Here is a 144179-nt window from a genome sequence, read left to right as displayed (position 1 = left end):
ATCTTAAAAAAGAAAAATAGGAAAGATAGGAATTTCTTGTCTTCTTTAGTATGTGACCGACCAAGAAGCTTCTTTCAAATTTGCAAATATACTTTGTTTAACCATTTAAAATTAAAGTAATACTGAAATGAATATAGTTACAAGGAAAACTATTACAGTCAGTCAGTTCAGTCGCTCAGTCATGTCTGACTCTTTGTGACCCCATGGACTGCAGAACGTAAGATTTCCCTGTCCTTCACCAACATCTGGAGTTTGCGGTGACTCATGTCCATTGAGTCGGTGATGCCATCCAACCATCTCATTCTCTGTCATCCCCTTCTCCCGCCGCCTTCAATCTTTTCCAGCATCAAGGTCTTTTCCAATCAGTCAGTTCTTCACATTAGGTGGCCAAAGTTTTGGAGTTTCAATTAAGCATCAGTTCTTCCAATGAATATTCAGGACTGGTTTCCTTTAGGATGGGCTGGTTTGATCTCCTTGCAACGCAAGGGACTGTCAAGGGTCTTCTCCAATACCACAGTTCAAAAGCACCAATCCTTCAGCTCTCAGCTTTCTTTATACTCCAACTCTCACATCCGTAGATGACTACTGGAAAAACCATAGATTTGACTAGACAGATCTTTATTGGCAAAGTAATGTCTCTGCTTTTTTATATGCTGTCTAGGATGGTAAGTTTTCCACAGTTTCTTGTGATCCACACAGTCAAAAGCTTTAGCGTAGTTGGTAAAGCAGAAGTAGATGTTTTTCTGGAACTCTTGCTTTTTCGATGATCCAACGGATGTTGGCAATTTGATCTCTGGTTCCTCTGCCTTTTCTAAATCCAGTTTGAACATCTGGAAGTTCATGTTCATGTACTGTTGAAGCCTGGCTTGGAGAATTTTGAGCATTACTTTACTAACATGTGAGATGAATGCAATTGTGCAGTAGTTTGAGCATTTTTGGGGATTTCCTTTCTTTGGGATTGAAAGGAAAACTGACCTTTTCCAGTTCTGTGGCCACTGCTGAGTTTTCCAAATTTGCTGGCATATTGATTGCAGCACTTTCACAGCATCATCTTTTAGGATTTAAAATAGTTAAACTGGAATTCCATCACCTCCACTAGTTTTGTTTGTAGTGATGCTTCCTAAGGCCCACTTGACTTCACATTCTGGGATGTCTGGCTCTAGGTGAGTGATCAAACCATCATGATTATCTGGGTCATGAAAATCTTTTCTGTATAGTTCTGTGTATTCTTGCCACCTCTTCTTAATAGCTTCTGATTCTCTTAGGACCATACCATTTCTTTCCCTTACCGTGCCTATCTTTGCATGAAATGTTCCCTTGGTATCTCTAATTTTCTTGAATAGATCTTTAGTCTTTCTCATTCTATTGTTTTCCTCTATTTCTTTGCATTGATCGCTAAGAAAGGCTTTCTTATCTCTCCTTGCTAGTCTTTGGAACTCTGCATTCAAATGGGTATTTCTTTCCTTTTCTCCTTTGCATTTCACTTCTCTTCTTTTCACAGGTATTTGTAAGGCCTCCTTAGACAACCATTTTGCATTTTTGTATTTCTTTTTCTTGGGGATGGTCTTGATTCCCCTCTCCTGTACAATGTCATGAACCTCTGTCCATAGTTCTTCAGTCACTCTGTCTATCAGATTTAACCCCTTGAATCTATTTCTCACTTCCACTGTATAATCGTAAGGGATTTGATTTAGGTCATACCTGAATGGTGTAGTGGTTTTCCCTACTTTCTTCAATTTAATTCTGACTTGGCAATAAAAAGTTTGTGATATAAGCTACAGTCCACTTCCAGTCTTGTTTTTGCTGCCTGTATAGTGCTTCTCCATCTTTGGCTGCAAAGAATATAATCAATCTGATTTTGGTGTTGACCTTCTGGTGATGTCCATGTGTAGAGTCTTCTGTTGTGTTGTTGGAAGAGGTGTTTTCTATGACCAGTGTGTTCTCTTGGCAAAACTATATTAGCCTTTGCCCTGCTTCATTCTGTACTCCAAGGCCACATTTGCCTGTTATTCCAGGTGTTTCTTGACTTCTTACTTTTGCATTCCAGTCCCCTATAATGAAAAGGACATCTTTTTTGGGTGTTAGTTCTGGAAATCTTGTAGTCCTTCATAGAATCTTTCAACTTCAGCTTTATCATCATTACTGATCAGGACATAGACTTGGATTACTGTGATATTGAATAGTTTGCCTTGGAAATGAATGGAGATCATTCTGTTGTTTTTGAGATTGCATCCAAGTACTGCATTTCAGACTCTTTTGTTGACTATGATGGCTACTCCATTTCTTCTACAGGATTCTTGCCTGCAGTAGTAGATATAATGGTCATCTGAGTTAAATTCACCCATTCCAGTCCGTTTTAGTTTGTTGATTCCCAAAATATCAATGTTTACTCTTGCCATCTCTTGTTTGACCAGTTCCAATTTGCCTTGATTCATGGACCTAACATTCTAGCTTCCTGTGTAATATTGCTCTTTACAGCATCGGACCTTGCTTTTATCACAAATCACATCCACAACTGGGTGTTGTTTTTGCTTTGGCTCCACCTCTTTATTCTTTCTGGAGTCACAACAAACTTTGGAAAATTCTTCAAATTGGGACTACCAGACCACCTGACCTGCCTCCTGAGAAATCTGTATGCAGGTCAAGAAGCAACAGTTAGAACTGGATATGGAACAACATACTGGTTACAAATCAGGAAAGGAGTATGTCAAGGCTGTATATTGTCACCCCACTGATTTAACTTATATGCAGAGCATGTCACGAGATACGCTGGGTTGGATGAAGCACAAGCTGGAATCAAGATTGCCAGGAGAAATATCAATAACCTCAGATATGCAGATGACACCACCCTTGGCAGAAAGTGAAGAAGAACTGAAGAGCCTCTTGAGGAAAGTGAAAGAGGAGTGACAAAGTTGGCTTAAAACTCAACATTCAGAAAACTAAGATTGTGGCATCTGGTTCCATCACTTCATGGCAAATAGATGGGAAAACAATGGAAACAGTGAGAGACTATTTTGGGGGCTCCAAAATCACTACAGATGGTGATTGCAGCCATGGAATTAGAAGACGCTTGCTCCTTGGAAGAAAAGTTATGACCAACCTAGACAGCATATTAAAAAGCAGAGACATTACTTTGCCAACAAAGGTCCATCTCCTCAAAACTATAGTTTTTCCAGTAGTCATGCATGAATGTGAGAGTTGGACTATAAAGAAAGCTGAGCACTGAAGAATTGATGCTTTTGAAGTGTGGTGTTGGAGAAGACTCTTGAGAGTCCCTTGGACTGCAAGGTGATCAAACCAGTCCATCCTAAACAAATCAGTTGTGAATATTCATTAGAAGGACTTGATGCTGAAGCTGAAATTCCTATATTTTCACCACCTGATGTAAAGAACTGACTCATTTGAAAAGACCCTGATGGTGGGAAAGATTGAGGGCAGGAGGAGAAGGGGATGACAGAGGATGAGATGGTTGGATGGCATCATCGACTTAATGGACATGAGTTTGAGAAAACTCTGGGAGTTGGTGATGGACAGGGAGGCCTGGTGTGCTGTTGTCCCTGGGGGTCACAAAGACTCAGATATGACTAAGCAAGTGGACTGAACTGAAGTAAGGTTGATCAAAGATTTTATTCCAAGGAGCAAGCATCTTTTAATTTCATGGCTGCAGTCACCATCTGCAGGGATTTTGGAGCCCCAAAAGATAAAGTCTCTCACTGTACAATCTACTTTAGATATTTTTGCTTTCAAGTTATATTAAGATATTTGAATAAACTTGTACACTTAGCCCTAGAGCTCTGCACTTGTTCATTTACACTGAAAAACTGACCACTGGATTAAAGAATCCAGTCCTGTTTCGCTTTTATTGCTTAACTGGCAAAAGCCCTAACATAAGACTTGCTCTACCAAAGCATCATAAATTAGATAGTATGAGTCTGTGGTTTGTCATGTAAGAGGGGATTTTCCAATTCATGTAGCCCTTAGGTACTGAATAGGTATGCAGGTTATCATTTGCCTACCCTCTCCATCCCCCCTGATATTCATTGAAAAAGAAAAGAGATAAACAAAACAATGATGTATGAACTGATTGGAAATAACTAGGCTCTGACCGTACAGATAATAATTTAGCTCTCTTGTTGAGTATGTTGAATTGTTGTTTTCATCTGTCAAAATTCAAAATGATATTGACCTCTTTAAGTTTTTGTGTGTTTTCTCCACAACTTAGTGTGATGTAATATTTTGCCTATTTTCAGTATATTTTCCACTAAGAATGATTAGTTGAAATCACAGTACAACAACTATGAAAGTATTTTATTTTTTTCAATATATTTTTTCAAACAAATTTTTAAGCTCTGTTATTTTAGTACTTGATAGAAGTTTATATGTGTGCTAAGGTGGATATGAAAATGTATGTATAGTAATAACCTAAATTAAGTGTTTTTACTACTAGAGAGGGTAGCCATTCCCTTCTCCAGGGCATCTTTCCACCCAGAGATTGAACCCGGGTCTCTCATATTTCAGGGAGATTCTTTACCATCTGAGCACCCAGGAGAGTCCAAAGTATACCAGCTTGTGTTGCCATTCCCTTCTCCAGGGGATCTTCCCAACTTTCTCTGGTAGTACTTGTGGGAAAGAACCTGTCTGTCCATGCAGGAGATACAGGAAACTTGGGTTCAATCCCTGGGTTGGGATGACCCCTTGGAGTAGGAAGTGGCAAACCACTCCAGTATTCTTGCCTCCAAAATTCCATGGGCAGAGGAGCCTGGCAGGCTACAATCCATGGGGTCACAGCACCAGACACAACTGAGCAGCTAAACACACATACAAACATCTAGGGTTTAAGCCCAGCTGAGTTATACACATTAGGACAAATATTGCCATTCCTAAACTACATTATCAATGTCAGTAATATTTCATGGGGCTCGTTAGTTCTCTATGTCTTAAAAGCAAAAATAAAAAAGCTCCTGGTGAGTCCATCACTCTCCTTCTCTCTTCTGGGCTACTCCAGCTTTCTGCGCATACATCTAGCCTAGTGCTTACCCCCAGAGCTTCCATGCTATACAACGTTAGGGAACCATTTACACCATGGCCTTTTGAATAGTTAAGTGCATTCAAACCCAGTGGGCATCACTTGCAGAGGCTGCAATGCAAGTGCACCCATAGAGTTGTGGCCCTGTTAATATCCTTAAACCATAACTATTAACTTCGCTGTCTGTTTTCCCCTATCAGAGATAAAGATACCTGAGGATGAGAATGATGTCAGGCCCAACTTTTCATCCCTGTCTCCATCAAGCTTCCTAACATATTCGTAGTGTTGAAGAAGTTTTTGTTGTGCAAGTGAGTAATAAACTGATTCATGGAATAGGAAAGCTGTCACATTGTAAAGTAGTTCAGATGTTCCAATTATCTTCTGTTGTTAGCCCCAAACTTAGTAGCTTAAAATATGCCATTTTATTTTTGAGTTTTTAATTAGAAATGTTTTAAATAATTTCTATTTTTTAATTGAAGTATAGTTGATTTATAATATCATATCAGTTTCAGGTGTGTAGCACAGTGATTTAGTGTTTTTTATATATATATATATATATAATATATATATATATATTTCCATATTATTTTTCCTTATAGGGTATTATACAATATTGAGTATAGTTCCCTATGCTGTATGGTAGGTCCCTGTTGGTTATCTATTTTATATATAGTAGTGTTGTTAGTTGTTCAGTAACTAAGTCATGTCTGACTCTTTCTTTGAGACCCCATGATCTGCAGCATGCCAGGCTTTCCTGTCCATTACCAAATCCTGAGCTTGCTCAATCTCATGTCCATCAAGTTGGTGATGCCATCCAACCATCTCATCCACTGTCACTCCCTTCTCCTCCTGCCTTCAGTCTTTCCCAGCATCAAGATCTTCTCCAATGAGTCGGTTCTTCGCATCATTTGGCTAAAGTATTGGAGCTTCGGCTTCAGCATTGCATGCATTAATCCCAAACTTATAGTTTATTCCTCTGCCTACTTTTCTCCTTTGGCAACCATAGTTGGTTTTCTATGTCGGTGAGTCTATTTCTTTTTTATAAATAAGTTTATTTGTAACAGCTCATATAGCCCAATTAAAACACACACATGCAACTAAAGAATAGATGGAAGATCTAAATATGCAGTTTACTCAAAGAAGACATCAGATAGCCAAAAGGTTGAAAAGATGCTCAACATCACTAATTTTTCAGTTCAGTTCAGTTCAGTCGTTCAGTCATGTCCAACTTTTTGTGACACCATGGACCACAGCACACCAGGCTTCCCTGTCCATCACCAACTCCCGGAGTTTACCCAAACTCATGTCCATCAAGTCGTGGTGCCATCCAACCATCTCATCCTCTGTCGTCCCCTTCTCCTCCTGCCCTCAATCTTTCCCAGCTAGAGAAATGCAAATGAAAAGTATAATGAGTTATGACCGTATGCTAGTCAGAACTGCATCATCGAAGTCTGCAAATAATAAATGTTGGAGAGGATGTGAAGAAAAAGGAACCCTCCTACACTACTGGTAGAAATTTAAATAGGTACAGCCACCATGGAGAACAATACTGAGGTTCCTTTTAAAACTAAATGTAGAGCTACCATATGATCCTGCAATGCCATTCTTGGGCATATATCTGGAGAAAACCATAATCTGAAAAGATACATTGGTTATTTGCAGCACTATTTACAATAGCCAAGACATGGAGGCAACCTAGATGGCTATTGACAAAGGAATGGATAAAGAACATATGGTACATAATATACAGTGGTATATTACTCAGCTATAGAAAGAATAAAATAATACCATTTGCAGCAACATGGAGGTACTTAGAGATTATCATACTTAATAAGTATACTAGTATACTATCATACAAAGTAAGCCAGACAGGGAAATTTTTTATTATATCATGTGAGTTTTGTGAGCTAGAAATCCAAACAGGGTTCAGCTGAGTGGTTCCTTTATCCCACATAGCATCAACTGGAGCCAGAGAGACCTGATCTGGAGAGTACAAAAGAAGCTCATCCACACATGTGGCTCCTGGACCAAAGTGGCTGGAACACTGGAGATTGGTTAGCATGGCCTTCTCTCTCCATGTGGTTGGCTTGGACTTCCTCACAGCAGGTCAGTCTCAGGGTAGTTGAACCTATAGGCAGCTCAGAACTTTAAAAGCAAGTGTTACAAAATACTAAGGCAGAAGCTATAAGATTCACATCCATTGCATTTTTTCATCAGCTAAATAGCAAAGATTGGCTGAGAGTCAAAGGAAAGATCGTTAGATTCTACCTCTCAGTGGGAGGGAAAGCAAATAATTTTTGGCTGCCTTTAACATACCACAGATACTTGGATCTAACTTTTGTTTATCAAGAAAGAAGTTAAGTTGATAAATAAAATAATATCAGGAATGTTTATATATTTTGTGACTTCCACTAGGATTGGCACCTCTTCCATCCTATGTCCCAAACCATCTACATCTGCATCTATCGTTTTATGTCCATAGTTTACAATACAAATAAAGAAAGGAATCTCAGCAATCTTTGAGATCAATTTTACTATTATAAGTTTTATTTACAAGTTTCCTAAAAATTAACCTACAAGTTTAAAATGTGTTATGCATTCTGTTGAATAATGCTGGAGATAGGTAGCACATTTCATAAATATTTTCATTAAGATTCAGGATAAAATGCCAAAGATAATCCCCCACTGTCTATACATAGAGATTTTAAGTTGCACTTTTAGGAATATCTGATTTTTACATGTTTCTTGTTTAAAAACACCGTAGTAATACTTCATGGAGTCCAGTGTGCCCTCTTGTTGTTACTGTTAGAATGATTCAGATATGATTTTCTGAGGATAATCTTATCCTGCCCAGTTATCCCTTGGAGTCAAGTGAAGTGAAGTGGCTCAGTCGTGTTCAACTCTGCGACCCCATGGACTGTATCCTACCAGGCTCCTCTGTCCATGGGATTCTCCAGGCAAGAGTACTGGAGTGGGTTGCCATTTCCTTCTCCAGGGGATCTTCCTGACCCAGGGATTGAACCTGGGTCTCTTCACATTGTAGGCAGATACTCTACCCTCTGCACCACCAGGGAAGTTATCCCTTAACTCACCATAAAGTGGCTCAATGGCTGTCTTCTACTCAGGGATTTCTACTTGATTTTTTTCTCAGTTTGCCTCAACTAACAATGAAATACAGCTGTTTTTTATGCTACTTTCAAGGTGAATACCTTGGAAAGCTCAACTGAAATAAATAATATTTGTGGAGAACATCCTGGAAAACATCAATCCCATCATCAAGAAACTCACAGCTCTCTGCCTTGGCCAAGCCAGTCTTCGAATAACACATCTTAGAATGCATGGTATTGAATATAACAGAGACAAGCTTATAAAATTTGCTGCAGCAAAATAAGAATGTGGACTATATTAACACAAAGTTTTCACTCCACATACTGAACAAAAATTTCTCTTGAGTTTTAGCACCAGGATTGGTTGCATGCGTTAAGTGTCTAGGTTTTTTGTTGCTGCTGTTTGGTGGGTTTTTTGTGTTGTGGACATTTTGAATCACACAACTGATCAAATTTCTTTTTTCTGCTGGCTGATAGCAAGCTTATAGATGGTGGCCCAACTCTAGCAATCATAAAAAATGTCATAACCTCAGATAACATACACTGATGAAATTCCTTATCCCACTAAACTCTTTTATCCTATTTTTCTTTTGCCCATTTTTTCTTGATTTTAAATACATAGTTTATTCTGCTGTGTTGAAGTGAATCATGAGAAGCTTTAAGCCATTTGAAAATAATGGGCTACAAATTAATAGAAAATTCAAATGAACAGGTGCTATGCATTTATTGACCTATTTTTTTAAACCTATCATGGGATAGGTGGTTGTTTCTGGACTTGAATTGAAAACCTCTGGTAGAATAGCTTTATTCTTTTGTAAAAAAGAAAAAGAGAGCTAAGCCTACAGAGGACTCCTGGATACAGATAACTTCTATTATGCAATTATGCAGCCTCAGAGAGTTAGCAAGTTTGGGGAGTAGGCTTCCAATTCTCAAACCCCAATAGTTGCTCTGCTACTGCAGAGCTTTCAGAGGGAGTGTTGGGGATCTGCTGCCTGAGCCCCGGGCAAAGGATTCCTGGCGTCCCAGCCTGGCACGGGGACTTTAACTCCCACAGAAACAGTGTTCTAACTTGTAGTTACCTGTGGTTTAAAAAAAATGGTGAGCACACACATATTTTAGACACATATAAACTAAGCACAATTTTTGAGCTTATCTGAATATCTAATCATAATTTTGCAACATCATTTTGATCCAAGTTCCAAATTGCCTTAGTAGTAAATTTTCTGAGCAAAATTTGTGATCTGGGCACTTCCTTTGCTTAGATTTTTGCTTGTACAATACTAAAGGCATTTTTGTGGGAAAAGAAAATGAACACAGGCCCCATCTTCATTAAGTACAGTGGAGGATGTATAATTAGTATTACTAAGGATGTTCTTTTCAATCACTTACTCAGTAAAGGAATTTTCCTGCTTGGTATCTGGCATTCGTATTTGCTTACAAACGATAAAATCAAAGCCTTTATTTGTAACTTCCTTTGTACAGTATGCCAAATCAATATCAGTTCAATTCAGTTCCTCAGTTGTGTCCGACTCTTTGCAACCCCATGGACTGAAGCAAGCCAGGCTTCCCTGTCCATCACCAACTTCTGGAGCTCACTAAAACTCAGATCCATTGAGTCAGTGATGCCATCCAACCATTCCATCCTCCCTCCTGCCTTCAGTCTTTCCCAGCATCAGGGTCTTTTGTAGTGAGTCATTTCTTTGTATCAGATGGCCAAAATGCTAGAGTTTCAGCTTCAGCATCAGTCCTTCCAATGAATATTCAGGACTGATTTCCTTTAGGATAGACTAGTTGGATCTCCTCGCAGTCCAAGGGACCCTCAGGAGTCTCCTCCAACACCACAGTTCAAAAGCATCAATTCTTCAGTGCTCAGCTTTCTTTATAGTCCAATTCTCACATCCATACATGACTACTGGAAAAACCATAGCTTTGACTAGATGGACCTTTGTTGGCAAAGTAATTTCTCTGCTTTTTAATATGCTATTTGGGTTGATCATAGCTTTCCTTCCAAGGAGCAAGCATCTTTTAATTTCATGGCTGCAGTCACCATCCGCAGTGATTTTGGAGCCCCCCAAAATAAAGCCTGTCACTGTTTCCATTGTTTCCCCATCTATTTGCCATGAAGTGATGGCACTGGTTGCCATGATTTTAGTTTTCTGAATGTCTAGTTTCAAGCCAACTTTTTCACTCTCTTTTTTCACTTTCCTCAAGAGGCTCTTCAGTTCTTCTTCACTTTCTGCCATAAGGGTGATGTCATCTGCATATCTAAGGTTATTGATATTTCTCCTGGCAATCTTGATTCCAGCTTGTGCTTCCTCCAGCCCAGCATTTTGCATGAGGTACTCTGCACATAAGTTAAATAAGCAGGGTGACAATATGCAGCCTTGACGTACCCCTTTCCTGATTTGGAACCAGTCTGTTGTTCCGCGTCCACTTCTAACTATTGCTTCTTGACCTGCATACAGATTTCTCAGGAGGCAGGTCAGGTGGTCTGGTATTCCCATCTCTTGAAGAATTTTCCACAGTTTGTTGTGATCTACACAGTCAAAAGCTTTGGCATAATCAATAAAGCAGAAATAGATGTTTTTCTGAAATTCTCTTGCCTTTTCTATGATCCAATGGATGTTGGCAATTTGATATAGAATAATTGAATAAGAGGGGAATAGAAAAAATAAACTGTCATCTATTTAACAGATGTTCAACTACCAACTGCTTAGTAAAAAAATTGAAGCTGCATAAAATTGCATTAGGGATTTAAACAATGCATTTAAACAAGTAGAGATAAGAAAGCAAGAATGATTTTAAAAATAAAATTCATGAAGAGCATGGAAATTTCCAGAGAAATGGCTCTTAGCTATGTCTATTTTGAACAGAGAATGATATCAAATTAGCTTCATTTGATAAATCTATATGGTGACAACTTCTTTGTCAATTACTAGCTGAAGAGTAGGTCCATAATCACCCCCAAAGAGCAAGGCCCTGGAGAAACAAGGCAGCAGACAGAGGGGCATGGCAGGAAATTACTGGATATAGTTGGGGAAGGTGTGTGTGTGTGTGAGAAAGAAATAGAGAGAGAGAAAGAGAGATCGATGTCTGTCACCATGCTGTCCAGAGCATCACAAAAGGCACAGCTGACTGCTTTTGCCTGATGGGGCAACTGAGATGCATCTCAGAACAGTCCATGACAGGAGGAGAAGGGGTGTAGCACTTACCTGCTGGTTATTTCCAATACCATATGTCTCACTGGTCAGTCTGAGGAACATTATCACCTCTGAACTTTGACCTTGTGTTAATGGATGGTTCTAGGAAGCTCCTGGGGACAGTTGCATGTGAGGCGCTTCTCAGTGAGTGGCAGGAATTTTATGACTGAGGGGGATGGAATGACCTATCTTCAGAGTCATTCTCGCTGTTACCAAGTCCAAGCTTGTTCTGCTTGCCCCTCAAAAGGCCAGTGAATTCGAGAGATGAGGTGTTAAGGCAAGGAATACTTTATTTGGAAAACTGGCTAACTGAGAAGATGGCAGACTAACGTCTCAAAATAACCATCTCATAGGGATTTGGATGCCAGGTTCTTTTATGGATGAGCTTATGGATCAGCGACGGGGGGAGGTGAGGAGTAAAAAGTAAAAGACCATTAATCTTGCAAATATCTCCTAGAATGGCAAGCCTCAGGCAAAGGGATGTGTTATTTTCTTCCTCCCTGCCATCTAAAGATGGACAGGGTTCTGAACAAAGGTACTTTAGCTTAATAGTCAGGCAAAGGGGCAGGATAATCTGAGCAGGCCATTACATATGATTAAAATAATAAAAGTGGCCAAAGAAACACATCTATTAATATCATGGAAGAGTTAAAATTGATTCTTCCCTGTTCTATCACCAGCAGCTGGCAGGGATGAGTTGATCTGGGTTAGCACATATACTAAGGTCAATACACACATTGATAATCTCTACCCTTCAACTTTGCATAACCACCACCAACATATAACATTTATTTGCTGCTTACTGTATTTCAGGTTTTATTTTAAGAATTTATGTTATCTCCTCTAATGCTCAAATAAAGACCTCTAAGAAAGACACTGTTGTCATTTCTATATAAGTGAACTGAAGCAAAGACGGTGAAAGTAAAGTTGGCTGGGCTGTGCAACAAATCTTGATCACAAAATTTCTAGGCCTTAATATGCCAAAGTTTTGTAGAGCAAATGCATTCCACTGAATAAGGAATACATTTTAATTTTATTACTTTTCAAATAGTTGACCCAATTTCAGGTTCATAACAACAGTATGAATAACAATTAATTTATAAGGACAATTTTTAGTCAAATAGCTTTTTTAAAATTAAACTTTTTATTTTAAGATGACTGGAGATTCACTTGTAGTTCTAAAGCACAGTACAGAGCTACCTAGTTTCCCCTCATGGCAATATCTTGCAAAACTCGAGTGTAATTTCACAACCAGAGGACAGCATTGATACTATTGTGATACAGAACATTCTATCACCACCACATCCCTCCTACTGGCCTTTTATAGCCAGCCCCACTCCCTCCTCCCTGGAAATCACTGTTCAGTCCTCTGTTTTTATAACTGTGCCTGAATAGCTTTTTAGGAAATGTTGCAATTAGTTTCCTTGACCAGACCTTTTATATTTACTCTTCTCTTCAAATATCTTCCTTTTGAGGATTTTACTATAATTTCATATCTCCTGCAGAAGAAAAAAGTCAAAGAGAGAAGAAATTCAGTAAGCTTTCATGAACTATCAGATTCCCAAAATGGTTGTATGTGATTGTAGTTTAAATAAAATCCTTAGGGAATCTAAAACATTTATTTCATGATCATCTTCCATTGTCACAAATAATTAGTGTTGATGGTATAAAAGGGTCCTTGAGTAGGATGAACCTAGAAATACTCAATTAAAAATTACTGCACTCTGATAATTCATCAGTAACTTTTAAAAAATGAAGCATCATAGTTGATTTAACAGCCAACTTTAAAAATGCTATGAGTATAGCCATTTATTTTATCATCATCAGTTGATGAATAAAATGGATGTGGGCTTGGTGTTGTGATTAATAATAGGTCACTTGATTATGGGGTTTGCACATATCTAGACCTTGATAGAAAATAGTCTTATAATCTGGGTGGTAGTCTTAAAGTAATTATTACCATTTGGGCCCTTCCATTGACTACATCCCCACCCTCGTTTCTAATACTGTTAGCAGCAATATCCTTGAGTCTGTTATTGAGGATCCCTTGGAATAATAGTGGCCTCACAAGAATGATTAATGACTCATAATCAGAGAATGGGGGACAAGCCTCTGAGCACCAATTCAAACACTGAATATAATTAGCATATTTGCTTTTCAGAAGCCAGTCATTTTTTATTATAGTTTGTGCTGTAGTTCTTTGACTGAAATGTGTAAGTAATTATTTTACATCCCTTTATTTATTGCAGTAACCTCTAATGCTAAGTATGCTTTTAATTTGGGGAGATGACTGCCTGTTGTGTGACTTCTTAGGGTCTATGCTTTTGATGTTGGATAGTTTGTCCTTAGTAATAGTCTAATTATCCCTCTGGAGGAGATGTTTTGTTTTCAAAGGAGATTATTCATGGCTTAAATCGGATACCCCAAAGTTGCCAAGTAATAAAAGAGACGGTTAATATTCTAAATCATCTTGCCTAACAACTAACTAAAAGCCAGAAGTGTTGGTGCTATTTCTGTGACCATAGTACTGCATTCTTCTTGCAAAACTGCATAATTGAAGGGGTGGAGTCTAGTTTGCATTCCATCTCAAATGACTTTTGTAGCTCTTAGAGAGCTGGAAATCTGCTTCATGTCTAACATCTCTTTTCATAGCAGATTAGGTTTATCCTTTTTTCATTAAGTCATTGAAAAACTTCACCATTCAGTTTTGTTCAAGTCTCAAAGTAATGAAGACCCTCAATATCTTTTTATGTTGAAACATGTTCCAATGCAATCCTCTACTGTTAGTCTTTACTTTCATATTCAACCTTAACGTGCCAAGTAATTTAGTTCCAACTTTATTTCTTAATAAGCAGTGAATAACATTTCATTGGTGAGCAAATGCATAGCCAATATCTGCTTCAGTGAGCTGGAAGTTTCCCAGCTTGAGGGAAGCTTTTCTCTTCATTATTTTGCACTTAGCCTGGAAGAACATCCTCAGTGCTAGGATGCAGTTTCTGTCCCCCTCTCTCCCTTGCTCCACTGAAGGTTAACATAAGTTGGGAACAAAAGAAAAATCAAACAGTAAATTCAAAAGAAGGATTGGAAGTAAGTCTTGGATCCAAAGAAATCTGACTCAGGGAAAGCAAATGAATAGGTTCAGTGAAGGAATGAAGAATTAAAGAGAAATAACAAATATGACCAAGTACTCTGGACAGTCTGCCATGAAATCATGCCTCAAAGTGATGCCAGGGTCTCTAATACTGTTCCCTAAACCATTCCATATGCATGTCTAACTTGTTCTCCAAAGAGGCAGACTTTCATACCTGCCTTAACGAATCTTTTGCAGTAGAACATATCTTCCTGTTTGTATCCAATCTCAGAGTCCACTGCCACCACTGAAGTTTAGTTATTCTTTTCCTTCTCTAGGTGAAATGAAGAATTAACCATGGTTTATGATATAATAATTCTTTTTAGCCCAGAACAGTGACAAGGTTACCTCTCGAATGCTTTTTGATTGTGCTGTTTCCTTCTCCAGGGGTTCTTTCTGACCTGGGGATCAAACCTAAACCTTCTGCATCTCCTGAACTACAGGCAAATTCTTTACTGCTGAGGTATCAGGGAAGTTTGCTTTTCAATCAGAGTATGCTAATTTTCAAATATAATATTGCTAGGCTTTATGGACTGGGTCTCTGCACAGCCAACATAACTATCATTATACAGAAAATTATAATGTAAAATTAATATGACTTCCAATCTTAGTCAAACATGGATAAAAATCCTTCAATCCTTGTACCATGTTTCCCTTTAGCAATATCTTCCCCCCCCAACTTTATTTCTAAAATGTGGGAAAGTTCTTTCTAACTGTAATATTTGAAATGGCCCCAATATCTCTGTCCAAATAAATATTCAATAATTCTAGACTTATTTTTATTACAAGTTCCTCTCTTTTTAGTGCCCATTTGCCTTGATTTTACCTTGTTTTGGTTCATTTTTCATTGCCTTTCCCCCCCCCAAAACCATTTTCAAAAACAAACTTTCTGGTTTTAATTTTGTTAAGTCTTAATGGGATCTTAGCTGACTCTTATCTCTTTCATGCCTCTTTGCAGTCAACACTCATTGACTAAAAACAAAATCACTTTCCACTTTTAAATTAATATTTCATTCAAGTTTTGGAAATTTTTCTTAACAAGTAGATAGTCATCAATTCTTAGACAGAAAGGGAAAAAACAAGTAGAAAACGTTTATTTATTTATTTTTTTTTAGAAAAACTTTAATATATTGTAGTGTTTTTGGTTGTTGTTTTAGTCTTGTAAGCTGCAATATAATTAACCTTTCCCCACACAATCAGTTGCTTCATATTGGAAAAGTGTCACACATCAGCATCTGGGTGTTAGGAAGGGACCATCACCCAGTTGCTTGTGGCCAAGATTGAGTGTGCTTTAGGAATACTTGGCAGAACCTTGGAGGAATGAACAGGACAAATTCAATGCCTAGCTTCTAGGAATTAATTCAAGGTCCACATGGCTGATCAGCTACTAAATGCATGAAGGTACTTGTGAGTAATAAAAATATATAATTGCAAATTATCTTCCTTTCTTTTTCATAGAATTTTTAATAACAAAAGAATAATGATGAAATTTGCTATTATTACTGATAAGTTTGGTGTAATAGAAAAGATTTGGGAGTTAAACGAGTTTGAAACCCAGCTCCACCATTGTGTGACCTCGGACAAGTGACTTTGCCTCCTTAAATTTCAGTGTCCTTATCTGTAAAACAGGAAATAATACAACCTACTTATTGTGAGGATATAATTAGATACTTAACATATCTATTCTATGAAACTACCTAACACAATGTAAGCTCAAAAATATTAGTTTTCCTATTTTCAAAATTATAATCAAAACCTAATCTACTTCAAAAAGTGTTTTAAGACATAAACACAGTGATAGTGATTTAATAATACCAAATAAAAGTTTGAGAACTAGAGGAACTTAGAGAACCACTGATTCAAAGGTTTCCCCAGTTTCATGAGCAATGGGAATTACCATTTCTGTCTATAGAACCTTGAGATTAAAGGTAAGTGTCTGAGACATTTCTGTCAGCTCAGAAATTGTAAAGAAGACAGCTCTTGGGGAAGACTTTATGTGTTCTATAAGATTTATATATAGTTGAAAAATTCTACTCATCCAAACTAGAGACAAAGAATCTGGATCTCAGAGTTTGTAACTTGGCCAATTGGTGGTACCACTGAGAACTAAAAATTGGTGTGTTTCCCAGTTGAATGCACTTTCCCAGTTGAATGCAGTTATTTTGAGTCAAACAAAAAAATCTACAAGAACATCAAAACAATGTTTTTTTCTCCTTCTGACCTCAATAATAACTGGTTAAGGATTTAGAATGCTTTGGAGCAAATCCTCAAAGCAGCTGCAGGTCCTCAATGTTCCAGAATAGATATTTTAAGTTCTTTATGCAAAAATTCCTGAAAAAGACCTTCTTTTCATAGTAACTAAAAAGGATTCCAGCTCTCTTGTCACAAAGCACCTTTGGAGATATCAAATACTAGTTGCTGTCTTTTGAAATAATGGGAGAGGGTAGACAGAACTCCAGAAGAAACATATAAAAGCACCTTGATCTTAGTTCTAATTCAAGCTTATTTTTTATGTGGCATGGGGTAAGCTATAGATATATCTGAATTTGAAGTTATTTTTGACTCGATTTTCTCCCACACTCCATATCTAGTTCAACAGCAAAACTTAATGAGGTTATCTTTAAAATATTTCCAGAATCTGACTAGCATACCACTCAAGTTACTGCCACTTTCATCCAAGCCATCATGATTTCTTCTCTAGGCAGTTAAAGAAGTCTTCTTATGGGGCTGCCTGCCTCTACCCTTTTCTCCTCCATACATTACTGAGAATAATCTTGGAGTTTGTTAGCCAAGTTTCCATAATGGACCTGTATCTTCTTTAACAACCTTAATTTGTTTCTAAAAACCCTGCTGGTAAGTGAAAAGCTATTATATGAGAAAGCACTTTTCATTAATTTTATTGGAAAAACTATGATGAATTTCATCCCAACCCAGGATACCCCCAAAATGTTTGCAGATAGATAAATATTTTAATTGAACAATCAAAATATTCTTCAATTGTTATGCCGTTATGTAAATAATTAACATGAAATTTAAGATCATGAAATAGTTTGGCATAAAAAGTAATGACATAAAGATTTATTATACTCACAAGAGCAGGAAAAGATGAGATGGCAGGTATTGGTTGATGGAGTGTTGAAGGTAGTTGTTCTTTGTAAGGTACATTTTTCCCTCTGAACAATTTTTTTTATTAATGTTTTTTAACAATTTGGAGGATCATGGTTATCCTGCACTCATACTGCACTTAAAAATCTAAAGTTATAGCATAGGGACTTCCCTAGTGGTCCAGTGGTTAAGAATCTGCCTTCCAATACAGGAACCTAGGTTCAATCCCTAGTTGGGGAACTAAAGATCCCATAAGATGTATGGTAACTAAGCCCACACATCACAACTACTGAGTCCCTGAACCTGGAGACTGTGCTCCTCAACAGGAGAAGCCCCTGTGTGCCAAATACAGAGAAAACCTGCAGACTGCAAGGAAGTGCCCACCACTGCAACGGAGACCCAGCACAGTCAAACAAATAAACAAATAAAATAGGTAAGTTATTGCATAGAAAGATATCTTTAGTCAAAATAATAGCTGTAGATATGAGCACTTGGAAAGATAATAAAGTTTACTTAGTACATAGAGTGAAAAGTCACCAAAAATGTTACCTCTTCATCTTTTTGACCAGGCATACTTAGGCAAAATAAAATGCTTTTAGTTTATTCAAGCATGGTGCACAGTTCAAATTTGTTCCGATATTTGATGACCAATAAATGAGTCACATTAAAATGCATGTTTCTCAAAAAACTACAAAGTTGAAATATCATTTTTATGCTCATTTGCTTTATGTGCTTGAGGAAATAAAGGTCACTATATCAAAAGAAAGAATTGTATGGAAAGTGTCAATGACTTTTTTTTTTCCATTTATTTTTATTAGTTGGAGGCTAATTACTTTACAATATTGTAGTGGTTTTTGCCATACATTGACATGAATCAGCCATGGATTTACATGTGTTCCCCATCCTGATCCCCTTCCCGCCTCCCTCCCCATCCCATCCCTCTAGGTCTTCCCAGTGCACCAGCCCCGAGCACTTGTCTCATGCATCCAACCTGGGCTGGTGGTCTGTTTCACCCTTGATAGTATACTTGGTTCAATGCTATTCTCTCAGAACATCCCACCCTCGCCTTCTCCCACACAATCCAAAAGTCTGTTCTGTACATCTGTGTCTCTTTTTCTGTTTTGCATATAGGGTTATCATTACCATCTTTTTAAATTCCATATATATGCATTAGTATACGGTATTGGTCTTTATCTTTCTGGCTTACTTCACTCTGTATAATGGGGTCCAGTTTCATCCATCTCATTAGAACTGACTCAAATGAATTATTTTTAATGGCTGAGTAATATTCCATTGTGTATATGTACCATAGCTTCCTTATCCATTCATCTGCTGATGGGCATCTAGGTTGCTTCCATGTCCTGGCTATTATAAACAATGCTGCAATGAACATTGGGGTGCACGTGTCTCTTTCAGATCTGGTTTCCTCAGTGTGTATGCCCAGAAGTGGGATTACTGGGTCATATGGCAGTTCTATTTCCAGTTTTTTAAGGAATCTCCACACTTTTTTTCCATAGTGGCTGTGCTAGTTTGCATTCCCACCAACAGTATAAGAGGGTTCCCTTTTCTCCACACCCTCTCCAGCATTTATTTCTTGTAGACTTTTTGATAGCAGCCATTCTGACTGGTGTGTAATGGTACCTCACTGAGATTTTGATTTGCATTTCTCTGATAATGAGTGATGTTGAGCATATTTTCATGTGTTTGTTAGCCATCTGTATGTCTTCTTTGGATAAATGTCTGTTTAGATCTTTGGCCCATTTTTTGATTGGGTCATTTATTTTTCTGGAATTGAGCTTCAGGAGTTGCTTGTATATTTTTGAAATTAATCCTCTGTCTATTTCTTCATTTGCTATTATTTTCTCCCATTCTGAAGGCTGTCTTTTCACTTTGCTTATAGTTTCCTTTGTTGTGCAAAAGCTTTTAAGTTTCATTAGGTCCAATTTGTTTATTTTTGTTTTTATATCCAATATTCTGGGAGGTGGGTCATAGAGGATCTTGCTGTGATTTATGTCGGAGAGTGTTTTGCCTATGTTCTCCTCTAAGGAGTTTTATAGTTTCTGGTCTTACATTTAGATCTTTAATCCATTTTGAGTTTGTTTTTGTGTATGGTGTTAGAGAGTGTTCTAGTTTCATTCTTTTACAAGTGGTTGACCAGTTTTCCCAGCACCACTAGTTTAAGAGGTTGTCTTTTTTCCATTGTATATTCTTGCTTCCTTTGTTGAAGAAAAGGTGTCCATATGTACGTGGATTTATCTCTGGGCTTTCTATTTTGTTCCATTGATAACCCAGATTACTGTACCCAGCAAGAATCTCATTCAGATATGAAGGAAAATTCAAAAGCTTTACAGACAAGCGAAAGCTGAGAGAATTCAGCACCACCAAACCAGCTCTTCAACAAATGCTAAAGGATCTTCTCTAGACAGGAAACACAGAAAGGTTGTATAAATGCGAACCCAAAACAACAAAGTAAATGGCAATGGGACCATACCTATCAATAATTACCTTAAATGTAAATGGGTTGAATGCCCCAACCAAAAGACAAAGACTGGTTGAATGGATACAAAAACAAGACCCCCATATATGCTGTCTACAAGAGACCCACCTCAAAACAAGGGACACATACAGACTGAAAGTGAAGGGCTGGAAAAAAATATTTCATGCAAACGGAGACCTAAAGAAAGCAGGAGTCGCAATACTCATATCAGATAATATAGACTTCCAAATAAAGGCTGTGAAAAGAGACAAAGAATGACACTACATAATGATCACAGGATCAATCCAAGAAGAAGATATAATAATTATAAATATATACGCACCCAACATAGGAGCACTGCAATATGTAAGGCAAATGCTAATGAGTATGAAAGGGGAAACCAACAATAACACAATAATAGTGGGAGACTTTAATACCCCACTCACACCTATGGATAGATCAACTAAACAGAAAATGAACAAGGAAAGTGTCAGTGACTTTTCAAGAGCCACTACAGCTAAGAGTGGGTAAGTGAACAGGTATTGTGTGCAGTAAATCTCTGTTTACTGGTCTTTTTATTAAGGAGTGTAATTTGTTGTGTGGCCGTGTTGAACACTATTGGCCTGTGTATAACCACCCCAGGAATCAAAACCGTAGGGAAGCCATAGAACCTAACATATTTCATGATCAACCAATACAAGATGCATTTTTAAAGTGCTGGTTACATACCAGAAAATCTGAAAAAACAGCTAAGCCACAGAAGAAAAGCAGGGAGGGCTTGACTCAGCCTCACAAAGCTAGGTACTCACATGGAAGTTTGGAAAAGTTGTGGGTGCTTTAAATAGCTGGGAGTTGGAGTCACCTGGAGTTTCTTTCACTGACATGTACCATCAAGGCAGAGGGGGTTTTAATGCTGGGTTCAGCCAGAATACCCACAAAGTTGGCCTGCCATTTCCGCACCTACTCTGTTGGTTGAGCCATAGATGTGGATGGAACCTGGGGACAGGGAGGACCATTTTACCACCCATTTTATATAAGGGACTTGAACATCCATGGATTTGGGAACCAGGGGTCTCCTGGGACCCAATCACCTTGTAGATACTAAGAATGAGTGCGCATGAATTCTCTAGGTTGCCTGGACTTCTTTCTCCCAGTAGAAAAGCTGGTTACTAGAGGGAATCTCCTCAGAGCAATAGAGCCAAGAATGAGCATTCCAAAAAACCAGATAGGAGCTGCCTAGACTTCCCTGAATTAGCCTCAAATGTCATAGAAGGTCACTTTCTTCATATTCTCTTAAATCACATAGTTCTAATGGAAGGAAAAGGATCTTAAACCCCATCGCTTCATACAAGAGGGTCAAAGAATTTGCAGCCATTTATTTGAATCCCCATATTATAAAACACTTAACTATCACACTATAGTATTTTCTATATAGGTTATAATAGAAGATATTGCTTTCTGGTATAACTGTCAGGTAAAATCTTTCTGCGCGATTGGTATATTTTTACTTTATAGCTATTTGAATCAAATAAATGACTGTATTTCCCTTAAGTTGGGTAAACTTAGAACATTTTTTGTTATTTAAAAGATTTTTGAAAGAAAGCTCAGAGTAAACAACTAAAATCTGTTTCTAGGTGACTATAGCATTAGTTCCACATACATAAGCAGTAAGGGTAAGAGATGAGGATGTGAAGATAGCCAGGGACCAGATAAGAAAGGCCATATATGTTCTGCTAAAGACTGCACTACTTTACATTATCTAATTTAATCTGGTATATCTGTCCTGTTTATATCCATACAATTTAGGGTTTAAGTTTAAATTTAGTAAAGAAAATGATCAAGATAAATGACTTTTTTTAAAAATTTAAAGTTCAAGAGTTGTGTGATGGATTTATGACTACATATTTTAAATCTGTGTCTCAACATTGTAGTTTATACAAAATAATTTTACAAAATTTCCTTTTGAGGTAAAGAATAGCAGTGCTTCTGGAACTATCTGTGATAAAGGAGCCATTTTTTTTTTTAATTTTCAATCTGTCATTCACTGCCATTTTTCTGTAAAATATAATTACAAGTAATTATTTTTTAATTAAAAATTATTTTAATTTGAGGATAATTACTTTACAATATTGTGATGGTTTTTGCCTATACATCAATATAATTACAAGTAATTATAAGAAAAATGAAATGAGTAAAGACATACAAAATACAAGCCAAATTTTTGTTATTAGATTTAACAGGTATAAGATGACTTTGTCAAATTTCTGTAAAGTTTCTAAGTGCTAACTTTCAATTTCTGTACTTCAACTGGCAATAGTTATTAGAGCACTATCTATCATAGACCAACTTTGAATAGCATTGACCCAGAGGATTATATTTATGCAGAAAGGTTATTTTTCATGCCTGATCTCTCACCCAAAACACAGTTACTAGTCTACTTTGGGTGGCCCCCTCAGTCACCTCTCTCAGCTGGGTTTTTCTCAAGCATTTCAAACAGCTTTCTTTCAGTGGTTTATGCAGGAGGGTCCACTTACTCCAAATTGTCTGGGAAACTGTTAGTGTCTTTCTCATTGTTCAGCCTCAGCTGGTGTTCAATGATGAGAGCAAGTCCTCTGGTGATTAAGCAATGGTGTATGCATACTATGCTCATAATTTATAAGGCAGCTAAGTCCTTCCTCACACAGAGTTTCTGATGGTATTGAAAGGTAGAAAATGGGTCTATTTGAATGTTGTCTGTGTATTGAATGGAAAAAGATGGCTGTATATTGATGCTGTGTATGTTTAGCAAAAGAGTTAAATATCTAAAAATATCTTATTTCTTTAGAAAATATGTGTAGCCACCAATTAAAATAAATAAATTTATGTATATAAAAAAGAAAATATGTGTAGACTAAGAACTTTTCTTTGCATAGCTTAGCTGAATTTTTGCTAGTTCTGTGGTAAAATATATACTACATGAGTACTTTCTAAGATCCTTTTGCAAAAATGAGAAAAGAATGCAATTTTAATTTAATATCAGAAGAATTTGCCAGTCTTGGTACCTCATGAGGTTTGGTAACATCAGATTGGCATAACATTTTCCAAAGTGAATTTCACACAATTAGATCTTTCTTTCCTGATTCTTATCCTTTATTAGATGATTTTTCAAAATAAGACATTGTTGAGAAAACCATGTAGGCCAGCCCAGCTAAGACAAACAGATTATCTCCTCCGTTCATGGGTCAATGTCCTTAAATATAGTTGTTAGTCCTTATTTTACATTGAAAAAATTTGTAAAGCTTTTAAAATCTACTGTTGACTGGATCCCATCTCAAGTTCTGAATTTATTATTCTGGTGTAGTACTTGGTCATGGACATTTTTTAAAAGCTCATATAACTCTACTGTTCATCAAGGTTGAGAACCACTGCCCTAAACTAAAAGATGCAATAAATAGAAGAGTTAATATAATTGTGGTCAAATTCAGTTCTCTTTTTTACAGGACAAATTTTGCTTCAACAATTGATGAAAATAGTATATGTGCTTAATATCTTTATTGATTATAAAAAAATCAGTCAATTTGAGAAATAAAAAAATTACAAATAAATAGATAAAATAATTTACTGAGCACTATTACAGACTGCATCATCCCATTTTAGCCTCACAATGTTGTTAAAGTTAGTTTATTATTTTGGCTTTAGAATTACAGACACTAAAGTACAAATAACCTATGAAAATAATCTATGTTTATAACTAAGAAAAGTAGAGCAGAAGGTCACATTTGGGGTTTTTTTAGTTTGAAATCTACTATCCTTTTATTAATCAGATGCTTAGTATTTTTAAGTCAGTGTCTTTTCCTGACTGATACTTTTGGCCCAAAATATGACCCCACTCTCCTGTAGGCCAACATCTGTATTAAAATTTAAGATAGATCCTTGCCAGATTTTAAATTATCCATAATCTACTCTTGGTCCATTTTCTAACATTAAGCTCTCTCCACTGTTCCCATTTGAATCTGGCACTTTTCGGTTATCCATTAGTTTGGAAACCTAAAATCAGGGCTGAGGTGCCTGGTTCTTGAACTTGGTTTGTGTTTGGACTTGACTGTCTTCTTGCCTTGGGAGAACCAGCCTGTAACACACCTGCAACAAACTAGTCCCACCTATGTTTCTCAAATAAAAACAGGGATAAGGAAGCCAAAATATTAACATTTAGATTGCCTTATTGCATATTCTAAACCAGATTTCCATTTTATACAAGCACAAATGCAAATAAAATAGACCAAGGTAACTATCAATGATGAAGCAGAGAATATAAATGTCTGGGTTATGTTTCTATTACATTTCTGCTCTGCACTGGGTACCTGCAGATACTGAAAACATAGCAATTTTAACCTCAATCTTCAATAATACATAGGATATGGATATTTATGTGTTGATTCAGTTGGTAATATGGTATTTATAAGATCCACATAGCAGGTTAGAATTGCCTTAAGAGCTAGTTAGTATCTCAAGAAGCAAACACTCTTCCATAGATATAAAACAGTATAACAGCTCCTCACAAATAAACTAAGGAACGTGGTGCTTGCATTATGAGAAAAGCACTCTGTAACCAAGACACCATTTAATTGTCAGCACACTTTACTGAAAGACAAATATTTGATACGAGAAAATATCTCTTGCAAGTTAAACTTAAAAACCCTCTCATAATAATGATTATCACGCAAACCACAGTTAGTATATTATTTTTGAATGATATGTATTACTCTGAAGTCAAGTTTTTATGATGTGAAATGTGGATATTTGAAAATATTTTAAATTATTTGATAAATACATACAACTAACCTGGAGCAAAGAAATCAGTTTAGGTGTGAGAGCTTCAGCAATCTTCTACATGGTCTAAATTCACAGCATAATTGCATAGTTACATATTAAATGGTGCCAAAAGTTTGTGAATGGGCAAAGCCACTTCTCAAACCTGTTATATGATTTAGACAATCAAGCCAACTGCAATGGTTACAACCTCAATGGTTATGCAAGAAAGAGCTCTTATAATTTGCTCCAAGAGTCCCAGGGCCCTGGCCATCCCAACTGCTGTGCCCCAGGTCATCTGTTTGTCAGTTCCCACTCCTGCCCCTCTCGTCTTGGGTATCAGAGTTTTAACACCCACAAGGATGTAGAAATGACTCTTCTTACATATGGAGGCAGAAGCTGGAACTGAATTCCCTTCCAGAAAACCTAGAGCGTCTCTGTCTTAACAGGTGAGTAGAGGAAATGCTGCACAGCACTCTGGGTAAGAAGCAATATACTTTGTGAAGTGCTTCTTGTGAAAGAAGAAAAACTAAGGCTCCTGGGAGAAATTAAAATTCTAGTTAGGATGTAAGCCTAGGGGGCAGGGAGATAAATTGGGAGATTGGGATTGACATATACATACTGCTACTGCTGCTGCTTCTAAGTTGCTTCAGTCATGTCTGACTCTGTGAGACCCCATAGATGGCAGCCCACCAGGCTCCCCCATCCATGGGATTTTCCAGGCAAGAGTACTGGAGTGGGTTGCCATTGCCTTCTCCATATACATACTACTATATATAAAAAGGTAACTAAGAAAAACCTACTTATAACACAGGGAACTCTACTCATTACTCTGTCATAACCTATATGGGAATAGAATCTAAAGAAGAATGTATGTGTATATATATATTTATATATATATATTATATATATATATAATATATATATATATGATTCACTTTGCTGAACATATGCAACTAACATGACATTTTAAATTAACTACACTCCAACAAAACCCAATTTAAAAAGCTGATGTGAGCCTAGGGTTATGTTATTCCAAAGCTCTTGTTCTTTGCTTTGGTTTATGTTAGCTGTCCTTTTTTAAGATTATAATTTATGTAGAGCAATAAAGAACTTTTCTCTTGAATCCAGAACCTAAACTTAGGACTCTATGTACAAATAAATTCTACATTTTTATGCATGTCATCTTGCCAGCTTTGGTAAATTCTTTTTTTTTTTTTTTTTGGTAAGGATATGGTTTTTCTTATTTTTTCTGCAAAAGCGATTTTTCTCTAGTATAGGTCTCAAAAGTTTGTTAACTAGTGAACATTGTAGTAAAGCAGTGCAAACTTCATCCCTCAGTCTCAGATATTATGTCAGAAATTGAATTCCAGTCTGCCATAGTGTATGCTCCAGAGAACTTTTTTGATTTCCCCCTAAAAACTCACTTGAGTTAAAAAGCATCATCAATCACAAAGATTCCCAGCCTGAAGAAAACTGCATCTTGAGAAGTGATACAAGTGGATATGCATATTGGATTTGGGTATAGAAGTTACCTTAAGAAGAATCTTGATGTTATGTTTGCATTTTTAAAAATAGGTGGCTAGGAACCAACTTGTTGCCCATTAAGGAGTTTTGAAACACTTCAGCACTGCATCGTACAAGCATTCATCTGTAAAACTGTTAACTCAAACATTATATATGCACTAAATGTAAGGAAATCATTCATTCTTTGATCATACACACATTTTCATCAACTGCAAAGATGAGAGCATGATGAATGTCATACAGTCATCAAATATGTTGTAGGGGTAAAGTTCATTGGAGATGGACACTGAAATTGATTCTAGACCAGAATCTGTAAGTAGATGTAAGCACTGAAGAGATCCTCTAATTTCATCTCTAGGAATGTATACCCATTTTACCAAGGTTTATCATGAAGTTGATGATTGAAATATATATCCCCTAATGTGAAATAAATGTTAAATAAACCCATCTGATAGACTGATTGAGATATAATAACGTAGGTTATCAGAAATAACTCAAGTAAGTTACATGCTAGGGAAACTTAAAGCAGGGACCCTGATCAGAAAGAAATATGGAATAGAATGGTGTTATCTAAATTATAGTCATTGAGTCACATTTTTATAATTTTCTGTATTAACTTCTGAACAATTATTTACCCAATATTTTTCTTCAGATTGTCTCAATTTTTAATTTAATCAATTATACATTTTTCTTTTTCTTTTCTAAAAATTTTGATCTAAAACCAAAAAAGAAAATAACTAAAAACAAAAAATATTATTGGATGGTTCAAGTGGGCAGAAAGGAAAGAAGTCTGGAGCTGAGGCTCTGAGGCCCTCCAGAGAAAATTCTCCTTGAAGTGCCCTCTTACAGTGGGAGAGTTGAGCTGGGGACAATGCCCATCCTTAATACCCAGCTTCCACCTGGAGAAGAGGGCAGAGTCAATAGTGGTTTGAGGGCCAGAGGAGCTTCAAAAGGGGCAGAAGCCCCAAAACTCACAGAATGTATTCAGCCCCTGACTTCTTGAAGGGGATGCCCCATGATGCTCAGGGAGGGGCCCAAGATGCTAAAACTTTCCTGAAGATGCTCATTCAGCTCTAAGATGGCTGCCACATTTCCACAGCTCTAGCAGTAGCTGTGTGATGGCTGAACAGTGGGCACCACCTCACTGACATGCCACTTGTAACCTGTCACCAGCTGGAGGGCTCAGATCATGTCGATGTCCTGCTGCATGGAACTGGGCCATCCCATCACTGCCAAATAGGTAACCAGTCCCACAGGGGCTCATACCCAGGCCTGTTGTGTCTTGAGGGTTTGACTGAGCAGGTTACACACAGGCCGTCAAGAGGCACATCTTGCTTTGGATCAATCATCTTGGATGTGGTTCAGGGTCTGGGCAGAGGGAGAGAGGCCCGGTGTCATCCGTGATGGCTAACAGGCTGAGGTAGTCAAAGATCTCAGGGCAGAAGTGCTACATAGTCATGGGATCACATCATGTCAGTGCTCAGCAGAGAAGCTATAGACCTGGGCAATCTGGAGACCATCTGGTTGCCTGGGATTAGGGTAACGTGTCAGGATGGCCAAGCTTAAATTCCAAGAGCTGGGCTGTCTTGATGCCATAGAAACTGCGATCCACAAAGTCTTCTCTGAAGAAGTAGCTGGTCCAGGGATGTGGCCACTCTCTCTGAACAGAGGTCATAGAATCATCCTTGGCTGCAGCCCTATGCTGTGATTAGCCAGCCCAGGTTCTGCCTGTTGCTCTCCATCCTTACTGCGTCAGGCCTTGACTTCCCGCCTCTTACTGATCTCACAGAGTGGCAGCTGCTGGACCTGCAGGTTCAGGTCAGTTCTTTGACATGGTCCACCTCTCGCCACCCCTGCAGGTCAGTGAGGGCTGCGGTGCACCCAAGTCTGCACGCCTCCCACTCTGACTCCGGCTCTTGGCTCTCCGGCTCCCTGCCTTCCCCCTGCCCTGCCACCACTCCTTACCCTGCTACTCACACTTTCATCCTGGATCTTTTTGGTAGCTTTTCTCCCTTCTCAGCTGTAGTTTTTACCAATTTTCTTGATTGTCATACATTTTTTCTTCAGATTTAGTTTAGTGATTTCTTTATTTTCTATTTTTCTTTTTTTACTGTTCTTAGTCCACATTCACTGTCCTAGTTACACCTCTTGTTCAAGATATTCCACCCAAGAAAAACTTAAATCTCTAAAAACTATTTGCCTACATAGGAATATTATATTTAGTAAAGATGCAATGTTACATACAAATAATAAAAATATAACTAACTTTTACTGAGAACTATATGCTAAGTACTTTTCTATGTGCTTTACACAAATGCATTCATTTAATTCTCTTAAAATGTGCTTTGACCTAGATAGTATTTTATCTAGACTGTAAATAAGGAAATGGAAGCCCAGAAACATTAAATATAATGCCTCAAATTTATGTAGCTGAAAAGTGATGGAGCCAAGTTTCAAACGCTGACATTTTTACTTCAGAACTTATATTCTTAACATTATAATGCACCTCAAATATGTGAAAATTGCCCTCATTAAATTTTGGGAACACATGTAATGCCTTGTCTCAAAGTGAGTACTGCAGAGAACTGTACCCCATGATAACTGGTTTCATGTAAATAACAAGAAAAGAGATAATACATAAATGATCTAAATAGGTAATAAGGTAATAAAAAATATGAATGTAGTGGATGAAACTTCACTTTTTATTGTCTTTTGAATTTAAATGAAGGTTTTGTGTTCTTTTGAAAATAAACAATGGAATGGAAATTTTCCTTCATTTAAATTAATGAGTTTTGCCTTGTTTTTCAATGAATGTTAAAAATAGAAAGTATGACACATTGTATATACATGCTTCTTTTCCTAATCACTAGTTTGCAAGGAAGAGGATTTAATATGTAATTTAAAATTTCAGAGTTTTGAAGTTGATTCTGGAAAGTAATTTTATACAATTGTGATTAGCTTATTCAACAGGGTGTATGTGTGTATGTATGTGTGGCTATCATCTGTAAGCCCCTGGACCAGAGACGGACACCATTTGTCTGGGGTGGTCTACACTCAATGTCAATAAATGTTGGCAAAATTCATTGTAGTCAAATATTGACAAAACAATTCTATAAAATCTGAGTAATACATGTTTTATGTACTTTAACTTATAAATTAGACAGTTTCCTGAAAGAGTATTTTTTTAATGACAAAATCAGACTCTAGAAATGGTGTTAAAAAGCTGAGTTAAGAAAGGGAAAAGATGAGAACAATTACCTAGCTTTAGACCATAGCAAATAATCATGTAAATTAAGGTCTTTAGAGAGGGAGTAAATTAGCACTCAACTCTACATTATAGCTTAAAAGTGAACTATGCTCATGAAATCAGAAGTCAGAGAAGATGAACATAACCATCTTGGCCAGATCTGAATGTATAAGGGTGAATAATTATAGTTAGATCCTGTTTGATTTTCCATCTTCTTTCTCATACTGTCTTCATAGGAGAGTGTCAGTATGTGTGAATCTTTCTTTTTATTTTTTTTATTCACGTGTGTGCATGCTAAGTCATGCCCAACTCTTTGCGACCCTATGGACTGTTGACCGCCAGGCGTCTCTGTCCACGGGATTCTCCAGGCAGGAATACTGCAGTTGGTTGTCGCTTCCTTCTCCAGGGAATCTTCCCAACCCATTGATCAAACCCACATCTTATGTCTCCTGCACTGGCAGGCAGGTTCTTTACCACTATTGTCATCTGGAAAGCCCAGTTTATTAGGCCTGATTTTAATATGTTTCAGTCAATAGGAACATATTTATTTAGTTAGTTTTTTAATTTCATTGGAGTATAGCTGCTTTACACTGTTGTGTTAGTTTCTATTGTACAGCAAAGTGAACCAGTCAGGCATAAACCTATATGCTCTCCTTTCTGGGCTCCCTTCCTATTCAGATCACCACAGTGCATTAAGTAGAGTTCCTTGTGCAATACAGTCTCTTCTCATTACTTATCTATTTTACACATAGTACCATAGTGTATATGTGTCAATCCCAATCTCCTAATATTCTCCCCCTCCCCTTTCTGCCTTGGTTTCCATACGTTTGTTCTCTATATTTGTGTCTCTATTTCTGCTTTGCAAATTAGATCATCTAAACCATTTTTCTAGATTCTATATACATGCATTGACACATGATGTTCGTTTTTCTCTTTCTAACTTCACTCTGTATGACATCCTCTAGGTCCATCCATGTCTCTCCAAATGACCCAGTTTTGTTCCCTTTATGGCTGAGTAGTATTCCATTGTATATATGTACCACTTCTTTAACCATTCCTCTGTTAATGGACATTTAGGTTGCTTCCATGTCCTGGCTATTGTAAATAGTGCTGCTATGAATATTTGGGTGCATGTATCTTTTATCTTTCTTTACTATTGAGTTTTCATCTTAGTGCTCTGTCTTCAGAGACCTTAAGTCCTTGGTATGTTATCATATTCCAACAAAAGAACAACCCAACCAAGGTCTAATAATTTTGTAATATATGGGAGAGTATGTTTAAAGAATTCTTCCTAGACTTCCAGAAAATATTTTAACAAAAGAGAAGGTTGTTACTACCAGAATGAGTTTAGGTGATTTTCTCTTATTTTTCTAGAAACAATACAAATCTAAAGAACTTTCTGAAGCTGGAATTTCCTGAAGTATGTGAGACTCAGGCAAATAAATAAGATTTGTCTGGTTCAAATGTGAAAACAAGATTAGTTTCATGGTGACATTTTCAATATGCATGCCAAGGAATAGCAAGATGTACAAGTTAAGAAGCAAATGCCAAAGAGAGAACAATTGTGGTTTGCTAACCACTGCTTAAAGCATAGGGAGCTATGCTATTATTACATTTGTAAGTAGGGTTTGGAGTTCATATAAAATTATCAACTGTCCTAAACTGAATTAATAAGTGTTATGTGTAAGTGTAAGGAAGTCATTTTTAAAGTATCGTCTTGCAAAAAGTTAGCTTTTAATTATCAGTGACAAGGAAGAATAGTGACAAAATCTCATTCACCACAAGGTAAACTTTCATTTTAACAAAGTTGAAATAGTTACATTTGACATCTAAAGGCAGACTGGAGGGCAGACTAGAGGGCACGTACCTATACAGAAGGATTAGATTCAAAGCAAAGACATATATTTTCTACATACTAGAATGCTGTATTACCCAAATGTAAGCTAATTTTATGATACTGAACATATGTTACATGCCTAGCAGTAAACACTATAAGTAGTTTAATAAAATGTATTTCTGTTATAAAAAGTATTACTAGAGAGTTAAATTTCCCACTGAACTCTGGACAAACACTTTTCTTTAAAATTACTCCTGGCTTTCCTTAGAGGATTAAAGACATTGTAATGTAATCTGATTCTTTCAGAGTGCATGAGCCTGCTTTCACTTGTCTCAAATTTTTACTCTAATATGATGCTCATAATAAAAAATTCACAACTAAATTTCTACACAGCAAAATTTCTAACATTATTTGACTCTAGCTTCCTGCTCACTGTTCTAATTGATAACATTTTACTTTTTATAGTTTTTTTTAATGGCCATATAATCTGCCATCAGATAAATATATTACATATTACCTGTTTATTTGTATCTAGGTTTTCCTAAATTTTTACAGCTTTATGGAAGTATAATTGACATATAAGTTGTGTAAGTTTAGGGTTTCTATTGATTTGATATACTTATGTATCATAAAATGATTTCCACCTTAGCATTAGATCTGTTACCTCCATTATCACATAATTATCATTTCTTTTTTTGTGGTGAAAACATTTAAGATCTACTCTCATAAGCACAGATTACAGTATTGTTAATTATAATCACTTTCCTATACATTTGATCCCCAGAACTTATTCATCTTATATCTGGAAATGTAAACCCTTTGACCAACATCTCCCAATCCTCCCACACCCCCGCCATCCAAGCCCCAGCCCTTGGTAGCTACCTTTTGGTATTCTGTTTCTATGTGTTCACGGTTTAAATTCCACGTTTTAATGAGATCATACAGTATTTGTCTTTTCTGACTTATTTCACTAGCAAAATGCCCTCAAGACCCATTCATGTTGTCTTACATGGCAGAATTTCCTTCTTTCTCATGGCTGAAATATATATATATATCATACCTTCTTTGGGATTTCCAGGTGGCTCAGAGGTAAAGAATCTGTCTGCTAATGCAGGAGACATAGGAGATGTGGGCTAAAACCCTGGATTGGGAAGATCCCCTGGGGGAGGAAATTGCAACCCACTCTAATATTTTTTGCAGGGAAAATCCCATGGACAGAAAAGTCTGGCAAGCTACAGTCTATTTGGTTGCAAAGAGTTGGATATCACTGAGGGACTGAGCATGCGTAAGCACACTTTCTTTATCCATTCATTCCTGAACAGAAATGACAGAGAAAGGAGAGAATAGAGTACAAATTACAATTAGACCTTCATGTCTGAACATTTAAGAGTATGTTAGAAATGTAAGGGGTTATACATATTTCCATTGCCCTCATTAGGAAATTTCCATTTAGATTTAGGATTTATGAGCCCTTTTTTCTTGTTGTACATTTTATAGATTTTAAGTGGCTCACAGTTAACCTTTCTTCAGGAATTTGGAATTTTCCTTAGGTTTTCTTATATAATTAGTGGGCTGCCTATTAAATGAAATGCTAAGTTGAGAGACTTGTGGTAGCTCCAGAATTTTATTAAATACGGCTGTGAAAGCATGGGTTTGAGCACAAATGACATAATTAAATACATGGAGATTCTAGGGGTACTGCCATCTGAGTTGGAGGGTTTCTTTAAACTGTGTTTGAAACTGTACCTCTTATCTAATTTTACCACCAAATAATTAATTAATGTTGAGTTTTTCCCTTATTATTAGTGGGGAAGATGGATGGGAGAAGTATAGCAGGTGTAGAAGTTTAGGTAAGTAGATTTGAGCCTAAAAAGCTAAAACTGGCTAATACATATGACTTCATTCTCAACAATGCATTTTATATATATGAATAATTATTTTTCATAAGGAGACAAACTATAGCTAAACCCTTTTTTTCTATCCTTCTTTCCACCCCTTTTTATCTGCATTCCACTCTCTCTTTCCCCACCAGGGACAAAATTTTTTAATGTATATCCTTTTGTTTGGGAGCTCTTTTATAAAATGTATATTGCATTTTTGTATGCATTTAAGTTACATAAACAATGCTGCATATATACATATATATATATATATTTTACATTGTACATATATCCTTGTTTCTTTTTTACCCAAAACTATATGTTTGATACCACAACATATATATATATATATTTAAGCCACAATATGTATATAGAAAAATGTGAAAAATGTACAACTTGAAGAATGTTTGCAAACTCAACATGCATGAGTTATCAGTGTCCAGATCAAGACATATAGCATTGGACCTCCCTGATAGTACAGTGGATAAGAATCTGCCTGCCAGTCCAGGGCACATGGATTCATTTCCTGGTTCAATAAGATTCTACATGACAAGGAGCAACTAAACCCATGGGCCATAATACTGAGCCCACACTCTAGAGCCTGCAAGCTGCAACTACTGAAGCCCATGAGCCTAGAGCCTGTGCTCCACAAGAGAAGCCACTGCAATGAAGAGTAGCCCCTGCTTGCCTCGACTAAAGAAAGCATGCACACAGCAACAACGATCTGGTGCAACCACAAATTAAACAAAATTATAAAAAAAGAAATATAACATTAGCAGTACCCTAAGTGTCCCCTAAAGTCCCCTCTCAGTCACTTCCTCCCATAAAGGGAAGCCTCGTCATGACTTCTAACAATTGTTGTTCAGTCGCTAAGTCATGTCCAACTCTTTGTGACTCCATGCGTTGCAGCACACCAGGCTTTCCTGTCCTTCACTATCTCCCGGAGTTTGCTCAAACTCTTATCCATTGAGTCTCATGCCATTCACTCTGTCACCCCTTCTTCTCCTGCCCTCAATGTTTCCCAACATCATGGTCTTTTCCAATAAGTTGGCTCTTCGCATCAGATAGCCAAAGTATTAAAGCTTCAGTTTCAGCATCAATCCTTCTAATGAATATTTGGGGTTGATTTCCTTTAGAATTGACTGGTTTGATCTCCTTGCAGTCCAAAGGACTCTCAATAGTCTTCTCAAGCACCATGATTAGAAAGCACCAGTGCTTTGGCACTCAGCCTTCTTCATGGTCCAACTCTCACATCCATACATGACAACCAGAAAAACTATAGCTTTTTCTGGACCTTTGTTGGCAAAGTGATATCTTTGCTTTTTAATACACTGTCTAGTTTTATCATAGCTTTTCATCTAAGGAGCAAGCTTCTTTTAATTTTGCGGCTGCAGTCACCATCCACAGTGATTTTGGAGTCCAAGAAAATAAAATCTGCCACTGTTTTCACTTTTTCCCCTTTTATTTGCCATGAAGTGATGGGGCAGGAGGCCGTGATCTCAGTTTTTTGAATGTTGAGTTTTAAGCCAGCTTTTTCACTCTCTTATTTTTGCCTTCATCAGAGGGCTCTTTTTTCTCTTTGCTTTCTGCCATAAGGATCATCTGCATATCTGAGGTTGTTGACATTTCTCCTAGCAATCTTGATTCCAACTTGTGATATTTGAACTTTCTATAGTTGGGATCATGTGATACATACTCTTTGTGACTGCTAAACATTATGTTGCTGAGAATCATCCACGTGGTTATTTAGCAGTTTCTTCTTTTTTTATAGTTTTCTATATTATGAATATATCATGCTTCATTCTTTTTTTGTTGGATGTTGAGATTTTCCAGGGTGAGTTACTTGTACAAATAGTTTGGGAAACATGCAAATATTTCTGCTGGCTACATACTTAGGAGTATAACTGCTGGAGCATTGTGTACAAGTTCAGGTTTAGGAGACATCATCAAATAATTTCCCAAAATAGTTTATCACATAATACTCCCATAACTGTGTGTGAAAATTTCACTTTAGCTAATGCCTGGTACTTTCTGCTTTTTGATTTTATCTATTTTTGTGGCCATAGCAGTATGCCATAACGAAGTCGTGAACAGGTATGATTGACATAAAATAAACTGTGCATATTTAAAATGTATATTATGATACATTTTGATAAATGTATGTGCCTGTGAAACCATCATCACAATCAAGATAATGAACATATCCATCACCCTTGAAAGTTTCCTTATATCCCTTTGTACCTGTTCTATCCCGTCCCCAATTTTCTCCATTTCCCCCAGGATAACCACTGATATCTTTGTTCCCATGTACGTGTTTTCTGTTTTTTCTTCTCTAACTGCTTGTAAGATTTTTCTTTGTTGCTGTTTTAAAATCACTTGATGTGTCTTGGTGTCAATTTCTTTAAATTTATTTTGGTGGGCTTTGTTGTACTTCACAAACAGTGGGTTCATTATTTTATTTAATTTGAAAAAATCTGGCCATTGTTCTTTAAACATCTTCTTCTGGTTTCCCCCTCTTTCATCTCCCTCAGTGACTCTGATTACACATATATTAAGCTGTTTGAATTTGCCCCATAGCTCACTGATGTTCTCACTGATGATCAGCTCACCGATGTTTTTTGTTTGTTTGTTTCTCTTATTTTTTTCTGTGTTTAATTTTGCAGCTTATTGCTACATCTTCATATTTACTCTTTCTTCTACAGCATCTAATTTCCTGGTAATTTCATCTGATTAAGCTTTGTTCCCTGAAACTTTGTCTGTTTGTTTTTAACATTTATTTACTTGACTGCATTGGATCTTAGCTGTGCCACTCGCTCCAGAGAGTACTGGCTCAGTACTTGCAGCTTGTGGGTTTAGTTGCGCTGCAGCATGTGGGATCTTAGTTCCCTGGCCAGGAATTGAACCCATATGCCATGCATTAGAAGGCGAATTCTTAACCAAAAAGGGAAGCCCCTACAGTTTTGTTCTTTTCCGTCTAGATTTTTACAATATCCATTTTGCTCTTTTTTATTTTATTTTCCATATCTCTCATTAATATACCTATATGTTTTTCAACCTTCTTGAACATGAAATATCGTAACAAAAGTAGCTCTTAATGCTGTTTTGTTTTTGTTTTTTAACTGATTCTATCATCTGAGTAGTTTGGGGGTCTGTTTCTCATGACTGATTTTCTCAGCATTCTGAACGTTTTTCTGCTTCTTTTAACAGTTTGTAATTTTTTTTATGGAATGCTAGGTAGTGTGAATTTTAACTTGTTAAGTGCTGGATATTTTTGTTTTTCTGTAATTATTTCAGGGATTTGTTCTGGGACTCAGTTATTTACTCAGAAACAAATTTGATCCTTTTGAGGGTTTCCTACTAAGCTGTGACTGGCATGACCAGAATAGCCTGAATTGTAAATGTCTGCTCAAGTCATTCATCTATTTTCTGTTGGGTTATCTACAGAATAATCATTTTTAGGATATGTATTCATTTTATATATGAATGCAGTAGAAAATAAAAATAAGCAAAATGGAAATGTATGTATTCATTCTATATGGGGCTTCCCTGGTGACTCAGATGGTAAAGGATCTGCCTGCATTACAGGAGACCCTGGTTTGATCCCTGGGTTGGGAAGATCCCCTGGAGGTGGAAATGGCAACCACTCCAGTATTCTTGCCTGGAGAATTCCATGCACAGAGGAACCTGGCAGGCTATACTCCATGGGGTCGCAAACAGTTGGACACAACTGAGTGATTAACACACTACTATTCATTCTACATATGAGCCATTTATTGAATATATAGGAAATATCTTCTTCCACTCTGTGGCATGCTTTTTAAACTTTTCTCAATCAAAATGACATAATAAATATTTTCTATGAAAGACATAATAAATATGTCCCTTCAGGACAAGGCTATTTGCATGGTAACAGGGACAAAAATGGCTTGTCAAAGGATGAAAGTCTAATGGTAGAGTTTCCATCACCAATTCACTATGTTGGGAATTTCATTGTAGCCCTTCCCGGTATCTCTTTAGTCATAACACAGTCTTGACATCTCCTTTGCTTTTTGCTAGGATTGATTGGACCTGTTACAGAAAAGTAAAGACTAGTTTCTGTATGACATGTGTTTGCTTAGAGTGGCCCCGGTAGATAGCATTAATAAAAAAAAATTCTGTAGATCATTCACAAAGAAACATAACAAAATAAATATACAATCTCCCTTTTTATTAAAGATATTCTTTTAAAGATGAATGTATCTTCAGAGATGAAAATGCCTATAGGAATATTTTCCTAGAAATATGAATCATTCAGTGCTTTGGCTTTGCATGAAAAAAAAAGAAAAAGAAATGAATCTCTGCTTAAGTGCTTCAGAATGTGAATTTGATATATCAGCTATTTGTGTTTCAAAGGGAAAAGGGTTAATTAAATAGCTTCAATTAAAACACTTAAATTGAATAATTTCTATTTTTTGCCCAAATAATTTCCAAATGTTTATTATCCCCAAATCATAATAACTGGGAAATTGACCTCCTTAATTTTTCCTACCTTCTATCCAGATAATGCTAGTTCATTTATCTTTTCAGAAATAATTAACTACTATGATACTAGACTGGAGAGGGAAATGGCGATCCACTCCAGTGTTCTTGCTTGGAGAAGCCCATGGACAGAGGACCCTGGCAGGCTACAGTCCATGGGGTCAGAAGAGTTGGACACGACTGAGTGACTAAACCACCACAGTCACCACCATGATACTAGACACACTAAATTAAACACTAACTCTCCCCCAAAGGAGTTTATAGTCTAAAGAAAAGAGGTATGAATCAGTAAGTAACAGAGATCAGTACAGCCTTTCAATACCAGATGCTGTTATTGCAAGTTCCTAAGTTCCTGTGCCCAACACACAGTGAGGCCAAACAATTGACAAGTAGGGAGTTTGAGGCAGAGAAGGGTTTTTTGCAAGACCATGCTAGGAAACGCAGTGACTCATGCCCTGAAAACCTCAAGATCCCTGAAGGGCTTTGGCAAAGTATTTTTAAAGGGCAAGTGAGGGAGAGTTGTAGGGTTCATGATCAGCTTGTGCAGTTCTCAGATTAGCTGATGGTGAGGCAGCAGGGTGGTGTCACAGGGGTTAACACTATCAGTCCTTAGGCTCCAGAAGGCCTGGGGCTATCTGCACAGGGTCATTAAGAAGTTAGCATCTTCAATTTAGTGTATGCTGTGCATATGGGGGGGGGGATGGTGGTAGAGGGGTCCACTTCTCCAAAATTTGCATCAAATACTCAGGAAATTTGCATCAAATATCATTATCTAGTTACTTCAAAGAGGAGTTAAAGCAGAGGATACAGGGGAAGGCCCCATAGAGTCCTGCTCAGTTACTGTGCTGGTGGGTCTACCTCATTAAGGACTAAGGCCTGAAGGAAGAAAGATCAAAGCTGACATTTGTGTTAGAATCTTAAATGTTAAATCTTAGCATGTAATGAAGTTAGTAGAATCTCTCTAAGCCAGGACATGGTTATCTTTTCTAAGTAAATGAATATTGTAGATCTTTAAGTATGATTGTGCCTGATGTGTGTGTAAGGGAGAAGAATGGGGTAAAAGAGGAGGAGGAAAGAAGAAATCTATACAGAAATAACCAGGTTCTTTTGAAGAAAACTATACAAGACAGAGGAGTATATCCTCACCAGTCATCATCATCCTTATCATCATTAAAACTATTTATTAAGCCTCAACTCTGTCCTGGGTGACCTACATGCATTGAAATTTAGTTTTCATAATGACCTTATTTAAGGTCTTGCTAATAGTAAATAGCAGAGCAAGAACTGGATTCAAAAGATATGCCCTTTCCCTTAGATGGCAGACTAACATCTCAAAATAACCATCTTGTTATTTACCAACAAGAAACAAGATGGTAACAAGATAACCATCTTGTTATCTGGGTCTGGATGCCAGGTTATTTTATGGATGTGGGGGGGGGGGGGGCAGTGACGAAACAAAGTAAAAAGACTATTTAACCTTGCATGTATCTCCTAGAATGTAGGTAGGGATGTATGTTAATTTCTTCCTTCCTGCCATATACAGGTGGACAGGGTTCTGAAGAAAGGTGCATTGAAGCTTGTTAGTTTAACAGGCAGAGGGTTAGGATTCTCTGAGGCAGGCCATTAGATGTGACTATAATAACAATATTGGCTAAAGAAACAGATCTAGAATTGAAGAGTCAAAATTGACTCTTCCCTGCAGTGACTCAGTGGGTAAAGAATCTGCCTGTAACGCAGGAGACACAGGAGATGTGGGCTCGATCCCTGGGTCATGAAGATACCCTGGAGAAGAAATGGCAACCTACTCCAGTATTCTTGCCTGGAGAATCCCATGGACAGAGGAGCCTAAAGAGTCAGACACAACTGAGTGACTAAACATACACACATGTTATAGTAAAGGAACTGCTTAATTGCTTGAACTTGATGGTACCCTTAAGAGACCTGTATAAACCTCAGAGAAGTAAAATCTCTTCTATCTAGAAACTAAAAGAACTGCTGAAAATATTGGATAAATTAAAGGAGATTATTAAAGTGTAATATAGAAACTTTAAGTGGCAGAGCCTAGAAAGAACACCCAGAGACTAAGTGAGGGAGAGTGGCTGGTAATTGTGCCTGAAGAAGTTGCTCAGAGCTTCCATTAAATTAGCTATTTCATGGGAAAGTATAATTGTTACATATCTTCACTCTTGATAGTTTGAAGGCGATCAGGATATGCTACCCCCAACTATACCACCTTGGGATAAGGATTATTTTGAGCTGAAGGCAACTGAGAATCAACACATACAAGAGTTCTCTGCTCTGACTAAAATGAGGGCATAAATTTTTCTTTGAGGAAGGTGCTTAGGAAGAGGAGTCTGACATCACCAGAGGTATAGCCACACAGAGATAAATCTGTATGAAAAAAGTCTTAATAAAATAACCCCTGTCTTCCATTATGTTTATCCCCTGTGTATTTCCTAGTCATTTCCCCACAATTGACCACTGCTAGAAACTCAAAACCCATTTCCTCTTTCTAGTTACCTCTCCACAGTTTATTGCCCTTCGTTAAAATGGTATATAAGCCCCGAAGTCTATCCACTTCTTTGTTTTCATGTCTTTTCTGTGAAGCTCCATTACATGTAAAAATGATTAACATTCATAAAAATTGCACTTTTTCTCCTGTTAATCTATCTTTTGTCAGTTTAATTTGCAAGCCTCATCACTGAATACAAAAGGGTATAACCTTGTGGGACACTCTGTGGGACTTTCCCGGATGGACCTCTCCTCTTATGTCTTCTGCTCTTTTAGTACTTTCTGGGATACTCAGTAACAATGCAGATGTACATTTCCTGATTTGTTGTTTCACAGGTGCTAAAATCCTCAGAAAATGGAAGATGTTAAGTACTTGATGATCATGACACTAGCCCCCAGCCCTACTGAAGCCTTAGGACTGATAACATTAATCCCTGTGACCCTGCCCTGTTAGTCACCATCAACCAGAGAACTGTGCTCAAGCTGAGCACATACCGTGCAATTCCCCTTCCTCATCGGACCTTTAAAAATGCCTGAAACCCACTAGGTAGTTTAGGCCTTTTGAGCATTAGCTGACTCAGACTTCTTATCTGGAACCTTACAATAAATGCTATGTCTTCCTTCACCACAATCAGGGGTCAGTTAATTGGCTTTACTGTGTGAACATAAATTTGATTCAGTAACAAGCATAAAGGAAAATTATTTTCCTTCTGCCTCCATCTGTACCCTAGATTTTTTTCACTCAAGAGATAATATAATTTGTTGGGGAAAATACCTGCCTAGGAACTGAAGTACTTATCAGTCTTGGCCTGGACTTTAGTTACTTCTGGGATTATGTTAAAATGATTCTACTACGAATCTCTGTGCCTTAATTTCCTTATCAGAATAACAGAAGAGTTAGACTAGAAGAAGATGGCAAATAGGAGTCACTTCATGACTGGAGAGTTTGGTCAAAGATTGAGAAGCCACATACATCATGATTAACGGCTAACAACTATAATAGGCACTGGAGCTAACTCCATATATGTGCAGAATATTTGTCATTCTATGGAATAAAAGATGGATTAAAAAAAAGATGGATAAAATTTATTTTCATCTAGCATTCAATAAATCAGCTTGTGCCTTTTAATGGGTTGTTTATACAGGCAGGGGAAAATCAGCCTGCTTCAAATTCCACCAGAAGAAAAAATTAGGCAGGTGTCTGAAGCAATAATGCCATGTTTAGAGAAATGAAGTCCTTTTTGAGTCCTGGGTGGTCAGAGAAGGAGCAATCCAAGCTATATCAAGGATGCAGGTTTCCATCACACCCCTTTATATCCAAACTGTGTTTGGGTGCTACAGATGCCTGTAGCAGAATATAACTAATATAGAGTGATTGATAGCTCCACTGTCTTAATTCTAATGTTCGGGTTAACTGGAGATCCTAGAAGGAATATCGATGTATCCATGGGGAATAATTTTTTTGTTAGCTTTTTTTTGAGGATAATTGCTTTAGAATGCTGTGTTGGTTTCTGCCATACAGTGTGAATCAGCCATAAGCACACATGCACGTGTATATATGTATGTATATACGTGTATGTACATATATATACACATGCGTGTGTGCCTGAGCCCCCTCCCACCTCCCCCCACCCCACCCCTCTAGGTCATCACAGAGTGCCAGGCTGAGCTCCCTGTGTCATACGGCAATTTCCCACTAATATGTATTTTAAGCATGGTAATGTATTTAATAGGGCTTCCCTGGTGGTTTGGTGATAAAGAATCTGCTTGCCAATGCCTGCCAATGCAGGAGACGCAGCTTCAATTCCTGGGTCAGGAAGATCCCCTGGAGAAGGAAATGGAAACCCACTCCAGTATTCTTGTCTGGGAAATCCCATGGACAGAGGAGCCTGGTGGGTCACACTCCACAGGGTCGCAAAGAGTTGGACACAACTAAGTGACTAAACAACAACAAAAGTGACTAAACAACAATGTATTTAATACGAGCCAAGACTCGGTTTCAACAAACTGATCATGGACATTTGGTTTTTCCACTGTGAAACAAACAGTTAAGATGACTGTCTTTGTGACATGCTGGCATTTGAAGTTTAAGAAACTCATTCCCACATAATTTAAACTTACTCCCATTTCTTGCTCCCAGATGCCGATGTGATGTAATTTATGTAGAAGTGGACATTAAAATAAGTCACTCAGGGCAGACTTGCTCTCATTTACATAAGGTTCTTGTGGGAGAAAGTATTAAATCAATTTTAACCTGTTTGGGCCTGCGTCCAAATAATGTGCAGGCCTGTTTGAAGAGAATCAGTTTTGAAATTTATAAAAAGAGATCGTATGAAATGCATTACTCAATTAAGTAAAGGAATTTATACTTTAGTATAGAATACTGTACCATCTGCCGGATGAATAGAACTAATTAAATTTGACCTGGTATGTGATTCAAACAAACAGTTGGAAAATGAAAATTCTGCAACGAATTCTTAGGCAGCACCTGAAATGATGGATACCCACTGGGAAAGATTGCATCCAGCCCTGCTCAGGTTGCAAACAGACTTCCCATTGTCTGGGCGCAGTCTGCATAATGTTTGCATTAAAAAGCAGGTCGGTTTCAGGAACTGCTCACCAGCAACGAAAAACCCAAATGCAGTGTTTGTCTGTTTTGTCAAAGAGCTAACAAGCTAAGAGGATGAAATTGAAATGGTTGCAAAGCTTCCCTGGCCACAGAAAAAATGACTTTGTTCTGAACTGTACTGCTAAGATCCCTGTTTAAGAGACAAAAAGAAAAAAAAAAAAACCAAAAAACCCTGTACAAAATAGCCATTGGTTGTAAAACTGCAATTAAGTTGAAATGCTACAGTGACAAATCAGGCTAAAGCCATATAACCCTTTGGTCTTGAATCTGAGGCAATCAAAGGTAGCTGTCTCTATAGGTATTGGTTACATCTGTCAAATGGAAGTTGTATTATGTCACCTTGTCAGGAAACCTCTTAGGGGAAAACTGTTGGGGGATTTAGAATGCGCTTTATACCAAACAAATAAATTTATTTACATAGATGCTAGGGTAACAAAATGGTTAGTTAAGAAAGGAACATTTCTATGGAAACATGACTGCTGCTGCTGCTAAGTCGCTTCAGTCGTGTCCGACTCTGTGCAACCCCATAGACGGCAGCCCACCAGGCTCCGCCATCCCTGGGATTCTCCAGGCAAGAACTCTGGAGTGGGTTGCCATTTCCTTCTCCAATGCAGGAAAGTGAAAAGTGAAAGTGAAGTCACTCAGTTATGTCTTCGGGACCCCATGGACTGCAGCCTACCAGGCTCCTCCATCCATGGGATTTTCCAGGCAAGAGTACTGGAGTGGGTTACCATTGCAGTCTCCGGGAAGCATGACTACCCAGTGCCAACTACTGAAGCATCATATTTGACTTTTTCACTTTTCATCCAGCTGTTCTTATTATCTATTGACACAGTCTTGGTACTTTGTATCAGCTGAAAAAATACATGATCGATTGAGTGCCCACAAGGATGCTAAATCTATCTTTTTTAAGAACAAGTCTTCTGAAGATCAATCATCATTTCTCCAGGGAATTTTGGCAAATTAATACACTTTCATATTCAAATGATCTGTCTTTAAAAAAAAATCAGTATATCACTTGCTTAAAGAAAAGGACATTTCAAAGCATTCCTTCATTTGTTCAAGCTGTTGAACATACAGTAGCATTTAATAAGAAGATGAATGAGTGCAGCTGGCTCTGGAATCCATAAACAGAAGAGAACAGGGCTGAGAAGATGATCTATATAATTTGGTGATAAAGGCTTCTGAGTAGCATATGCTTTCATTTTGGGCTGATGGTGTTTATGAAGCACTCAGTATCATCACTCTTCAGAGGAGAGTTGGGGTTGGACAGCGAAGAAATCAGAAGGCTTGTCTGAGGAGCAGGAGTTGATCCCAGTAGCACTTGAATGAGGACACAGGTTTCTCAGGCTTCATTTGTGCAGGGATCAAGAATCCACAGGAAATGAGCACTGTGGAATCAACTAGCTCATTCCAATACAGAGGCTATTTTCCTATAACCATTTTCCTTGGTATAAAAATTGTGGCTATCTCGAGGGCCTATGTAAGAGAGCGGAATTCAAAGTAACCTGTTGACATATGGGAATGATAGGAACACAGGCCAAATTGAAATAAGCAGGAGGGACATATGAAATAAATCACTGCAAAGCAGAACACATGTAGGTAGAGCTGGCCAAATTAGACTTTAGGAAAACCAAGAAAAAAACAGAATGAGATAAATGCTTGAGGTTGGAGTCAGGGAATACAGTCAATCTCCTGAGGTTAGAAGAAGCTTCAACATACAAAACTGAACTATAGGATTTGAAGGTAAGCTACAACAAAATTCCATCTAGCAAAGCCATCAAGCTTGATTCTTTAATTGTACATTTATTAAAGACACTTCATAGGTGATCCCTGTTAAGCTGACCTGCCTGTTCACAATATGTGTCCCCTTTAGAATGGATTTATAAACACATATCACTTGCCAGGGCTGAAAATCCCCAACATCTTTTATAAACGCATTATCCAGGCATTATTAAAGAACTCAAACTCTTGTTTTAGTGAGAGGATTTCTGGCAAGTATCTGCTGGATTTCCTGTTCTAACATTGTCTGAGTTGTTGACGACCTCAACTCAGCCAGGACACATGGCTACTTGAACCTGTGCTCCATGGAAACCCCATCCTATCAAATCAGGGCTCTGGACTTTCCCTCTAGCAGTCTGTCTGAGGTGGTGCTGGCCTAAGAAGAATCTTGTGGTACTTTTCAAGTTTCCCTTTAAAATTGCTTTGAGACAATCTGTCAACAGGTGTATGTGTTTCCTGCCAGATAGCAGCAATTAAGATGTCAACTGCTATTTCCCTGATTGCAGAGAAGGAGCAGGAGGCAAAGATGTGTGCACAGCATGGTTTCTGTTAGAGGCGGCATCTGGGTTTCTGTCAGGAACTTGTTTTAGCCAGTTTGGTAATTGACTTGATTGAGAAAATGGCATCAAGTGACATTTTTTTTGGTCACAAAAAGGTAATATGAAGCTGTCATTAAGAACTGTCATTAAGGTCTACTGTCCCCTAGAGACTGGATTTAGCCACCCTTGAGACTCCAGTTCGATTCCTGGATCGGGAAGATCTACTGGAGAAGGGATAGGCTACCCACTCCAGTGTTCTTGCACTTCCCTTGTGGCTCAGCTGGTAAAGAATTTGCCTTCAATGTGGGAGACCTGGGTTGGATCCCTGGCTTGGGAAAATTCCCCTGGAGAAGGGAAAGACTACCCACTCCAGTATTCTGGCCTGGAGAATTCCATGGACTATACAGTTCATGGTGTCACAAAGATTCAGACATGACTGGGTGACTTTCACTTTCACTCCATGCTGAAGAGGTGTGAGTTTATATAACAGACACACTTTAGGTTTCTATTAGGTATTTCAAAATTAGCTTCTTATAGACAGATCTTTGGTGTACATATTTAATTTTAGAAAAATAGACATTTTTTAATAAATTCTGCTTTTCTCAATTTGAGGTGACTCACCCACCACCATCCAGGAAGCACTATCAGCTATTACACCTCCTGACTCATACCAGTTGGTTCCTGAAAGGCAGTGACTGAGACAATATTAATGATGATTAGAGCTGTTATTCATTAAGTGCAACTTTGTATCTGGCACTGTTCCAACTACTTTGCCATATTATATCATTTAATCCTCACAAGACCACTTAGATAGGTACTATTGTTATTTCCACTTACAAATAAGAAAACTGAGGCACAGAAAGTATATTTAATATTAGAGTCTTCATATTTATCTAACCTCACCTAACATATTTCCCAGAACAGAGTAGTTATATGGTAAGTTTACATTGTAACTTGTGTCTAATGTCCTGCTTTCAGTCTCGACTGTGGGTCCTACCTTAACTGATTTCAACTCCCATTCTGAGTCAATTGTTTTAAGACAACTGTCTTTCAGTTTAGTTCAGTTCAGTCACTCAGTCCTGTCTGACTCATTGCGACCCCATGAGCTGCAGCACGCCAGGCCTCCCTGTCCATCACCAAATCCCGGAGCCCACCCAAATCCACATCCATTATGTAGGTGACGCCATCCAACCATGTCATCTTCTGTCATCCCCTTCTCCTCCTGCCCTCAATCTTTCCCAGCATCAGGGTCTTTTCAAATGAGTCAGCTCTCCAAATCAGGTGGCCAAAGTACTGGAGTTTCAGCTTCAACATCAGTCCCTTCAATGAATACCCAGGACTAATCTCCTTTAGGATGGACTGGTTTGATCTCCTTGCAGTCCAAGGGATTCTCAATATTCTTCTCCAACACCACAGTTCAAAAGCGTCAATTCTTCTGCACTCAGCTTTCTTTATAGTCCAACTCTCACATCCATACATGAGTACTGGAAAAACCATAGCCTTGACTAGATGGAACTTTGTTGACAATGTCTTTGCTTTTTAATATGCTGTCTTGGTTGGTCATAACTTTACTTCCAAGGAGCAAGCAACTTTTAATTTCATGGATGCTATCACCATCTGCAGTGATTTTGGAGCCCAGAAAAGTAAAGTCATCCACTGTTTCCCCATCTATTTGCCATGAAATGATGGGATTGGATGCCATGATCTTAGTTTTCTAAATGTTGTGCTTTAAGCCAACTTTTTCACTCTCTTCTTTCACTTTTATCAAGAGGCTCTTTAGTTCTTCTTCACTTTCTGCCACAAGGGTGGTGTCATCTGCATATCTGAGGTTATTGATATTTCTCCTGGCAATCTTGATTCCAGCTTGCTCTTCCTCTAGCCCAGCACTTCTCATTATGTACTCTGCATATAAGTTAAATAAGCATGATGACAATATACAGCCTTGACATACTCCTTTTCCTATTTGTAACCAGTCTATTGTTTCATATCCAGTTCTAACTGTTGCTTCCTGACCTCATGAACAGTATAAAAAGGCAATTGCCTTTAACCCCTACCAAAAATAACCACTATTAATAAAGGTGCATTATGTCCACTTCTCCCTCACTGGGAGGGAGGTCCTAGAGGGAGAGAATATATATTGCTGATTCACTTCACTGTATAGTAGAAACTAACATAACATTGTGAAGCAATCATGTTTCAATAAAAAATAAAGATGTATGATATTATCATATTTTTTAACATTCCCTCCCAAAACTCATCAGATATATCTCACTTTAAATAATACCAATTGATTGATCACTTCATTCATAAGCTTAAAAGCTATTCATTGAGTGGTGAAACCAAAATATAGAGTCAAGAGCTCACTTTAAATCTGGTTTCTGCCATTTCACAGTTAGGATTCACTAGCTAAAAGAGCTGGATATTTAGAATCAGGTAGAGCTGAATTCTTAATTAATTGCTGGGCTTGGATAAATTATTTTAAGTTCTCTAAGTTTCAGTTTCTTTATCTGTAAAAAACAGGATTATTGGGAGGAGAATTAATATAAGCAGAGTGCCTAGCATTGGACTGAGTACAGAGGATGGATATATTAAATTGTACCTATTGTTAAAACATAACTCTTCAAGGAGAACATACCTGTTATGTGAAGGTAGATGCAAACTCATTCCCAGGGAAAAGTAGGAGTGGTATGACTGGTATTCCAAGGTCTCACATACCCCTTCCACCCTGCACTTCTATCAGGGGGAGCCACCCTGTCTTGAAAGTCCAGGGCCAGGAGTGAGCAAGTGGTGGGGGAGGCATGAATTAGAAGGAGATGGCCCACTCCTCCTCCTGATTGGCCTATCTTCTCACCAGCTTTCAGCTTTTAAAGTAGATAGTACATATTTCTTCCCCCTAGGCAGCTGTGCTGGGGGGCACTTGTGGATTGTGCAATCTGACTCTAAGTGAGCCTTGCAGTTCTCAAAGATTATTCACCTGGATTTGACTGATTATAAGGATGATTGCTGACATGGACAGATGTAGAAATTATTGGTGCTTCTTACTTGAAGAGTGCCAGGAGTCTGAAAATCCAGCCATGAATAGTCATATATGGAAACAGAAATTTTCAGGAAAAAAAAAGAAAGAAATGAGATTATTTTTTTTTTTCTTTCTTAAGATCTCTGCTTAATGGAATAGCAATACTCATATCAGATAAAACAGGTTTTGAAATGAAGGCCATGAAAAGAGACAAAGAAGGATACTATATAACAATCAAAGGGTCAGTCCAAGAAGAAGATATAACAATTATAAATATATATGCACCCAACATAGGAGCACCACAATATGTAAGGCAAATGCTAATAAATATGAAAAGGGAAATCAATAATAACACAATAATAGTGTGAAACTTTAATATCCCACTCACACCTATGGATAGATCAACTAAACAGAAAATTAACAAGGAAACACAAACTTTAAATGATACAATGGACCGGTTAGACCTAACTGATATCTATAGGACATTTCACCCCAAAACAATCAATTTCATCTTTTTCCCAAGTGCACACAGAACCTTCTCTAGGATAGATCACATCTTGGACCATAAATCTAGCCTTGGTAAATTCAATAAAATTGAAATCATTCCAGCATCTTTTCTGATCACAATGTGGTAAGATTAGATGTCAACTACAGGGGAAAAAAACAAAAAAAAAATGCAAACAAATGGAGGCTAAACAACACACTTCTGAATAACCAACAAATCACAGAAGAAATAAAAAAAATCAAAATATGCATAGAAATGAATGAAAATGAAAACACAACAACCCAAAACCTATGGGGCTCAGTAAAACCAGTGCTAAGGGGAAGGTTCATAGCAATACAAGCTTACCTCAAGAAACAAGAGAAAAATCAAATAAATAACCTAACTCTATACCTAAAGAAACTATAAAAGGAAGAAATTAAGAACCTTAGGGTTAGTAGAAAGAAAGATATCATAAAAATTAGGGCAGAAATAAATGAAAGGGAAAAAAAAGGAGACCATAGCAAAAATCAACAAAGCTAAAAGCTGGTTCTTTGAGAAGACAAATAAAATAGACAAACCATTAGCCACACTCATCAAAAAAGAAAAAAAGGAGAAGAATAAAATCAATAAAATTAGAAACTAAAATGGAGAAATCACAGCAGACAACACAGAAATACAAAGGATGATAAGAGACTACTACTACCAACTATATGCCAATAAAATGGACAACTTGGAAGAAATGGACAAATTCTTAGGGAAGTATAACTTTCCAAAACTGAACCAGGAAGGAATAGAAAATCTTAACACACCCATCATGAGCATAGAAATTGAAACTGTAATCAGAAATCTTCCAGCAAACAAAAGCCCAGGACCAGACGACTTCACAGCTGAATTCTACCAAAAATTTAAAGAAGAGCTAACACCTATCCTATTCAAACTCTTCCAGAAAATTGCAGAAGAAGGTAAACTTCCAAACTCATTCTATGAGGCCACCATCACCCTAATACCAAGAGAAGACTAAGATGCCACAAAAAAAAGAAAGAAAGAAAACTGCAGGCTAACATCACTGATGAACATAGATGCAAAAATCCTTAATAAAATTCTAGCAAATAGAATCCAACAACATATTAAAAAAATCATACATCATGACCAAGTGGGCTTTATCCCAGGAATGCAAGGATTCTTTAATATCTGCAAATCAATCAATGTGATACACCACATTAACAAATTAAAAGATAAAAACTATATGATTATATCAATAGATGCAAAGAAAACCTTTGACAGAATTCAACATTCATGTATGATAAAAACCCTCCAGAAAGCAGGCATAGAAGGAACATACCTCAACATAATAAAAGCCATATATAATAAACCCACGCAAAATATTATCCTCAATGGTGAAAAATTGAAAGCATTTCCCCTAAAGTCAGGAACAAGACAAGGGTGCCCACTCTCACCACTACTATTCAACATAGTTTTGGAAGTTTTAGCCACAGCAATCAGAGAAGAAAAGGAAATAAAAGGAATCTAGATTGGAAAAGAAGAAGTAAAACTCTTACTCTTTGCAGATGACATGATCCTCTACATGGAAAACTCTAAAGACACCACCAGAAAATTACTAGAGCTAATCAATGAATATAGTAAAGTTGCAGGATATAAAATTAACACACAGAAATCCCTTGTATTCCTATACACTAACAATGAGAAAAAAGAAAGAAATTAGGGAAACAATTCCATTCACCATTGCAATGAAAAGAATAAAATACTTAGGAATAAATCTACCTAAAGAAACAAAATACCTATATATAGAAAACTATAAAACACTGATGAAAGAAATCAAAGAGGACACAAATAGATGGAGAAATATACCATGTTCATGGATCAGAAGAATCAATATAGTGAAAATGAGCATACTACCCAAAGCAATCTATATTCAATGCAATCCCTATCAAGCTACCAACAGTATTTTTCAGAGAACTAGAACAAATAATTTCACAATTTGTATGGAAATACAAAAAACCTCGAATAGCCAAAGCAATCCTGAGAAACAAGAATGGAACTGGAGGAATCAACCTGCCTGACTTCAGGCTCTAATACAAAGCTACCTCATCAAGACAGTATGGTACTGGCACAAAGACAGAAATATAGATCAATGGAACCGAATAGAAAGTCCAGAGATAAATCCATGCACCTATGGACACCTTATGTTTTACAAAGGAGGCAAGAATATACAATGGAAAAAAGACAACCTCTTTAACAAGTGGTGCTGGGAAAACTGGTCAATCACTTGTAAAAGAATGAAGAACACTTTCTAACACCATACACAAAAACAAACTCAAAATGGATTAAAGATCTAAATGTAAGACCAGAAACTATAAAACTCCTTAGAGGAGAACATAGGCAAAACCCTCTCCGACATAAATCACAGCAAGATCATCTATGACCCAGATATAAATCCAGGTGATAACTCCTAGAGTAATGGAAATAAACAAACAAATGGGACCTAATTAAACTTATAAGCTTTTGCACAACAAAGGGAACTATAAGCAAGGTGAAAAGACAGCCTTCTGAATGGGAGAAAATAATAGAAAATGAAGCAACTGACAAAGAATTAATCTCAAATATATACAAGCAGCTCCTGCAGCTCAATTCCAGAAAAATAAACAACCCGATCAAAACATGGGCCAAAGAACTAAACAGACATTTCTCCAAAGAAGACACACTGGTGGCTAACAAACACATGAAAAGATGCTCAACATCACTCATTATCAGAGAAATGCAAATCAAAACCACAACGAGGTACCATTACACGCCAGTCAGGATGGCTGCTATCAAAAAGTCTACAAACAATAAATGCTGGAGAGGGTGTGGAGAAAAGGGAACCCTCTTACATTGTTAGTGGGAATGCAAGCTAGTACAGCCATTATGGAGAACAGTGTGGAGATTCCTTAAAAAACTAGAAATAGAAGTGCCATATGACCCAACAATCCCACTTCTGGGCATACACACCAAGGAAACCAGATCTGAAAGAGACATGTGTACCCCAATGTTCATTGCAGCACTGTTTACAATAGCCAGGACATGGAAGCAACCCAGATGCCCATCAGCAGATGAATGGATAAGAAAGCTGTGGTACATATACACAATGGAATACTCAGTTCAGTTCAGTTCAGTCACTCAGTCGTGTCCGACTCTTTGCAACCCCATAAATCACAGCACGCATTACTCAGCCATTAGAAAGAATGCATTTGAACCAGTTCTAATGAGGTGGATGAAACTGGAGCCTATTATACAGAGTAAAGTAAGTCAGAAAGAAAAACACCAACACAGGGTACTAATGCGTGTATACGAAATTTAGAAAGATAGTAACGATGATGCTATATGCAAGACAGCAAAAGAGACACAGATGTAAAGAACAGTCTTTTGAACTCTGTGGGAGAAGGCGAGGGTGGGATGATTTGAGAGGGTAGCATTGAAACGTGTATATTATCATATGTGAAGCGGATTGCCAGTCCAGATTCAATGCATGAGACAGGGTGCTCAGGGCTGAGGCACTGGGATGACCCTGGGGGATGGGATGGGGAGGGAGGAGGGAGGAGTGTTCTGGATGGAGTTTTTGTTCCATTGCTTTTTCCAGACCTCAGGTGTAGAGGCTTGAGGCAAAATGCATCTTGGTTTAGGACTTTCATATCAACTGATAATGAAAAGCCCTGATTTGACTGACTGATTGATTGCCTTCATCTCCTTTTTCTGTATTCATCTTCCTCCCTCCATCCTTAGGCTACCATTATAATATCATTAATATAAGTTATTTAATTTCCATGAATCCTTATAAAACATAGTAGGCAATTTTAATTTAAATAAATGGAACTTACTCCATTTACTCATATTGTCTTTATCTAACATGATAGAATGAATGGTACATGATAGAGGTATCTATATTCTTGATTAGGTTAATGCCTAGATATTGTCTTTTTATATGTTTTATATCTAGAATTATTGCTGTTATGTTTGGAATCTCATTTTTAATATTTTCAGTTTGTTATTATTGACTGCTGTATTTAACTATTACTATAATAACAACTGGATTCCCAGATGGCACTAGTGGTAAAGAACCCACCTGCCAATGCAGGAGATGTAAGAATGCGGGTTCCATCCCTGGTTTAGGAAGATCCCCTGGAGGAGGGCATGGCAATCCACTCCAGTATTCTTGTCTGGAGAGTCCCATGGATAGGCTCACACAGAGTCTGACATGACTGAAGCAACTTAGCACACACACATAATAATGATGTTACAAACAGCCTCAAGTTCAGTGACTAAGTATAACAAAGATTTAATTTTTAATTTTTATTATATTTAAAATTACTTATTGTTGGCTGTCTTAATAGCTGTCCCAAATTACTTATTGATGGTTATATTAGTAGCTATCATTCCAGTAATGTGGGATAACAAATCAATCCAAAACTCATTGGCCTACAAAACTAAGCATGTCTATTTCTCTCACAAGGTCTACAGGTTGGCTAGGTATCTGCAGACTTGACTAAGATCTGCTGGACTCAGCTCTAGGTTACAAGTTGGATATGTCTAATCTATTACATATCTCAATTCTCCTTGGTACAGTAGCTACCCAAGAAGTATTCTTCTCTTAATCACTATCAGGAGTGAACCATGCAGGCAGGTTTAAATCTCTTCTCAGTCTTCAAATAGGCCATAGGCCAAAGCAAGTCACATAGCAAAGGCAAAATCACTGTATGGAAATATACTCTGTCCAAGGGCTTCCCAGGTGGCACAGTGATAAAGAATCCACCTGCCAATTCAGCAGACTCAAGAGACAGAGATTTAATCCCTGGGTCAGGAATATACTTTGGAGTAGGAAATGGCAACCCAATCCTGTATTCTTGCCTGGAAAATTCTATGGACAGAGGAACATGGTGGGCTACAGTTCATGGGGTCGCAAAGAGTCGGACATGACTAAGCATACACACTCACACACATACTCTGCCCGTGATGGGGGCTAGAGAATGGTCCTGCCCAGTATATGGTAGAGGGTATGGATAATCCAGACTTATAATCTCTATTCACATAGATAAATTCTACTGATTTGTAGTTTTTTTTTAATCCATACTGAACTTCTATCACTGTGATAGTTGTTGAAACTTCATCAGTTTTCAAAAAATCAGATAGTCTGTATGTAATGACAGTTTAATGTCCTTCTTTTCAATGTTTATACCTATCATTTCTTTTCTGTTTCCTTAGAGTATTGGCCAGAACATACTCCATTGAACAGTAGTGGTGATAACAAGCAACTTTGGCTTGTTCCGGATCTTACAGGGAATAATTATGAGCCTTCTCCTTAAGTACAATATTTCATGTAGGTGTTTTATATATAATTATATCAAGTTAAGGAAATCTCCTTCCATTATTAATTTTTTGAGAGTTTAACCACAATCATTAAATTTTATCAATATCTGACATCTGATATTTGATAATTATATAATTGTTCTCACATGGTTGTTAGTGTGGTGAGGCACATTGATAGAAAGTCTAATGATGATCCTATAATTCCTATTTGAACTGTGTTAATTTTTAAAAGACCTAAATGTTAATTTCATCTCTGTTCATTAGTGAAATTAACCTACATACTTTTTCAATCATTTTTTATTGTCTTTATTCCATTGTGTAAGATTTTGCTAGTCTATTAAAATGAGTGAAGTATCTTTCAATCTTACATTTTACCTGAAATAAACTTTTACAAAATAGGACTAAATCTTCCTCACATGTTAGGTAGAACTTACTTACATAACAGTTGTGACTGAAGCTTTTTGGAGGCAGAGATTTTTGATTTCTGTTTCAATATCTTTAAATATCTTTGGACTCTGCTCTGCCCTCCTTCCCACTTTTCTTTCTCCTCTTCTCTTCCTCTTCCTCCTCCTTCTGTTATAAACTCACATTGACTTAATTTATAAAGACAATTGGGACTCTGTGAGAGAAGGCGAGGGTGGGAGGTTCTGAGAGAATAGCATTGAAACAAGAAAAAAAATTTTATAAAGACAAATTCTTCTTTTACAGCAGTTTTTGCAAATTTTTCTGAACAACAAAAAAGAAATATGCTTCTTAGAGAAATATGCTCCAGGCATGCCTCTGCTAATTTCAATTAGCAACTGGAGAACCTCTTGTACCAGTTTGGCATTTAAAAACTTTTCTACAAATTTGTTCATTTTACTTAAGCTTTGAAATTTATGTTTCATCTGGGTATTTATATTCATTGTGTATAATATTTATTAACATATGTTTATTTATAATACTCTCACCACTTTTAATTTTTATTAAGTCTATGATAGTTTCTCCCTTTTCATCCTGTATTATTTAATTTATCTCATTTTTTCTTTATTTATCAGAGGTCTTAACTAAACTTTTCAAAGAACCAGCATTTGGTTTTATTAATCTTCTCTATTTTTTGGACTTCCCTGATAGCTCAGATGGTAAAAGCCTACCTGCAATGCAGGAGACCCGGGTGCGATCCCTGGGTTGGGAAGATCCCCTGGAGAAGAAGACGGCAACCCACTCCAGTACTCTTACCTGGAAAATCCCAGGATGAGGAGCCTGGTAGGCTAGAGTCCATGTGGTCTCAAAGAGTTGGACACCACTGAGCGACTACACTTTCACTATTTTTATTTTACTTTGCATTTCTTCTTTTTTTTCAAGTTACTCTTTTTTTTTCCATTTATTTTTATTAGTTGGAGACTAATTACTTTACAATATTGTAGTGGTTTTTGTCATACATTGACATGAATCAGCCATGGATTTACATGTATTCCCCATCCTGATCCCCCCTCCCACCTCCCTCTCCACCCAATCCCTCTGGGTCTTCCAGTGCACCAGGCCTGAGCACTTGGCTCATGCGTCCAGCCTGGGCTGGTGATCTGTTTCACCCTAGATAATATACATGTTTCGATGCTGTTCTCTCGAAACATCCCACCTTCGCCTTCTCCCAGAGTCCAAAAGTCTGTTCTGTACATCTGTGTCTCTTTTTATTTTGCATGTAGGGTTATCATTACCATCTTTCTAAATTCCATATATATGTGTTAGTATACTGTATTGGTCTTTATCTTTCTGGCTTACTTCACTCTGTATAATGGGCCCCAGTTTCATCCATCTCATTAGAACTGATTCAAATGAATTGTTTTTAATGGCTGAGTAATATTCCATGGTGTATATGTACCACAGCTTCCCTATCCATTCATCTGCTGATGGGCATCTAGGTTGCTTCCATGTCCTGGCTATTATAAATAGTGCTGTGATGAACATTGGGGTGCATGTGTCTCTTTCAGATCTGGCTTCCTCGGTGCGTATTCCCAGGAGTGGGATTGCTGGGTCATATGGCAGTTCTAATTCCAGTTTTTTAAGAAATCTCCACACTGTTCTCCATAGCGGCTGTACTAGTTTGCATTCCCACCAACAGTGTAAGAAGGTTCCCTTTTCTCCACACCCTCTCCAGCATTTATTACTTGTAGACTTTTGGATAGCAGCCATTCTGACTGGCGTGTAATGGTACCTTGTTGTGGTTTTGATTTGCATTTCTCTGATAATGAGTGATGTTGAGCATCTTTTCATGTTTTGTAGCCATCTGTATGTCTTCTTTGGAGAAATGTCTGTTTAGATCTTTGGCCCATTTTTTGATTGGGTCATTTATTTTTCTGGAATTGAGCTTCAGGAGTTGCTTGTATATTTTTGAGATTAATCCTTTGTCTGTTGCTTTGTTTGCTATTATTTTCCCCCAATCTGAGGGCTGTCTTTTCACCTTGCTTATAGTTTCCTTTGTTGTGCAAAAGCTTTTAAGTTTAATTAGGTCCCATTTATTTTTGCTTTTGTTTCCAATATTCTGGGAGGTGGGTCATAGAGGATCCTGCTGTGATTTATGTTGGAGAGTGTTTTGCCTATGTTCTCCTCTAAGGAGTTTTATAGTTTCTGGTCTTACGTTTAGATCTTTAATCCATTTTGAGTTTATTTTTGTGTATGGTGTTAGAAAGTGCTGTAGTTTCATTCTTTTACAAGTGGTTGACCAGTTTTCCCAGCACCACTTGTTAAAGAGGTTGTCTTTTTTCCATTGTATATCCTTGCCTCCTTTGTCGAAGATAAGGTGATGCATGGTGCATGGATTTATCTCTGGACTTTCTATTCTGTTCCATTGATCTATATTTCTGTCTTTGTGCCAGTACCATACTGTCCTGATGACAGTGGCTTTGTAGTATAGTCTGAAGTCAGGCAGGTTGATTCCTCCAGTTCCATTCTTCTTTCTCAGGATTGCTTTCGCTATTCGAGGTTTTTTGTATTTCCACATAAATTGTGAAATTATTTGTTCTAGTTCTCTGAAAAATACTGTTGGTAGCTTGATAGGGATTGCATTGAATCTATAGATTACTTTGGGTAGTATAGCCATTTTGACAATATTGATTCTTCCAATCCATGAACACGGTATGTTTCTCCATCTGTTTGTGTCCTCTTTGATTTCTTTCATCAGTGTTTTATAGTTTTCTATGTATAGGTCTTTTGTTTCCTTAGGTAGATTTATTCCTAAGTATTTTATTCTTTTTGTTGCAATGGTGAATGGAATTGTTTCCTTAATTTCTCTTTCTGTTTTCTCATTGTTACTGTATAGGAATGCAAGGGATGTCTGTGTGTTAATTTTATATCCTGCAACTTTACTATATTCATTGATTACCTCTAGTAATTTTCTGGTGATGTCTTTAGGGTTTTCTATGTAGAGGATCATGTCATCTGCAAACAGTGAGAGTTTCACTTCTTTCCTATCTGGATTCCTTTTACTTATTTTTCTGCTCTGATTGCTGTGACCAAAACTTCCAAAACTATGTTGAATAGTAGTGGTGAGAGTGGGCACCCTTGTCTTGTTCCTGATTTCAGGGGATATGCTTACAATTTTTCACCGTTGAGGGTAATGCTTGCTGTGGGTTTGTCATATATAGCTTTTATTATGTTGAGGTATGTTCCTTCTATTCCTGCTTTCTGGAGAGTTTTAATCATAAATGGATGTTGAATTTTGTCAAAGGCTTTTTCTGCATCTATTGAGATAATCATATGGTTTTTATCTTTTAGTTTGTTAATGTGGTGTATTACATTGATTGATTTGGAGATATTAAAGAATCCTTGCATTCCTGGGATAAAGCCCACTTGGTCATGCTGTATGATTTTTAAAAATATGTTGTTGGATTCTATTTGCTAGAATTTTGTTAAGGATTTTTGCATCTATGTTCATCAGTGATATTGGCCTGTAGTTTTCTTTTTGTCTGGTTTTGGAATTAGGGTGATGGTGGCCTCATAGAATGAGTTTGGAAGTTTACCTTCTTCTGCAACTTTCTGGAAGAGTTTGAGTAAGATAGGTGTTAGCTCTTCTCTAAATTTTCTTCTCTTCTTTCCTTCCTAAAGATCCACTCTTTTATCTGCCATTATTTTCTTTCTGCCTAAAGCCTTTCTTTTAGTGCAAAATTGCTAGAGAGAGACTCAAACTTTGTAAGCCAGAAAATTTCTTTTCTCTTGAAGAATTTTTCACTGGGTTTATAATTCTAAGTTAACAGAATTTTGTTTAGCACATTAAGGATTTCATTTCATTTCATTGTTTAGCACTTTAAAGATTCATGGTTAGAGGAAAAGCTAGCCATGGTTTTTATTGTTATTTCTTTAAATGTATCTTTCTTCTCTGTATACTTTATCAACAGTTTGAGTAGGAATGTCTATATGTGATTTTCCTTTGTATTTGTTTCTCTTGAAATTGGACTGGATACCTGTGTTGAAACAGTTATTAATTTCAGAAAATCTTAGAATTTTCTCTTCAAATATTTATTCTTTTAAAAAAATTAATTAATTTATTTATTTTAATGGGATGCTAATTACTTTACAATATTATGGTGGCTTTTGCCATACATTGATATGAATCAGCCATTGGTATACATGTGTCCCCCCATCCTGAACTCCCCTTCCCACCCCCTCCCCACTCTATCCCTCTGGCTTGTCCCAGAGCACCAGCTTTGACTACCCTGCTTCATGTATCAAACTTGCACTGGTCATCTCCTTACCTATGATAATATACATGTTTCAGTGCTATTCTCTCATATCATCCCACCCTCGCCTTCTCCCACATAGTCCAAAATTCTGTTCTTTACATCTGTGTCTCTTTTTCTATCTTGCATATGGGGTCATCATTACCATCTTTCTAAACTGCATATATATGCATTAATATACTGTATTGGTGTTTCTCTTTCTGACTTACTTCACTGTGTATAATAGGCTCCAGTTTCATTCACCTCATTAGAACTGACTCAAATGCATTCTTTTTTAAAGGCTGAGTAATATTCCATTGTGTATATGTACCATAACTTGTGTATCCATCTGTCTGCTGATGGACACCTAGGTCACTTCCATGTCCTAGTACATAATCCTAGCCATTGTACATAGTGTTGCAATGAACATTGGGATATATGTGTCTCTTTCAACTCTGGTTTCCTTGGTGTGTATGACCAGCAGTGGAATTGCTGGGTTGTATGGAAGTTCTATTTCCAGTTTTTTAAGGAATCTCCATACTGTTCTCCATAGTGGCTGTACTAGTTAACATTCCCACCAACAGTGTAAGAGGGTTCCCTTTTCTCCACACCCAAAATGTTTATTCTACACCATTCATTCTCTCCTTTATTTCTTGTTCTCAAATTATATGTTGGTAAACTATTTGATATGACCCAAGAGGACTTAGATTATCTTTTAATTCTTTTCTGATTTTTGTTTCTTTTAGTTTCAATTTAGATAATATATATCACCTGCTTTTAAACTCACTAATCTATTCTTCTGTTGTATTCAGTCTTCTGTTGAACATATCCAATGAATGCCTCAATTTTGGTATCATACTTTTTCAGTGCTACTATTTCCACTTGATTTTTTAAATAGATTCCATTTCTCTGCTGAAAATTTCAATTTGTTCCCATATGTTGCCCATCTTTTTCACTAGACCTTTTCCCATATTAATTGCAGTTACACTAAAGCTCCTGTCTGTTAACTCCAACATCTGAGTCATCTCTGGTTTGTGTCTACTGAATTTTTTTCTTTTTTTCTGTTGAGCCACATATTCCTGTTTCTTTTTGGAGTCTTATAGTTTTTCATTGTGTCTCCAACTTTGTGTATACATGAACACTGGAGATTGAAGTACATAGTTTTCACCTCTAGAAAATGGTATGTGCATTCTTCTGTAAGGTGTTACTGTGGGGATTTGAGACAATATAATCTCTAGTTCAGTTGGTCCTGGTTTATTATGGCTTTAGTTAGATTCAGTTTATTTATCTCTGGGTTCACAGTTTTGAGGATGAAATCTGCAGGGCTTGAGATCTACACACCAGCAGGATTCCAGAGATCTCCATATATTTTATAGCCCAACTATTATCCTTGATCTGTGAGAGATCTCTCTGCTTTATAATACAGCAGATAGCTTCAGTGTTTCCAGTGAGCCAGCCCCATGCACTCTCTGCACCTCAGGAGTTCTCCCAGCACCTGTCTGTGGTTTGTCATGTTCCACATAGTAAAGGTCTGGTGCTCTTCAAGGGTAAAGATGGGATCCATTATTAATTTCTCTTTGTTGGACCTAGGACATGTACCAAGTGATGAACTAATATAACTCTGTCGAGAATCTCTCTTAACTTTCCTACCCTGCCTTTATCTTTTGATGGGCTGCTGCCAAGCAATCAGTAATACCTGTGTGCATTATGGGAATTTTCTCTAAACTTTAATGCCCTACTCCCAGTCTTTGTTAAAATGCTTATCATTTGGTAGAAGTTCCATGCAACTTGGAGGTATTTTCTCAGCCCTCCCACCCTGCTCCTAGACTTTTATATACTGCTATTACACACTGGGTAAGGATACCATGGAAAAGAACTGATATATGCATACCAATTCACTTTGTGCCTGTTGCTCCTTGGGATTCAAATCCATCATGCTGGTACACATGTGTCCATGAAATATTTAAAATTTTCCTGGTCTCTTTTTCTATCAATCTGTGCCAGGTTTGCTCTTTCCCACAATGTTCATAGGGACATCTCTTCTCTTTTACAAAGACCTCATCTTTTTATCAGTCCTCTGATTTGTTTTACAAAGCTAAGGTACAAAAACTTATCTGGCTTGTTTTTTGTCAGAGTGAGAGCAACAGTCTCTTGTGACTTTCTACAATCTAACTAGAAGTGAAACTTAGTGGCCTAAATTGAAGGCTGCTTTATAGGTAACAGCTGAAAGTACAATTGGAAACCAAAAAAATTTGCCTGGAGAAGTTCCAAGTTGTTTTTGAGACTGCATATTGTTTCATATACTTTAGTAAGTAAACTATCCCCCAAAGTTTGTCATTTCAAGTGACTTCATAATGAAGTCCTAGGTTTCAACAGGAGCTTGTAACCGCCTAGGAAACTAGAAAATTTCAGAAATTATAGCATGGGCTTCACTGAGAATTTACCCATAAAGACAGGTAGATGACACATCCATAAAGCCTGGGCCAACCCACAGAATTCAGAATTCTCTTCTCTCCACTGTCTATTATCTAGATACAAGGATAGAATAAAACTGTCTATTGTCCACATTGCTGTGGCAGTATGTATCCTTGGAGCCAAGCCAAGGGCTTAGACTTAAGGAGATATGGTTCAGTTCAGTTCAGTCACTCAGTCTTGTCTGACTCTTTGTGACCCCGTTAACTTCAGCATGCCAAGCTCCCCTGTTCATCACCAACTCCCAGATCTTACTCTAACTCATGTCCATCAAGTCCATGATGCAATCTAACAATCTCATCTTCTGTTGTCCCCTTTGCTTCCTGCCTTCAATCTTTCCCAGCATCAGGGTCTTTTTAAATGAGTCAGTTCTTCACATCAGGTGGCTAAAGTATTGAGCTTCTGCTTCAGCATCAGTCCTTCCAATGAATATTCAAAACTGATTTCCTTTAGTATTGACTGGTTGGATCTCTTTGCAATATAAGGGACTCTTAAGAGTCTTCTACAACACCACAGCTCAACAGCATCAATTCTTCAATGCTCAGCTTTCTTTATAGTCCAACTCTCACATCCATACATGACTACTGGAAAAACTATAACCTTGACTAGATGGACCTTTGTTGGTAAAGTAATGTCTCTGCTTTTTAATATGCTGTCTAGCTTTGTCATAGCTTTTCTTCCAAGGAGCAGGCATCTTTTAATTTCACGGTTGCAGTCACCATCTGCAGTGACTTTAGAGCCCCCCAAAATAAAGCCTTTCACTGTTTTCATCGTTTCCTTGTCTATTTGTCATGAAGTGATGGGACCACATGCCATGATCTTAGTTTTTTGAATGTTCACTTTTAAGTCAGCTTTTTCACTCTCCTCTTTCCCTTTCATCAAGAGGCTCTTCAATTCCTCTTCACTTTCTGCTGTAAGTGTGCTATCATCTGCAAGTCTGAGTTTATTGATATTTCTCCTGACAATCTTTTTTTTCTTTTTAATTTATTATTTTAATTTATTTAAATTGGAGGCTAATTACTTGACAATATTGTGGTGGTTTTTGCCATACATTCACATAAATCAGCTATGCGTGTACATGTATTCCCCATCCTGACCCTCCCTCCCACCCCCCTCCCCATTCCATCCCTCAGGGTCATCCCAGTGCACCAGCCTTAGCACCTGTCTCATACATCGAACCTGGACTGGTGATCTATTTCACATATGATAATATATGTGTTTCAATGCTATTCTCCCAAATCATCCCACCCCTGCTTTCTCCCACAGAGTCCAAAAGTCTGTTCTTTACATCTGTTTCTCTTTTGCTGTCTTGCTAGTAGAATATACAAATGTTGCAATCACTTTGGAGTTCTGTTTAACAGTTTCTTGTAAAGTCAGAAATTTCACATCTAGGTATTGATCCAGAATGCTCATATCAGCCTTTTCACCACAACTTCAAATTGGAAAACAACCCAAATATTTATTGGTAAGAAAACGGATAAGCAAATTGTGGTGCAAAACTCAGTAATTTTTTGCTTGTAACAACATGGATGAATCTCATGTACATTAAGAAGAAAAAAACTGTATGAGTCCATTTATGCTAGGCTGAAGAATAGGTAAAACTAATCTATGTTGATAAAAGTCAGAAAGAGGGGTGGTAGGGTAAACTGCTTGAAAGGAAATAAAGGAAATTTTTGAAGGAACAAAAACTGTCTACATTTTTATTTAGTGATAGTTACATGGAGTCATATAATTACCAAAATTGATCAACTGTAACATCCAAGGCTTTTGCATTTTATTGTTATAACCCAGGGCCAATAATAAAGAAATTAATGAACAAATAACTAAAATTTCATGCTGTTAACTCATTTTGAAGCAAGTTCACCTTCAGGATACAATTCCTAAACAACATTCCTAGAATTATACAGTCACCTGCATAGAGAAAACCTAACAGCTGTGTTAAATATTAGATTCCAAATGCTTACCAACTGTTGTTCAATCTCTCACTTGTGTCCGACTCTTTGAGACCTCATGGACCGTGGCATACCAGGCTTCCCTATCCTTCATCATCTCCTGGAGCTTGCTCAAACTCATGTCCATTGAATCAGTGATGGCATCCAACTATCTCATCCTCTGTTGTCCCCTTCTCCTCTTGCCTTCAATGTTTCCCAGCATCAGGGTCTTTTCTAATAAGTAGGCTCTTTGCATCAGTTGACCAAAGAATTGGAGCTTCAGCTTCATCATTAGTCCCTCCAGTGAATATTCAGAATTGATTTCCCTTAGGATTGACTGGTTTGATCTCCTTGCAGTCCAAGGGGTTCTCAAGAGTCTTCAATATTGAATATATCCAAGTGTATAAATATATATACATACCTGTTTACATACTGTGTGTATACATGCTGATGTAAAACCAGAGGATTTTTAAAGTTAAATTCTAAAGTTATTACATTTAATTAATATTTGATACTACTAGTTTCATTTTATTAATTAAAATTGAAGGAAAATAACCTTACTTGAACAGTGCATCCCACCTACCATTTACTGGCAACTTATAAGAATTTTATGAACTTTCTATTCTATGAACCTCTCGTCTTCCTAGGTGGAAGAAGAGAAGAAATATGGGAAGAAAGGATATAATGTGACTGGCATTATTTTAATATGCTATTTTATTACTGTTTGCATTTACATATCATGCATATAATTTGAATACCAAAGATTCTTGAAGACTTAAAAAAGAAAGAGTAGTCACATACACTACTCTCTCCCTCTCCCTGGCTTATCACTTTTTATTAATTTAGTAGAGTTTTCAGAGGGACAAAACAACTCAAAACAGTCTGCAATGTTTAACTTGAAGTCATATTATATAATCTCATTTAGACAAGTGGCGACCATCATATGCATCATTATTATGCTGGGTAAAAACTGATAATAAAAATGTGACCCTAGAATGGTTTCTTTCTGTTAGCTGTCAGTTCCTCTTTGAGTGCTATATAAATGATATCCTTGTTTTCGTCTATTGCTATGAGAGTAAAGGAGTTCTCTAGGCCCTAATATTTTGGTGGAAAGAGGGCTTTTCAAGTTGAGCTTAGTTTTCCACTGGTCAGAAATAGTCAATACTTGTTATTCCTAACTTCCTGATTAGTCAACCTGTCCATGCAGCCCATCAGGGCATTTGGGAACACCACGTCTGCTCTGTCATAAAAATTATTTCCTCCAGTTTTACTCTACCTGCCTTCATTAGGTCAATTTAAATCACTGCCAAAACTATATGAAGCCGATTTCTCGCTGGACTGTAAATTTCTTGAGGACAAGTTTTCTTTCTTCCAAACCATTTTAATCTCAGGGTCTGGCACATGTTAGGTGTTTAGTAAATAATTGTCAATTTAATATGCAAATCAACAGAGCTAAAAACTGTCCTGTAGTATATCCCAATAAAATTGCCTCTCTTTGTCATTAATCTATAGCAGAGATTTTCAACAAGTTACTAACCCTTTCTATTTTCCTCAGTTGTAGTCTATGTCTTTCCATTTTGACTTCAGAATAACATGAAAGCCCTTTCCTACACCTCCCCCCAAATGTGTCACACTCTGCTAAGAGTTGTGGACTCCAGGAATACTGAATTGCTTGTATCAAATGTGGACATACCAGAGCATGTCCTACTGCCTTACCTTTGGCTAAGCTCTCTTCCTTGGGCTGGAATACCCTCTCTCCATCCACAACCATTCTTCTGACAAATCCTTATCTTTCTTTAGGCGTCCCCTTTACCAGAAAATCCTCCCTGATCCCTTGGCCCCAGCAATGTAAACTTCTCTCCTGGGTGCCAACGATATCACACACTCCCTGAAATGTCACTCCCTGAAATACATCTATCATACTACATTTATCTGTAACATATTCAGTTCAGTTCAGTCACTCAGTCATGTCTGACTCTTTGTGACCCCATGGACTGCAGCATGCTAGGCTTCCCTGTCCATCACCAACTTCCAGAGCATATTGCATGTTATGAATCCACCTCTTTCCTATGAGCCTATTAAGTATAAAAATGTACTGACCTCTATATCTGAAAAGCACACAACAGGTGCTTAATTCATGTGATTTGAGAAAGTGAATTCTTTCAAATGCTGAGTTTACACATACAGTGCTTATGTTAGTGAACCAAATTTGAGTCCCCTTGTCTTTGAGCAGTAAAGATAACCCATTGACAAGGAAGGAAAGTACAGTGTTTATTGCAGGGCATCAAGCAAGGAGAATGGGCAGCTCATCCTCAAAGACCCAAATTCCCCCATGCCTTTCAGGGAAGGCATTTTAAAGACAGTGTGAGGGAAGGGACTGCAGAGTGCATAAGCTCTTGCACAATTCTTGGGTTGGTTGGCATCAAGGTGAAGTTTCAACCATCATCAACCTTCTGGTTTCAACCAGTCTGGAGTTTATGTTCTTACAGTTAGCAGATTTCATCTGGGTGGAGGAAGAGGTCTGATTCCTGTAAAAACAACTTAGGAAGACCTGCCATGTCTTTATCTATATCTTTCAGGGAACTGTGAGTTCAGTGATACTGCCATGTGGTGGATTTATGACCTAAATTGTTACCAGTATCCTAGCCCAGCAGCTATTCTTGCTTCTACATCTTCACATTTCCTAATCATTAACTCTTGAGTCAGACTTTTGAGACTCAAGAGAGGCCTGGGTGATGAAAGCAAAAGCTTAAAAGCACAGAGATACAGGAGCATGTTATACGGTTCCACCCACAATGTTGGAGAAGACTCTTGAGAGTCCCTTGGACTGTGAGGAGATCCAACCAGTCCATCCTAGAGGAGATCAGTCCTGGGTGTTCATTGGAAGGACTGATGCTGAAGCCGAAACTCCAATACTTTGGCCACCTCATGTGAAGAGTTGACTCATTGGAAAAGACCCTGATGCTGGGAGGGATTGGGAGTAGGAGGAGAAGGGAATGACAGAGGATGAGATGGCTGGATGGCATCACCGACTATGATGGACATGAGTTTGAGTAAACTCTGGGAGTTGGTGATGGACAGCGAGACCTGGCATGCTGCGATTCATGGGGTCGCAAAGAGTCAGACACGACTCAGCCACTGAACTGACTGATTGACAATCTCTTATACAATACCAGCCAGTAGTGTTAGGAAGAATATCAGATCATTTCTTCTTTTATTATTTTTTAAATTATAAATTCTAGATTTTGAGAGTAGACATCCACATCACTAAAATCTGTTTATGACTCTTTCTACTTCTTCTTGAATGAGGACATTTGCCTATTCCTAGTCTTCTGGAATCTCTCCCATTCTCTGCATGAAGTGCCAAGAATTGGGGCTAAGATGGTAACTGTGAGTAAGGAAAGGAAGCACTAGCTATGAACAATATAATCAGTCGAACAGTTACTTCGCCTGTGCATGAGGCTGAAGAAGAAGCAAAAAGGAGATAGATGACTGCAAAACACTGAGCCTGACAACTTTCTGGGACTGGGAGACTGACCACCAGTAACATGCCCATAGCTTTGGCCCGTGGAGACAGCAGGAGGTTATTTCAAGAAAAGGCAAAAGCCATCAGTATGAACCTCAGGCTAAAACTTAGCTCTGAAATAACTGGTGGGGAAACACTAAAGGCTGAGAGCTAAGATTGGATACTTCTTTCTCTTTCATGAGACGCCCCTCATTTTTAAAGATTTCATTTAGCTGACTTCTACACACCCTTTGGGGTCCCCAAATATTTGTTTAGAACTTTACAGTTCATAAAGCCCTTTTACATCCACTGTTCATCAATCGTGAGCAATAAATATGCATTTTCATTTTATAGTCAAGGAATCTGAATGGTAGTAAGGAGCAGAATTAAGGACTGAGCAGAGGTATCATGATTCTGTATTTATTCAATTTCTGCTATTCAACACTATTCAGGTTCTCTAAGAGACAGAGGCATAAGACATAGCCTTTTGACCCTGGGAGGCTTATCATCTTACTGGGGAAATAAACATAAAATAAACCAAGTGATTAGAGAATAAGTTAAGTCTGTGCATCAAATAACTATATATTAATAGGTATATAAAAATATGTTAATTAAATGGTTATGCAACAACCTGACACTTTAAATTCAGTGTTTTATTTGAGAGAGAATATTTTATTTATTTATTTATTTATTTATTTATGGCCACGTGGCTTACAGGATCTTAATTCTCCCACCAGGGATTGAGCCTGGGGCTCCAGCAGTGACAGCGCCAAGTCATAACGACTGCACAGCCAGGAAATTCCCAAGAGAAGAATCTTTTAAATATTTATTCAGTCTCAGTGGCCAAAGACATAGAATAATATAGAATTGGAGCATTTCTAAAGATTTTTATAAGACCTTTAGATGCAATTTGATTACATAGGATCCGGGTATCTTGAGAAACTGAACTTCTTCACTTAAAAACTGCAAGTAATTTTTTCTTGTCTACTGCAAAAGGAAATAAAGCATACATATACAATCTCCATAAAGTCAGCATGGATGTTAAAAGAAAAAGAAAACAATAAGCATATTTTAAAAGTAATATATCTCTTTTATGTATTTGAGGCTGAAATGGGAAGGAGCTCCTGGTGTGAGTGATGGAAATATAACTTTAATATACAAACCACATTCATTTACTATTTTGTACTAAAAATTCACTCCTTAATAACAGAAGAAAATAAAAATTTGATTTCAAAAGGGAGTCATTTAGTTCTAGAGGAAATCATTTTGACCCTGATTTAAAATAATTTACAGAACATGAATCCCCTATAGAAATCATGTTTTGCATTTCGTGGATTAGTCTTTTCCAGGCAAGAGGTAATTAGAATTTTTAGAGGATATTGTTTGTGCAAAAAAAAAAGGGGGGGGTGGAGTTTGGGGATTCTTCTCAAGTCAGCATTCCACCCCAGGACCCAGCCCTCAACAAAGTTGCATAAAAATAGGTTTAGTCTTAAAGACATATCACCAAATTCCATGGTTTTTACAAAGAAAAAAAAAATTTTTTTTCTTATTTTGTCCTCCAAAAATTAAAAAAAAAAAAAAAAAGCTTTAAATCACTCTTCCTGGGTTAGTCATACAATACCTTCCTTCTGCTTTTTGCTGCTCAGAAGATAAATTCTCTATTTTAGTTTAACGGTGGATTCTGAATTAGAAGAACTTTACTACAAACAAAAACAAAGAAGGGAGGGAATGTTCTATCAAAAGGGGGCTTGAGTTAGAGAGGGAGCAGATAATTAATTTGATTTTATTTGTTAAATTAAGCTAAGCTAGTCTCTTCCTCTTCCAAGAAGGCTGATTAGGAAGTGCATAAACATTGGAGGCCTACCTCCAAGAGGAGAAGAGTGAGTCATCAAAGCACACAGTTGTGTGGGACTTGTCACTGGGGGTGGAAGTCTAAGGCCAAAAACAACTGGGCATGGCTCTGGTTCTGGAGCTGTTTCATGTCAGGGTTAACTCCCACTTCAAAGAAACCCAGCAGATGGGAAATGAAACTTCAAGACGTCTTTCTTTGAATCTGTTTTCAAAATGGCTCATGCAGTTTGCTGTCTGGTATCTTTGAAAGGCATATTTCAAGGTTTGTCATTACTATTTGCCTTTTATCGAGAGCCAGTAATATGCACTGAAGATGTACATGTACATGTAAATTATTATTCTTCACTTATGACATCAGTGATGATAACATTGCTATTCTTTGGAGATGTATATCTAGAAAGCCTGATGAGTGACTCCTACATATCCTCAATAGAAGACCAGTATTTCAAATCAAGTAGCTGGAAAAAGGATTAATAAAAGATGAGAAGACTTTCAAGAAAAGATATAAGACCAGGATCTAGATACAAATTTCATGGAAGTGAGCAGATAAGCATTTCCAGGAAACAGAAAACAAGGACTTCCCCCATCCTCATCCCTCTCTCCCTCCTTTGTTTACAAAGTCAAATAGAAATAAACAGATTGTCTCAGTTGAATCATCTGTGCCTTTCTGGTAAACAGATCTTCATCTTATAAGGACAACAAAAATCTCTGAGCAGCTTCAGACTCTCATCTTCAGACATTTTTTGGCCCTCAGAACTTGGTGGGTTAATATCCTCTCTCTCCTTTGTTGTCACACATAATGCTAATACTTGATGATCCAGATGTAACTAGGTCATATGAAGCAACACAGTAAAAGCAGAAGTCACCATAATTGTAAGCAAATCTGTTTTATCTAGTCCTATCCTAAACCAACCAATGTAGAAGTTTCCAAGAGGTATCTCACAGCTCAGTTAAACAAAACACAATAGAACAAACACGTAAAACAGCTCCCCTTGCTCTTCTTTGTGTGGGGAGATGCCTCTTACTCTTTTCTAGTAGATATTCTGATCCTGTGATACTTCTTTCTCAATGTGGCCTGGCCTGGTTCTGCATACACACTTCGTCCCATTCAGGGCTCCATTAACCACTGGATCAAAACATGCTTAGTCTCTCAGTCCTGTCGAACTCTTCCCAACCCTATGGACTGTGGCCTGCCAGACTTCTCTGTCCATGGGGATTCTCTAGGCAAGAATACTGGAGTAGGTTGCCATGTCCTCCTCCAGGGGATCTTCACAACCCAGGGATCGAATCCAGGTCTTCTGCACTGCAGGTAGATTCATTACTAACTGAGCCACCAGGGAAGCCTGGACCAAAACAGGGAACCATGAATAAGGAGATTCTAGAATTAACAAACTCACAGGCAAGCTTCTTGATAAAACCACTTGGACTCATTAAAAGGGTCTTGCTATTATTATTTTGCACAACTGATTTAAAATGTTCTTTCCTTTATGGTAAATATTTTACAATGTTAATTAAATCTTCATCTAATAATTGAATAGTTAATACAGTCACATGGCTTAAAACTAAAAACACTAAGAAGTCTGAAGTAAAAATTCTCTCTCCTATCTGAGGCCCACAGTTCTGCTTGGTTCACACTGCTGTATATCACCATGTCACCCCCAATAGTAACTTGTTACAATAACAGGAACTCTTGTTATTTAGTTACTCCTATGTATATAGAGTTTCATCACACAATATATATATCAGTTCAGTCAGTCCAATCACTCAGTTGCGTCCAACTCTTTCTGACCCCATGGACTGCACCATGCCAGGCATCCCTGTCCATCACCAAATCCCGGAGCTTTCTCTAACTCATGTCCATCGAGTCAGGGATGCCATCTAACCATCTCATCCTCTGCCATCCCCTTCTTCTCCTGCTTTCAATCTTTCCCAGCTTCAGGGTCTTTTCCAATGAGTCAGTTCTTCACATCAGGTGGCCAAAGTATTGGAGTTTCAGCTTCAGCATCAGTCCTTCTAATGAACACCCAGGACTTATCTCCTTTAGGATGGACTGGTTGGATCTCCTTGCAGTCCAAGGGACTCTCAAGAGTCTTCTCCAACACCACAGTTCAAAAGCATCAATTCTTCTGTGCTCAGCTTTCATTATGGTCCAGCTCTCAATCCATACATGACTGATGGAAAAACCATAGCTTTCACTAGAGGGATATGTCTGCATAGTAACGTCTCTACTTTTAATATGCTGTCCAGGTTAATCATAGCTTTTCATCCAAGGAGCAAGCACCTTTTAATTTCATAGTGCAGTCACCATCTGCAGTGATTTTGGAGCCCAAGAAAATAAAGTCTGTCATTGTTTCCCCATCTATTTGCCATGAAGTGATGGGACTAGATGCCATCATCTTCATTTTCTGAATGTTGAGTTTTAAGCCAGCTTTTTCACTCTTTTCTTTCACTTTCATCAAGAGGCTCTTCAGCTCCTCTTTGCTTTCTGCCATAAGGGTGGTGTCATCTGCATATCTGAGGTTATTGATATTTCTCCTGGAAATTTTGATTCCAGCTTGTGCTTCATCCAGCCCAGCATTTCACATGATGGTCTCTGCATGTAAGTTAATCAGACAGGATGACAATATACAACCTTGGTGCACTCCTTTCCCAATTTGGAAAGAGTCCATTGTTCCATGTTCAATTCTAACTGTTGCTTCTTGACCTGCCTACAGATTTTTCAGGAGGCAGGTAAGGTGGTCTAAGATTCCCATCTCTTTAAGAATTTTCCACAGTTTGCTCTGATCCACACAGTCAAAGGCTTTGGAGTAGTCAATAAAGCAGAAGTAGATGTTTTTCTGAAGCTCTCTTGCTTTTTCTATTATCAAATGGATGTTGGCAATTTGATTGCTGGCTCCTAATTATTTTATCCAAAGATAGCATACTTCACACAGTATTTATATTTTTCCTTAACTTAAAGATGTACATTAGATAATTTCCATGTCAAATTACAGAGAGTTCCTACATTCCTTTTTATGGCTCTTTTTTACCTATTATAATAGGTAAAATGATGAACAATTTCACTAGTCACCTACATAGGGACATTTAGGTGGCTTCTGGTCTCAAGTGTTATGGCAATGAATAATCTTGCATATGCTTTGTTTTCCAGATATTTAAGTACATCCATAGCCCAAATATTAAAAATAGAATTTGGAACTTAAAAGGTATGCATTTGTAATGCTTAATAATATTGTCCAATATTCCTTCATTGGAGATGTAATAATTTAAACTCATCAGAAATGTAGCAGATGAGTTTCCTACAGTTTTCTGTTTCCTACAATTTCATCATCAGAAATTATGGATCTACTTTGGATTTTTATTTATGTGCAAAACTTTTTAAATGTATATTTCATTACAATTTTTATTTTCCATGGCTTTTACTATGAGTGAGATTGCGTCTCCTTTTATAATTTTAAAAGCCATTTGTTTAGATGTCTGTTTAAATTTTTGGTCCTTTTGGGGCAGTAATCAGTAATTTTTCTATGGATTTTTAGAGTGACTGAAACATTAAAATTAGTTATTTTCCCCAGTAATATGGCTTGCAAGTATTATTTCTGAACTTATCCTTTACTCTGGTGCTTACTTTCTCCCATGCATTTTTATTTTTATGTATTTGCATTTGTCAATATTTTTTTTCTTTTATGACATCTGGATTTTGATTTAGAAAGTAGAAAGACTATCTCCATTACAGGTTATAAAGAAATTCCTAAGATTTTTTTTTAAGAATTTTTCTGGCTATTTATCTTTTCAAATAATCTTTGAGATCAGATTGTACCTTTCCAAATAAAGAAACAAAATGAGTCAATAATGTATTTGCATGTGGATACCAAGTTTTCTTAATACCATTTATAGAAGAGATCATCATTTACCATTATGTGTTCTTACACCCACATAGAAGGTTAGTTGAATGTATATTTGTGGATTTATTTCTGGCTCTAATCTCTATTTCACTGGTCCATTTTCTTCTTTTTTTTTAATGCTATTACCATACTATTTTGACTATCATAGCTTTGTAATACAGTCTGAAATCAGGAATATTGTACTACCAGCTATCAGCCCTAAGAAAGGCAACCCCAAAGAATGCTCAAACTACCACACAATTGCACTCATCTCACATGTTAGTAAAGTAATGCTCAAAATTCTCCAAGCCAGGCTTCAGCAATACATGAACCGAGAACTTCCAGATGTTCAAGCTGGTTTTAGAAAAGGCAGAGGAACCAGAGATCAAATTGCCAACATTCGCTGGATCATCAAAAAAGCAAGAGAGTTCCAGAAAAACATCTATTTCTACTTTATTGACTATGCCAAAGCCTTTGACTGTGTGGATCAAAATAAACTGTGGAAAATTCTGAAAGAGATGGGAATACCAGACCACCTGACCTGCCTCTTGAGAAACCTGTATGCAGGTCAGGAAGCAACAGTTAGAACTGGACATGGAACAACAGACTGGTTCCAAATAGGAAAAGGAATACGTCAAGGCTGTATATTGTCACCCTGCTTATTTAACTTATAAGCAGAGTACATCATGAGAAACACTGGGCTGGAAGAAGCACAAGCTGGAATCAAAATTGCTGGGAGAAATATCAATAACCTCAGATATACAGATGACACCACCCTTATGGCACAAAGTGAAGAGGAACTAAAAAGCCTCTTGATGGAAGTGAAAGAGGAGAGTGAAAAAGTTGGCTTAAAGCTCAACATTCAGAAAACTAAGATCTTGGCATCTGGTCCCATCACTTCCTGGGAAATAGATGGGGAAACAGTGGAAACAGTGGCTGACTTTATTTTTGGAGGCTTCAAAATCACTGCAGATGGTGATTGCAGCCATGAAATTAAAAGACGCTTACTCCTTGGAAGGAAAGTTAAGACTAATAGCATATTAAAGACTAGATAGCATATTAAAAAGCATAGACATTACTTTGCCAACAAAGGTCCATCTAGTCAAGGCTATGGTTTTTCCAGTGGTCATGTATGGATGTGAGAGTTGGACTGGGAGGAAAGCTGAGCAACGAAAAATTGATGCTTTTGAACTATGGTGTTGGGGAAGGCTCTTGAGAGTCCCTTGGACTGCAAGGAGATCCAACCAGTCCATCCTAAAGGAGATCAGTCCTGGATGTTGATTGGAAGGACTGATGCTGAAGCTGAAACTCCAATACTTTGGCCACCTCATGTGAAGAGTTGACTCATTGGAAAAGACCCTGATGCTGGGAGGGATTGGGGGCAGGAGGAGAAGGGGGCGACAGAGGATGAGATGGCTGGATGGCATCACTGACTCGATGGACATGAGTTTGAGCCAACTCCGGGAGTTGGTGATGGACAGGGAGGCCTGGCGTGCTGCGATTCAGGGGGTCGCAAAGAGTCGGACATGACTGAGCAACTGAACTGAACTGAACTGATACTATCAGCTTTGTCCTTTTCTTATGATTGCTTTGGCTATTAAGGGTCTTTTGTAATTTTATATGAATATTAGAACAGTGTTTACTATTTCCATGAAATATATCATTGAAGTTTTCAGTGGGATTTCATAGGGATACACTTGTTTGGGTAGTATAGGTATTTTAGCCATATCAATTTTTCCAGTTTATGATCACAGGTTATCTTTCCATTTATTTGTGTCTTCTTCAATTCCTTTCATTGAAATATTATGGTTTTTGGTGTACTGGTCTTTTACTTCCTTGACTAAATTTGCTCCTATGTATTTTATTATTTTGATGCTATTGTAAATGAGATTGCTTTCTTAATTTCCCTTTCTGATAGTCCACCGGTAATGCAAAGAACTTTTACTGTGCCTTTATGCTGATTTTGTATACTGCAAGTTTACTGAGATTATTAATTCTAACATTTTTTGGTGGCGTCTTTAGGGTTTTCTGTATATGAGACCATGTTATCTGCAAAGAGAGACAGTTTTGCTTCTTCCTTTCCAATTTGGATGTCTTTTATTTCTTTTTCTTACCCAATTGCTCTGGCTTCTAGTACATTCATTCTACCCCTAATGATGAGAGCTTTTTTGAAATAACCAAGTGATTTTGAATCCTTTATTCTGTTAATGTGGTATAGAACATTGATTGTTTTATATGTTGAACCATCTTGTATACCAAGAATAAATCTAACTTGATCACAATGTACAATCTTTTAGCATGCTGTTGAAAGGAGTGAGACTGAGCCTCTATTTTATACAACACAAAAATTAACTTGAAGTGGAGTAAGAACTGAAACATAAGACCTGAAACTGTGAAACTCCTATAATAAAACAATGAGGAAATCTCCTCGACATGGGTCTTGGTGATACTTTTTTGGATATGACATTAAGCGCACACACAACAAAAAAAATTTTTAAATGGCGCTACACCAAACTAATAGGCTTCCACATGGCATAGAAAATAGCCAATAAAATGAAAAGGCCACCTGTTGAATGGGAGAAATATTTCCAAACCATGTATCTGATACTATATAAAATATATAAGAAACTCATACAACTCAACAACAACAATGAAAATCTTATTTAAAAATAAGCAAAGGACATGAATAGACATTTTCCAAAGCAGACATACAAATAGCCAACAGGCATATCAAAGGTGCTCAATATCACTAATCACCAGGGAAATGAAAACCAAGACCGCAATGAAATGTCACTTTTTACCTGTTAAGTTGGCTTATTATCAAAGACACAAGAGATAACAAGTGTTGGCAATGTGGAGAAATGAGAATCCTTCTGCAGTCTTGGTAGAGATGTAAATTAGTACAATCTTTATGTAAAACAGTATAGATGGTTCTAAAGATTTTTAAACAAGAACTACTGTATGATCCAGAAATTTTACTTCTGGGTGTATATTCAAAGGAAATGAGATTCACATCCAGAAGAAATATCTACACTCTCATTTATTCTTGCAGCATTATTCTTTATAGCCAACATATGGAAACAAGTTAAGAATCTGTTGATAGACAAATAGTTGAAGAAAATGTGAAGGAAATATTATTCATCCATGAAAAGAAAGAAATCTTGCCATTTGCAACAACATGGAAGCATGTAGAGAACATTATAATAAGTACAGTAAATTAGATACAGAAAGACAAATACTCATACTCAAGTATGATCTCACTGACACATGAAATTCTTTTTTTTTTTTTTTTTTCCAGTCAAATTCATAGAAACAGAGAGTAGAATGGTGGTTGCCAGGGGTAGGGGTGGGGAAAATGGGGAGATATTCATTAGCAGGTGTAAACCTCAGTTATAAGATGAATCCATTTTGGAGATCTAATGTATAATATGACTGTAATTAATGACACTATATCATATACTAGAAATGTGTGAGAATAGACCCTTAGTTTTCTCAGCACACACACACACAATGAAGTGATGACAGTGTGAGGTAATGGATGTCTTAGTTAACTTAATGTGTTAATTATATACTCTGTTTTATTCTTTTCCTTCTTTTTATTTTCTGGAAGAGTTAAAATGACATTGAAATATCTCTTTTTTAAAGTTTTCATTAAATTACCCTCTAAAACCTATAAAGTTATCTGAGCCTGGTACTCTAGATGGGTTGCTCCATAAAGACTATTTTTTTTTTCCTGTTAAAATGATTCTGTTTAAATATTCTCTTTACATGGATCAGTTTTGGTAAATCATTGTCTTAGAAAATTACCCACTTCACCCAGGTTTTATGTCCATGTTTCAGATGAAGAAACTGAAATTAAGTGACATTATTCAAACAGGGAGGACTTCAGGCTAGATATCTCCTCCTCCTAGGTGTCAGTTTTATAGCTGATATTTATTTCAAAAACCACACTATTTCCACTGTATTGATACCATGAAAAGTAATGAAGTGATGGGAGATGGGGACAGCTTTGAAGGGTGGTGAAAAAAGAAAACATTTTAGGTAAAGCATTTAGCAGAAAAACATGCAATACTGATAGTGATTTTTAAAAGGGCACAAAATTAACTTTGGTATAAATATATTCAATTAATAATAGAAATATGAGAAGCTGGAAGCAGGTTTTTGAAGTTAAAAAAGCATAAGACATATCTAGAAGCGGCATTACATACTTGAAAAGGATATAATTAAATTTGGTTTTGGTTTCAATATGCTAATAATAGATAAGAGCAGCTGGAAACTCTTCTGCCTATAATTTCAACAAGATTTCCTCTTTCAAAAGCTAAACAAATATTAGAAAATAAAGTTCAATTTGCAAGTGTACTCAGTTATTTGTATTTCTAATGAAGAGAGAAGTCAACATGCCCAATAAATAAAGTTTCCAAAACCTCAGTTCAGTTCCATTCAGTTGCTCAGTTGTGTCTGACTCTTTGCGACCCCATGAATCACAGCACACCAGACCTCCATGTCCATCAACAACTCCCGGAGTTGACTCAAACTCATGCCCATCGAGTTGGTGATGCCATCTAGCCATCTCATCCTCTGTCGCCCCCTTCTCCTCCTGCCCCAATCCCTCCCAGCATCAGGGTCTTTTCCAATGAGTCAACTCTTCACATGAGGTGGCCAAAGTATTGGAGTTTCAGCTTCAGCATCAGTCCTTCCAATCAACATCCAGGACTGATCTCCTTTAGGATGGACTGGTTGGATCTCCTTGCAGTCCAAGGGACTCTCAAGAGTCTTCTCCAACACCACAGTTCAAAAGCATTAATCCTTCAGTGCTCAGCTTTCCTCACAGTCCAACTCTCACATCCATACATGACCACTGGAAAAACCATAGCCTTGACTAGATGGACCTTTGTTGGCAAAGTAATGTCTCTACTTTTTAATATGCTATCTAGGTTAGTCTTAACTTTCCTTCCAAGGAGTAAGCGTCTTTTAATTTCATGACTGCAATCACCATCTGCAGTGATTTTGGAGCCCCCAAAAATAAAGTCAGCCACTGTTTCCACTGTTTCCCCATCTATTTCCCAGGAAGTGATGGGACTAGATGCCAAGATCTTAGTTTTCTGAATGTTGAGCTTTAAGCCAACTTTTTCACTCTCCTCTTTCACTTCCATCAAGAGGCTTTTTAGTTCCTCTTCACTTTCTGCCATAAGGGTGGGGTCATCTGCATATCTGAGGTTATTGATATTTCTCCCAGAAATCTAGATTCCAGCTTGTGCTTCTTCCAGCCCAGTGTTTCTCATGATGTACTCTGCTTATAAGTTAAATAAGCAGGGTGACAATATACAGCCTTGATGTATTCCTTTTCCTATTTGGAACCAGTCTGTTGTTCCATGTCCAGTTCTAACTGCATGCTTCCTGACCTGCCTACAGGTTTCTCAAGAGGCAGGTCAGGTGGTCTGGTATTCCCATCTCTTTCAGAATTTTCCACAGTTTATTGTGATCCACACAGTCGAAGGTTTTGGCATAGCCAATAAAGCAGAAATAGATGTTTTTCTGGAAATCTCTTCATTTTTCAATGATCCAGCGGAAAGAGTCAGACACAACTGAGCCTCTTCACTTTCACTGGAAGAACTATTGCTTTGGCTATACAGAGCTTTGTCAGCAAAGTGATGTCTCCACTTTGGGCTTCCCTTGTGGCTGAGATGGTAAGGAATCCCAGTGCAATGTGGGAGACCTGGATTCGAACCCTAGGTTGCGAAGATCCCTGGAAAAAGGGAAAGGCTACCCACTCCAGTATTCTGGCCTAGAGAATTTGGACATGACTGAGCAACTTTCCAAACCTCAGGATGTCCTTACAAGGAAATATCTTCACATTAGCCTGTATACCAAGTTTTTCACTAGTCATGCTTTTTTCTTTAGAGACAATCTAAAATTTATATATAATGCAAACCTAGAAATTGAAGAAAAAGTTCTTAAACCTACTGAATGACTTAGCAAATATAGGAAGAGGTAGAGTTTCCTTAAAGAAAAAAACTGTTAAACACTAGAAGGAATAAAAACCACAATAGAAAGGCAAATATGCTCCCCAGAGAAATAACTAAGGAATTCTTCAACATAAATCATAAGAAAAATATTTATTCAAAAGAATGGGAATATTAAGTCCATATGAAATCAGAATAATTAAATCTATATAAGACAGTCAGAAGAAAAGAAATAATAAGTTGTATAAGTCACACAATTTTGAATCCTAACTCTCATTTCTAATACTTAGGGCATTATAAAGAGAGGCCTATTTTATTTTCCTTTCTTTTATGCCATCACATTCCTTTCTTCAGAGCACACATGTTATTCTTTACCTTATAAGATTTAAACCCAAGGAGTTTTCCCTTCTAAGAAATATCCTTATTAAGAAACTTGGAGCTGTCCTTTCAAGAACATTTTCTTATTCAGCTATAATTTAAATTTTTTTTTACAAAGCAATTTCCTAGAACCATGAATGTTTGTAAGAAGCTTTTAGAAAAAAGCTCAAACATTAATTCAAATACTTAAGCACTGGATTGTATAAAATAACAACCTAATCTTGTACATCCTCTTCCAACAACACAAGAGAAGACTCTACACATGGACATCACCGGATGGTCAATTGTGAAATCAGGTTGATTCTATTATTTGCAGCCAAAGATGGAGAAGCTCTATACTGTCAACAAAAACAAGACTATGATCTGACTGTGGCTCAGATCATGAACTCCTTATTGGTAAATTCAGATTTAAACTGAAGAAAGTAGGGAAAACCACTAGATCATTAAGGTATGACTTAAATCAAATCCCTTACGATTATACAATGGAAGTGACAGATAGATTCAAGGGGTCTGATAGACAGAATGCCTGAAGAACTATGGACTGGGGTTCATTACATTGTACAAGAGGCAGGGATCAAGACCATTACCAAGAAAAAGAAATGCAAAAATGTAAAATGTTTGTCTGAGGAGGCCTTACAAATAGCTATCAAAAGAAGAGAAGTGAAAGGCAAAGGAGAAAAGGAAAGATATAACCATTTGAGTGAAAATGTTCCAAAGAATAGCAGGAGAGATAAGAAAGACTTCCTCAGTGATCATGAAAGAAATAGAGGAAAACAATAGAATGGAAAAGACTAGAGATCTCTTCAAGAAAATTAGACATACCAAGGGAAATTTTCAAGCAAAGATAGGCACAATAAAGGACAGAAATGATATGGACCTAAGAGAAGCAGAAGATATTAAGAAGAGGTGGCAAGAATACACAGAACTGTACAAAAAAGATCTTATGACCCAGATAATTATGATGATGTAATCACTCACCTAGAGCCAGACATTCTGGAATGCGAAGTCAAGTGGGCCTTAGGAAGCATTACTACGAACAAAGCTAGTGGAGCTGATAGAATTCCAGCTGAGCTATTTCAAATCCTAAAAGATGATGCTGTGAAAGTGGTGCACTCAATATGCCAGAAAATTTGGAAAACTCAGCAGTGGCCACAGGACTGGAAAAGGTCCATTTTCATTCCAATGCCAAAGAAAGGCAATGCCAAAGAATGCTCAAACTACTGCGCAGTTGCACTCATCTCACACGTTAACAAAGTAATGCTCAAAATTCTCCAAGCCAGGCTTCAGCTATACGTGAACTGTGAACTTCCAGATGTTCAAGTTGGTTTCAGAAAAGGCAGAGGAACCAGAGATCAAATTGCCAACATCTGCTGGATCATTGAAAAAGCAAGAGAGTTCCAGAAAAACATCTACTTCTGCTTTATTGACTATGCCAAAGCCTTTGACCACAAACTGTGGAAAATTCTTCAAGATATGGGAATACCAGACCAGCTGACCTGCATCCTGAGAAATCTGTACACAGATCAAGAAGCAGCAGTTAGAACTGGACATGGAACAACAGACTGGGTCCAAATAGGAAAAGGAGCACGTCAAGGCTGTATGTTTTCACCCTGCTTATTTAACTTATATGCAGAGTACATCATGAGAAATGCTGAATTGGATGAAGCACAAGCTGGAATCAAGATTGCCGGGAGAAATGTCAATAACCTCAGATATGCAGATGACACCATACTTACGGCAGAAAGCAAAGAAGAACAAAAGTGCCTCTTCATGAAAGTGAAAGAGGAGAGTGAAAACGTTGGCTTAAAACTCAACATTCTGAAAACTAAGATCATGGCAACCAGTCCCATCAGTTCACGGCAAATAGATGGGGAAACAGTGGAAATAGTGACAGAAATTTTGGGGGGGGCTCCAAAATCACTGCAGATGGTGACTGCAGCCATGAAATTAAAAGATGCTTTCTCCTTGGAAGAAAAGTTATGCCCGACCTAGACAGCATATTAAAAAGCAAAGACATTATTTTGCCAACAAAGGCCCATCTAGTCAAAGCTATGATTTTTCCAGTGGTCATGTATGGATGTGAGAGTTGGACTATAAAGAAAGCTGAGTGCTTTTGAACTGTGGTGTTGGAGAAGACTCTTGAGAGTCCCTTGGACTGCAAGGAAATCCAACCAGTCCATCCTGAAGAAAATCAGTCCTGAATCTTTATTGGAAGCACTGATGCTGAAGCTGAAATTCCAATACTTTGGTCATCTGATGTGAAGAACCGACTCATTGGGAAAGACCTTGATGCTGGGAATGACTAAAGGCAGGAGGAGAAGGGGATGACAGAGGATAAGATGTTTGGATGGTATCACCGATGCGATGGACATGAGTTTGAGTAGGCTCTGGGAGTTGGTGATGGACAGGGAAGCCTGCATGCTACATCCATGGGGTCAGAAAGAGTTGAACGTGAATGAGCGACTTAACTGAACTAAACTGAACTGAGTCTTGTACAGAAGAGGAACCTATAGCATAAAGAAGCGTTCCCCAACCCCATGGACTGGTACTGGTCCATGGCCTGTTAAGAGCCAAGTGGTATAGCAGGAGGTAAGGGGTGCCCAAGCAAGCAAAGCTTCATTTGTATTTACAGCTGCTCCCCATCACTCACACTACTGTTTGATCTCTGCCTCCTGTCAAAGGCAGAGCAGCAGTGGCATTAGGAGTGCGAACTACTGTGCTTTAATTTTTCTGAAGCCATCTATCCACTCCAAGTCTGTGGAAAATTGTCCTCCATGAAGCCGGTCCCTGATGCCAAAAAGACTGTGGACAGCTGGCATAAAGGGTGAAGAATAAAATCAGATAAAGATACAGGACCTAAAGATGAAATCAGATTAGAAGTTAACATTTCCTTTTCATCTATTTATCAATTCACTGTCTCTGATCTTAGAAAATTCATAAAATTTAGGATAAATTGGAATAATTTTCTTCAGAAGAGAAAATCATCTAGCAAGAATATTCTTGCTAGAGAATCATCTAGCAGAGGGAAAATTTTCAGTTCTAAGGACTGACACTTCCAACTATACCCATTTCTCATCACATACACACTAATAATTAGGAAATGGCTCAATCACTATATCTTAATAGTGGTAATAGTAGTTATTTATTTATTGATTCCTGATGAATAGCCTATGATATTTTCCTTCTGTTCCAGAAGAAAGAATTGTAATTACATGAAATCCATGATAATGTATTAAAAAAATCTCATGTCGCTACTCTACAGAGCACTTAGATCGGGGTAACATTACTTTGTACATGGCAATTAGAGAGCAAGTAATTAGTGTCACTTACTGTGAGAAGCAACTGATTAATTATGTTTAGACAGTGTTACTGGGAGAAAATTCAGAGCCTATAGCTTCTAAATTGTGTGCTCTGCCATTCAGCTAATAGAACACCTCTGCTAGCTCCAGAGTCAGTCCGTATTTAATTCAGCCTCACTTTGGCTAATACAGGCACCCCTGAAGTTCTGCACTAATGCTATGCTCATGAAACAACTGTACATCAAAATTACAATGTGCTTTTTCCTCTGTCACATCAGGAGAGTAATTAGTGACACAGCTGTGCAGCTACAAACTTCCGGGCTCAACTCAGTGGGCAGTAATCCATTTCATCGTCATAGAAACCATATCCTGGTACCTCCAGCATTTAGGCAACTTTCTTCAATTTGGAAAATGAGAATTGCTCAAGGGTCAGAAGAAGAGCTATGAATACCTGTGTCATCTGTGAAGCTATTGTGTCAAGAAGACATTTTTTAAAGGCTCCAACACCTCATGCCTACATTTTGCCAAATTCTCACTTATCCTCCAATCTCCAGTCATGTGTTCCCAAATTGAATCCAATAATCATCCCTCTACCGTCATCTCCATGTTTATGCCACACCAGGGTGGGAAGGGAGGCCAAATGGCTATTTGCAAATGTCTCAGCTGGCTTTGCAGCTGTTCCCAAATTTGTTTCTAAGGCTGAGAAAAGGAGAACCCAGCTCCATGTCTGCTCTCTTCAGGGGCACCAGAGGGCAGAACAGGTGAGCACTTATTCTTTCTCACAGTTCTAATGAGCTCTCTACCAGGAGCAGTGGGTCTACAATTCCAATGACCTACTGGAGTTATGGAGAGAGAGGGGCCCACTGCCCTAGATTTTTAATGCTTCCTTTCTTCTCCCTCTGCCACTGCCCAACCCAGGCTTTGAAGGGCCTCTATCAGTACTATTCACATTATAGGCCAGTCATCTCCTATGTTAGTATGTGAATGAATTACCCATGAATCTTATTAATGTGCAACATGACTACTTACCAATGCCATAATGTATACTTGAAATTAGCTAACAGGCTAGATCTTAATTCATTCCAGAGGGCCCCTCCCTCTCCATAACTCCAGTGGGAGAGTTGTTTTGTTCTCCCAACAAAAAGAGAAGGAGAAGGAAAAACAGAAAAGAAAACAGAAACTATATGAAGTGATGAATGTAAGTAGCTGGATTGTGCTATTTCACTATATATAGTGATATATATATAGATGCATGCATATATATATATATATATATATATATATATATATAAACATTATGTCATAGATACACCTTCAGTTCAGTTCAGTCACTCAATCATGTCCGACTCTTTGTGACCACATGAATTGCAGCATGCCAGGCCTCCCTGTCCATCACCAACTCCCAGAATTTACTCAAACTCATGTCCATCGAGTCGGTGATGCCATCCAGCCATCTCATTCTCTGTCGTCCCCCTCTCCTCCTGCCCCCAATCCCTCCCAGCATCAGGGTCTTTTCCAATGAGTCAACTCTTCACATGATGTGGCCAAAGTATTGGAGTTTCAGCTTCAACATCAGTCCTTCCAATGAACACCCAGGACTGATCTCCTTTAGGATGGACTGGTTGGATCTTCTTGCAGTCTGAGGGACTCTCAAGAGTCTTCTCCAACACCATAGTTCAAAAGCATCAATTCTTCAGCACTCAGCTTTCTTTATAGTCCAACTCTCTCTTTCATAAATAACTACTGGAAAAACCATAGCCTTGACCAGACGGACCTTTGTTGGCAAAGTAATGTCTCTGCTTTTTAATATGCTATCTAGGTTGGCCATAACTTTCCTTCCAAGGAGTAAGCGTCTTTTAATTTCATGGCTGCAATCACCATCTGCAGTGATTTTGGAGCCCAAAAAAAATAAAGTCAGCCACTGTTTACTGTTTCCCCATCTATTTCCCAGGAAGTGATGGGACTAGATGCCAAGATCTTAGTTTTCTGAATGTTGAGCTTTAAGCCAACTTTTTCACTCTCTTCTTTCACTTTCATCAAGAGGCTTTTTAGTTCCTCTTCACTTTCTGCCATAAGGCTGGTGTCATCTGCATGTCTGAGGTTATTGATATCTCTCCCAGCAATCTTGATTCCAGCTTGTGCTTCTTCCAGCCCAGTGTTTCTCATGATGTACTCTGCTTATAAGTTAAATAAGCAGGGTGACAATATACAACCTTGTCGTACTCCTTTTCCTATTTGGAACCAGTCTGTTGTTCCATGTCCAGTTCTAACTGTGGCTTCCTGACCTGCATATAGGTTTCTCAAGGAGAAGGTCAGGTGGTCAGAATGTTCCACAGTTTATTGTGATCCACACAGTCAAAGGCTTTGGCATAGTCAATAAAGCAGAAATAGATGTTTTTCTGGAACTCTCTTGATTTTTCAATGATCCAGTGGTTGTTGGCAATATCATCAATTTATACATTTTTTATTTTCCAATTGTACCTCAATAAAGCTTTAAAGGACTCTTATATGAATATCACCAGATGGTCAATACTGAAATCAGGGTTATTATATTATTTGCAGCTGAAACAGATGAGCTCCATACGGTCAGCAAAAACAAGATTGGAGCTGACTGTGCCTCAGATCATCAGTTCCATATTGCAAATTTCAGGCTTGAATTGAAGAAAGTAGGGAAAACCACTAGGCAATTCAGGTATGACATAAATCAAATCCCCTATGATCATACAGTGGATATGACAAATAGATTCAAGGGATTAGATCTGGTAGACAGAGTACCTGAAGAACTATGAATGGGGGTTCTTAATATTGCGCAGGAGGTGGTGACCAAAACCATCCCAAAGAAAAAGAAATGCAAAAAGACAAAGGGTTGTCTGATAAGGTCTTACAAAAGGTCTGAGAAGAGGAGCTGAAAAGAGAAGAGAAGCGAAAGGCAAAGAAGACAGTGAAAGATACATAATTGAATGGAGAGTTCCAGAGAATAGCAAGGAGAAATGAGAATGCCTTCTAAAGTGAACAATCCAAAGAAACAGAATGGGAAAGACTAGAGATCTCTTCAAGAAAACTGGCTATACCAAGGGAAAATAAATAAGGCTAAGTCCCAAAGAATTGATGCTTTCAAATTGTAGTGCTGGAGAAGACTTTGGCAAGTCCCTTGGACAGCAAGATCAAACCAGTCCACCCTAAGGGAAATAAACCCTGAATATTCTTTGGGAGGTCTGCTGCTAAAGCTGAAACTCCAGTAATTTGGCCACCTCATGTGAAGAGAAAACTCACTGGAAAAGACCATGATGCTGGGAAAGATTGAAGACAAGAGGAGAAGGGGGCGACAGAGAACAAGATGGCTGAATGGCATCATCAACTCAATGGATATGAGTTTGAGCAAACTCTGGGAGATAGTGAAGGACAGGGAAACCTGGTGTGCTGCAGTCCATGGGTTCTCAGTCAGTCAGACACGACTGAGCAACTGAATTGAACTGAACTGATGAGTAATTGAGTTGAACTGAACAGAGTTCAACAAGACTGAGTGACTGAACTGAACCAAAGGTACTATTTTATGAGAAGATGGGCACAATAAAAGAAACAACAAGGATCTAACAGAATTAGAAGAGATTAGGAAGGGGTGGAAAGAATACACAGAAGAACTATACAAAAAAGGTCTAATGATCTGATGACCATGAAGGTTTGGTTATTCACCTAGAGCCAGGCATCCTGGCTGGCTGGAGTGTGAAGGATGCCTTAACACTGGGCCTTAGGAAGCATTACACAAACAAAGCTAGTGGAGGTGATGGAATTCCAGCTGAACTATTTAAAATCCTAAAAGATGATGCTGTTAAAGTGCTGCACTCCATATGTCAGCAAATTTGGAAAACTAACCAGTGGCCAAATGACTGGAAAATGTCAGTTTTCATTCCAATCCCAAAGAAAGGCAATGCCAAAGAATGTTCAGATTATCATACAATTGCACTCATTTCACATGGTAGCAAGGTAATGCTCAAAATCCTTCAAGCTAGACTTCAGCAGTACATGAGCTGGGAACTTCTAGATGTACATTCTGAATTTAGGAAAGGCAGAGGAACCAGAGATCAAATTGCCAACATCTGTTGATCATAGAGAAAGCAAAGGAATTCCAGGAAAACATCTACTTTTGCTTCATTGTTGTGCTAAAGCATTTGACAGTGTGGATCACAACAAACTGTGGAAAATTCTTAAAGAGATGAAATACCAGATTACCTTACTTCTCTCCTGAGAAACCTGTATGTAGGCCAAGAAACAAGAATTACACCAGACATTGAACAACAGACTGGTTCCAAATTGAGAAAGGATTACATCAAGGCTATATATTGTTGCCCTGTTTATTTAACTTTTATGCAGAATACATCATGTGAAATGCCTGGAATCAACATTGCTGGGAAAAATATCAATAACCTCAGATATGCAGATAACACCACCCTAATGGCAGAAAGTGAAGAAGAACAAGAGAGCATCTTGATGAGAGTGATAGAGGACAGTGTAAAGTTGATTTAAAACAGCATTCAAAAACTAAGATCATGACATTCAGTCCCATTGCTTCTTGGCAAACAGATGGGGAAAAACTGGCAACAGTGACAAACTTTATTTTCTTGGGCTCCAATATCACTACAGATGGTGACTGCCACAATGAAATTAAAAGACACTTACTCCTTAGAAGAAAAGCTGTGACAAACCCAGACAGTGTATTAAAAAGCAGAGACATCATTTTGCTTGAAAGGTCTGCTGTATAGTCAAAGCTATGGTTTTTCCAGTATTCATATAGGGATATGGGAGTTGGACCATAAAGAAGTCTGAGTGTCTGAGGATTGATGCTTTTGAATGGTGGTGCTGGAGAAGACTCTTGAGAGGCCTTTGGACAATGAGGAGATCAAACCAGTCAATCTTAAAGGAAATCAACCCTAAGTATTCATTAGAAGGACTGATGCTAAAGTGGAAGCTCCAATAATTTGGCCATCTGATGTGAAGTGATGACTCATTGGAAAAGACCTTGATTCTGGGAAAGATTGAAGGCAGGAGGAGAAGGGGGCAACAGAGGATGAGATGGTTGGATGGCATCACCAACACCATGGACATGAGTTTGAGCAAACTGGAAGTTAGTGAAGGACAAAGGAGCCTGGTGTGCTGCAGTCCATGGGTTCTCAAACAGTCAGACTCGTCTTAGTGACTGAATCACAGCTACAACAAAAGCTTTTTAAAATGTGGATTCTGATTTATTGGTTTTTTCTCTGGACCAAGGTTCTCCATTTTCTGAGTGCCTAGATCATCTCAGTGCTGTGAGCTAGCAACCCCACTTTTAGTAATAAGCATCTAAATGACCTCCTTGTGTTCATTTTCTCCCCTTCCAAACACCCTTTGTCTTGCATTTGGATCAATTTCTCTAAAGTGGCATTTTTTCCATGAAATGTGACTCCAGGACTTTCTGTAACAGAACCAATTGGATCCCATATCAGATCTAACTAGGCATAACTTCTCAGAGTGAAATCCTCAAATCTGCAGGTTTAACAATCATCACTAGGGTTCTCATGCACCCTAAGATTTAAGAACTACTATTATTGAGAAATATTGCTGAACTTAAAGATTAAGAGCAGGAGGAGAAGGGGATGACAGAGGGTGAGATAGTTGAATGGTATCACCGACTCAGTGGACATAAGTTTAAGCAAACTCTGGAAGATGTTCAAGGACAGGGAAGCTGGGCATGCTGCAGTCCACGGGATCACAAAGAGTTGGACACAACTTAGAGACTGAAAAAAGCAGTGTCCAAATGAGGTTAATTTTTCTTCTTAAAATATTTTTAACGGTCTCATTGATTATTGAATATAATTCCTAATTTCTTACCCTGGCATTTAACTTCTTTCATTTTCTGATTCCCATGCCTTTTTCTTGCTGGTTCACACACCTAGAAGGAGGAAATCTGACATAATAAAAACGACAATAAGAACTGTCATTACTGAGGACGTGCTGGTATCTCATGTAATCTATTAAAATCTCACTATTCATGGGCAATAATTTAACTCATCTCATTATCTTTTAACCCTTTAAAGTAGGTGTTATTTCCTCCATTTTACAGGTGACATCTCTTAATTTCAGCAAAGGAGACAGGTTTGTAAGTGTGATAGACTCAAAAACTCGTGTTATTTTGTCTCCTATGTTTCCAACTCTGGAAAATCACTTGAATTTGTTTTATAAAAAGTTCACTTTCAAATAATTGTTAATACTGCAAGTGGTTGTCCTGGGCCTTCTCCTTTTTTGTTACCCCCAAATATGGCAATTTGTAGTGCATGCAATGAAAACTTGATATATGAATTAGACAAAAGTAACAGGTGTGCCTCATTGATGAAGCATAGTGTTTTAACTTTCCTTTTACTTTGTAAAGTTCTATTAAATTTTATTTATCATATTCTATAACTCAGAATAACTCTCCAGACTAGGTGCAATAAGTTGCTGTGTACTATAAAATACACAGGCCATAAATCCATAGTAAAAACTTAAAACCATCTGTGTGTTGTTTGTCTAGTATAAAATGTATTTATTTGGACATTTCATGTACATTCTGTTGTCACAGTACCTCCACTAATCATAAAGAGCTGTTGATGAATTTGAAGTAATATTTAGTGTTGTTTACAAAAGACATTACTGGGAAAAATGTAAAAACTATCTTAATTTGGTGAGATGAGACTGAATGTGGCCATTTTTTACATTAACACCTTGTAAATGGAGTGTATAAATCAGTCATCAAGTAGCATGTATTAAGAATCCACAAGCATGCAGTGCTGGTCAAACCACAGCCTGAATAAGGCAGACACATCTCCAAAATCTCCACTCCTAAAATGTAAACTGTGATACTGCAGAGAGCACACAATAACAGTTTTGTCTCTCTTAATGGATTTGCCCCATTTGTCATAGGGTTAAAGAAAAGAGTGAGGACAATTTACTACAAACAATTACTTATTGTGGGATGCAGAGTTTGGGAGACTCAAAGAATTTTTTTTGCTACTGGTGTAGTATCTCTAGTATTCTTGGAAAATACAGATGACCTGATATTGATTGGATATCATCAGTGTCATGCTAAGGATTTTGAAGGATCAATTGGTGCTCTGTTCTGATTTTCAGAATACATCAAAGAAAGCAAGTCAGTTACTAAGAAAACTTATTGTCTTCTATAACATCACACAAGAAAAACCAAATCATTTTAAATAAGCTAAGAGAAAATATCTTCTCAAGTATTTTAATGACAAGTCTGACCAAACAAGTCACAGTCCAATTTGGAATGCCTATACATCAAAAAATGAAAGTTATATAAAAAATTGCAAGGTATTTGTAACATCATAGAGTGTATGGGACACAGATGCAAATTAAAATTATTGTAACAATAACATGACCAAAACCAGAGGAGCAGTTACTACACTATTGCTATGATTTCTGATTTAAATTTTTCAGTTTTAATTCGAAGATTTTAATTTCTGGTTTAAATTCAAAGATTTTCCATCTTTGAATCCTTATAGCACAACAAAATGCTGAGAGGCAATATGCTCGTTTCTTAAAATATTATACTGCTGCTTGCCATTCTAAGATTACATTCTTCTGTGTTTCCACAGGATCTTTTCTTATATGAGTGTTTTACCTAATGAAAAAAAGCAAATAGGTTTAAATTGCAGGTTTAATAGTTGAGACACAGTTTGTTATTTTCAAACCACAGTGAAAAATTTTCCATGTAAATTTTTTTTTTTTTTTTTTAGACATTTGACCGATACCTTAGATCAGGGCTTTTTCATTCAGACACACATGGCATAGCCTTGTGTGGCTATCTGTTCTGTAATAGAATTTATTTGCTCTAGAAGTTGAGAAATGTATTAGCTCCAAATATTTGGTCGTTAAACTCAGAAGTTCAAATATGTGAGTTAGAAGAGCACTAAATATTATAGATTCAATCCTATTAAGATTCTTTGTTATCCAAGATTAGGCTACTGGGACAGGTTACCTGAGCATGAATAGTAACCTTCCTTGGAGGACACCTACTCCCTTGCCTTCTGTTCCAGATCTAGCTATTTTTGTAACTCATTCCTGATAATTAGGAATGTGTCTGTCAAGTCACTGACAGAGATGATCCAGCCCCATCATTCTTATTCAAAGTAGCATTTTTCTCTGGACACAGGTATTAAATTTTATAAACCAATAAAAAAAGGAATTAGATTCAAAACAATAGCCTCGATTTCTACTTTTCTAACTATGTGCCCTATTGAAGCCAGATACTCTCTTTGTCCCTCTAGTCCCCAGTTCAAAGATGGACATTCATCAGTTCTTCTCTAAATCCTTAATCTCTCTGTCTTCATTCCCCTTCCTTTCACCCTCCAGTCCTTTTCTCCCTCCTTCCTTCCTCCATTGTATCAGCTCATATTCCATTTATACTTTACATACTTTATGACACTTTCTTAGAAACCACCCATCATTAATAATTTAATAACAAGTTTGTAATAGTCACCTGATTATATGTGGGTTTAAAAGAATTCTTACACTAAACAGCAAATTCCTAATAAATTGACTTTTCACTCTAAAGGCTATGGGCCATTAACATTCATTTTTGGTCTGAGGCATCATTCTTAAGAGAGAGATCATTCCGGGATCTACCATTTCAGAAAAACAAAGTGGAGTTGGAAAGTCATGTTAACATGTGAAAGGAAGCCAGAAAACTATTCTATTCGCAATTCTTTCTGTAGATATATGTGCATATATCCATGAATATAATGACATGGAGACTGACCTTTATGACAGTAGTCATGAAACTGACAGTCAACCTAAGACCCAAGGTATCAGAAGCTTGACCACTTAATTGAGTCTAACAGGAAGTATAATTAAATCCACATAGACTCAGTTCTAATTCAATGTAGACCCCCTTGGAAGTTATTCTTTCTTTACAAAATGAATGCAATATTACCATAGCAATCTGTGAAGTACCAGGAGAGGTCAGTCCTGTTGCTCATGAGTAACTTGTAGCAGTCATTTTGCACTACAAACACCCTTAGGACTGGCCACTGAGAAAGTCTGGAAATAAATTACAATTATATGAAACAAAAGTCTTGATACAGAGAAATGACTTCTTTGCTATAGAACAGAGTAGATGCAAATAAATAGATAAGTATTAATAATTTGGAAAATAAAAGACAAGAAATTTGCACAGAACTTGCCCAGAGAATGGGCTTCCCAGGTGGCTTGTGGTAAAGAATCCGCCTGCCAAGGCAGGAAACATGGATTCCATCTCTGGGTCAGGAAGATCCCCTGGAGGAGGACAGGGCAACCCACTCCAGTATTCTTGCCTGGAGAATTCCATGGACAGAGGAGCCTGGTGGGCTGCACTCCTTGGAGTTGCAAACGAGTCGGACATGACTTGGCAACTGAACAAGAAGCCTGTGTGTGCATGCTAGTTGCTTCAGTTGTGTCCGACTCTTTGTGACCCCATGGACTTAGCCCGCCAGGCCCCTCTGTCTGTGGGATTCTCCAGGCAAGAATACTGGAGTGGGTTGTCCTGTCCTCCTCCAGGGGATCTTCCTGACCCAGAGATGAAATCCACGTGTCTTATGTCTCCTGCATTGGCAGACGGGTTCTTTACCACTAGCGCCACCTGGGAAGCCCAACAACAAGCATAGCGAATGCAAATTCATTTCAAAACCCTGCTATAGACTATTGATAAGTCATTTTATTTATTTATGACCCAGTAAAGGCATGAACTCTCTTGAGTCAGATGGCCTTTATTTAAATCATTTCTCCACCACTTCTAGTTCTGTGACCTTGGGCAAATGACTAACTTCCCTAAGTCTCCTTATCTTTAAAATAGAGAAATAATACACGGTAGTTATAAGAGGTAGTAGCATAGACACTATTAAGTCATTATAATTTTTATTGTATTTTGAATCCCTCTGATTTACTTTACAGGTTTATTTGGTGAAAAAGCAGAGATTGTCTGAGGCAACACATCACAGATACATGAGCAATGATTGATGGAAATGAATTAATGTACCACATTCAATGTAACTTTGCACAGCACATTAAACACATCACCTACTGTAATGTAATATCTGTAAGTCATTCATAATGTCTGTTATGTTTTCAGATATTAAGACCACCTTCTCTGTCTCACTGAGTTTTTAGAGAGATTAAATGGATTCAGGTGTCAAAAGTACTGAGACATCTAGGCCATGGTGAACACTGGATAAGTGCTGGGTAAGTGGACTTACTTTTTATTCTTCATTGTGATTTTAACAGTTATCATATTATTCTTTTTTTCTATATTGTCTTAAAAGAAACTTCAAGATTTTACTATATGAGGATGTTTGGACTGCTTTATCCATTTGACCTCTGAAGTTGTCATTTGAGGGGCCAGAATGGTTAGATCACAGGAGTGGTGCATCTATTAGAACGTTACTCTAACCAAGCATATTTTTCTCTGGGTGATAAATATATTGCCACTGTATAAAATATCATTTGCCACTAAGATGATAACAAATCAGAAGCGTTACTCCTTTCCATGAGGCATTTAGTTGCTCATTCAAAGGAAGCACCTCTTAGGCCCCAAACAAGAGGACCAGATGAAGTATCCATCATTTGTGGACTCTATGCATTTGTGGTACGAAGTGTAATAAAACAAACCAGTTATATGTAGCTTAACACATTATTCTAGGATTGCTTTAAGTCATACTCTTAGCAGGTTCCTGAAGCAATAAAACAGGTAAAGAAGGACCAGACCTTTAACAAGTGACTTTTGTAGCTACAAAAGCTACTCCACTCTGAATCAGTGAAAACAGAGAGGATTGGAAGTAAAAATGGACAGAAATATGATTGAATCATGGGGCAATCTGTCATATGTAAGACTCCACCTTAACTGAATGGTCTTTAATCATCAGGGGTGGGCAGTTTGTGGGGAGTTTTATGGTGACTGGAGAATGATTTTTTGCTTACTTTACTTTATGTCTCCAGACACCTGTCAAAAATATCGTGAAAATGTTAAGACTAGATAAATGTAAAGAAGCTTTTCTTCCAAAGCATAAGCAGTGGATTATCTCATTAGCCTTTCTGAAGAAATAGCAATCTAAGTTCAAAAAAGTTCGCAGATCTGAACACTGCAGATCTAAATACATGTCTTAGAGACTTATAGGGCATGCTGCTATAGCAAAGGTTCTGGTAAATTCTGTTGTGAAGAAATTTGATTTTGTTTCACCCAGTGGTTTCCAATCATATTTGGCAGTGGAATGTTTATGATCATTTAGCAGAGATTTTTATTCCTTCATCATATTCCATGGACTAGGTTTGGGAAACGCTTTTCTGGAACTGAGCTTCTAGAGTTCACCTATAGTTAAGTCGCTCGGTGATGTCCGACTCTTTGCGACCCCGTGGACTGTAGCCCACCAGGCTCCTCCTTCCATGGGATTCTCCAGGCAAGAATACTGGAGTGGGTTGCCATTTCCTTCTCCAGGGGATCTTCCCAACCCAGGGATCAAACCCAGGTCTCCCACATTGCAGGCAGACGCTTTAACCTCTGAGCCACCAGGGAAGCCCCGAGTTCACCTATAGTCACTTATAAAACACCAATGCTCATAGCAGCAGGAACTGAATTAAATCTGCCTTGACTACCTGCTCTTTGTTTCAGAAATGATCCCAGAATTTCTGTAATTCCTCAAACCTTTCCTCCTTCAAGCTGCCACCCTCTGTGCCTGGCTTATTTGGCTTTATCCCAAGATGCCAAAACTTTTGCCCAGCCCATCTGAAACAAAAACTTGATGTGGGCTTTTGGTTTCCAGTTCCATATATAAGGATCTTGGAAATTGCTGCTCTGTCCCAACAAGTGAAAATATGAACAGACCTAAAAATCAATTCTTCTTGGGTTCATAAGAGAGAAAAGAGCACAAATCAAATCACTGCCCCCAAGTCTGGAGAGTCAGAAGGCAACTACAGAGTCGGCTTATCAGAGCAGAGACTCGAGAGCAAAAACCTTCTGGACTATGAAAGCTTGAACCGCCCCTGATGACCTGCTGGAAGCTCAGTGTGGACAAGGCAGAGAGTTAAAAACTACAGAGGAACCCAGTCAGAAAGAGGCTGCCACACAACTGTGAGATTTACTTCTAGGTGCTTGACCTGATTCCCTTAATATCAAAGAGGAGTTGCCTCCAGTTTCTGGCAGAGAAAGTGGAAGAGACCCTTTTGAAACAGGCCAGAGCATTCTGTTGTTTTTAACAAAGGCTGCCCTCAGGGGAAACCAGTTAACCAGAGCTTAACTTGCTGGAGTATCATCAGAACCTGAGTGACCTGGAGAGGGGAAACACCCAACTTCAGCCTACTCTAGCTATCCTCTCCCACCTAGAGGGAGAAAGAAAAAAAAAATCAAGAAATAACTTGTGAAGTTTACATTCCAGGAGCACGGAAAAAAGCATACTAAAAAGACTGAGACCTAACCCTAAGACTATAGAATGCTTCCCCACCTCCTGTGAAAGGCAATGTTACCAGAATGAACAGATAAGCCATAGACTGGGAGAAAATATTACAAAAGACATCTGATAAAATATTGTTATTCAAAATATACAAAAAATTTAAAACTCGATAAAGAAAAAAAAACTCAATTTAATAAAAGGCCCAAAGCCCTTAACTGACACTTCCCCAAAGAATATACACAACTGATAAATAAGCATATGAAAAGAGGTTCCACATCATATGTAATCAAGGAAATGCAAGTCAAAACAATGAGGTACCACCGTGCTCCTATTAGATAAACTAAATCCTAAACATTGATAGGATGAGATGAGGTGGTAGGAGGGCATCACCAACTCAATGGACGTGAGTTTGAGTAAACTCCAGAGTTGGTGATGGACAGGGAGGCCTGGCATGCTGCAGACCATGGGGTCGGAAAGAGTCAGACACGACTGAGCGACTAAACTGAAATTGAAACTGATGAAGCAGAGATCATATTGCCAAAATCCGCTGGATCATAGAAAGTGCAAAAGAGTTCCTGAAAAACTTTTGCTTTATTGACTACTCAAAAGTCTTTGACTGTGTGGATCATCACAAACTGTGGAAAATTCTTCAAGAGCTGGGAATTCTCAGATTTCCTGAGAAATCTGTACACAGATCAAGAAGCAACAGTTAGAACTGGACATGGAACAACAGACTGGTTCCAAATAGGGAAATGAGTACATCAAGGCTGTATATTGTCACCATGCTTCTTTAACTTATTGGCAGAATACATCATGCAAAATGCCAGGCTGGCTGAAGCACAAGCTGGAATCAAGATTGCCAAGAGAAATATCAATAACGTCAGATATACAGATGACACCACACTTGTGGCAGAAAGCGAAGAAGAGTGAAAGAGCCTCTTGAAGTGAAAGGAGAGTGAAAAAGTTGGCTTAAAACTCAACATTCTGAAAACTAAGATCATGGTATCTGGTCCCACCACCTCATGGCAAATAGATGGGGAAACAGTGGAAACAGTTGCTGACTTTATTTTTATGAGCTCCAAAATCACTGCAGGTGGTGATTGCAGCCATGAAATTAAAAGACGCTTGCTCCTGGAAGAAAAGCTATGACCTACCTAGATAGCATATTAAAAAGCAGAGACATTACTTTGCCAACAAAGGTCCATTTAATCAAAGCTATGGTTTTTCCAGTAGTCGTGTTGTATGTAAGAATTGGACTATAAAGAAAGCTCATCACTGAAGAATTGATGCTTTTGAACTGTGGTGTTGGAGAAGACTCTTGAGAGTCCCTTGGACTGCAAGGAGATCCAACCAGTCCATCCTAAAGGATATCAGTCTGGAATATTCATTGGAGGATTGATGCTGAAGATGAAACTCCAAGACTCTGACCACCTGATGTGAAGAACTGACTCATTGGGAAAGACCCTGATGCTGGGAAAGGTTGAAGGTGGGAGGAGAAGGGGATGACAGAGGATGAGATGGTTGGATGGCATCACCGACACAATGGACATCATGTGTTTGCGTAGGCTCTGGGAGTTGGTGATGGACAGGGAGGCCTGATGTGCTGCAGTCTGTGGGGTCGCAAAGAGTCAGACATGACTGAGCGACTGAACTAAACTGAACTGAATGCTGGTGTGGATGTGGAACAACTGGAACTTTCATATAAAAATGGGAATGCAGTTGGTAGAGCCAACTTTGAAAGACAAGTGAACATTTCTTATTTAAACATACTCTTAACAAATGATCCAGCAATCATGTTCCTTGATATTTGCCCAAAGGAAGAAAAGACTCAAGTCCACACAAAATCCTGCATATGGATGTTTATAGCAGTTTCATTTATAACTGCTCAAACTTCAAAACAACTAAAATGTCCTTCAGTAGGAGAATAGATAAATGAATTGTGGTACATCCAGACAATGAACTATTATTCAGAGCTAAAAAGAAATGAACTATCAGTCCATGAAAAGATGTGGAAGAGACTTAAATGAATATTACTAAGTAAAAGATGCCAACAGGAGAAAAACGCCAACCTTGAGAAAAACTATCAGCATAGGGTGATTATAGTGTCAAGGTATATTCATCCTTGGTTAAAAAAAAAAATGTACCTTTCTAATGAATGATGTTGATAACGGTGGAGGCTATTAAGTACAGGGGCAGGGGAATCTTTGTATTTCCTTCTCAATTTTGTTAGGGCTTCCCTGTAGCTCAGTTAGTAAAGAATCTGCCTGCAGGAGACCCCAGATTGATTCCTGGGTTGGGAAAATCTGCTGGAGAAGAGACAGGCTACGCAATCTAGCATTCTTGGACTTTCCTTGTGGCTCAGCTGGTAAAGAATCCACCTGCAGTGTGGGAGACCTGGGTTCGATCCCTGGGTTGGGAAGATCCCCTGGAGAAGGGAAAGGCTACCCACTCCAGTATTCTGGCCTGGAGAATTCCATGGGCTGTATAGTCCATGGGGCTGCAAAGAGTTGGACACGACTGAGCCACTTTCACTTTTCTCAATTTTGTTGCAAACCTAAACTGTTATTAAAAAAAATAAAGTCACTACTAATAATAAAAAATAAAATGACTTCAAAGTACTTTTGAAGTATAATTTGATTAATAAGAAATTTGCTGTCAGTCTAATTGTTGACCTTTTATGGTCACCTGCCTTTTCTCTTTGATAGCTCTGAAGAGAGTCTCCTCATGCTTGATGTTCTGAAATTTCCTTTGGATGTATATTTGTTTAGATTTTATTCATTCTACCCTGCTCTTAATGTATTATTTCTGCCAAATAATTTTTTTTCTTCCAGTTCTGGAAATTCTCAGCCATTATCTTTTTGACAGTTTCACAATTTCCATCATTTTTAGTTCTGAGACTTTTATTAGAAGTATACTGGAGCCTTTCCATCTAACCATCATTTCTCCCATTTCCTTGTTTTTCTTGTTATCTCCCTGTGCTTCATGTTGGCTGAATTTTAAATACTATCATATTTTTTTTCTGCAAGTAGGTCCAGTCTAAAATTCCAATTTATTGAGCTCTTCAATCCAAAACCTGTATTTTTTATTTCAAGAATTTCTAAATGGTTACTTTTTGCCTTAATTTATAGCTATCTACAGTATTTTATAATTCATTTTTATGGTTATTTTCATTACCTGTTTGATGATTAACATATGTTTAAGCCATTTTAAGATTCTATATTGCTTGCATTTTTGTCAAAAGTGAATGACTCCTTTTTGTTAATTTTGTTCCTCCTCTACCTTAATGATACTTTTTCTGTATGTGATTGAAAAATTCACTTTTGATCTCACAATTGGTGGAAACTACTTACCATTCCCTTCTTCCCCATTCCCTCTTATGCCCATTAGTGGCTTCTGTCCCAAGGCGACACTGGAGAAGTTGCAAATTTAGTCAGTGAATCAGCAGGTGGTTTGGCCCAGGTGCTACTTGCTTAGCTGCTTCTTTCTTCAACAGCCTTCAGAAGCCCCAGCCCCAGGCAATAGTCACAGAATTCTGATTTCTTTTCAAGGATAGGAAAGTCCTACCATATCCCCAGGTTTCCTGTCATGAACTTTGATCCATTTTCCCAGTATATGGTGTTTTCTCTCCTTGTTACCCTCTAAGAATCCACCTCCAAGGCTCTTTTAGACCTAGGTCCAAAGCCCATGACATCATCCATGCAGCTTATATGTTGTTTCTGGCTTAAAGAGATTTTAGCTTAAAGATACACCTATAACTTTTTGTTTTGGGTCTAATAATTTATTTATCATTGTTATATGGTTAGGTTTGGATGTATAGATTTTTAAAGCCTAAATTCATAGTATTACCAAGGCCAGAAATCTTTGAAAAAAATTTATTTAAACTCTATTTTTTTTTTTTTTTTTTTTCAAAACGCAAGAAGGGAGTTTATTGCTAGCTCGAGCTAGGGCCCCCGCTGTGTCCAACGCAGTGGCGCACAGGCTGAGAGCCCCGAGCCCGGTTTTCTACCCATATTTATAGAACATCCAATTTCAAACATAAGCAGGGGTCATTTAGCGAAGCGGATTGGTTACATGTTCGCGGGGGTCTTTTCATTGGTCAGACATTCGCGCGCGCGGGATCTTTCCGAAAACAAGTTCTGATTGGCTGTATCTGGGTGGCCTGATAGTCTCTGACTGGTTGTGTCTTGGTGACCTGATAGTCGCCTTAGTTGCCAGGGTATTTAAACTCTATTTAAGTATGTGAAATGCTGTTGCCCAAAATGAGGTTGTTCAGTAATCCAAGTGTTATAAATAACTGTCAGGAACCACTGGTGGTTAGTGTCAGGTTTACAATGGATGACAGAAGGAGATACCTATAAAAATAATAAATGTTTTTCTTTGTAACAATTTAGGAAAAGTTGAAGTTGTTGACCTTTACCTTTTCATTGGGTCATCATGTGGCATATACTATGAACCTTTAAGTATTTTTAATATCATGATGTTCTCTGTGTTACCAGACCTAATTCTTAATCAAGTTTTTAATGTTAAGAGTTTCTAAATATATTGTTTGAATATATCCAAGATGACATAAAAATCACCTCTCAGAAAGACAGAAAAAAGATTTCTCAAGAAACAGTCAGTTATGAGTGAGAAAATCAGTGGAAAAAATTATTACATGCATGAATTCCTTGAACAGTTGTTCTTCTGACATTTCATCATCGTAATGTGGTATTGTCGACTCAAGAAAAGGTGTACAACTTGAGAGTTGTGAGTTAAGTTTTATTTGGGGCAAAATGAGGACTGCAGCTTAGGAGGCAGCATCTCAGACAGCTCTGTGAGATTGCTTCAAAGCAGCAGTGGGGGAAAGTCAATATATAAGGTTTTGGTGAAGGGGGAGTTCAATACCATGAAGCACTCATTTTACAAAAGGGTTTTTGTTAGTCATGAGGATCTGATGTCACCATGAACGCATTTAGTGCTTCTCTAGATATGAGAAGATGCGAGGATTGAGATCATAAAATCTGTTCCTGAAAACATCCAACTATCTAAAGACCTGTCCCACCAGATTCCCTGGAGCAGAGTGCCTCACTCCACCCTGAACTCCCTCTGGGCTTGTTGAAGGTCAACAGCAATAGCAGCCGGGGGTTCAGTCTCCGTAGAGGCAGATGGCAAATGCCTTTGTTGTTCAGTCCTTGGTGATGCTCATGGTAAGTGCCAATTTGTAGTTGATAGTATGAAAAGGTATGGTAGAAAGACAACATAATCAAAATGCAATAACTGGTGATCTAAGGAAAGAGTTTTGGAAATTAATCTTCTAAGCTTGGAGGTAGGTGACAGAAAAGTTCAAGTTGCATATATGGTTACCTAAGTAAAGGTGTATGATTATCCTTTAAAAGGAACCCTCAAAGAATAGTCTGAGGAGTCCATATTTGATTAATTGGAAGAGCCTGCCAAAAGTGGTTATGGGAATTTCTGGCTCCCTTGATAACTGCTGAAGCTATGTCAGTTTATGTGTAATGTATGTGTCACTGTTCTTGCATAGTGAGCGATTGGCTTCTCAATGCCATCTGGCATTTTTTTTGGCTAAACACAGATGCAACACCATAAGGCAAAATACCAGCAGCAAGAAGTAATAGTTGGTATTTATCATCATGTACTAGCACAGAACCAGAAGCCAGTAACTGCTTAATGTCCCCAAAAATCTGTCTTCGTGTTTATTGTTTTTGTTTCACTTTTGCTTTGTCTTCTTTTTGGCATCAGTAGACAATGAAGTAGTTCAGCAATGATTGGATTTTGAATAGAAAAAGATGGCAGAATTTAGTGTGCCTGTCTTTGTTTTTGGAATAAGCACACTTTTTGAATAGGGTTAATTTATGAATGCTGTCATCTAAAACATGCTTTTGGAAAATTTAATTCCCTTTGTTATCACATAGCCAAGAACTGGTTATTGGCATCACAGATACAATGATGAATAACATGGACATGAAAATCTTCATATGTGGCATCCAGTCAAATATCCTGAAGTCAGTTTTGGTGATGACCTGCAGCTGACAGCATGGCCAAGATATTTTTATTTTTTAATATGTTTTGGCCGCACCATGCAGCATGTTGGATCTTAGTTCCCCAACCAGGGATTGAAACTGCGCCCCCAGCACTGGAAGTGTGGAGTCTTAAACGCTGGACCACCAGGGAAGTCTCAAAACATTTTAAAAATATTGCATCATGATTGAAGTTTCAAGAAAGCAGAAACTCACTTTCATCTTCCAGATCTCTTGAGACTGTGTACTGAAAGAAGTTAGGTTATTGCTTTTATTATGGAAGGTAATGAGCAGATATAATTATATATCAAAAAAATAGTTTTAAATACATTTGGCCATATAACATTTATTTTTCTCCCCAAAAAATGACAACACATAGATGTTAGACAGGTACAGAAGATGAGGCTATTTGACTGTCTAGTTCACTAGACATATGTGTTCTCACAGTCACACCTTTCTGTGAGGTTTTTGTGTTGACAGCAGTGCACTACCCTCCAGATATGTGGAAATGCTTAGAGAACATTTTTTTAAAATTAAAAGCAGAAGCCTTTTCTACAGTATTTTTCCTATGGAAAAAGGTAAACTTATAATCTTGTAGTGGTTAAAACTAGATAAAAAGACAGTTGTAATCTTTAGTTCCCCAAAGAATACCTTGAAATATGTGTAAAAAAAATCCCTATATATATTTATACTCCTCTACTGATATAAATAGCTTGAAGATGAATTATATCAGTAGAAGAATCTTTTTAAAATATCCTTCTAAAAGACTAGAAGATATACCTGATTGTTCTATTCTCCTCACTTTCTTCAGATCAAAATCTTTTGCATCTAATTCATAGTCTTCTGTGTGATACTTCAGTTACATCAAGATCCAAGGAGATATAGCAACCATACAAAAATTACATATCATCCCCAAACTTCACCATTTTCTGGGCTCCTTAGATGGAGAGCTGCTCAGTCCAATGTAGTAGTCACTAATATGGCTACTGATCATTAAAAATATCGCTAGCTCTAATTGAGAATTGCAAAGTGTAAAATACACTCCTGACTGAGAAAGACTTAGTATGAAAAAGTGAATGCAAAATGCTTCATTATTGCTATATATTATATATGGTTATTCTTTGTGACCCATGGACTATAGCCTGCCAGGCTCCTCTGTCCATGGAATTCTCCAGGCAGGAATACTGGAGTGGGTTACCATTCCATTCTCCAAGGGATCTTCCTGACCTAGGGATTGAATCTGGATTTCCTGCATTGCAGGCAGATTATTTTACTGCCCAAGACACCAGGGAAGCCTGTACATTGATTATATGTTGAAACAATAAAACGTTAATATATTGGGCTAGTTAAAATATATTATTAAATTTAACCTGTTTCTTCCAATTTTTTCAAAAGTAGCTACTTGAAAATTTAAAATTAGATATGTTAACATTTTTATGGGTAAAAATGTACATCAATGTTTTTATGTGTTAAATGGGTTTTTATAGGTTAACAGCTGATGTTGAAGCTGAAGCTCCAATACTTTGGCCACCTGATGCGAAGAAATGACTCAATGGAAGAGATCCTGATGCTGGGAAAGATTGAAGGCAGGAGAAGGGGATGGCAGAGGATGAGATGGCTGGATGGCATCACTGACTTGATGGACATGAGTTCAAGCAAGCTCTGGGAGTTGGTGATGGACAGCGAAGTCTGGTGTGCTGTAGTCCCCATGGACTACATGGGGTCACAAAGAGTCGGACATAACTGAGTGACTGAACTGAACTGACTATTCTAGAGAACTACTATATGATTAAAAGTACATGTAAGCTGGAAGCAATCTAAATGTCCACCAACAGATGAATAGATAAAGATGTGGTGTACATACACAAGGGTGTATTACTTAGCCATAAAAATAATGAAATAATGCCACTTGTAGCAATACAGATGGATTTAGAACTTATCATAAGTGAAGTAAGTCAGACAGAGAAAGACAAACATCATATGATATCACTTATATGTGGAATTTAATAAAAAAACAATACAAATGAACTTATTTACAAAACAGAAATAGACTCACAGGTAAAGAAAACAAACCTATGATTACCAAAAGTGATGGGGCAGCAGTGGGGGAGGGGGGGTAAATTAGGAGATTGAGATTAACATATACACACTATATATATTTAATTGGATATATAAAATAGGTAACAATAAGGACCTACCACATAGCACAGGAGACTATACTCCATATCTTGTAATAATCTATAATGGAAAAGAATCTGAATTATTATTATCCAAATTATTTTGCAATACAGTTATTTTTCAGTACAGTACAATTATTTTTCAGTACAGTTATTTTACACTTGAACACAGCATTATAAATTAACTACATTTCAATTTTAAAAAGTAGTAACAATTTTTTTTAATTAAGTAAACAAAAGAATGTTTGTGTGTGCTATACACGTTTCACTTTTGTCTCCTAAGCCTATGCTGAGCTCATAGTCTTAGTTTTTTAATTTCCCTTAATTCTCTTTATTTCTCTATTCTTCCTTATCAGTAATCTTGATGCTTCCTTTTCACTCAGCTTAAACCTGGGAATGATCTGACTTCCATCTTCTCCAGCTCTCCATTCCCATATGCTGTTATCTTTTCACCATGTGCACATCACAAAATATGACTTTAACTCAATGCTATACTTTTTTGTTATGCAGACATAGAAGACAGCAATAACTATGCAAATTTGAACTCCTGAAAATTCAGAGCACAAACACAAAACTCCTCATTGTTGCCTGGCAATCGTGTAACTTATGTCTGATCAGCAATCTTTTTCATTCCTCTCAATAACAACTAACTCTCTATAGTTGCATTCATTGTGTTCATTTACTTATTTATTATTTCTTTTTTTTCCCTCACCAAGATTTTATTGAATTGTCCTTTTTATACAAAGAGCAGGAAATAAAAAGAAGAAAAAAAAGCTTAGTCCCTTATTTCAATGAATATGTAATCTCATACAGTATTTGCAAAGCATTTGGAATAGTTTCAAGTTCATAGTAAGAACAACAAAAGTGCTTGTTAAAATCACATAGTGCACACAATATAATCATTATCATAATTCAGAAGAAGGAGGAACCTAATAAGGATGAGATAAATAATGTCAATCTGAGCCTTCCTGGAGTATGTGGTGCTTGTCAACTTTCCAGGTGGAATGGCTGTTACTAAGCAATTATAAAAATGATTTTAGATTGGATTTAAGGTAAAAATACCAGAATCTTCAAAGTTTAAATCATGGTTAAACAGTTGATAAAGTCATCAAGAAACAGTGAAATTGAGGAGTATCAAAGGAAAACATTGGAGGATATTAAGAAGCCAGTACAAAGAAAGGGGTTTCCAAAGGAAACAATAAAATAAACACCCAAAAAGATGGGTCAGAAAACTAGATGACCTCCACAGAACTGGCTCCTTCCCATCAACAAAGACTTAAGTCAGAAGTGCCCTCTTCAAGGAGGTCTTCTCACATCATCAAAATAATACACGCACTTCCTCAATCACTTTCTATTCCCTATTCTGGTTTTATTTCCTCATAGCACTCCCTACTTTTGAAATTATCATGTTATTGATTTACTTATTTACAATCTGTCTTTCCTAATGTGAGGTAAGCTCTTTGAAGGCAAGAATGTTGCTTATTTCATTAACCAATGACTTCCCAGTGTCTCTTGGGAGACACTAGCAGAATATGTATGAAATTAATGACAAAATAATGAAGAAAATGGGAGGAAAGCAGGAAGCAAGAAAAAGAAAGCAAGCGAAATGGAACAGCCACTACTTGACAGAGCTATCATTGCCAAGAGGGGTCACAGCTCTAGCTTGTCAAATAATTCAAATTTTTTGAAAGAAGCCAGAAATCCAGATATTTACCATATTTCACTGTTTCTAAAATATTTTTTCACACTTCAACAACTCTTAAATTAGGATGTCTTATAAGTGATTGGTATCTTAGATTCAATGAAATTAAGAATGCAAAAGTTTCTATTAGAAAATCACAAACCACTGTTTAGGTGAAGAAAAACCCTATGTTGTCTTGAGTTATCTGTTTCCTATTGTCTTACTTCATCCTCCAGTGGTTTTCTATTTTATTCCTCCTCACAATGAAAATGTACACATGAACACTGGGCCCAGTAGCCAAGTCATTATCATGGTAGTTTACTTAAGGATGGTATTAAGCAGAAGACAAAACAGCATCTCATTATTCTTTAATTCTAGACAGTGTAGAGTGCTTGCCAAATGCTGTATAATTGCACATAAGCAAATGCTTGGTCTTTGACTTCAGTTCTCAGATCATGGAGGAAAATATTAAGAATAAATTTAAAAAGGAAGGAAAGTATCACCAAGGTGTTTTTGTCTGACATTCACTTCAACTGATGAATACATTTCTAGTTTACCCTCAGTCTATTTTTCTTTGATTATTGTATAAACTACTTTTTTTATAACTTTTACCATATGCTTGAAAGTGAAAGTCATGCAGTTCTAACTCTTTTCGACCCCATGGACTATACAGTCCATTGAATTCTTTAGGCCAGAATACTAGTGTAGGTAGCCATTCCCTTCTCCAGGGTATCTTCTCACCCAGTGATTGAACCCAGATCTCAAACATTGCAGGTGGATTCTTTACCAACTGAATCACCAAGGAAACCCAAGAATACTGGAGTGGGTAGCCTATCCCTTCTCCAGCTGATCTTCCCAACCCAGGAATTGAATTGGGGTCTCCTGCATTGCAGGTGGATTCTTTGCCAGCTGAGCTTCCAGGGAAGCCCCCTTACCATATGGTTAAAACTACATACATGAAAATATATACAAATAAATTCCTCTATGCTAAGAAAACAAATGGGGGAAAGAGTTAAAATGTGCCTTAGTAGTTTCAAGATATAAGGGGAAGAACGCAAAATCGACATGATTCTCATTTCACTTAGGACAGGGGATCCCAAGAAATGTAATTTTCTATAAGAGGAAAGCACTGTTGTTTCTTCCTTGCCTCTCCCCCCTTTCATACTGAGGTCTATTTTTAGTAGGAAATAGGAGTTGGGCTCTAGTTGATGTACTGTGCTTAGAAAAGAAATGCAAAGTGCATGTTATTACCTTCTTAAATAGAGCTTGAAAACAGCTTCATATTTCTACTTAATGAAAGAATGTACTTCTGTCATTTTGATCTCCTGATGTGTTTAATAAAAAGCATGTAGAAATAAATGGTAGTGTTGGGTTCATTGTTGATATAAATCAATTTATAAACTCCAGGTTATATTTAATGAGTATTTTACATGTTGCAAATAGCACTCTGAGAACAGTTCAAACATTACTGCTTTTTTATTTCATCATATTAATGTCAACAATAATCTTTGATGTACTAAAATGTTAAATCACCTCTAAGGCCTTAGCTTATAGTAGAACCATCTAGAAATCCTATTTGCATATAGAAGTTAGGCAAATAAACCTGAGAATGACTTTTGACTAGCAACCTTTTCTTTCTAAATTACAAAATGCAGAATAATATAAAAGGATTTAAAATGAAGTTTAGTATATACATTTTAAACATGAATATATTTCTTTAGGAATTAGAAGGTTAAGGAAGGACATTTTATGCTATGAAAAAGAATGCCACTTTTTAAATAATTGTATTTTAAGTAGCACTTTAACATAAATGTGGAGGTTGACATAGGATTGAATATTTCAGCTGGTAAATTTATGTGTGCTGTCTAAATTTATGGTGTCTACAGACAATGAAAGGAGAACTTCAGGGAAAAGTAGGAACTATATTATATGGAAAAGAGAAAATTATACAAGATTAGGACATTAGTTAACTGAATTTAATAGTCTATGAAACAAATTCAGATAACAGAATCTGGAGTAAATTATGTCTGAATTCGAAGCTCATCTTTGCTATTCCCTTGATGTGTGACCTTCAACAAGAACTTTCACCCACCTCAGACTTGTCTTTCTCACCTGAAAAAGGCAGATAATGTTATTTTATTTTGAGGGTTACTATAAGGATAAGTGAAATAACACTATGTTCTCATGGGACCTGGTTAGCACATAGTAAACCTAATTGCTTATACCGCTTCCTTTTTGTGAAAGATGAATAGAATATAGGATTCTATTTTGAGAAGTTCAGATTCTGAAGGAGAAAAGATGAAAATAAATAATTATGGTAAAATATACAGAAGTATGAATAATGTAAGGTGGCCTTAGAGGAACACAATCAATCTCAAGTGCCATTTTTATTAGAATCTTAAAGGAGGAGTTTGTCCAATACCTAAGAAAAGATGAAGGTACTCATGGAGATTAAAGGGAGGTAGCAGGGTAATTTTCCAGTAGGAAAATATATGAGGGGTTAAATTCAGGTCTTACATAAAAGGTATGTGGTTCAGAAACATTGGAGCATCCTGAGTTAATCATTTTTAGATCATATTATTAAGTAATATATTTCTTTTACTAAGTAGTACTGTAGGAATCACTGTTTCAATTAAGTCAGCAGGTATCTATTGAGCATCTACTATGTAGAGGCTAAGTTCATGGAATACAATGGAGAGAAAAATATGTACTTCTTACACTTGGGAACTTGAAAATACAGTAGGGGAGATCAATATTAATTTGGTTCAAACAACTTTAACATATTCAAGGGAGAATTGCTTGTTTGCTAGGAAAATCAGTGTTCTATTTTGATATGCTATTTGGACATTATTTGTATATTGAGCCTCTCACAACTATGCTTTTTCAAAACTATATATAAACCAAAACAGATATCAGCTATGAATGGACGAAATAAATGAACATGATACAATTCACTTTTGCTTGAACATGCAGGTTTTTTTAATGTTAAGCAGCTCACAAATTCAAAACATCAGGAAGCAAGGAAATCCAATGAGTCCTACTAGTTCTATATTGAAAAGTCAGAGTGAATACTTTAACATATGGAACTTCACACTCAAAAAAAGCAAAAATGTTTACAAAAAGTACTTTACATTTTTCTTCTACCTATTCTGTTACTGACAAATTGGTTTATTAATGAAAATGAAAGGAAATTTTTTTTATTACACTGTTGTTGTTCAGTTGCTGTCCTGTCGGATTCTCTGCAACCCCATGGGCTGCAGCACATCAGGCTCCCAGGTACTTCACTATCTCCCAGAGCTTGATCAAATTCCTGTCCATTGAGTCGGTGATGCTATCTAATAATCTCATCCGCTGCAGCCCCCTTCTTTTGCCTTCAGTTTTCCCATCAAGGTCTTTTCCAATGAGTCGACTCTTTGCATCATGTAGTCGAAGTATTGGTGCAACTTCAGTATCAATGAATATTCATTCCAATGAATATTCAGGGTTGATTTATTTTAGGATTGATTGGTTTGATCTCTTTGCAGTTCAAGGGACTCAGGAGTCTCACCCAGCACCACAATTAAAGGCATCAATTCTTCGGCACGCAGCCTTCTTTATGGTCCAACTCTCACATCCATACATGACTATGGGACTTTTGACTATATGGACCTTTGTCGGCAATGGGATGTCTCCGCTTTTTAATACACTGCCTAGGTTTCTCATAGCTTTCCTTATAAGGTGCAGACAAATATGCCTTAGTTCCATGGCTGCAGTCACCATCCACAGTAATTTAGGAGCCAAGAAAACACAATGTGTCACCACTGCTTCTACTTCTTCCCTTTCTATTTGCCATGAAGTCGAGGGACCAGAGGTTGTGATCTTCACTTTTTGAATGTTGAGTTTCAAGCCAGCTTTTTCACTCTCCTCTTTCACCCTCATCAAGAGGCTTTTTAGTTCCTCTTCTTTTTCTGTCATTAAGGTGGTATCATCTGCATATATGATATATTAATATATATTAAGAAGGAGCTTCCCAGTGGCACAGTGGGTAAAGAATGAGCCTGCAATGCATGAGACTCAGGAGATAGGAATTCAATCCCAGGGTGAGGAAGATCCCCTGGAGAAGGAAATGGCAACCCAATCCTGTATTCTTGCCTGAAAAATCCCATGGACAGAGGAGCCTGGTGGGCTATAGTCCATAGGTCGCAAAGAGTCGCACATGACTGAAATGATTGAGCATGCATGCATATTTTAAAAAGAGGTGGCAAGCATATACAGAAGAATGATACAGAAAAGATCTTCATTACACAGAAAACCACAATGGATGATCACTCACCTAGAGCCAGACATCCTGGAGTATGAAGTCAAATGGGCCTTAAAAAAGCATTACTATGAACAAAGCTAGTGGAGGTGATGGAATACCAGATGAGCTATTTAAAATCCTAAAAGATGCTGCTGCTAAAGTCTTGAGAAACCTGTATGCAGGTCAGGAAGCAGCAGTTAGAACTGGACATGGAACAACAGACTGGTTCCAAATCGGGAAAGGAGTAAGTCAAGGCTGTATATTGTCATCATGCTTATTTAACTTATATGCAGAGTACATCATGAGAAACGCTGGGCTGGAAGAAGAGCGGGCTGGAAGAAAAGCAAGCTGGAATCAAGATTGCCAGGAGAAATATCAATAACCTCAGACATGCAGATGACATCACCCTTATGGCAGAAATTGAAGAACTAAAGAGCCTCTTGATGAAAGTATAAGAGGAGAGTGAAAAAGTTGGCTTAAAGCTCAACATTCAGAAAACTAAGATCATGGCATGTGGTCCCATCACTTCATTGCAAATAGAAGGGGAAACAGTGGAAACAGTGGCTGACTTTACTTTGAGGGGCTCCAAAATCACTGCAGATGGTGATTGCAGACATGAAATTAAAAGACGCTTACTCCTTGGAAGGAAAGTTATGACCAACCTAGACAACATATTAAAGAACAGAGACATTACTTTGCCAACAAAGGTTTGTTTAGTCAAGGCTATTGTTTTTCTAGTAGTCATGTATGGATGTGAGAGTTGGACTATAAAGAAAGCTGAGCACCGAAGAATTGATGCTTTTGAACTGTGGTGTTGGAGAAGACTCTTGAGAGTCCCTTGGCCTGCAAGGAGATCCAACCAGTCCATCCTAGAGGAAATCAGTCCTGGGTGCTCATTGGAAGGACTGATGTTGAAGCTGAAACTCCAATACTTTGGCCACCTGGTGTGAAGAACTGACTCATTGGAAAAGACCCTGATGCTGGGAAAGATTGAAGATGGGAAGAGAAGGGGACAACAGAGGATGAGATGGTTGGATGGCACCACCAACTCAATGGACATGAGTTTGGGTAGGCTCCGGGAGTTGGTGATGGACAGGGAGGTCTGGTGTGCTGCAGTTCATCGGGTCGCAAAGAGTCAGGCACGACTGACCAACTGAACTGAACTGAAAGTGCTGCACCCAATATACCAGCAAATCTAGAAAACTCTGCAGTGGCCACATGCTACCAAGGCAATGCTCAAAATTCTTCAAGATAGGCTCAACAGTACATGAATCGGGAGCTCCCAGGTATACAAGTTGGATTTAGAAGAGGCAGAGGAACCAGAGACCAAACTGCCAACATTCATTGGATCATAGAAAAAGCAAGGGTCTTTGAGAAAAAAATCTACTTCTGCTTCATTAACTATGCTAAAGTCATTTACTGTGTGGATTACAAAAACTGTGGAAAATACTTAGAGATGGGAATACCAAACCACCTTACCTGCAGTTCAAGAAGCAACACTTAGAACTGGACGTGGAACAATGAACTGATTCAAAATTGGGAAAGGAGTACCTCAAGGCTGTATATTGTCACCCTGCTTATTTAGCTTATATGCAGAGTACATCATGTGAGATCTCTGGGTAGATGAAGCTCAAGCTGGAATCAGTATACTGGGACAAGTATCAATAACCTCAGATATGCAGATGATACCATCCTAATGAGAGAAAGTGAAGAGGAACTAAAGAGCCTCTTGATGAAGGTGAAAGCGGAAAGGGAAAAAACTGGCTTAAAACTCAACATTCAGAAAATTAAGATAATGGCACTGCACCCATCACTTCATGGCAAATAGATGGGGAAACAATTGAAACTGACAGATTTTATTTTCTTGGGCTCCAAAATCACTGTGAATGGTGACTACAGCCATGAAGCTAAAAGACGCTTGCTTCTTGGAAGAAAAGCTATGACAAACCTAGACAGCGTATTAAAAAAACAGAGACACCACTTTTCTGACAAAGGTCCTTCTAGTCAAAGCTATGGTTTTTCCAAGAGTCATGTACAAGTTTCTCAGGAGACAGATAAGGTGCTCTGATAATCCCATCTCTTTAAAAATTTTTCACAGTTTGTTGTGATCTGCACAAAGGCTTCATTATAGTCAATGAAGCAGAAGTAGATGTTTTTCTGGAACTCCTTGCTTTATCCATGACCCAAAAGATGTTGGCAATTTGATCTCTGGTTCCTCTACCTCTTCAAAACCCAACTTGTACATCTGGAAGATCTTGGTTCACACATTGCTAAAGCTGAGCTTGAAGAATTTGGACCATAACCTTGCTAGCATGTGAAATGAGGGCAATTGTTCAGTAATTTGAATATTCTCTGCATTGTCCTGCTTTGGGGTTGGGATGAAAACTGACCTTTTCCAGTCCTGTGGCTGCTGCTGAGTTTTCCAAATTTGCTGACGTATTGAGTGCCGCACTTTAACAGCATCATCTTTTAGAACTTTAAATAGGTTTAGCTGGAATTCCATCACCTCCACTAGCTTTGTTTATAATAATGCTTCCTAAGGCCCACTGACTTAACACTCCAGGTTATCTGGCTCTAAGCGAGTGAACACACCATCATGATTATCTGGGTAGTGAAGATCTTTTTTGTACAGTTCTGTGTATTCTTACTACCTTTACTTAACCTCTTCTGTTTCTGTTAGGTCTTTAATATTTCTGTCCTTTATTGTGCCCATAATTGTATGAAATATTTTTTTTCATATCTACAATTTTCTTGGGGAGATCTCTCATCTTCCCATTATACTATTTTCCTCTGTTTCATTGCATTGTGTTTTTAAGAAGGCCTTCTTCTCTCTCCTTGCTCTTCTCTGGAACTCTGCACTCAGTTGGGTATATCTTTGCCTTTCCCCCTTGCCTTTTGCTTCTCTTCTTTCCTCAACTATTTGTAAAGTCTTCTGAGACAACCATTTTGCCTTCTTGTGTTTCTTTTTCTTTGGGATGGTTTTGGTCACTGCCTCATGTACAAATTTACCGACCTCCAGCCAGAGATATTCAGGTATTCTGTCTACCAGATCTGTTTCCATTGTTTCCCCATCTATTTTCCATGAAGTGATGGGAACAGATGCCATGATCTTAGTTTTTTGAATGTTGAATAGTAAGCCAGCTTTTTTACTCTCCTCTTTCACTTTCATCAAAAGGCCTGTATGAAGCAGGCCTCTCTGCTTTCTGCCATAAGTATGGTATCATTTACTTATCTGAGGTTATTGATATTTCTCCCAGCAATCTTGATTCCAGCTTGTGCTTCATCCGGCTCAGCATTTCACATGATGTACTCTGCATATAAGTTAAATAAGCAGGGTGACAATATACAGCCTTGACATACTCCTTTCTCAATTTGAAACCAGTCCATTGTTCTGAGAGAGCTAATCCTTCAGTTCAATTCAGTTCAATTGACTGCTCAGTCATATCACTGTGACCCCATGGACTGCAGCACGTCAGGCCTCCTAGCCCATCACCATCTCCCGGAACTTACTCAAACTCATGTCCATTGCAGAGAAGGCAATGGAACCCCACTCCAGGACTCTTGCCTGGAAAATCCCATGGATGGAGGAGCCTGGTAGGCTGCAGTTCATGGGGTCACAAAGAGTCAGACATGACTGAGTGACTTCACTTTCACTTTTCACTTTCATGCATTGGAGAAGGAAATGGCAACCCACTCCAGTGTTCTTGCCTGGAGAATCCCAGGGACGGCGGAGACTGGTTGGCTGCTGTCTATGGGGTCGCACAGAGTTGGACACTACTGAAGCGACTTAGCAGCAGCAGCAGCAGCATGTCCATTGAGTTGGTGATGACATCCAACCATCTCATCCTCTATTGTCTCCTTCTCCTCCCATCTTCAATCTTTCCCAGCATCAGGGTCTTTTCTAATGAGTCAGTTCTTTGCATCAGATGGCCAAAGTATTGGAGTTTCAACTTCAGCATCAGTCCTTCCAATGAATATTCCAGACTGATTTCCTTTAGGATGGACTGGCTGGATCTCCTTGCAGTCCAAGGGACTCTCAAGAGTCTTCTCCAACACCACAGTTCAAAAGCATCAATTCTTCAGTGATGAGCTTTCTTTATAGTCCAACTCTCACACACAAACATGACTACTGGAAAAACCATAGCTTTGACTAGATGGGCCTTTTTTGGCAAAGTAATGTCTCTGCTTTTGAATATGTTGTCTAGGCTGGTCATAACTATTCCTCCAAGAAGCAAGCATCTTATAATTTCATGGCTGCAATCACCATCTTCAGTGATTATGGAGCCCCCAAAAATAAAGTCTGCCACTGTTTCCACTGTTTCCCCATCTATTTGCCATGAAGTGATGGGACCCGAAGCCATGATCTTAGTTTTCAGAATGTTGAGTTTTAAGCCAACTTTTTCACTCTCCTCTTTCACTCTTATCAAGAGGCACTTTTGTTCTTCTTTGCTTTCTGCCATTAGGGTGGTGTCATCTGCATATCTGAGATTATTGATATTTCTCCTGGCAATCATGATTCCACCTTGTGCTTCATCCCGCTTGGCATTTCTCATGATGTACTTTGTATATAAGTTAAATAAGCAGGGTGACAATAAACAGCCTTGATGTACATGTTTCCCGATTTGGAACCAGTCTGTTGTCCCATGTCCAGTTCCAACTGTTGCTTCTTGACCTGCATACAGATTTTTCAGGATGCAGTTTAGGTGGTCTGGTATTCCCATATCTTGAAGAATTTTCCACAGTTTTTTGTGATCCACACAGACAAAGGCTTTGGCATAATCAATAAAGCAGAAGCATATGTTTTACTGGAACTCTCTTGCTTTTTTAAAGATCCAATGGATATTGACAATTTGATCTCTGGTCCTTCTGCCTTTTCTAAATCCAGCTTGAACATCTGGAAGTTCATGGTTCATGTACTGTTGAAGCCTGGCTTGGAGAATTCAGAGCATTACTTTACTAGCATGTGAGACGAATGCAATTGTACGGTAGTTTGAGCATTTTTTGGCATTGCCTTTCTTAGGGATTGGAATGAAAGCTGACCTGTGGCCACTGCTGAATTTTCCAAATTTGCTAGCATATTGAGTGTAACATTTTCACAGCATCATCTTTTAGGATTTTAAATATCTCAACTGGAATTCCATCACCTTCACCAGTTTAGGTAGGTTGATAAGGGCCCTTGAGAATGAGAAAGGGGCTCTCAAAGAGGAGAAAAGGTCAAGCTTTTTTCCTACATTGCTTTGTCTTAGTCAATATAACAATGTATCTTGCTTGAAGACATGTTTCTCCTTAACAGGAAACTTCTGACTAATCTTGTCATTTTAAGAGGACATGGACATATGTTGTGAGAGCCATTCTGGTAAGACCTTTTATTTAGTTCTAATCTTGCTAATTTAAGATGTATGTTGTGGGAGTGGGTCTGGTAAAAGCAGATAAGGTCTTGATAAGAGTAGTGAGTGGGGGCATTCTTTGCCCCACTTCTGATGTCTATTTCAGAAGTTTTCTCTGTCCCTTTTTCACTTTAATAAAACTCTGGTACACCAAACTCTTGAGTGATCAAGCCTGGTCCCTGGTCCCAAAGCTAAATCTTGTTCCTCAGAGATCATGAATCCAACATCATTTACCCTAAGCTGTGAGTTCCATGTCTGGTTTTAACTGTTGCTTCTTGACCTGCATACAGATTTTTCAGGAGGCAGGAAGGTAGTCTGGTAATCCTATCTCTTTAAGAATTTTCCACAGTTTGTTGTGATTCACAGGGAAACAATGGAAACAGTGACAGACTTCATTTTCTTGGGCTCCAGAATCACTGCAGATGGTGACTGCAGCCATGAAATTAACAGATGCCTGTTCCTTGGAAGAAAAGGTAGCTATGACAAACCTAGACAGCATATTAAAGCAGAGACATTACTTTGCTGACAAAGGTCCCTTTAGTCAAAACTATGGTTTTTCCAGTGGTCATGTATGGATTGTGAGAGTTGGACCGTAAAGAAAGCTGAGTGCTGAAGAATTGATGTTTTGAACTGTGGTGTTGCAGAAGACTCTTGAGAGTCCCTTGGACTGCAAGAAGATCCAACCAGTCAATTGTAAAGGAAATCAGTCCTGAATATTCATAGGAAGGACTGATGCTGAAGCTGTAGCTCCAATACTTTGGCCACCTGATGTAAAGACCTGACTCCTTAGAGAACACCCTAATGCTAAGAAAGGTTGAAGGCAGGAGGGGAAGTGGATAACAGAGGATGAGATGGTTGGATGGCATCACTGACTCAATGGACATGAGTTTGAGCAAGCTCTGGAAGTTGGTGATGGACAGAGAAACCTGGCGTGCTGCAGTCCATTTGATCATAAAGAATCGGACTTGACTGTGGGACTGAACTAGGGGATCTAGCCCCTTGAATACCTCTATTGTGTAATCATAAGGGATTTGATTGAGTTCATACCTGAATGGCCTAGTGATTTTCCCCACTTTCTTCAATATAATCCTGGATTTTGTAATAAGGAGCTCATGATCTGAACCATAGCCAACTCCATGTCTTGTTTTTCACTGACTGTATAGAACTTCTCCACTTTGGCTTCAAGGAACATGATCAGATTTCTGTATTGATCATCTGGTGGTGTCCAAGTATAGAATCATTTCTTGGGTTGTTGGAAAGGGGTGTTTACTATGACTCACAAGTTCTCTTGAAAAAATTCTGTTAGCCTTTGCCCTGATTCATGTTGTACTTCAAGGGCAAACTTGCCTGTTTTTCCAGGTAACTCTTGACTTCCTCTTTTTGCATGTCATTCTCTTATGATGTAAAGGGGGTGGTAGAGGGTGAGATGGTTAGCTAGCATCACTGACTCAATAGACATGAATCTGAGCAACTTCAGGAAATGTTGGAGGACAGAGAAGGTTGGTGTGCTATATAGTCGGTGGAGTTGCAAAGAGTTGGACACAAGTTAGGGACTGAACAACAACATGTTGAAAAGGACATCTTTTTTGGTATTAGTTCTAAAAGATGTTGTATGTCTTCATAGAACTGGTTAACTTCAGCTTCTTCAACTTTAGTGGTTGCAGCATTGTCTTGGATTACTGAGATGTTGAATGGTTTGTCTTAGAAACAAACTGAGATCATTCTATCATTTTTGAGATTGCACCCAACTACTGCATCTCTGACTCTTTTGTTGACATGAGGGATATTCCATTTCTTCTAAGGGATTCTTGCTCATAGTTGTAGATATAATAGTCATCTGAATTAAATTCACCCAGCCCCATTCATTTTAGTTTATTGATTTCTAAGATGTTGATGTTCACTCTTGCTATCTCCTATTTAACCATGTCCAATTTACCTTGATTCATGGACCTAACATTCCAGGATCCTATGCAATATTGTTTTTTACATCATCAGACTTTAATTTCATACCAGAGAGATCCATAACTGAACATTGTTTTTTCTTTGGTCCAGCTGCTTCATTCTTTCTGGACATGAAAATCACTCAGTCTTGTCTGAGTCTTTGTAACCCCATGGGCTATACAGTCCATGGAATTCTCCAGGCCAGAATACTGGAGTGGGTGGCTGTTCCCTTTTCCAGGGTATCTTCCCAACCCAGGGATCAAACCCAGGTCTCCCACATTGCAGGCAGATTTTTAGCAACTGAGTCACCAGGGAAGCTATTAGTAATTGTCCTCCACTCTTCCCCAGTAGCATATTAGACACTTTTGGACTTCAGGGTCTCAACTCTGGCACCATATCTTTTTACCTTTCCATACTGTTCATGGGTTCTTCAGATAAGAATACTGGAGTGGGTTGCCATTCTCTTCTCAAGTGGGCCATATTTTGCCAAAACTCTTCACTACAACCTGTCCATCTTGGGTGGCCCTACACATAATGGCTCATAGTTTCACTGAGTTATACAAGACCCTTTGCCAGGAGAAGGCTGTGATCCAAGAAGGAGTTCACATAATCGAGTACATAAAGATCTAAGAACAGAATATAATTACTGCATCTTGCCTCAAATTTAAATTAAGTTTAATAGTGTGTAAGTTTTTTTCCTACAAATAGTGATAATTTCCAAATATTTTTTCCATATTTTAAAAAATCCAGCTTTGTTCTGTATTTATCCTTCAAACCCAGCAGCATACAGGTTTTCAAATTATTGCTGAGTTCTGTTTTAACACAAAACAAGTTTGGACATTTCTCTTGGGTAAGTTTGTACTTTGAAATAGTTCTTTCCCTGAAGATAGACTTTTGAGACATCTCTCTTCTAGCTTTCCCCCTATCCTTTTTTTGCTTAAGTGGGGTGGGCTTTATAATTGCTCCGTTGTGGAGTCAGATTCATGAGGAACTATCTGTACCATAAATGGTTTCCTCCAGTAACCTCTTTTCTAACAGAAACCTGGGAGTTTCTACAAACTGGATCACATTTTTCATTTTTTAAAAAAACTGATTATTGTCTCCTGAGAAACATATGTGAGGGTCAAGAAGCAACAGTTAGAACTGGACGTGGAATAACTGACTGGTTCAAACTTGGGAAAGGAGTACAATAAGACTGTATATTGTCACCCTGCTTATTTAACATGTACACAGAACAACATGAAAAATGCCAGGCTGGATGAATCACAGACTAAAATCAACATTTCCAGGAGAAATATCAACAACCTCAGATATGTAAATGATACCACTCTAATGGCAGAAAGCAAAGAGGAGCTAAATCACCTCTTGATGAAGGTCAAGGAAGAGAGTGAAAATGCTGGCTTGAAACTCAGCATTCAAAAAATGATGACCATAACATCCAGTTCCATGACTTCATGGCAAGTAGAAGGGGAAAAAAGTAGAAGTGGCAGATTTTATTTTCTTGGGCTCCACAATCACTGTGGATGGTGACTGCAGCCATGAAATTGAAAGATGCTTGCTCCTTAGAAGGAAAGCTATGAAAAACATAGACAGCATATTAAAAAACAGAGACATCACTTTGCTGACAAAGGTCTGTATAGTCAAAGCTTTGGCTTTTTCCAGTAGTCGGGAATATGGATGTGCAAGTTAAACCATTAAGAAGAGTGAGTGCTGAAGTTTGATGCTTTAGAATTGTGGTACTGGAGAAGACTCTTGGACAGCAAGGAGATCAAACCAGTCAATCCTAAAGGAATCAGTTCTGAATATTCTTTGGAAGGATTGACGCTGATGTTCAAGTACTTTGGCCATCTGAGGCAAAGACCTGGCTCACTGGAAAAGATCCTGATGCTGAGGAAGATTGAAGGCATAAGGAGAAGAGGGTGGCAGAGGACGAGATGCTTAGATAGTATCACAGACTCACTGGACATGAATTTGAGCGAACTCTGGGAAGGGGAGCCTGGCATGCTGCAGTTCATGGGGTTCCAGAGTCAGACACGACTTAGTAACTGAACAACAACAAAAACGTTCAAAATTTCTCACACAAGCATTACTTGGAATTCAGGCAGCTAAAATCTAAATTCCACCTAAAAAAAATGGAAATTATTAGCATTTTGATGATAAAGTGTTTAAATTTCAAAACTTATTCAAACACACCATTAAAGATGAAAAGTATTTTCTAACATTTATTATGAGCTTTGTCTTAGTGGGTAGTAACTGAAGAAATTCAATGTTTCTTGAGCTATTTGAGATGTACAGTTTATAAGGATCCTCTTGCTGCTTTGTGTGTGACACATCATCCCTACCAGGGAAAGAATGAATTCCAGACCAATTCTAGGTTGGATCCAATGTAACTAAATTTGAGCTCCCCAAGGAACAAATTTTCAGTGCCAAGTAGATGAATTAGCTCATGCACTGTTCTTTCCTCCCATCAGAAAACTTCTTAGGAAAAAAAGTAAATGTTTTGGGAATGAGGGGATTTTGCTTTTTGTTTTTTCTGCAGCAGTTTATAGAATTTACTTGAGAGCCACCACTAGGCATCGAATCTAGGCTTCACCTTGTAAGTTCTACATTTTCTGGACACAACCGGCAACTTGTTTCTTCCCCTCCCTTCTTTTCTCCCTCACACCAGTCAAATATGCACACCAACATTTATCTGTACATTTTTCCCCCTTTAAATTAAAGGGAGCTTCTCTCCTCTATTCAAAGGCCATTTCATTTCCATGTGAGGGAGGTCCCACTGTCTTTAACTTCTCAAGGTCCTCATCTCATTTCAGATCTCTAACTCATGTGTCTTTAACCTCTTTCTCTCTCTAGAGATTCTTTCCCATGAGCATTTAAATTAGAATTAGTGTTTCTCATATTTATTTTTCAAAAAAATCAGTCCTGGCCCTACATTATTCTCATACTAACCCTACTCCTCTTCATATTGAAAAAAGTTGTCATTTTTTCACTCACTCAAAAAAGTTTGTATTGATTGTCTGCTTGTTATTGCTGCTCAGTCGAGTCTGACTCTTTGAGAACCCATGGACTGTAGCACATCAGGCTTCCCTGTCCTTCACTGTCTCCTGGAATTTGCTCAGACTCATGTCCACGGCAATGATGATACTATCCAACCATCTCATCCTCTGTCAACCCCTTCTCCTTCTGCCCTCAATATTTCCCAGTATCGAGGTTTTTTCCAGTTAGTTGGCTCTTTGCATCAGGTGGCCAAAGTATCGGAGCTTCAAATTCAGCATTGGCCCTTCCAATGAATATTCAGGGTTGATTTCCTTTAGGATTAACTGGCTGGGTCTCCTTGCTGCCCAAGGGGCTCTCAAGAGTTTCCTCTATCACCACAGTTTGAAAACATTGATTTTTCGGTGCAGTCTTTATTATGGTCCAATTGTCACATCCGTATGTGACTACTACTTTGTACCTGGTATTAAGTATTGTCTACTATGTGCCAGACACTGTTCAAGGCAAGACAGAAAGACTCAAACAAAAACATGGAGAAAACTGGAAAAGAGTAAAATATTCTAGAAATTTTAGAAAATGTAATGGTAAAAGTGCTTACTAAAGAGATAGAGAATTGGAAGTTGTGCTGATATTTTCATACTTCCCTTGAATTTCTTTCATATTAAAAATATTTTTCTCTCAGTTTCCACTTTTAATATTTGAAAGTCAGATATGTTTTGCTTTTTTCCAATGCCTTTAATTCAGTGACTTATTTCCCTTTGTTTTGTGATTTTTAAGTATGAACTGTTTATTTTCTTTAGAACTTTTTAAACTTTAGAAACAGTTTTCCTCTAATTTGCTTCTGCAAGTGGCTTTAAGCCAAATCAACATGACTTTAAAGTGAATTGTAATCCTAAGCTTTCACACACCATACAGGTAGTATTGATTCAAGTTATAAACTCCTTTGAAGGCTGCCTTCTGACTATGAATTCTCAAGGAGGCTTTTTATTATCCTCTTTACAGCATTTAGGCCTAAAAATATCATTTTCCTCAGTATATCTTTTGCACAATTGGTTTATTTCTGAAGCTCTGCTGTCCTTCTAGGCCCTAGATTTGTGTGGAGGTCTCTAGTTAGAATCTTAACACTGGAAGGGCCTTAATCCTTATCATTTCTTCTCTTCCTTTCCAACTATTAGTATAGAAGTTTAAGATTTCTTGAGCTCAGTTGAAACCCTTAGGGCAAAAGCATTTTTGGTATTTAATTATCTTATGGAGGTTTTACTTTATTTTTGGCTTCTGAAGATTACTCTGCATTCTAATTTGGCCAAGTATTTAAAGTAAAACATTTTTAAGATATTTTTTTACCTAGCAGGTTTTCCCACTGGGACATTTACTCAGAGAGCTTATTCTGTCATTTGCTAAAATCTTAAGGTATTATTTTGATTCTTTTTTGCCTGAGTCAGTCATAAATTTTAAAGGTCAATCCATGTTCGTATATCTCTCCTAAATGTCTTCTGATGGAATATTTTCTACAATGGGGCTGGAAGATCTGGAAATTCATATGGGAAAACAATGAATGTCTAATGTTATCTTTCAGTATACACAAAAATTAATTTGAAAATTGGCTATATTTCTAGATATGAACTGTATTAATATAAAGTTTCAAGAAGAAAATACAGGATATTATCTTTGTTACTTGGGATAAATAAAGATTTCTTAGGTCACATAAATCATACCATAAAATTGAAAAAAAAGATGATAGGTTTAATAAGAATTAATAACTTCTGCTTTTGCACAATGAAAGGAAACTATAAGCAAGGTGAAAAGACAGCCTCCTGAATGGGAGAAAATAATAGCAAACGAAAAACTGACAAAGAATTAATCTCAAAAATATACAAGCAGCTCCTGCAGCTCAATTACAGAAAAATAAACGACACAATAAAAAAAAATGGGCCAAAGAACTAAATAGACATTTCTCCAAAGAAGACACACAGATGGCTAACAAGCACATGAAAAGATGCTCAACATCACTCATTATCAGAGAAATGCAAATCAAAACCACAATGAGGTACTGTCTCACACTGGTCAGAATGGCTGCTATCAAAAAGTCTACAAACAATAAATGCTGGAGAGGGTGTGGAGAAAAGAGAACCCTCTTAAACTGTTGGTGGGAATGCAAACTAGTACAGCCACTATGGAGAACAGTGTGGAGATTCCTTTAAAAACTGGAAATAGAACTGCCATCAATTCAGTCAGTTCAGTCACTCAGTCATGTCCAACTCTTTGCGACCCCATGAATCGCAGCATGCCAGGCCTCCCTGTCCATCACCAACTCCTAGAGTTTACCCAAATTCATGTCCATCGAGTCAGTGATGCCATCCAGCCATCTCAACCTCTGTCATCCCCTTCTCCTCCTGCTCCCACCCCTACCAGCATCAGGGTCTTTTCCAATGAGTCAACTCTTTGCATGACTGCCCTATGACCCAGCAATCCCACTTGTGGTCATGCACATGGAGGAAACCAGATCTGAAAGAGACACGTGTACCCCAGTGTTCATCGCAGCACTGTTTACAATAGCCAGGACATGGAAGCAACCTAAATGCCCATGGGCAGATAAATGAATAAGAAAGCTGTGTTACATATACACAATGGAATATTACTCAGTTATTAAAAAGATTGCATTTGAATCAGTTCTAATGAGGTGGATGAAACTGGAGCCTATTATACAGAGTGAAGTAAATCGAAAAGAAAAACACCAATACAGTATACTAATGCATATATATGGAATTTAGAAAGATGATAATGATGACCCTATATGTGAGACAGTAAAAGAGACACAGATGTAAAGAACAGACTTTTGGACTCTGTAGGAGAAGGTGAGGGTTGGATGATTTGAGAGAATGGCATTGAAACATGTATATTATCATATGTGAAACAGATCGCCAGTCCAGGTTCGATGCATGAGACAGGGTGCTCGGGGCTGGTGCACTGGGATGACCCTGAGGGATGGGATGGGGAGGAGGGTTCAGGATGGGGAACACATGTACATCCATGGCTGATTCATGTGAACGTATGGCAAAAACCACCACAATATTGTAAGGGTAATTAGCCTCCAATTAAAATAAATTAAGTAAAAAAAAAACCTAACTCCCTTGCTCAAATCTTTGTAATATCATCCCTCTTCTTCACATAAAGTCTAACATCTCTGCCATGCCCTGAAATCCAACTCTTTGAAACCCCATGGGCTATTCAGCCCATGGAATTCTCCAGGCCAGAATACTGGAGTGGGTAGCCATTTCCTTCTCCAGGGGATCTTCCCAACCCAGGGATCAAACCAAGGTCTCACACATTGCAGGCTGATTCTTTACCAGCTGAGCCACAAGGGAAGCCCAAGAATACTGGAGTGGGCAGCCTATCCCTTCTCCAGCAGATCTTCCCCACCCAGGAACTGAACTAGGGTTTCCTGCATTGCATGTGGATTCTTTACCAATTGAGCTACCAGCGAAGCCCATTAGAGAGGTAGGCAGCAGCCAAATTATGCAGAGACTTCAGGGCATGTCAGAGGTGTTAGATTTTATGCGAAGAAGAGGGGTGATATCATATAAACTTTGTTTATTTTATAGAAATTGTCAACATTCTGGGTCCTTTTGCAAATATGGTAACTTTGCATTAGGCACCAGCTTTGTTGTAGATTATTTAAACACTGGCCTTGTCTTGGGCTGTATCAAGTAGTATGAAACACAATTCAGCCCAGTAATAATCATGGGTAGAATACCTACTATGAGCCGTAGCAATATGAACTTGCTTGAATAGCAGCAATAACAAAAAGAACAGCAACAAATGATCAAGGAAAATCTCGCCTGTTTAGATACCTAAATATTTTACAGAACTGTGTCAGCTAAATAACCTTAAAAACTCCCTCTGGCTTCTATAGCACTCTTGCAGAGGCCACACCTAACTTCTACTATTGAAGCACACAATATTGATGAAGCTTCAAAGTTTATGAAGACAAGCACTTCTATTTGCATTCATTCAATAAAAATGTTAATGAAACAGTTTTGCCAGATTATCACACTATTTTTGCAAAGATTCATTACATTTCATTCAGATGCCGAACTCTGCTAAAGACTTACCTATCAAGTTAAAATATACAAGTTAGGGGGCTTCTTTGGTGGCTCAATCAGTAAAGAATCGCCTGCAATGCATGAGATCACCTGCAGCACTTGTAATTCCTTACCTATCTTAGATAATAAAGTAGTTAAGACAACTGGTTTTTGCAACCTGATCAAAAACAGGAAAGAATAGGGTAAAGTAAAAATACTTGACTAGCAAGCTGGTGGTGCAAAGTGTCTTCCCCTTTACTCTGCTTTTTGAAGCAAAGCAAATAATTTCCAGTGGTGTCATCCTCATCATCTGATCACTTAGGAGTCACATTCTTAAGGGACAAAAAAACTTCATTTTTTGCCTTGTTATGAAAGGCATGCATGCTTGCTAATTTGCTTCAGTCATGTCCAACTCTGCATCTCTATGGACTGTAGTCTGTCTGACTTCTCTGTCCATGGGATTCTCCAGGCAAGAATACTGGAGTGGGTTGCCATGCCCTCCTCCAGGGGATCTTCCCTACCCAGGTATCAAATTCGTGTCTCTCATATCTCCTGCATAGCAGGCTGGTTCTTGACCATTAGCGCCACCTAGAAAGCCCTTGTTTTGAAAGGCATAACCTCTTAAATGAGTAAAGTTAAAAATGACTAATAGAAACATACATTCACTGTTGAACTGTTTTAAGAGGGTATGTGCTTGTCTGTCTGTCTATATATATGTTTAATCTTTCTCCTAACCTCCACTATCAAATATTATTCACCATGAGAAAGAAACAATAATGTCTTCATATTGGCCTTTGCCTTTGGCACTCTGTCTTGAATCACCAAAGAGTCTGTAAAAAGGCTCTTTTTATTGTCTGGATGGATGACACATTGGATGGAGGGAGAGCAGGTGTGCATGTATTATTTTCACGGTCACTTTATCCTTCAGTGGGAAAGTATTTTATCTGTTCTTGTGTCATTGGTGCAAACCCATAAAATTTGAAAGTGGGGGTCCTACACGTTCATGAAAAATAATTGAAGCCAAGCAATTAAATCTGGAATGATGACCATGGCATGGATCTCAAAATGATGTGCTATCAGCTTTGAGGTCCTCACAAATTTGATAGTCATTAATATCAAAGATAGGTTTATGTTGACAACTTCCTCCCCTGCAATGACAACAAACTAGTTAAGGCCTCAATGAAAACAACAAAAAGACCCTGAAAACAAGAGCATTAAAGCAGATGACAGGAAGAACTACTGTGTATTTCTAAGCAATATTCAAAGAAAAGCTCTGCCAGGAAATTTTCAGAAATGAATAACTTGTTTTGCTTAATCTCAGACCACCTACTGAAACAATGCAGGTTTTTTTTTATTGCTAATTGTAGAATTAATGTAGTCTTGCTCATTTTTATTCCTCTTTTAATGAGGAATCCAAGATTTTCAGAAACCAGAAGAAATGACTAATGACACAATAATTTCCAAATATAACTTGATAATTACTGTTCATTCAAATGGATTTATGTTTTATCAGATACACTAAATTATTCAACTTCAAAATTTATATTTCTTGTTTGTGACACAGGAAGGCTAAGCTGAAGTATATAAATCCCTTCCTCTTTGAAGAATTTTTTACTGTGAAGCAAAATGGAACTTGAAGAGAAATGTTAACATTGAGTACATCAGTAGAGCTGGGCAGAAAATTTAAAAAGTCTAGCTAGAAAACTAGAGAATGAACCAAATACATTTTGTTGTGATTTCATTTTTATGATATAACTTTTGAGAAAAATCTTTTTCTAGAAAAAGTTGGTATGCCCACCAAGGTCCTAAGGCGACTATCAGAAATTGATTCAGACCTGTTAAAGCAATAAAAGCAATTTATTTAAATAATTTTGAGACATGCTGATAATCATATGGAAGGCTAGAGAACTGGGCCCCAAAATCAGACTGCTGGGTCACTAAAACCCCAGGCAAATCACTCCATACCACCAGCCAGTGGGGTAACAGAGCTGTACCACTGAGAGTTGGATGTCCAGCTTGTCTAACTGGTATAGCTGATGCCACACATGGATATCATCCTTGTAACTCAGGACATTCTTATCACTTCATCTCTAGAAATTGAAGACTACTACTAGCATCTGTGGGCTTCCCTGGTAGCTCAGCTTGACAAAGAATCCGCCTGCAATGCAGGAGACCCCGGTTCAATTCCTGGGTCTGGAAGATCCCCTGGAGAAGGAATAGGCTACCCCTCCAGTATTCTTGGGCTTCCCTGGCGGCCCAGCAGGTAGAGAATCCGCATGCAATGTGGGAGACCTGGGTTCAATCCCTGGATTGGGAAGATGCCCTGAAAGAGGGCATGGCAACCCACTTTAGTATTCTTGTCTGGAGAATCCCCATAGACAGAGGAGCCTGGCGGGCTGCAGTCCATGGGGTTGCAAAGAGTTGGACATGACTAGGCACAGCATAGCACTAACATCTGTGCATCCAAAGGAATTTATTTGCCACTCTCTCTGCACAAGGGTCTGGGAAAGTGCATATGCAGCAATTTTAGATTCTAGAGTAGGAGACAATTAACTTCTCTCTCCTCATTAAAAGCCAGCAAATATCCACCTCAGTCCATACTAGTACAATATTAAGATCATCCTTTTTTCATACTTCAAATTTTAAAAATTATGCCTTTCTAACAAAATGTGACTACTGCTCATACAAATCATTCTCACTCTGTCAACAAATGGAGTACTTCAGTTTTTCATTAGGGGATGCACTCAAATCCACATTCAGAATTTGAGAGTATATCTATTCACATAAAGATGCTGATCCAATCATATCAACTAGTTAATAACTATCCCATAATGTGTATAACAATTAAATGTACATATAAACTTATGTACACACACACATGGATATATACATACACCTGCATGTATATGTATGTGTGTAAACATATATGTACAGGTGTATATATATATATATGCGTGTTTATGCATATATATATTTATACACATAAAAGGTGACTACAATTATCATTTTGATAGTTTGTCATGGGTATCAACTGAATACTTGAATTCCCTTTTCTACTTTATATCCTAGGTTCCTTTATCCTTTACATATATTTCAGTTGGTTAGGGATCTAACCATCTTATAGCAGTCTTTAACTTTTACTACCAGACACAGCAGCAAAAGGAAGTGGCCCCAGAAGTTACCTGTGTTTCATCCATAGTCCTTTCAGCACTCAATGAATAGCAGCAATTTCATCTCTCCCCAATAGTAAGGATAAATTAAATCTGCTTTTGTCTATTCAGTGATGTGAAATGGTGTGAAAATTTCCAAATGATAAAGTGGCAGTTTTATTTTCCAATTCAATAGAGCCATTAGGTTATGTCACTTGCTGGAAAAATTAAACAAAAGACCCAAGAATCTTGGGAATAGAAAGCAAAAACAAACATTTTATGAGTAGGTTGTTTGATATGATATGAGAAGTCCTCACATAAACATTTTAATTCTGACTCCTGTGTGACTGTTAAAGAAGAAACAGAACCATTGGTTTAGAACATATACCCTTTCCTGCAAGGACAGCATCTCAACCTCATAGAGCATTATACCCAGATGGTGAGATAAATGAGTCTTTTCAAAGCACTCAAGCATTCTGTAAGGCCAGCTGCTTATGGGAAATAAGTCTTCATAAGGACAGTGAATTTACAGGCACTAGTTCAGGGTCTGGAATCTTTCACTGTAAAGCAAGGAGAACGCATTTGGTCTGGGACATGATGATGGCATACAAAGCATTAAGTCCACTGATCATGATGCTGAAGAAGTGTGGTAGACAGGAAGAGAAATTCATTTAGAATAAATACCTTCTAATGGGAACAAATTGGAATAGGTACTTCCACCCATGAAGAAAGCATTCCATTACCGTCAACCAGCCACCAGGTAACTTGACATAATGGAAATTCATGGCAGGTTGCTGCCACTTGCAAAATGAGAAGTCATTGATGGCAGTAGCTGAGTCAACATTAGTGAAAGCAAGTTCTTTCTCTTTAGCCCATGCCAATCACTTATCCTTGAGAATATGACCCTTTTCATCAAGTTTCTCTGCTTCTAAAAGGTGTAATAATGGATTTATTTGCATTTAAGGACAACGTAGAGTACATAAAATAAAATACTTTACTTTTGAGCAGAAAGGAATAATTTTTGATTGGGTCCAGGGCAAGAGGAGTTCTATATAGTCCAGACTGCAATGAGTGAAATTCTGCTACCATAAACCCACCAGCGATGACTGAGAAGTGAGGCTCAACAACTTCAGCTGAATTTGTCAACAAGTGTGAGCTTTCTGGTGGGCATTTGCATGGGACATATTCTAAGATGATTCTAAGGGTTTTATCTTCATATGTTTTCCGAAAAATTCATGAGTCACAGGTGTAAGATTTATATCGGTCCTCAATTTATACACCATCATGTCTCCTTCCACCATAAGATAAAAATGAGATATTTCAATTGATTTTTATTCTGGCAAAATATCACTTCTCCATTATTTGCTATGATCATAATTTAATTGGGGTCTAATATATCCACAGACCATTTCCAGTTGGTGCCAGAATATCACAAAAATATATTTGCAAAATAAGTCAAAATGAATTATTGCTTCTTAGTGATCTCATCTGCAGGTGAGATTTAATATCCATGATATTAAAAGATGCTTGCTCATTGGAAGAAAAGCTATGACCAACCTAGACAGCATGTTAAAAAGCAGAGACATTACTTTGCCAACAAAGCTCTGTCTAGTAAAAGCTATGATTTTTCCAGTAGTCATGTATGGAAGTGAGAGTTGGGCTATAAAGAAAACTGAGCACTGAAGAATTGATGCATTTGAACTGTGATGTTGAAGAAGACTCTTGAGAGTCCTTTGGACTGCAAGGAGATCCAACCAGTCCACCCTAAAGAAAATCAGTCTTGAATATTCATTGGAAGGACTGATGTTGAAGCTGAGGCTCCAATACTTTGGCCACCTTATGCAAATAACCAACTTATGCTGGGAAAAATTGAAGGTAGGAGGAGAAGGGGACAACAGAGGATGAAGATGGTTGGATGGCATCACTGACTCAATGGACATGATTTTGAGTAAGCTCTGGGAGTTTGTAATGGACAACAAGGCCTGGCGTGCTGCAGTCCATGGGGTTGCAAAGAGTCGGACACAACTGAGTGACTGAACTGAACTGAACTGAGTGACCTCCTCATGGAGAATGCCCCCCAAGACCATAAAATGTGTTCAACATATACTGGCAAAGCAGATACAGAAAGACAAGAAGTTTAAGCAACTGGTTCATGCATGTATTTGGTTCTACAGAATCAGTTCAAAGCCAATCCCATTTTATTTTACTTCTACTTGTTGATGAAGTACTGCTTGGAATGTTTAACTTTGTGTCTATGTAGATTATAGAGCCTCTAATTGTGATGAGCATCTAAATTATAGAGCATTGGGTACTCTAGATGTGCTCTAGATGTAATCCGAAGTGCTTTGGATTACAAGATTTAGTTAATATTCCATGTATGTCAGGTTAAAGTTTTTCCGAAGTAGATACTTGCCAAAGAATGTAAGGCTGTGCTCTGAAATCCCAGGATTCTCCACTGTGAATTATGCTAGAAACACTCTGAGAACCACTGAAATCACTGTGTCAGGAGAGTAGCAGAACTGCATTCATTGTTGTCTGATTGAACTGGAACACTCTTTCTTTCTATGGACCCAGGCAAAACTGGCCTTTCAGGCTAAAAGTAAAAATATTATATTTTATCTCAATGTAATACAACTTGCCTCCAAAATGCAAAGAAGCTCATGGATTGCCATATCTTTTAACGGCATAGGGCACAAGAGCAACTTCTTAACTTTAAAAGGGATATCTTTACATATTTCATAAAGACTAGGAGTTGACAAACTACAGCCTACAGGTCAAATTTAGCATGCCAACTATTATTTTCAAGAGCCTGCCAGAAATGCTTGAAAGGATAGCACTGTAAGCTATGGGTACTTATATAATCTTTTGGGTCATGCATTTTTACCTATTCTACCATTCTCTGTCTTTTGATTGCAGAGTTTAATTCATTTACATTTAAAGCAATTACTGATAGGAAGAAATTCTTTTCACATTTCCTTTTGTGTATGACTGCCTTCCTTTTTGTCAGCACCTCTATGATCAGAAGCATCAATCAGAGCACAAATTCACAATATTTGGAGGACAGGGTCCTTTTGCCCTAATTGGATCCCATAAGCTGTGTGCAAGCTACTCCAGAAACATACACACAGCTGATTGCCATGTGACTTGGCAGGGGTGGTTGTGGTGAAGGGTAGCTGCTGCTGTGCTAAGAACTAAAATTGACTGAAATTGATCACAATTTACCATCTAAGTCTTTTCCTGGAAGCTGCAAACCTTCAACAAACTAGAGTTCTGAAATAGTTATATCTGACAGATTCTGCCAGTGCAATTTTTTTTCCATGTAGAGAGACAGATTTCTGGTGCATCATACTTCATCTTCAGCTAGTATCAGTCTTGAATCAAGGTTTTAGTCGACGGACTAAGTAAATTAGAACTACTTTTACCTGTTTAAAATAGTGCATGGAATCTCTGATAAGTTCCCACATCTATTAATTCAATGTGTATTCCTCATTTCTTTAGCATCCTTTTAAACCATTTTCACAAATATGCCCGAGATATTTACTGATGTAAATTAGCAAGCTTTAAAAGCCTCCTTCAGCTTGATTTTAAGAAGTCATGATAAAAAGACATTCTACAACCTCAAGGAGCTTATATCTGATGTAATTCCTTGTTATTATTTCAATCCACATAAATTAAATTCATACCTAAAGATTGCAAACTTTTAGCCTAAGATTGTGGTTTTTAAATGGGAAAGCTTTTGAGTCCTAGGAGGCACTGAGTAAAGCCTGGAGATATTCTTGGTTGTCACAATTGGAGGGCGCTAATAACATCTAGTGGAGAGAAACCAGGGATGCAGTTTAACATTCTAAAATGCAAAGGACAGCTCTTCTACCCCCAACAATATAGAATTACCAAGCCACAAAGTCTACTCTTCTGAGGTTGAAAAATCTTGATTTGAAAATTGTGAATGGCTGTCTTCACTCCCCTTATCAAGAGTATTTTACTAATTGCTTTTTAATTATTATTCAAAGTGTGTCTGAGGGAGTCTGATTTCTCTGATTCTTAATGACAAAAATGCAAATGAAATTTTAGAATTGTATATAAATCTACACTTTATGTAGCCCTTCAGAAACTTCCTCTCTTTAGATTCTATTGGATAAGATTGGTTTTCAAATAATCTATTCCACTATAACAATGTGCTTTGACTTCAAGACAGATACATATATCTTAAACTCATAAGGGCAGATCACTAAATAGCCTAACAATTAGTCTTTTGTTGAAGCAAAATTTCTCCTAGAAAGTTATTAGATTGGTGCAAACATAATTCCTATTTTGGGCCGTGGATTTTAAATCATTATAACTAGGCTCAAACAGATCTTTATTAATCAAAATAGGAACCATTACAGTCAAGACAGTTTTGCCAATGAGAAATAACTTTGTTTGTACCTGTAGTGTAAAAATGCATGCTTTGGGATTCAAAGAACTCTGAATATCCTGCTGGTTGTGGAAGCATTTTGTCTGCAAAAAGTTGTCAAGATATTAAAGAAGTGGTAGTTGGTTGGCGAGAGGTCAGGTGAATATGATGGATGAGACAAAGCCTCATTGCCCAATTCCTTCAACTTTTGAAGCATTACTTGTGTAACTTGTGGTGGGGCGTTGTCATGGAGAAGAACTGAGCCCTTTTTGTCGACCAATGTTGTCTGCAGGCGCTGCAGTTTAGGGTGCATCTCATGGATATCCTGAGCATCCTTCTCGCATGTAATGGCTTCTCCAGGATTCAGAAAGCTGTAGTGGATCAGACCAACCACAGACCAGCAAATAGTTACCATGTCCTTTTTTTGGTGCAAATTTGGCTTTGGGAAGTGCTTTGGAGCTTCTACTCAGTTCAACCACTGAGCGGGTCATTGCCAGTTTTATAAAACCCACTTTTCATCACATGTCACAATCTGATTGAGAAATGGTTCATTGTTGTTGCATAGAATAAGTGAACAGCACTTAAAAATGATGATTTTTTTGTTTTGTTTTAGGTCAGCTCATGAAGCACCAAAGTATTGAGCTTTTCACCCTTCCAATTTGCTTCAGACCCTAAATGACTGTAGAATGGTTGATGTTGAATTCTTCAATTTCTCCTGTAGTTGTAAGAGAATCAGCTTTGATGATCCTCTCAATTGGTCATTGTCAATTTCTGATGGCTGACTGCTGAAGAACTCATGCTTTTGAACTGTGGTATTGGAAAAGACTCTTGAGAGTCCATTGGACTGCAAGGAGATCCAACCAGTCCATCCTGAAGGAGATCAGTCCTGGGTGTTCATTGGAAGGACTGATGTTGAAGCTGAGATTCCAATACTTTGGACACCTGATGTGAAGAGCTGACTCATTGGAAAAGACCCTGATGCTGAGAAAGATTGAAGATGGGAAGAGAAGGGGACAACAGAGGATGAGACGGTTGGATGGCATCACCGACTGAATGGAGATGAGTTTGAGTAGACTCCGGGAGTTGGTGATGGACAGGGAGGCCTGACATGCTGTGGTCTGTAGGGTCACGAAGAGTTGGACACGACTGAGTGACTGAACTGAACTGAACTGATAGCTGACCACTGTGTTCCTCATCTTCAAGGCTCTTGTTTCCTTTTCAAAACTTCCTGAACCTCCATTGCACTGTACACTGTTAGCAGTTCCTGGGCCAAAGGTGGTGTAGATGTTGTGAAGTGTTTCCACTGCTTTACGATCCATCTTGAACTCGAATAAGAAAATTCCTTGAATTTGCTTTTTATATAACATAATTTCCCTAGTCTGAAATAAATACAAAATAAACTGGACCCTGGCCAGCCTCCCCATACACAGGCCACCAGATGGGCTCCTGAGACCCACCCCCTGGCAAAAGATTGCCTGAATGTAGCTCATTCTGCTGGGGGTGGAGAGGAGGAGGGTGTACGCTAGGCTTTGGACTGGCAAATAGAGGCCTGGGGTGGGGAGTCAGTGTGCCTCAGTTTCCTCCCCAACAAATGAATTTTTATAATATCTGAAAACTGAAGGGACTTCCTTGGTGGCTCAAACAGTAAAGAATCTGCCTGCAATGCAGGAAATGTGGGTTCAATCCCTGGATCAGGAAGATCTCCTGGAGAAGGAAATGGCAACCCACTCCAGTACTCTTGCCTGGAGAGTCCCTTGGACAGAGGAGCCTGGTGGGCTACAGTCCATGGGGTCACAGAGTCTGACACAACTTAACGACTGACACACACACAAACAGAAAGTAATGTCATGAGCAAAAAATATATAAAGCAAGAAATGCACATTAAAATGATGTATAACATAGCCACATTTATATAACGATGCATTCCATTATCAAGAACCAAAGTTCAACAGTGCAAAACCACAATTACTTTTGCACCAACCTAATAATAGCATCCACCTAACATTACTTTGAAAGCTTAGGATTTTACACTCTTTATTTTCTAACAATCATATAAAATACTCTATATAGTTTATATAATTGTGTAAAGTATATAAAATATATAAATTTATATAATTTATATGATGTAAGTGTGCTATTTTACCCACTTAAATGAAAAAAATAAATCCTTGCTACTATTATTCCATCTTCCTACAGGTGTTTATTAACACTTTAATTATCTAAAATTCATTATCATCTCTGTCTTCAGATTCTCTGACTTTCTCACTCATAACCTGTTTAATATTTTTGTGGGGATGCACAAATCAGATGTATAAGTTCCTCAGACTTTTGGATTTAAGTTACATATTTCAAACCCTATTTTAAACCAGGCTTCAAGTCCTCATATTCTTCACAAGACCTTTTAAATCTTATAATAAAAGAGAAAATATTATTTCAACCTAGAGAATTTCAAAATTAACTTCTAGGCAAATCCTCATTAAGAGATATATTTCCTCAAACAAATAAAGACAGAGGTTAAAATAAAAATATGATGTTCTCTGAGAAAGTTTAGTGGTGGAAATGTGTCAATGGATTAATGGTTGCTCCAGGGGAAGGTGTAATTCACATTCTGAGAGGAGCAGCTGTCCCATGATAAATGTACTAAGGTTTTTTGGTTTTTGATACCAGACATAACACATGACTGACATCTAGCAAGAGTTGATCAGATTTATTTTTGTTTTTGTTAGTGTTTGTTTCTTACCATAACCCTAGGATGGGGCTAGTTATATTAGACTGAAGAGCCTGATCATTATTCTCTTCACATAGCAGTAATATTTTGGGTGGTATTAATTTTGTTGTCAAAGATACAGCTGTTGTGGAAAATATTTTGAATTTTTAGTCCCATCTGGTGTGCTGAAGGAAGAAGTAATGCTCTGAGCATTGGCATCAATCCACTTTCTAAGTGGGTAATACTAGTGCTTTGAAAAAGTATCTGTCAAAAAGGGAGATGAAAGAGTCATTAATCTGAACTGTTTTCATCTTTGTATTGCACTACAAATACTGCAGTACACCAATTAAAATAAACATAATGCATGTGTTCATGTTAAAAATCCTTCAGAGTAGTTTATCAGTACGTGTAATGTTGGCATTACTAACAGTTTATGTCCAGGAATGTAAGTCAAAATAAAGTAATAAAAATGGAAATGGCAACCATCAGTAAGGGAAGGAAGATGTGTCCGATTGGACTAAAATTGTTTAGGGAGGCAATAAATTGGTACTCAGAGTTAAATTTGCTCTCCCCTCCATCACTTGCTGTCATCAAATATTTTCTGCAAATGCCCATTGAATTTACCTTTCTTCCAAAAAATAGGTGTCGACTGAGTTAGTATGAACTAAAAACATGCAGTTATTTATGACATAATTTATTTTGCTTCAAAGAGTTGAGATCGTTTTTACAATGATTGTTTCAATACCCAAAGTTCCCCAGAGATCAAAATAAGCATAAATAAGATAGGCAGCTAATTTGCCTGGGATATAAGTCTATGTAGAGTACTAAAACTTCATTGGGGCATAATACATAAAATAAAATAAAGACAATGTGTTTGCCAGAAATCCTTACAAGTGGTAGAAGAAACCCTTGATAAGACAGTTTGAATGTAGGATAAAGAATATTCTTAAGGAACTTATTTAAATAATAGATTATTATTAAAGTTAATTTTAAAGCAAGTGTATTGGATTTTGCTTTTGCTTTGAAATAAGATTTGTGTACCAAGGTTGAATTTTTAGAGAGAACAGTTTGAATGAAGGTGGTGAACTTCTGTTCATTCACCACACAACATTCATACTCTTCTCCAAATATTGTAAAAACATACCTAGAATGTATCTCTTTTGAAAAAGCACAAAATGATTAGCTTCCCAGGATTCTTACAGGTTTCATAATAACTCCTGCAAATCCTTATATGACAAGGAGTACATGTGTAGTCTAAAGCACTTTGGCTTGGCATTTCAGAGAAGTCAGACTTCTTTAGAGTTGGCCAAATGGGCTGAATTAAGGAAAAAGTATACTGGAAAAACAAGCATTTTAGCTAAACCTTAAGTAAAAAAGAGGGTTTCAATCATTGATTTTAATTAGATGTACAGGCAGAAGGAAAATATGAATTTTCAAACAAAAGAAAATTCAGAGTGTTTGTAAAGCAGCAGTTAGTCTAAGGTTGTTGAGCTATGAAGACCTTGTAGAAGAATAATAGGACATCAGATTGTAAGATCTGAATGTAAACAGGATATGGAAGAGCTTAAATGGTGAGTTTGAATATTTATTGGGAAACTTCCAAATTTTTTTTGAGACAGTACACAGAAACATAGCCACAGGCAGAAGGACAGATGCTGGTAGGGGATAATGAGAGGATAGAAGTGAGTAACACATTCTAGGTGGCTACTATAGTGATTTAAGGTTGCAGATGGTTAAGAGTTGATGGCAATGTGAATGGAAATAAACGAAAATGGAAAGACAGAGACAAATATAGGCAAATTTTGGAAATAGAGGCAGTAAGACTGAGAAACAGAGAATATGTTAGAATCCTAGCTAGATGAGCGAAATCGAAGAATTATGGAACATCTGCCACATGAATTGGGATATAATGAGGAAATAAAGCTGTCATGAAAAAAATGTGGAGGTGAAGATATGATGAGTAGAGCTTGGTACATATTAAGTTGATTTTAGTATTATTTAATGTCATTCCCTTCCTTATAGCATATCATGAAAGAGGAACACCTCAATGAAATAATATAATAACTTATTGACTATTTATAATTCATCAGTTATAAGTAAGATGTTTAACAAATGCATCCTTCTTAGACCAAAATAATGCTGGAATATAAGGGTTCACTCATCCCCATTTTAAGATGATAAAACTAAAATTCTGATAGGTTAAATTATCTGGTCAAAGTGACATAACTAATAAGGAGGAAATATGGAATTTGAATCTATGTCCGTCTGATTATTAAACAGAAGAATAAAAATACATGGAAATAAGATAGTTTTGGAAGAGTAACAGAAGAATATTTGACTTTAGAAGGAGGATTTTATCTCTCTAAGATATTAATAAAAAAGAACATAAGAGAGAAGTGAGATTTTTAGACAAGTGCTCGGGCCTGGTGCACTGGGAAGACCCAGAGGGATCGGGTAGAGAGGAGGTGGGAGGGGGGATCGGGATGGGGAATACATGTAAATCCATGGCTGATTCATATCAATGTATGACAAAAACCACTACAATATTGTAAAGTAATTAGCCTCCAACTAATAAAAATAAATGGAAAAAAAAGAGAGAAGTGAGAGACTGGGCAATTCTATACAGTATAGCTGGCATGTGACAGTCTTCTGGTTGATGGCTACTAACTGGTTAAAGTTGTAATTGTAGGGCACACTTGATTTCAGAAACATTAAATCCTGAAATAGTAAATATTTTAGAATTGAAACTATGTTGCATAAAACTATGTTTTATGAAACTGCATTATATGAACTTGTCTATTAGTTTGACTGATACTGTCTATCTCTAGGAGGAAGCTTCTTCTATTCCTTGTTTCATAGACTTTTTTGCCCCCATTTTTGTTGTTTTTAAGTAGGAAGAGATGCTAGATTAAATTAAACAAATTTCTTACAGCTAAGCATGTGTTTTTTATTTTCATTTTCTACTTCTCTGGTTCTGCCAAGCACTTACAGTCAAATCAGTCTTCAAGGCTTCCCCATTTTGTCAATACCTACTCCTGGATTACCTCCTAAAACTCTCTGTTTGTCCCTGTCTCCAGCACTACCATCTTTCCCAATCTTGAATACATTCCTGCTGTTTCACAAGTGATTCTCTGAACTGTAGCCCTTGTGACTATTTAAAAGTATAAACCTCTCTCCTGTTTAAAACTCTCCAATAGATTCTCACTGTGCTTTAGATTAAGACCAAATTTTTTAAATGACTTGGACTAAAGTCTGTGTGAGCTGGACTCTGCCCATGTTTTCAGAGCCAGATATAGACAGCTGATACCTCAAAGAGTCATGCTGCTTTGAGGCTGTCTTTCCTATTTAGGATCATGTAGATGGGAATATTCATGGGCTTCAAAACCAATGCAATTACTGTCTTTTTACCCTGGTTTTTGACATGTTCTTTCCTCTTTACTTCTTAGGGGTGACACCAGTTTGTGTCTTTAAACTGTACATTCATGGACATTTCAACTAGAAGTCAAGGGAAAGAGTTAGAATTGGAGACTTGAACCAGCATTTCTGACTTGTGATATTAAACTAGAAATCCTTATTGTTGTTTCAAAGGTCTGTTGCAGGTTTTTATCTTTGGTGAGCATATATGAAGCAGAACTCAAAGAAAAGTTGAGGTAATGGTTCCAGGGGAGTTAACTTTCTTCTCTCACCACACTTCTGTTTTGGGAATTTATTTGAGTGTCAGATTGAAGGTACACAGAGTGTAGAAAATCATATTTCAGAAACAAGCCAGCATAAAGGTTTTTCTCAGCTAAGATCTAATTGTATTTCTACATACATCAGACATTAAAGCTCAGTTGTATAAATGAGGGTGTTATATTAATACATTCATTTTACTGTATCTTATTATACAACTTACCTCTAACTTGAACTCAAAACACAAAAGCATCTCATTTATTACATGGAAATATTTACAGTTGTACAACCCAAGACATTTATATTTTTCCATGTTCAAACTATTTTCTGAGGCTTAAAAATCTTCATAACATAAACTATGTTAGGGGAACATAATTGAAAAACCAAAAGTAAGGCAGCAGAATAGGACTAGAACAGCTGGACCAAAATTTAAACATTTTTGAAGAGAAACACAACACTGAATTGAATTTGCCAGGAGTTAAGAAAAACACTGAGATAATTAATTAGACAACAGTCTCTCAAGAAAGCCACCACCTTCATGTTGTTCAGGTTGGGCAGTGCTTTTCCTTGCAATGCCCGTTCTGGTAACACGCAATTTCCCAAGCTCCCTCCTCTTCCAAAATGTATGTTCTGTGCTCCCTTCATTCTAGACAACTGCCAACTAATCTTTTAAACTAAATACAAATATTATAACTGGATCTGAAAGGTGACTGCCATTTCCCCCATTAGGGTTGAACTGTTACAACTCAAAGAAGTTACATTAATGGTGTTATTGTAGACACCATGGCAGGCAAGAGGGTGACTGGGATTAAATAGCAACCCACTCCAGTCCTATTGCCTGGAAAATCCCATGGATAGAGGAGCCTGGTAGGCTACAGTCCACGGGGCTGCAAAGAGTCGGACACAACTGAGCAACTTCACTTCACTTCAAGCAATTGCTTTAGACCATCTATGGAAAGTTGCCTTTGTTCAAAACCTCTATTGTATACTTGGTATGTGCCTTTGGGTAAATGCATGTGTTGGAGGTAGAGAGCAATGCTCCAGAGTATCAGCCAGATAATATATTGTCCTACCCAGGCCTAGAAGAATGTACTGGTACTACTTACTACTAATTTTGCATGATTTAGGGGTAACTACGGAAATTTCCCCTCCCACTGGCTCTAAACATACTAATGCCAACCCACCCTTCTTCCCTGACTTGTTAGTAACTAAACCTTGAATTCTAGAACTGAAGTTTTGTTAAATATGTCTTCTTTGCAATGAGAATTCAAATCCAAAATTTAAATTTGTAAACACCTGGGAAGATAGCACATTAGATTACCAACAACATAGTAGAACTGCAAGAAAATTAGGTAATGGTAAAGAGGGTTGGAATATGCAAGGTTTGTCTCTGTTTTCATCCCTGGAGTATTTCTCCTCAGCCTAAGTTTGGAGGTCAATAGATACTTGGAGTTATCATAAATCCTTAGGGAACAAAGAAAGGGTGTGTGGTATATGTCCATGTGTGTGTGTGCCTGCGTGTGTGTGTGTGTGGTGTGTGTGCTCAAGGAGGAAGAGGATGAAAGGGACAGCCTGCACATATTTGCATTTTGCCATCTACCAAATGACTTTGCCTCTTAATACCAGAGAAACAAGAGCAATCTCTGGAAAGTCCATACAGAAGATCTTGTAACACTGTCTTCAGAAGCCTCAGCCAGAGGCCAGAGACAGAATAATAAACATGAGTTTAAGTGCAGTTAGCTTCATGCAGGAACATCAGTTTAGCAGGGACAAAACATGAAACAGATCTATGGTTCAAACATATCACTGAGTATCTAGACTCTTTCCTGAAATGAGTTTTTGGATGTCAATAGCATAGTAATACAAATATGCATACTTTTTACTACCACCACTTTAACTGTTTCTGGACTCGACTTGGCAATAAATCTGAATATGCAATGCAGTTGGTTAAGGAGAATTACTTTTTTGAAGTTTAATGAGCATAATGGCTAATGGGGACCATGCTTTAAAATTCCATGTAGGGACAAAATAATATTGAAAAATAATTTTTTTTATTAATGATACCACTATCTTTTTTAAATTCACACATAGACAAATTCTTTATCAGTTAATTATACTAAAAAAAGACAGTCAACAGCTAATAATTTGATAACCATTCTTAACCAGGTTAAACTGGTCTTGTTTAACAAACACATCATTAGTTTAATCATGATAACAGATAGCTGCAATAGTCTTTTTAATATTTACTAAGAAATTTAGATAATTATTAGATAGTATAAAGAGATAATTTTAAAAGTTTCAACTTTACCACACAGAAAAATATTGTTAGTATTTTGATGCATTTCGTTTTAGAATTTTTCTTGTGTACTTGAGTGTACAGTTGATATTCTGATTAACAAATAACAAAGCTGTTACTTTGTTTTTGATTTGCAACCATCCTAATTGTAACAAATAATTTTTTTGGCTTATGAGATAGTTGGAAAATTTAATCACTAAAAAATATTTGATTATATTTAGTAACAATTGTTCATTTTTAACATAATAACATTATTGAAATTATGTATCAGAAATAAAAAGTGAAAGGTAGCCGCTGAATGGTGTGATTCCTTTAAAATAAACCAGAGTGAGATGGAATGATAAAGAGTAGGAGTTAATTGTAATTGAAGATGAATGTTGGGTACATGGAGGTTTATGACAGTATTCTTCAATGGAAAATTTAATATATTTAAGTAAGTTTTAGTCTATGATTTGTGATATTATGTTTTATAGACATATTTATTCATAAGCACCTTGTTTAACTTCACTAACTATATAACTTAAGATTTCTATACTTATTAATTTTTAAGCCAGTTTAACTTGTTAAAAGCAGAAATGGGTGTATAATTTCACTCAAATCACTGTGTTTGGTTAATTTTTTTCCAAAGCTTTTTTTGGCTTTATCCTGAAATTAGTTTATTTGTTCTATTAATATTAATATGTGTTATTGTTCTTTCTTCATTTGTGTGTGTACATTTTATTGATGCCTTTCTAGTCCTGCTTAAGATTTTTACCTTCCATTTTAACTTCTACATCTTTTTTGTTTGTTTGTCCTTGCTTGATAATTCTTGAGCATCCATTGTTGCTCTGATTACTGTTTAACATCCTCTGACATTTTGACTTTAGAGTATCTTTTCAGGAAGCATATAGCTGTTTTCTGTAAAAACGAACATGCCTGGTGGCTCATATGGTAAAGACTCCGCCTGCAATGCAGGAGACCTGGGTTCAATCCCTGGGTTGGGAAGATCCCCTGGAGAAGGAAAAGGCAACCCACTCCAGTATTCTTGCCTGGAGAATTCCATGGACAGAAGAGACTGGTGGGCTCCAGCTGTAGGGCCCAAGTCAGATATGACTGAGTGACTATCACTTTCACAAAATCTATTTTGTCTAAAATTCTAATTGTAGTTCTCATATTGAATTTTATTTATTTATTTTTCTCATTGGTAAATATGTGTGGATGCATGCACACTCATACATAAGTGTGCACACACACAACATAGGGACCATACAACATATGGACCATTTATATTTCCTCTCAAATTCAGCAGAAACTTGGTAGTTATATAAGTTGCTTTTAGTTCTACCATTAATAAAACTTAAGTACTATACAAACATTTTATTCCTATTTTTAATGTTTAAAAGCCAGAAATGAAAAGGTTAATTCTACCCTATATAAGATGAGAAACCCAACATATCTCCACTTTCCTGTCTACACCCTCCCCATTATTTTTATTTGTAGTTGTAATATAAGCTTTGCTTTCAAAATATTAAATTGTTTACACAAGATAGCTTCTCTTTTAGGTTGTCTGACTTATAATTTTCCTCTGTAGAATTCACAATAACAAACATATCTCGATAACATCTTTTATTGGTTTTCATGTTCATTTGTAATTTTACATTATGGAACATATGCGGTTTTTAAAACTTTTATTGGAGTATAGTTGCTTTACAATGTTGTGTTATTCTCTGTTGTATAGCAAGGTGAATCAGTTATATGCTTTCATATATTCCCTCCTTTTTAGATTTCCTTCCCATTTAGGTCCCCACAGAGCAGTGAGAAGAGGTCCCTGTGCTATACAGTAGGTTCATATTAGTTATTTCTTTTCTATATAGTAGTACATATAAAACATTACACTATGTATATTGTAAAACATTACAAAACACAGAATTCCAATCTCACCTTATGTTGTTGATTTCTAAATCTATAGTACTAGAAGAATTTATTTTCTTCAAATTATCCTGAGAGAAACTAAAAGGGAAAGAAACACTTCCCTTCTTAGTCTACAAGGCCAAACTACAGATACCAATGCCATTCAAAGATATTACAGCCAAGAAAGCTACAAGCCAATACACTCCGTGAACTTAACTGCAGAATTCTTAAGGAAATGTGGCAAATAGAATCCAGAAACTAGTTTTAATACTACTAAGTAGGGTTCATCCTAGGGATAGTTTTATAAGCGGATGAACAATCAATGCAATTTAATATTTTAACAAACTAAAGAAGAAAAAATATTATCTTCTAAGTAAACAAATAAAAACCTTTTGACAAAATTCAGCACTAATTCATGATACAAAATCTTAGGAAAAAGAAATACAAGGAACTTCCTAAAATTGATAAAAGCCATCTAACATAAATCCACAGCATTGTACTTAATGGCTTCTTTCTATAATAAGGAACAGATAAAGGAAGTTGACTCTTATCCTTTTCATCCAATACTGTACTAGAAGTCCTAGATGGATTGGAAAAGCAGAAGTAAAATTATTTTTGTTCAAGACAGTACAATCCTAATTTCCACAATGTAATTTGCAGAGACATGAATAGGCCTAGAAGCTGTCATTCAGAATGAAATAAGTCAGAAAGAGAAAGACAAATATTGTATTGCTTTTGTTATATGAAGAATTGCTTATATACTGAATCTAGAAAACTGGTGGAGATGAACTCATTTGCAAAGCAGAAACAGAGATTCAAATGTACAGAACAAACCTATAGGTAGCAAGAGGGAAAGGGGTGAGGGGACACACTCTTAAAGGGAATTCACCCAGCTCATACCTGAACCGCATGGCTGCTGGTTCGATGACTTGAGGTCCATCCCACCCCAGTAGGGTAGAGATGGCCACTGAGGAGAGGACAAGTTCAAGCTAAAACCTCACTTCAGCCCTAACCCATGCTTCTCCAGGCCAGCCTCCTACCAAGGTGATAGATGGCAGAAGAGCCTGAGGAAAAATATGGTTTGTGTTCATGTCAAATCCAGCTCTGCCACTAAAGCCACTGGGCACATGGAGACTGTATAAGGATGCTCCCACATAAGGACAAATCTTCAAGATTGCCATAGGAAATTGTATCATCTAATTTCAAAAAGAACAGAAAGCTAAGCAAAATGAGAAGACAAGAATTTATCTCAACTGAAAGAACAAGAAAACCTCTGAAAAAAACAACTAACAAAACAAAAGTAAACTACCAGAGGAAGAATTCAAAATGTAATAAAAATGCTAAGTGAATTAGGGGAAACAATAAATAAATACAGTGATAATTTTAACAAGGAACTATAAAATATACATACATAGATACATATATATATATATATATATATATATATATATATATATAAAAGATAAGGTCAGAATTGAAGAATACAAAAATTGAAGTGAAAAACACAATAAAAGACTTAATAGCAGACTAGGTAATACTCAATAAAGAACAGAAATTAAATGAACCTAACATAAGCAGAAGACATTAAGAAGAGGTGGTAAGACTACACAGAAGAACTGTACAAAAAAAGATCTTCATGACCCAGATAATCACGATGGTGTGATCACTCACCTAGAGCCAGACATCCTGGAAAGTGAAGTCAAGTGGGCCTTAGGAAGCATCACTACGAACAAAGCTAGTGGAGGCGATGGAATACCGGTTGAGCTATTTCAAATCCTGAAAGATGATGCTGTGAAAGTGCTGCACTCAATATGCCAGCAAATTTGGAAAACTCAGCAGTGGCCACAGGACTGGAAAAGGTCAGTTTTCATTCCAATCCCTAAGAAAGGCAATGCCAAAGAATGCTCGAACTACCACACAATTGCACTTGTCTCACACATTAGTAAAGCTCAAAATTCTCCAAGTCAGACTTCAACAATTCATGAACTGTGAGCTACCACATGTTCAAGCTGGTTTTAGAAAGGCAGAGGAACCAGAGCTCAAATTGTCAACATCCGCTGGATCATCAAAAAAGCAAGAGAGTTCCAGAAAAACATCTATTTCTGCTTTATTGACTATGCCAAAGCCTTTGACTGTGTGGATCACCACAAACTGTGGAAAATCCTTCAAGAGATGTGGATATCAGGCCACCTGACCTGCCTCTTGAGAAATCTGTATGCCGGTCAGGAAGCAACAATTAGAACTAGACATGGAACAACAGACTGGTTCCAAATAGGAAAAGGAGTACATCAAGGCTGTATATTGTTGCCCTGCTTATTTAACTTATATGCAGAGTACAGCATGAGAAATGCTGGGCTGGTTAAAGCACAAGCTGGAATCAAGATTGCTGGGAGAAATATCAATAACCTTAGATATGCAGAGGACACCAGTCTTATGGCAAAGAGAGAAGGAGAACTAAAGAGCCTCTTGATGAAAGTGAAAGAGGAGAGTGAAAAAGTTGGCTTAAAACTCAACATTCTGAAAACTAAGATCATGGCATCTGGTCCCATCATTACATGGCAAATAGATAGAGAAACAGTGAAAACAGTGACAGACTTTATTTTGGGGGGCTCCAAAATCACTGCAGATGGTGATTGCAGCCATGAAATTAAAAGACACTTACTCCTCGGAAGGAAAGTTATGACCAACCTAGACAGAAATTAAAAAGCAGAGACATTACTTTGCCAACAAAGGTCCATTTAGTCAAAGCTATGGTTTTTCCAGTAGTCATGATGGATGTGAGAGTTGGACTATAAAGAAAGCTGAGTGCCGAAGAACTGATGCATTTGAACTGTGGTGCTGGAAAAGAGTTTTGAGTTCCTTGGACTGCAAAGAGATCCAACCATTCCATCCTAAAGGAGATCAGTCCTGAGTGGTCATTGGAAGGAGTGATGT

This window comes from Odocoileus virginianus, chromosome 24 (genome assembly GCF_023699985.2).
Source record: "Odocoileus virginianus isolate 20LAN1187 ecotype Illinois chromosome 24, Ovbor_1.2, whole genome shotgun sequence".
Lineage (NCBI taxonomy): Eukaryota > Metazoa > Chordata > Mammalia > Artiodactyla > Cervidae > Odocoileus > Odocoileus virginianus.
This window is presented reverse-complemented; position numbering follows the sequence as displayed.